This window comes from Cygnus olor, chromosome 6 (assembly GCF_009769625.2).
Source record: "Cygnus olor isolate bCygOlo1 chromosome 6, bCygOlo1.pri.v2, whole genome shotgun sequence".
Classification (NCBI taxonomy): Eukaryota; Metazoa; Chordata; class Aves; order Anseriformes; family Anatidae; genus Cygnus; species Cygnus olor.
Window position 1 is genome coordinate 5,341,716 of NC_049174.1, and position 144,179 is coordinate 5,485,894.

The following is a 144,179-nucleotide window of genomic DNA, read 5'->3' on the forward strand; positions in this document are numbered from 1 at the left end:
TCTCAAAAAGGTTGGGGGGGTTTGTAGGGAAATTATGGGACATCAGTGGTACCAGAACAAATCATTTCAATGACCTACACAATACCCTGAAATTATTTTCGCCACCGAACAAAGAGAAAGAAGTACTTGAATAAGACTGTAACCTCTTCTATTTGTAATTACTCCACATACAGATGCAGGTATTTTCTCCTGACAATCTGAGAGTCACTTCTCAGTGTACTCCTGTCCCTGCCCTCAGTCCCTTCAGGATTATGTTTCTTTTTCAATTTATTTTTATTTCTCTCAGGCGAGTGCAAAGAAAAGGCCAATATTCTTGTCTCACTATAGCAAATCATCTACTTGCTTTCAGTCCTTATTAATGTCTTGGTGAAAATCAAAGTGACATCCCTATACGATAATGAGAACATACATACAATATTCTCACAGAAACTAATGTTCTGGATACATGCAAAGAAGGGAGTACAGAGAAAAGATTGATAAGAGCCCCATTCTGAAGCAGTCAGCCATTCAAGACCAAATTCTTGGAACTACAAAACATAGTACGTACCCAGACTGGGCTACCATGGGAATTTGAAGATTCAAGCACTTCACAGTGGCACTCACAGTGTGCAGAACTGTGCCCTAAATGGACTAGCTCTTTCTGAATTCCCAGTAAAACTGAATGTGGAAAATACCTTTATCACACTTCTAACTTATTGCAAATTGCATTTTACTGAACAACAGTTCCAAAATACAGAGGGTCAACCATACCATTTCAATCTCCTCTTTAGAAAATAAATGTATCTCAGTGAAACGGAATCCAAAGGTAAGCATGATGATCCATAACAATGATTTCAATGCATGTTATTGCGCATTTGATACAAATATTGTAAGGTTGCTTAATCAATGCAGGCCAAAGCCACTACAAAGATTTCCTGTATTAACATTAGACACAATCTCTTAACTTCAACATTTAAGATTTTGGGTGTGTTTTTTTCCTGTTTGTTTGTTTTTAAAAGATCCAGATGTGCATATGTCTGCAGGGACGAAAAGAGGGGAAAATGCAATCTATGACCTTTTCTGATCCTAGGAAATCACAATAAAAAAGAACATTAAGAAAACTGTGCATGTGTCTGGATTATTTCAAAATGTAATTAAGCAAGCTTGAATCTCATGGGATGTCTTTTCAAATCCCTGTAAAAATTTAATTAAAGACTTTAGCAGATACAGTTAAAAACAACCAACAGCTAAAGAAAACAGCATTTTGACTCTGTTCATAAAGCACATCAATCTCATAAATTAGAATAGAGAAATAATTTATTCCTTATTAGCTTAGGGAAACTGTAAGTTTTACATAAGGATTCATTTAACATGTTGTTCTTAGCTTCCTGAAATTGCCACTAAGTTTTTTTTTTTCTCTAGCTTAAGAGAAGATCGTAAAGTGGCAGAACTGAAAATAGGTACAATATTAAATTCATTAACTGTTACAGATATACTCTCCTTTCTGGTATTTCAGAAATGTATTTTATGGGGCACATTAAATGGGGAATTGAAGGGATATTTTAGGGTACTTACTGATATTAACATAAACTTCATATTGGTAGAGAAAAAAAATAAAAATAAATTAGCTAGTACAGTTATATAGTTATTACTCATAGTTGATAGAATTATTTATAGACATGGTCCATTAATCAAACAACTTGAAATATTTTGTCAAGAAGAAAAACAATGCACCAGAAGCAATGTCATATGAATAGCTCACACTGAGCTACAGTCGCCAAATTTTCATTCCAATGAATCACAAGTATATGATTCAGAGGCAGAATGTGTCCACTGGTGCTGATAAATACAAATTAGAAACACAGGACAGACACTTTCTGTACCAGCAAACTAATTATTTTCATAAGACAGCACTTTTTCAGACTATTACTGGTTCCTGGCACATTTAACTGCAGTTAGAAGGAAGAAGGGAGTGCTTTGGAGCATTTATGCTCCAAAGGGCTCCCGGAGTCCCAGACTAGGCATGACTAATCTGCTCAAGACTCAGGATAGCCTTCAAGATAAGCCCGGTTTAGTGCTGGGCCAGCAAGAGCAACCAGGTTCAGAGCAGCAGGGTCAAGGCTTAATTTAGCACATGTATAGATGACAATACAAGCCCTTGTGTAATAAGCACCTTTTACCCCAAAATTCATGATGAACTCAACACAAGCCGGTCTGCTGATGCTGATGTTTCCTCTGCCTTACATGCTGTTTTCATACAAAAGCATGTGGCATCTGTCCAAATGCTGCTTATGTCCAAAAAGGTGTTAATAACTTGTGTCTTTTTTCTAATAATTTTGAATCACCAACCAAGATAAATCACTCATCATTTTCAAAGACAAGATGTTGGAGATGGTGCAGGATGCTAAGGATTGAAAACCTTATATTACTTATTCAGCCGTCTTGAAAATTTCTACTTCAATATTCTGAGGATCAGTAGAGAAAAAGGCACTAGTGTCTAGGGAGAACACAAAAGTAGGCAAATGTGGTATTAACTTCTCTGTTCTGCCTGGACAGATGTGCTGATGGGCATGAGTGACTTTCTAGTAGTAGAGATGGTGCATTTGCTTATATCTGTTGGGGATATGTGGCTACAAAATCTAATTCCATGTGAAACCTAATGGCCATTACATACAACAGTCCTAATTTGTGAAACTATATTATTTACCCCATTAAAAAATTTGAAATCATTTGCTTGCCTTGTAGAGTTCAACCAGCTTTGAGGAAAATGCATAGAAGCTAGTGGAAAAAAAATCCATCATACATATTGCAAATCAACTAGTTGGGGTGGCTTTTGAACAAGAATAACAACTGGACAGTTGCATTTTCCTTTATTATGAGATAATGGTGTATTCTTCTGAAACTTGCATTCTCTTTCTGTTAGAACTCTGATGAAAAAAAGCATTAGAATAAAGAGCTGCTGGTAATCAGCTTATTACAGATTTTTGCATCTTGTATTACAATTCAAATGGGATATTGTATAGAAAAAACTAATGAAAAAAATGTTTAGAACTTAATCTTTGTAGTTGCTTAAAAAGTAATTTGAAGAGAAAAAAAAAAGATGCACATGTACAAGTAAGAAAAAGTGGCAGCTTAGAAATTACTTTAAGTTCATGCGTTGACAATCAACAGCCTGTTCTTAAAAATTGCTTAAACCTCTTAGAAAGTATAATGCAATAACTGTATGTGAGGCACCCAAATTCATGTGGTTCTGCTGGCTCCCATCCATGTTTCTGACTTTACCCCAGTGAATATAAGGAGCAGCTGCTTGAGGAATGAAAGCTCCTCCGACAGACAAAAGCCCCCACCAGTCAGAAGCCTCCTCATCCCTGCTGGATCCTGATACAAACAGTTGCTGCCAGCTGTAGTTGGTGGTGGGAGAAGACTGTCACAGAAAGACACAGGTGCTGGTGTGACTCCTATTCAGAAGAATGTGTAGAAGAAAGGAGAACGTGTCCCTGTCCCAGGGAGACAGAAGCAAAATCTAGATTTGGTTTTCACTGTGTGAGATTCAATCACCGTCATCTACATGGTTAAATATGAAAGTTTATTTTGAAAAGAACTTTGGAAGTGTCTCTCACGGCTATAATTCAGATTCCAGTATTGTGCCAGGCATCTTGCAGAAAAATGATGAACTCTATTGAGGACACCAACCTTACAAAACTATTCTGTACCATTCTTTATTCCATATTTCCAGGAGTGAGACTAAAGTGAATTTAATAATAATTTATTCACATGGCTCTCATCTGTTAGAAAATTTTATTAAAAATTTGCCATATGTTTTCTTTCTTAAGAGAAACTGTTATTGATCTTTGCTTCAGTTTGCACTGCAGGCAAAAGGGAGGCCTTTAACACCCATAAACTATAACTGTAGTAATTACAATATAATTAATTGCCTTGCACCCAAATATCAGTATACTAAAATGGTGTAACAGTATGTAAGTATTTTCCAGTACTGTGATGGCATAACTGTACATAACATATAAACACTTGGTATAAATACATGAGCACTGTGACCACCAAACAGGCAAAGACAGGTGAATGTGGATACATGCAAGAGTCAGTCGAATAACTAAAGCTGTCATACAAGATAAGCACAAGGGACTGTAAATAGCCAGGACAACCTCCTTACTACATAAGCAGGATGACCAGCAAAGCCAAAAACAAGATAACAAGCATTGAGATACCCATCTGGGGAGGGAGGGAGCAATAGCATAAAAATACCATACATAGTTACAGAAAATCAAAGAAGAAAGAAGTCAAGCACACCTTGGTTCTGATTTCTGTCAAAGAGCTCTCAAGAGTGATCACACCTTGATCTCAGAGACTGAGAACCACCAAGGATTTTACCATCAGTCCTAACTGTATGGCATCAGCTCTGTAGTATTGTATTCTTAAGGCTAATAGGTGTTATAAATCAACAATTATGTTTGACTAAGAAGATGAATTTATCAAGTGTGTTGTTAATGATTGAATTTACTAAGGACAATCTTCCAAACACTCACCAATCTGTAATTCCCTATACACAAACACTCACCTGCAACAGCATTATAATAGAGGTGCATTAAGTGAGATAACAGAAGACACTGGCTAGCCTTCAGTAAACCACTTAAGTGCATATCAAGCTGTAAATAGCATGACTAGTCCCACTAAATGCTTGTATTTCTTTCTCATTTGTAAGCCCTCTGTTCTATAGAGAAGTTGGACATCGGCACTCAATAAAAAAAGAGTTGGGGGATGGGTAGGCAAAGATCCAGTCCCTAACTATGGCCCGAAATATTTCTCAGTCTACAGTAGCTGCAAAATACCAAAATGACAATTGTGTGATTTTGCGAGAAAGCTGAAAGCATAGCTGTGTCCTAAGAACTTAGGGCAGAGAAAATAAAAGATGTTATTTTGATTTCTATTTTTTGCTTCTTTGCTTTTTTTGGAAATTCTCCCAGGACATTTCGGGTTGGTCTCTTTAAACTTCCTCAGCTGGTCTGTGGGGATTTCTAAAATCCAAGCTACAAATGAAGATGTGTATTTTATGATCACATCTAACGCTGGGAAGTGCAAATAAAGGAAAATTTGATGTGCTTATATTAGTCAGAATCACATAATTTACAGAGGCAGGCATGACAATTCTGGTGGGCTGAAAAACAATATATTCTCTGTAGAAAGTACATAGATTAAAACACTGAACACTTCTCACAACTTTTCATATCACTAGGCAGAGGTCTGACTGTGATTTGAGGACTAAGCAGCAAACCCCCAAACTCTGTTCATTCCTACTTATTTCCCAACACTGCATTTAAACAGAGTACACTACACTGGTAAGAAATCACACAAAATCATTTAGTTTATTGTTGGCTGGCCATGAGAAACTGTGTAAGTGACTGGATTTTAAAAGTAGTCATTAGTTTCACCAAAATGCTGCAGCTTAACATTCTGTTCCTGGGAAAATGGGAAAACAGGCACTCTAGGAATGAAAAAAAAAATGTTGCTTTCTATGTACTTCTAATGCATTCTTTCAACTGTCATCTTGGCCATTTAATTCTTTCCTCATCTGTTTGTGTGTCCACTGTCTTTTCTTACTTGTAGATTACAAACTTTGTAACACAGGGCTAGTCATTCTGTGGCATGTGCTCCCTGTGGCACAATGGATGCGGGGCCTGAGAACAGAGTTCCTAAACACCACAGTGCCATGAAATCCCACTGACAGTAAGTAGCTAAGCTGTGTCTCACTGATGAACACCCTATAGCAAATGGGCTTTTAGTGAGCAACAGAACAGAGTTAAACTGAAGACTACAGTTCATCTTCAGTGTATTGCTTTGGGCTTTGATTTAGATGTTGTGTTGGGTTCCAGTGTTTTAATGAAGCAGAGCAACTGCATACAAGTTCTAGCAGCTTTGCTTTTACTGAAAATACAGACAGAGTAGCCATGTTGTATTGTGCGGTTCCCCATGAAAAAAGCACATATTTCAGCTGCTTCCTGAGACAGATTTACAGACTAGCATCAAGTATCCTACAATTGGAGCATTAGGCAGGAAGGAAAAAGCTCTTTCCGTTCTGCATGGTAATTAAAACTTAAGGTCTTCAGAGCCAGCCCAGCCTTTTCTGTGTGTTTTCTACAATGCCAAGCACAATGAGCCCCACAGTCTTCAGTTAAAGTGCCTATGCTCCATCACAACAGGAATGAATATATATTGAATATATTCAATAGACATTCAATTATCAAATAGCTTAGGGTAATGTTTCTGTTCCCTAAAGAAGGAGGCAGATTGAAAGGAAGTCACTCAGCCTGTAAACAGGAGTTTATCATATCCCACTTCCTTCGGAATTGTGTAATGATTTTTCTTTTTATGGCTACCTGATTTATGGTGCCATACAAAGCTCAGCTATGAACTAAAACTGAATCTCAGGAGCAGCAGAGGCTCCTCTCCTAGATTTTATCTCCATTTTCATTAATGGCCCCGAGCATCCATATAGAAAACATTTGAAAAAGCAAAACAAAATGAAACAAGAACAAAATAACAAACAAAAAACTGTTCTATAGATGAAATAAAGATAATAACAGCACTCAAGTATGCTTTCAGGAGAAAGACATTGACTTCCCACATTCTGAGGGTGTGCCTTCGCAATGAAACAGGAACACACCACAGAAGGAGCACCTCTAATCCTTTTCTCACTCAAATTCTATGGTAGGAAGGAAGATATGGCTTATGTCAGTGTATCTAACATCTGAACTTTAAACTCACACCGACGTTAAGGCACCTCTAGCCTGATCATCTGTATTTCTGTCAGATAATAAGAACAGATGGTGATATTTGATACAAAATATTCAGCTAACTTAGCAAAGAGTTGGGTATACATTTTCATAACAAGGCATCTGATGAGTCTGATAAATAAAATTTCCCATGGGAACAGAAGACTAGAACTAACGCCATCATAACAGAAAAATTATATCCAATCCAAAAAGAGCAAGTGAAGATATGTTTAATGATTGAATCTAGAGAGCCTACATCCTTCATGCTACTATATTTGCACAATATAATTGTAAAATGATGACTTTCTCACAGCTAGTATATCCCAGCAGACAAACTGCTCTTGACTGTCCTGTTCTTTACCCAAAGCATCATTTTGCAGTAATATAAGTATTATCAAATAGTTGGACCTAAATCTTAATTTATTAAAAGTCATCTTCTTCAGAAAATATTAATTTGTATTGGCATTAATACTGAATTTTTGGCAAAAAAACACTTGATTTCCTGGAGTGCACAAATTCTAATACATTTTTCACCAAGAATATTAACCCTTTTATCACTAATTTTAAATCTAAGGAAAATTATAATATAGAAAGTTTTGTGCTAACAGTAGTGAGTTTTGCTTGTTGATTTTTTTTTAAACATAAAGAATTATTTCTCCTAAACTTATTTTTTTAAAATCATATTATTACCATTACACTGGCATATTAACTGTGCTGAAAACTAGGAATTAATTTTATATAACAGAACAGGATATAATAAAACTTCTTTTGTTTTGTCTGATACGGAGTTCAGCTATACATCAAGTTAGCTGTTAGCTCTGTACATCTCAGGAAAATAAGCTTTTCTCCATAGTCTTCAAATGGACTTTCTCAAATACTCTGTTCAGTTTTCTGGACATGTTTTTTGTTTGATTTTTGTTTTAACTTTAAGTTAAATTATTTGCAATGAAACTTATGATTTAGAATAACTATCAGCAGTGGTTATTTTTTCTAACACTGGTTTTCTTGCAAACGTCCTTTTGGAAAGGGATATCCTGTATGCACAGCTGTCTATTTTTGTAAAATATTTCAGTACATAACAAAATACTATCTTAATACTTGAAGAAGGTTCAAACCAGTAGAACTTCAACTCAGACCAGCCTTCAGTATGTGTTGTGAATGTGACCTGAATAAGTTCTGAATCCACCTTATTCATCTACATACAAGCTACTTATTAATGCTCACTACAAAAGAGTTTAAAGCACTGTGCATTCACTAACATGGTAAACTGTACTTCACTAGATGTTATCACTTCAAAAACCTGTACAGCACACTGGATTTGGTTAATAACACAAAATCTTTATGAAATAATTCACATTAGTGTGTATCTCTGTCTCTAGGTACCTGTCATCATTCAGCAAAGTAAAGCAGGCAGAATCTTTAAATCTTTATGACATTTTTTATAATACATTTCTAAGATATTTTGGAACTAAATGTTTGCTTGAGCTGAGGGAAAATGCACAAGACAAGAATAGATGTGAAGAAATACAGAATAATTATTAGCAAGGCCAAGTTATCAAAGGATTTATGAAGGCCTAACTGGAAGAAGATTAATGGAGAGACAAGAAAGCTTTTAGAGGAAAAACAAATGAGCAGGTTTTAGTAGCAAGGAGTACTTAATCAAGAGATATTACATATAGTGCAAACCATAATTGGGAAAGACAAGCTAGCTTGAACAGATATGACAGTAAAGCAATTTATGTCCTTTAGCCCAAGGAATGCACTAATGTTTTGATGCAGCTGAAGAATGGTTCTGAAATGTATAACCTTAAGAGGCTAAGAGCAAAGTGAGCCTTAAGTATTATTGGGCTGAGTCCAGGAAAGGGAATGTTGAAGGTGTAGTACAAATCTGACCAGCTATTATTTGATGACAGTGACAGGCCTTCAGGATCTACCTCTTACGAGGATCTTCTTAAAAGTGTGATGGAGAGTTGGATCTAAATTCAGAAAAGGTAACCAAAAGTGGAACTGTTTGAGCTAAGAAAGTGAGATGAAACTCTCCTAAACTGTAGAAGGAAAAGCGTAACTTTAACACTGAGAACATTGTTTTTTTTTCTTTTTACTGTTATGTATTTTTTTTTCATTAAAGCAATGGCAGTAGAAGCATCCTGTTTTACTTTTATGCCTTACATCTGTGTTATTCATATTACATTCTAAACCAGCATCTTTCCACACAATAACACTGCTTTGGTGTCAGTGCAAATTCCTTGGGTATTGGTATTCCAAACCTACAATTTCATTGTGCCACTTTGAATCTATTTGGTTCATTGCTCAGAGTATAATGCAAACAAATTTCACCTGAGAATAACAAGACTCCATGATGCAAGAGGTGCTCAGTTTGTACAGAAACCACCAAATGGCAACCTGAAAACAATAACTATATAAGAGCAACAGTTGATGCCCCCTTCTAGTCTCTAGGATAAATGGACAACTCATATCATAAAATAACTGCCTCCAACATAGAACAATCAAGTCACTCAGGCTGCAAGGGACTTGCAGATGTCATGTGGACCAACCATAATCAACCAACTCAAAGCAGGGTCATCAGAGAAATGATTATATAGGTCAAACATACATTTGCCTTAAAAGATACACTTAGTTCCCTGTTAACTTGCGCATTTGTTAGCATTTTAAAAATTGATATCCTGAAAGACAATAAGTAAAACTAACTGCTACAGTAGAAAGGTTTTCCAAACAAAAGTCTATTCTGCTCAGGCTTGGTAGTGTAGTATGACACCTGTTTCTTTAGGCTTATGATCTAATTTCTCAGCAAGAAGACAAGAAGCAGAGATATGTTATTTGAACAGCTGAAGAACAGTGCAAAGAGTTTACGATGGGAAGACCATGACCTACAAGAACTTTCTGTATTACCAGCTGTTTTTGAGACCTGTGTAACTCTGAACAGCAACTTCAAACTCTCCCACACATATAACAAAGAACTAGGGATTTCCTATATAGTAAAGCAAAAGATACAAAATCTCTACCTGATGTTCCAAAGTGAAGTTTAAAATCAGAGTTATATCTTTTTGTCTCTCCGTGTCCTGTTCGTTGAGATAGTAACCCCTGTTGAAATAACAGGGTTCTGTTTTTGTTCTTCACATCTTTTGGACTGGGACCAAAATCAGAGAAAATAAGTAAGCTAAGAGGCAGTAAATGGGATTGCAGCATACAGTTCTTGGGGAAACGGCTCTGTGAGTACCCTCACATTTCGAACTGCTAGTCACAAAAAAAAGTAGCGTTGAAGAAAATGTGCATGTTCAGGCTGCATTCCTAAGCAAAACTACTGTTGAGAAAAAAAAAAAAAAGTGGGTAAATTAAATGTAAAGAAAAATTGTAAATAAATGTATTTCTGACTTGAACAAGAGGAGGAAAGAGAATTTCCTCAGTTTACTGACAAACAGAATTAATGACTATCTTATACAACGCCAGTTACAAGTCTGCATCATATTCAAGTTCAAAAATACATGCCATTTTAAATATGAAACACCATGATGGTCATAAGCAACTACTATATTGATTCATTCAAGTGTAGGAAAAAGAAAAGTGTGGGAAAATGCAAATGGGAAGTGTAATGCAACTTGTGTTGACCTTTGTTCAAAGTTCCCAAGAGTAAATACAAAGTGAATTGTAGCTCACACTGTGACAAGTTTTTATGATGCTCTACATTTGATTTGTGTACTCTGCTATACTCAATAACAACAGTAGAAAAGAGTGAGGATACAATCTCTCTTTAATTCTTCAGTAATTATAAGACAAAATCCACTTATGTGTAAGCTATTTTTTCAGCAGTGCAAAGCCCATGAGATTTTTTTCTTTTATTGATTTGTTTGTTTTTCTTGTCTTTTTTTTTTTCCTTTTTTGGTTGGGATTTTCAACAGAATATTGAAGTAAACTAAAGAAAGCTAAGAAGAAAAAGCTGTGTTCCTTTCCAGGGAAAGGGAAAAACTGGGCCTCCATAATGCTATTCTTCACAAAGAACGTATATAGTCTTCTGGTGTTTTTATACATGTTAGCAACGTCTTAAAATTATTTTTTCACTGAGTTTACATTCATTAAAGTAGTATTCCTGAAAGCATATGTGCTGTTGCCTTGAAAACCACTTTTTCCTAAAAATATAGCATTTTTATGTATTCTATTATTTTAATTCTAAGAAAAATCATGTAATCAGTTTTCTTAGGGACTGAAAACACCGAAGGCATGAAATGAAAAAGCCATTGCCACCGCTCTGCAAAGCCATCAGTTGTGTGCTGAAGTTTTAAAAATCTTCAATTGCTGCCAGACTTACAAGACTTGGAATCAGTTTATTGCTGCAAGGTGAGATTTTCTAGGGAAAGGTCCAACCCTCACGGATGCCTACAGATAGATAATATAGACTATACAACACAATAGAAACACAAAATGTGGTTAATGTACAAATGAGTGAAAGAGTGTTTCTAAGAATTACGGGTTTACAAACAATATTTCAAAGAGAAATGACTAAGTTCTTCCCAGAATATGAAAGAACGAGGAGGTTTAGAGTTCCCCACAAGACAGAAAGAGGATTTCTCTATTATTTCTTGCACAATAACAATTCACCAGTAATTGAAACAAAGTCTTTGCAGTCATTTAACATTTGAAAAATCTCTTTTCTTCTCCAAACCTAAAGAAGCTTTTCCAAACCTTTTCTTCACCAGACATGAAAGACATCATCTGCCCAGTTACATCACCCTATTCCAATATGAAAAGTGGAGGCTTAGCCATTTCAAGGCGTGTTAACCTCCTATGCTTTTTCTCAAGCCTTTCCAAGAATGAACAACTCATCTTGGATCTTCATGCTCAGAAGTTAATAAATGAGACAGGGATGTACAGAATCCCTTAACCTGTCACGTTCTTTAAAGATAATATAGAAAAATGAAATGGACAAACAATGGAGTTGTTTGATCACTTTTTCCAAAACTTGTTTCCAGGGAGGATTCTGAAACAGGGTAATGATATTTGTCACTCTTTCACAAAATAAGAGAACAGCATGTACAGAGCATGCTGACATCCTACAAATACCAGCATAAATAGGGATAACGTCTCAGCTGTACAAAGCATCATTTCATTCTCTTTAACCTAGTTAGCTGATGACTTAGATTCACCTTGTGATGATGGTTCTCTAAAGGTATGAAATTTCTCATAGAGATTTCCACCTGACTCACATTCTACAAATTTCACTGCTTAACAGCATGACCGTGCTCAAAAACCAATCTACCAATAAACATTTTACATCATGAGTTTTCCAATTACATATTTGCCGTCAAAGTACAAAATAAAAAAACACTATGAAAATTGTTTTCATACTCACTGTTTTGACCTAAGCATTTCAACAATTTTACAAACTATTAATTAAAAACAGTAGAATAAGCCTATAACGAGAAAGACTTCTTTTACCCTCACACACACACACGATCCCTTTCCTTCTTAAAGTGGAACATCAGCTTTTAAGAATTGCAAAGAACTGCAGCCCCCTCTTGTGACAAATGGTCAGAAACACACACAGTTTCACAATGGAAGCTGCTTCCAACCGTGCAGTATCACATTCAAATAAAATTCCTTTAGAAAGATGGGTTTGGAATGAAATAACTTCGATTGAATTATTTATTGCTGATTTCTCCCCAACGTTACAGTACGTGCCACATAACGAGAAGCCTCATAGTACGGTGACACATTCTGTTCCTCCTTGCTCTCTGGGTAATAGTTACTCAGATTCCCTTAGTCATGATTCTCTGACTTACACAAGAAAGTAGCCAACAGATAAAAGTGCACAAGATAACAAGTCTCAATTCATCCCACCTCTGTCACTGAAGGTGACAGGTGATTAGCAGGCATACAAACACAAGGAGAGGATGGCTTTATGCCATCTAGGAATTTTTCCATGCCATGGAAATCCTCAAACATAATGCTAATGACTTGTGACAAATTTATGATGTTCAACACTATCATTTTTTGACCAAAATATGAAATATTCATTTACTTTTATGGGAGTACTTGATGGCATACTACACTAAACATGTTGATAAATTTAAAATGAAAATAGATAAATTTAATATTCAGTTCTGTAGAAGATTAAAAGGCATCTGATGGGAATTTTTTATTATTTTTGATCTTTTAAATAGGATTCAATGTTTTTTTTGCATTGGGTATTATCATCCAGAAAATCTAATCCTGCATTTTTCTGGAAAATGCTCTGATAAATACATAGCCTGTCACACAATATAAGCAGTCAATCCACCTGAAAAAAATCATCTCAGAGATCAGAGGTCCTCATCCCTGCCACAATATCCTTCGATATGTGCTGGAGGTGACAACATCTGACCAGAGAAGTAACTTCATAGGATTTCTGATATTAAAAGTCCTACGTTATCCCTGTATCAATATTATTTACATCAAGACAAGGTGGACTTACTGGCACTGTGGCCTCACAGTGTAGGCTTTAGCAAAGGAATCATATTTGATGAAAGACTATGTGTGTTTTTTTTTAAAATATGCTAGTACCAGTAATGCAAAAAGGGGCACAGCACCCTGTGATGAGTATGCTCTTAGCGTATAATAAATACATATACAATTATGAGTCAGGGAAGAATCTCTTCAAATCACTGTCTCCTTGTGAAATATACCATCTTCTGAAACAGAATAGAACATCCTGTTTCTGTAATTATCAATAAAGTATATTTAACCACCTGAATTTCCAGACATGTTACCAACATGCTGGTAGTCCCAGAACTGACAGAAGATAGTCCTACCCCAGATGTGTGAATTACTGCACTGGTTCTTCTCAACACCCACCTGCCTGTATAATACGAAGAATTAATTTAATCATGGTAACAAATGCATAGAGAGTAAACAGAACAAAAATAAAAGATGTGCTATTTCGTGGCTTTGGCATAGTTATCAAAGGAACAAAATGAGACTTTTGGGAACTGTTGGTAAGTAGACTGTGATAATCCTTACACTGACTATCAGGATGAAATGTGCCCTTTGGAACTAATCTACCTTGAAGCTTACTGAAACACCTGCTGTATAATACCAAAGAAACCTAGCATAAGTAAATGGTTTTCATTAAATGTTACTTCAATATAAAGATTTCAATCACTTCGCTCTAATCATAATTTCGACTTTGATTCCCTTCAAGACATATTAAAAAATGCTTACATACAAGCACAACAGATCGTCAAGCTATTTCTAATTAAAGTCATAAATAATCAAAAAGATGCAATCTAAGGATGCCAACAGTGTGTTCAAGAGAAAAAAAACTCCACCGCTAGAAGAAAAATAATGATCTCAGATTTGAAAACATTACAGTTCACATTGTAATACTGTCCTTAAATTAAACAACGGAAAAATAATAGTAAAATACAAGACTGGAAAGAAATATCCTAAATACCACACAGCATTTATCAAACTCCTATTGAAAATCCCAAGGACTGACACAGGGGCCAAGACTGATTAAGGTCATCAGTGATTACCCAAAGGGCAGGACAAAGCATATCCTCAGTTAAGATTAAGGGATTAAAGCACCTGTCATATGAATAGAGGCTGAGAAAGCTGGGACTGTTTAGCTTCAAATCCATTTGTACAAATACCTGAGTGGGGACGGGAGGGAGACCTTGTCAGACTTTCCTTGGTGGTGCACACAAAAGGCAATAAGCACAGACTGAAATACAGGAAATCCCATTTAACCATAAGATTATCTTTTTCTTTGAGAGTAGTTGAAAAGGTTTCCCAGAGAGATTGTGGACACTCCATCCTGAAAGATACTCAAAACCCAACTGGACAACCTCCTGGAGTCCACACTGCCTTGAGCAAGGGAGTTGCCATAGATGATCTTCAACGTTCCTTCCAACCTCAACCACTCTCTGGTTCTGTGACTCACAAATACTCCGCCTTATGCACTGTATACTTACCAAATATTTTGATGATATTTATGCCATAGTGGTTGAGTATACCTATTTTAATGACAGCTTTATCACTTTCACACTATTAAGAGAAAACAAACAAACAAACAAACAAACAAAAAACACTTGAAATCCTTAAAGCTCTACTGGAAATTGGCAGCCAGCAACATTTATATTGCTCTCTTTTGCCCTTCCCAAAATGGATAGTTAGGAAAATTCAGAGACATCAGATGTGTTTGGAAATCTTTTTTCTTCAGAGCATCTCCAGTGCCTCCAATTTGCAGGTATATATAGTTAGGAGCTTCACTGTAGGTTACAGAGATATGCATTAAGCAATTCAAACTTTTGAGGAGTACTGTATGACTGAAGTCTGCAGTAATGTTACAGACCATTATATCAATTCATGTGAAATTGTTCAAGCACTGTCACTCATTTCTGGAGTAAAACAGTAGAGACTGACATGATCTTAGCAGGATGGTGAGTAGAGGCTGACTATATAGATATGTACGGAAGTGACTCTGAAGTGGAACAGCAATAGTTACTTGCCACTATGGACCATTTCTCATAGATGATGAATGCAAAATCAAGCAACTACTGCTTATTACCCTTATTCTCCAGCTAAGGGCAGTGACCTAAGGGAATGTTTAAACCCAATAGGCTTTAGGGACAGCCCCTGACCCCAACTGGTGCTTTCCCTCGGGTTAAATGAAAAGTTTTACCATGGCCTCTAAGCTTCAGTTGCTGCAAAACTAGTTTCCTGTTCTTGGTATCCTCTGCTTGACAGATTGGCAGACTAGGAATTCAGAAGTTTAGTTTTGAAGTCGTGACATAGTCTTATCTACTAATCCATCATGTGTTCACTAGACTTTGATATCTGCTTACTTTGCAGATAGGATTCCAAAGTGCCAGCACACAGGCACTGGGTGCTGGATCTGTACTTCTGGATGGCTAGAGCTGAGGTGCTGGTTTCACATTTAAATTAATCTAGAGATCTCAGTAGATAATGTGGCCCTTTTAAGGCCCTTCTGAAAGTACAGTAAGCTCTAAGCGTCACTACTAAAAGTGTGAAAACAAAGATATAACAAGTAGAGAGAGTGATGGGACATATTGCAGTAGGACAGTTCACTGAGGAAGTACTGCACTCACTTTATTCCCCATTCCTCACTTTTTTCATGAAGGTGTGAGCAGTAGGCCTAGCTCTACTTCTGTAGCCCTCTCTTCCCAGATATCCTTTGTAGTGTGTTATTTGTGGTGCGGCCTACAACTTCCAGGTAGCAGCTCTCCTTTGCAGCAGAGCCTCAGCTAACTGGTCCTTAGAGATGGGAGTTGGAACTCAGTGTGCCTGCCCTGATTTGTTCTGTGCTGAGCAAAGGCCAGGGGATGGGAACTCACATAATGTGTTGGGAAGACTTTCCTGAAGCAGTAAACAATGTACCGGAAGCAGAAGACAAGCTGCGAATGGATCCAAATTTAGCACTAACAAACAGTTCCAAAATACTCCTTATCAGTGATAAAAATATAAAGCTCCTATTAAACTGATTTCATATTCCAAAGTTACAGAGGAATGGAAAACTCACTTTTACAAATTCTAAGATGATACCACCACTGACAGCATTTCATGATATGAGCTTGTTGACATATTGTGTACCATTTTCATCCGGATATGCAGCACACTGTATGTTAAAATAAGAGAAATCTAGAACAATTTTTCAGGTAAATAGCATCCTCTTTGTTAAGTGGCAACATCAAATTTTACCTATTAAAATGAATTTTGTATTCAATTCATTATCAATTAATCCCATTGCAGCTTTGCTCTTTACTGAATAACTAATTATTCCTTTAACATTATGCCCCAACTCAGGATATGCCTCTTGTAAAAGGGTATAGATGGATACCTACACTTTGGCAATAGTATTATTAAACTAATCAACAATAAGTAACCACCTTACCCTGATACCGAACCATACAGTATTGTTGGATTATAATATTATTAGCCAGATTCTACCTTAGCAGAGCTCCATCAGCTTTTAACTAACCTTATGTTCTTCCTGTATTTGTACTTTGTTGAACACAAGCAGCCTCACAGTTCCCTGTGTGATGGTGATAACATATGTCTGACTTTGTTGTTGGCAGCTGGACTGAAGAGGAAGACAATGCCCTTTGACCTGTGAAAAGTGGTATAAAGCTTATCAGATCCTCTCCAGATATCACTGAAGGAAATGGGCTGGAAGAGCTGTCCCCACATAGGAAATATATATAAAAACCTGTCAGTGTTAATCTTTTTGTAATGCCATTAAAAATGTACTTTTGCAAAAAAAGCTGCTGGACAATGTCATTTGTTCAAACTGATCTGAAGTAAAAGTGGAGAGGAAGCATTATATCCCACACATTAAAATTAGGTTCACATCACTTGAAATGACTCAGTAGTTAGCAGTATCAAGACTACTTCACTTTACAGTGCCAAAATAAATTTTTCATAGTCATTATTTCTCTGCTCCAATTCTGAAATAGACCTTTAAAGGTCACATATTGTATCAAACATTATACACAACTTTTCCCACTAACCATTTCATTTAGGGGTTTTGTTTATCTTCAAGGCCTTCTAAATGAACTGTAGTAAAGTAAAATTATAACCAAATTCTTCTTTCTGAGGTACTCAGTCTACAGATCTGACAGCACCAGTTAAACAGTCATTTTTCAATATTTCCACTGACATAGCAAGGAACATTTCTAGTCATTTCAACAGAAGTTGGATGCAAGAAGAAAATAAATAAATTAATAGATCTCATCCTTCATCCTCACGTTAGGTAACCACAAGAAAAACAGAACAAAACAAAAATAAAACAAACAAACCAAAAACCAACTCTGCAGTTGTCAGATGAGGTCTCAGCAACTTTAGCACAAAATCTTTCATGGATAAAATTTCTATTTGTATTGGCTTTGTTACATTTACACCACCATTAATACCCAGCAGTATATAATAAAGTTTTGTGTTCCACGCTCAACACCCTAATCCTATTATTTTATATATTTATATATTTATATTTTATATATTATATATTATATACATTATATATATTATATAATATATATTATTTATATATTTTATATATTAATGTACAATGGTACATTAAGAATGGTTAAATCATTTAGTAGTCAGGAAATCACACTGGGTATCATACCAATGGTGTCAATATTTAAGAATGTAAACAAGAGTAAATATTATTCCCATATTGTTTAAAAATAAATTTAAAAAAAAAAAAAAGAGATTGTTGGCAAGCTGAAAAAAAAAAAAAAGAGATTGTTGGCAAGCTGAACATGCAATGTTCCACTGCTGATCTGTCTCAGTTTATCAAGGCTATGCTCCATTCCAGTATCTGTCAGAAACAAGCTTCATATTTCTGGTGGACAGGAAGAGGGGAAGTAGGTTTTTCTGATTTGTGTCCTCCTCCCCTTCCCCTTATATTCATAGTTTCTGATATTTCTACTATTACGTGGAAAGAATGCAGCTAGCTGATCTGCCAGAGATTGTTGCCTATGTGGCTTTACTCAGAATCTACTCTTCGGTGCCAGGAGATCACAGAAATCAGTGTTCTATTGAAAAAATTTAATCCCCAAACCCACAATCATTGCCTATGGTAATGAATAAAGTAGAAACTAGCTGATCAGTACTCCACCGTGTCATTACCAGTATATACTGAGCGAACTGAATAAACTCATCACTGTCAATATTTAGTGAGATAACTTAATATAGCATGAGGTAACTGAACTCCCCCTCCCTATGAGGGAGAGTCATTCTAAATAGACGAGGGAGGGAAGAGAAGAAAGGAAATGTTAATGGAAAACTGGGGCACAAAGAGATTTTGCTCAATGTCACTCAGGAAATCTTCAAAAGAGCCAGGATGGTTAGATTCTCTTCAGTTGTGGTCTACCATTAAGCCACAAGGTCACCCTACTTTTTAAGTCTTAAAATAGTTAGTTGTTGTTTTTTTTTCCCCACTAATTTAATATCTCTGTCAGGAAACATCTTCTGGTTTCAGGATTTGCAGGACAGTTCACAGATCTAATAACTCTCTTTGATTCTTTGATTCCCAGAATCTTTGATCCCTTTTTTCCATCAAGTTGTCTTTTTTTTTTCTGTTGTTGTTTTGTTTTGTTTTTGGTGTTGTTGTTTTTAAGCAAAGAGCTTTTTTTGAATAAAATTTCTTTCTGTCTTGCTTCACCATATTTAGAGGTTCCTGGGATAAAGCGATTGTAAAACATGCTTTGGAAATAGATACGATTCATTCTTAGCCAAGGCAGGGAGTGGGATCATCTGTCACGCAGGAAAAGAAATATCTATCTTGTGAATTTTATGGGCCTAAGCACAATGTAGGCATGTATTTATTGAACAGAACCAAGGCATATAAAAGTGAATACCTAACCTCAAGGCAGGCACAAAAAAATTGTTCTCTTCAGAAATTAGGTCAGTACTTCACAGGGTGTTTCAGTGGAAAGGAAGGGGAGTGGTGGAGGCATTCTCCATTCTTTGTGTCCAAGTGCTGCAAGTACACAGAAAAGATGACAAAAATCTCCTTGGAGAAGAAAAAGAATAAACCATTTAATTTGCAGTTAGGTTGCTTACCTTAAATAAGAAATGTGTAAGATCACATATCTGTCTTCCACTTATTTGTTGTTTGGTTAATGAGTATTTAATAAAAAGATTATCTAAAACATCATGAACTGTAAGTTGCATGGATCAGTATGCCAACAAGCAAGACAAAAAGATACCCTCTTGCTCTCTGGCCCACTAAAATCTTGACTTAAAACATCACAATTTCAACAAGAGAGAGCATAGTACACTTTCCTTTTTGATTTCACGTAGCTTCAATTCTGGATATCAGACACTTGCTATGTGTGTAGGAAAACACAGATTTGACCTTCTAAAGAGGTGAGAATTGAAATTGCCTTTAACTTTTCCTCAACTTGGAGTTCAATTCAGAACTGGCCTCTAGCAGTATTCAAAACTGCATCACATTAAGGGGGAAATAATTCTCTATTGTCTGGACATACCTTAGTAACAGTTCAGAGAGATGAAGATGGATGATGCCATGCATCTGTACCTCTTATAAAGTCAACAAAACTCTCAAGAAACTTTTATGTAATGATGTGAGAGATGAAGCTCTCGTTGCCTTAAAATACAATAAAACAAAATAAGAGGCACCCACTGTCTCAAAGAACATTAGAAAAAAATCCCTATTACACAACAGTTATTTCTAAAGACTATTCATACAGTTGGATCCTGCCACATAGCGTGAAGACTGTCACACTATGAATATGCTATTCAAGATGCTAGGCATGCTGGCCAAGATCTGTACAAGCTGATCTGCTTTGAAGATGAAGAAAATGGTGTCATTTTGCCTTTTGTAACACTTCAAGAGGAGAAGGATTGAGAACACTTGCACAGAACAAAAGGTGAATCAGTATCAGATGGGCTCTAGAACAGGAATAGTTCCGAAGACAATCACACCTGTGTCCTGGTTTCAGTTAGGACAGAGTTAATTTTCCTCCTAGTAGCTGGCAGGGTGCTATGTTTTGGATTAGGATGAGAAGAGCGCTGATAACATGCTGATGTTTTAATTGTTGTAGAGCAGTGCTTACACCAAGCCAAGGACTTTCCAGCTTCTCGCTCTGTCCTGCTAGCGAGCAGGCTAGGGATGCAGCAGGAGCTGGGAGGGGACAGACCCAGGACAGCTGACCCAAACTGGCCAAAGGGGTATTCCATACCATCTGACGTCATGCTGAACAATATATAGGGGTGGCTAGCCGGGGTGGAAGGGGGGCCGGCTGCTCGGGGATAGGCTGGGCATCGGTCAACGGGTGGTGAGCAATTGCAGTGTGCATCACTTATTTCGTACACATTATTATTATTAATACTATTATTATTATTGTTATTATTTTCCTGTCTTAATAAACTATCTTTATCTCAACTCACAGGCTTCACTTTCCCGTTTCTCTCCCCCATCCCAGAGAGGGAGGGGGGAGGGTGAGCGAACGGCTGTGTGGTGTTTAGCTGCCAGCCGGGCTAAACCACAACAACCTGGTAAAATCAGAATGTCACAAGTGGTGTGGTGACATGGGTTAGTTTGTATCTGCAGATAGAAAGGGTCTGTCACATTGTATACATAATAACCAATTATAACAATATTGCTCATGTGCTAGAACTCCCTATACCATGACTTGTGAAACCTGCATCCGAAATATGTATATTGTGTCTACTGATCTGCAATATTTACTATAACAGTTTCTTTTCTAAAGTTTGCTGTTTAAACAAGTTCAACCCCCACCCCCAAAATAATTAGTCACATTTAGTCACACAAAATATTTAGTCACACGTATTTATATATGTATATATATATATATATATAAAATATTTAGTCACATATTTAGTCACAAAAAAATATGTGCGTACATTATCATGTGAGTTAGTTACAGGGGTAAAGTAACTGAGAACACCAGTAGATCACTTACAGGCAAAGGGCGTAGCAGGATCTTTAACTGCAACAAGAATTTAAAATTGTATAAACCACAAGACAATGCACTGGGTTTCGCCATTCTTAAACTTCCTCTTTCCACAGGTAAGGTATTAAAGATTTCTGTATAGCTGTTAATGGTATGACATCTTAAGTTTACTGAAAAGAAAAAAAAAGTTTGGTTGGTTGGTTGGTTGTTAATCTCCTACAATGTCATTCAGGAGAGATGATGCAGTGGTAATGATAAAGAAAAGATGTGAACAAGCTGATCCAGAAAATTTCACAAAAAGTCTGTGACATCTGACCAAAAACTGTACTCAGGATTTACTAAGAAACACTACATCATCTTTGTCACTTGATCTTCTTCCAGCTCCCTACCCTTGAACCTTGACATGCTGGCATAGGGGCTTATGAATTGGTTAAAAGAATAAGGTCTGATGATTATTTTACACGTCACTTAGTTCAATTGTGTGGTTTTGTGTTTGTGTTTGTTGTTGTTGTTTATTTTTTAAAAGCAAGGCCTCAACCTTTGATTCTGAGTTCTGACCACATGCACTTCCAGACCCCATTTCCTACTTACCCCTTCAGCCCTTCTGGTTGACTTGTCCACCTGAGCTCACTCATCACTCTTTTGACCAAGCCACCTGAGTGGCTGCATCATGTCAGTACTCCAAGTCACCCTGTAGTCTTCCCTGTACCCTTTACACCACTCACCACAGTTCTTTCTGTACCAGGTTCCCTAGATGTTTCCTTCTCCAAGCTAGCATTCAAGAAAAAAAAAAAAAAAAAATCCTAAGCTTCTCACCTCTGCACTGATCTGGATCAGGGTCCTGCAGCTAGATGAGCTTTTCTTCATAGACACTTTCCTCCACCGCCTGGCGTGAGGGCAGGCTCCATTCTGAGGTGGCGCAGCCTTCCCCTAACATCATATTGCCTCCATGGCCCCCCGCTGCCTCTGCCTGCCCTCCTGGGATCTCTGCAGGCCCTGCTGCTTCCCAGCGGGGCTTAGTCACTTCTGTAATAAAAAGGCACTTCAGCAAAGCCTCCCACATGATAAAAGGACCCTCTGATGCCTTTAACAAACATCAAGAGGGAATTTCACCCTTATTACTCTGTGTGTTTTACTTTCTGGGGAAAACTATGCAATCTACTTCATTATCAAAAGAATTGTAACTATCAGCTGTTTGAAGAATTGATACAAATATTTAAAGCAAAGTGAAAAAACAGAAGAGTGAAAAAAAATTTTTTTTGGAAAGCCTATAGGGACAGTGACATCTCTTGCTAGTGACCGTGACACAACCCAAAAACCCACCCCTTTCAGTGGTAAATGTTTTCAGAGCCGTTCTCCTCACAGAAAGCACGGGATAAACCAGGTGGATTTCAAGCGCATCAAAAAAGAATCAGTGAGTACCAAGGACGAGGCGGCAACCCCCCTTTTTCTGAGAGGATGCTACTACCATTGACGAAAAGCACAAATAGCAGCCGATACTACAAGAAAGGCTGCCGGTTTACAGCTCCAGCCCCGCGACACCTGCGGGCAGAAGGCGGCAGCCACCGCTCCGCCCGCCGGCTCCGGGGTCGCCTCACGAAATGGCGACTGAGCCGCCGCCTGAGGGCCGTTGGGGGCGGTTGCAGCCGTTGGCGAGGCGCGCGCCGGCCGCGCGGCCATGGCGGGGCGGCGGCAAGAGGCGGGCGCTGCGCGGCACCATGCGCATCGTGCGGGAGCTGGGGCCCGCCGCCTTCCTGCTGCAGGAGGACGGCCGCCGCGGGCCGCCGCTGAGGGTGGGTGTGTGGGGGGGACACACAGCGTGGTCCGGCTGTGGGATGAGGCTGCCATGGTGGCTGCTCGGTGATGTCCTTGCAGGTGCTGCTCGGAGCGCCGCACTCGTGCACCTGCGGCACCGCCCGAGCGGGAGCGGGGCTCTGCGAGCACTTCTGCTGGTGAGGGGGCGCGGCATGAGGGAACTCAAAACGCGGCTGGAGGGGACGGGGGGGACGGGAGGACAAAGATAAAGCTGGTAGCTGAAGTAGTCGAATGACAGCCACGGTCACATCTGATAGATACCAGGCTGGATGACAGATATCAGGAAAGGAGAGATGGGTCCCAAGCAACTTACAGACCCCAGAAAGGAATTGCAAAGCAGTGCTCAGTCCCATCACTGCAGCAAGTCAGGAAAGGGATAGGAATATATACTCAGAATGGGACTAACCCTTGTATTTTAAATATGAATTTACACCAATTGATATGTATTTAGCTGAGTTTACCACAGCAAGATGACTCAGCGTCTCACATCACACACACTACTTGCTCCGTGAAGCTCTGAGGTTCTTACAAGGCTGCTCCAATTATATTCTAAAGTTGAACTAACAACTAACTTGATATTAATGTTCTCACGTACCAGATACTTTGGTTATAAATTGTAGGATTCTGCTGAAAAAATACTGATTACCAAGAGATCATGTATGTAAGTATTTGCATCACTTTTATGGCTTGCAGGTAGAGTTTACTAATTTTAAATGGATGAAGCATTGTCCTCAAGAGTTTCAGTCTTGTTCTTCCTCCTCTCCCACCTCCACTTAAAAAAGAAAAAAAAAATTAGTCCTCTTGGACATTTTCCCATTAGTTTCCATTTTCCCCTGATACAGAAAACTTTGCATTACTTCATTGATTACAGCTGCGATCTTGGGAAAAATGAAAACGCAGAATAGCTAATCGGTTGCAACAACTTCAGAGACAGGAAAGAAGGAATTAATTTAGAAAAACACCTTGTACCGAAGTTAATCGGAGTTAAACCGAGTGTTCTCAAGACACTCTTAGAGAGCAGCCACTGACATACTTGGTGCTTTCCCTAGTCAGAAATTAGCTACAGAAGTACAGTTCATCTTTTATACCAAAATTGCTGTAATAACTTCTCTAGGTTACAACACCATTTCTACTTTTGCAGCATCTAAACTGTAGTATTTGCTGCATGCGTGCTGTAACTGTCAAAAAGATTTTGTAATCCTTTACTCGTTTTGATATTTATCACTTTCTGTCACCCAAACCACAAAGCTTTCCAATACAGACAGTATAAACTGTATGTTAAGAAGCAGATTCTCAAGTACTTTCTTAGACTTCCTTTTCTAGGACTTGAGAAACTCCAGTAACTTCAATATCCCACAAGATAATTGGTGGAAAGATCTTTTCTCAAGTAGTAACCGTAACAAAGCAGCTAAATACAAACCAACCTTAAAAAATGGCCACTATTCCAAAAGATACTTTAAAAAAAAAAAGGAAGAGAAATATACATATGAAATCAACCATTTCATACATAGTCAGAAACTGGCTTGTATGTTTCTATCTGAACTACATTTTTAAGATTTACTCTGAGGCTTTGTATAGGCAACATAATTTCAGTAGACAGTTGGATTTCATCTTAACTCACAGAAAACTTCATACCTAGTTTCTGGCTGTGGAATTATAGTGGCATGTGGTATCAGAACTATGTCCAGACTGTGTTTCAGAGAACAGAGTAATTTGCCAAAACTGTCTGTTTGCAGAGGAATGCCTTACCTTGTATCACTTCCCCCTCACAAAAATAAGGAAACTTCAAGGAGAGAGCCCTTCAGTGTTTTACTGAAATGTCAGCATTTTGTTGAGATAAGCCTCTTGAATAAAATTGCATAGACAATATTGTAAACATTTTCTGTACAAACTGTAAAAAAAAAATTTAGATCATTTTGTAATATATACAATATGTTTCAGCCCCCACAGAGAAGGTCCTCGCTGCATTTTATAAATGGAAAACTATTAAAAGTGAGCTAAGTAGAGAGTTCTGTCAGAAAAGCTAAAACTGTGTTTACTTTTGCTAGATGCTTCTAAGTTGGGTCTTAAGAAAAAGAAAAGAAAAAGAAAGCGAAATTGAGGAGATACTTGAGCGATTGCATCAGAAACCAACACAAAATGCAAAACAAACTCTCTTCTCACAAACACCACATGAATAGAATGACAGATGCATTCATCAGAAAGAAATTGACGAACAGGATGTTTGTCCCATTTGTCAGGAGGAGTTACTAAAGAAAATGCTTCCCATCACTTATTGCAGGTTAAGTACACAATTTGTTCTTTGTCTTGCTATGTATATCTAATTACAGAATAGGTGTTACAAGATCTGCTAATACTGCTGCCATCAATACACAAGTAAGAATACCTGACTGTTATTGTAGCCCTTTTCCAATCTTAAAAATTTAGCAATCATAGGAGTTGAACTGTGGCTAAAGAATGTGGTAGAGAATGAGGAAGAGAAAAGGAAGACTGCTTAGTATTGCTATGTGATTTTTCTTATATGTTTATAAAAGATTACAGAAATAGCTATTTGTTTTCTGTAGATACAGCTGTGGTAACAATGTACACATAAAATGCATGAAAATTTGGGCTGACCACCAAGATGAAACTGAGAAAGATTCTGTAGCGAAGTGCCCACTCTGCAGGGAAAAATTTGCACCTCTAGAGCTCATTCTAGAAGAATTTAGAAACTCTAATCAGCTTGTGACTGCAACAGAGAAAGCAAGACTGGATAGGCACCTCGGAATCCCTTGCAATAACTGCAGAGTATTTCCAATTGTGGGCAAGTGCTACAAGTATGTATTTTTAAATCCAGATTTTGACAGTGTTGTGTCTTTGAGTATCTCTCTTAGCTCACTGCTTATTCCTCTGTCTTTATTATAAAGAAGTGACTTCATCTACAGTGTAGAGAGCCCATCTCCAAACAGTGCTGTATGTATTTGGGACTGTCCTTTTCCGAATCATAAATTTACCTACTACTTTATCAATGCATTGACTGTTTGCTATTCTAACTCCTTGTTCTGTTGACGTGGTTTTGTTTTTTTTTCCTTTTAGGTGCACTGAGTGTGCTCTCACCTATGCCATGAATGTTTCACTGATTTCTGCCATTCTCCACATTTTTCTTTTTAGACAGGTATCAAACAGGTTTTCTTTGTTGTATCCTATGCTGACCTTTATAATATTAATTGATTTCATTTCCTCTTATGCAAATCATGCAGACACTGCATTAAATTAAACTTACTTTGCTACAAGCTAAGTGGCTACAGAAAGATACTGAACTAAGAAAAAAAACAAAACACCACCTTAAGCTATGAGCTTAGTTGCCCTCTGCCTGTATATGTTGCATAATGGCACCCTCATATAGGCAGCTGCAAATGCATCCTAGCTCACTCAACCACCTTTCTAGTTCCTCTAGTTAAATAACCCCTTCCAGCTGGCAAAGTAATGCAAAAAAAAGAGCCAAAGGAACCAACGTTAAATTAGAAGATTTTGGAGGGGCTTTGAGCTCTGCTTGTCCAGGGCTGAAGCACAATGAATCATCACTAGAGTTCTCCCTAATTAAATTTAACTATACCTTATTAAATCCTCAGTTTTATTACCCAGAACACCAGTTACCTTCCGTAAGAGGCATACCTGAGACAATTACAGGCTGGTGGCAGTTTGTAGCACTTATTTGGAGAAAACATGCTGACAAGATAGCTGCTCAGAGTCCAGGAATAGAACAAGAGTACAAAGCCCTCAAAAATAACTATTAGTGAAAACGTATATATGTAGTTATACAGATAGTGAATTTGGGGTATAGAAGAAGCAGCTATGTAGCATCAGAACAGTGAAAAATTAGTAATCACATTACCAGAACAACCATAATTGGATATACTCATGCCTTAAAAGTTAATTTTGCTGACACTTTGTCTTAGGATTTCCAGAAAAATCAGCTCTTCAGGTTTGCCATTCACAAAAGACAAACATTGAGAATGTCTCCAAGTTCTAGCTGAAATAAATCTTTTCTGTTCCAGCCTTTGGCAAAGGTCTGAGTAAGAGGTTTCACTTAAGACAGCTAATTTTATTTGCCACACCAAAAATAGTTAGGGAACATATTTGTTATACAACTTGTTCTCTGCCGTTCTTTGCATTGCTTATAAGTGTTTATATCTTGAGTTCAATTTATCTCAATCCTTTTGCATGTTACAGAAGAGAAATAAGAAATGGAGAGCTCTTGAACAGCTTTCAGAATTATAAGCCCAAGGAGCAATATCTAAAAGCTTTAACCCAGCAAATAATTCTAAAGAAAAGCTATTTTATCTTTAGAAGTATGAACTTGTCCTTTTCTCTAGTATCTAGTACGACAACCATGAAACATTCAATAACATTTTCTTTAACAGTATCTGAAGCAACTGTAAATACTATACAATAAAATATACAATATAATATACAATTATATACAATATACAATAAAATATATAATTTTAGCAATAAATATATTTTAGTGAGAACATATTCTTCTAATACTTCTAATGAAGCAACAAGTTGCCTTAGCATAGTTAAAATTATATATATCTGGCAAATGAAGTGATTCTCCTCATGTAACTTAGAAAAATCACAGCACAATACTAAAAAAAATTACATTTTCAAAGTGAAAATATCCCTTGCTTAATAGTATTTTTAAAAGTGCCATCAATTTTTCACTCAACAAATTGGGATAACAAATACAATGAACAAACTTCAACTGACAGCTTTATCATACAGAAACAAAACAGATGATACAGAGAAAGAAAAGCTTTTGATCATCTGTTACCTCGACGTACAAGGATTCTTATCAGAAAAACAGCAGAAACTGATGTAGGTAATGCATGCATAGAAGATTAACATTTTAAAAATTTGATAATTCTAGGATCATCTCAGAAATGAACCAGTACTACCCAAATAAATCATTTCTGATATTCTGATATTTCTGTACCCCTGTATTATAAACAACTGTTCCAGGTAGTAGTAGTTCTATACCATATAACAAGTGTCACATCTTATAAGATGATCATGTTCTTATCCTTATCTTATGCTTTTATCAAAAATATAAAAGTAAAAGCTACTTAAAAGGATTACCTATTGAGATACTTATTCAGACATTATTTACTTCTAATTCAAAACTAGAACCACCAATTACTACTAAAGCAGACTACAGGATTAAGTTTAGAGTCTGATACCACAATTTCAAGCCAAAGGTAGTTTTGCATGAGAATATTTGGGTTATGAATTCTGAGCTTGGATTTCAAAAGCTCATAACTCATAGCTTTTGTTTGGGAAAATTGATGTAGAAATTATTGCATGAAATCCAATGGCTTACATTATGCAACTGCTCAGGCTAAGTGAACATACTAGTTGGTGTCCTGAGAGATCCAAGTGTCTGTTCATGACTGTCATACTGAGATCAACATCACTGGAATGATTTGCACAGCAGCTCTGGTTTAGCAGACTGGTTAGACTATCTAATTATTAGAGGTATTATTACAGAGAAGCCTTTGTCAAAGCCAATTTATCGTTCCGAAGTATTCATCTTTAGTTACTATTTTTCTTAATTCACTGTGTTGTTTTTTTGTTTGTTTGTTTGTTTTGTTTTAGGACTACTTGTACCCCAAAGAACATTGTGAAGTCTTTACCTTTTATTTTAGTTAGCAAACATAGTAATTTACTTGCCCCAGGTATTCAATGTAGACTCTGTTTGAACAGCTTTAATCTTGGTCAGTATGTAAGACTCCTACCATGTAATCACAAGGTAAGAGGTTAAAACAAGTGCCTTAAATATTAAAGACCAAAATCTTCACATAACCGTTAACTTGTAGCACATCAGACTGTGCAGTTGACACTGATGTCATCCATAGCTACGTAATTTGGAAGTATATAGGATACAGCCAGCCTTTTAATTTCACCTTTGTTAGTTTGTACCAGCAGCCTTAAGCAAGCCCACAGAAGATAGCCCTTTTCAGATTTACCTCATTCTAGTTTACCTGATCAGAAGTATTTTCTTTCATTGATAACCTGACAGGAGTAATATAAATCCAAACTTGCAGTCCCAGTAATTACTACTGCCCTTTAGCCCAGACTTGACATGGAACACAGTCAAAAGGGGAATTAAGCTCAAAGAGAAAGCTACTAAGGGTCAGTGCTGATTCCCCATTTTAATGAGCATGTGTAATCTTATTCTCTGACAGTAACTTCATTGTTGGAGCACCTTAGGAAGTGTGATCTAAATACCCACTTTATAGTAGCCTGTAATTTTTAATTGGCTTCCTTTAGCCTGATAGCACCCCAAACTTAGAATGCATTCATTCTATACATCAGCAGCATAGCACTCAGTGAAGTTCCTCTTGGTTTGCATTCAGAACACTTGAAGAAGAGTCTTCTTAGAATCACTGCTACATTGATTAGCCCATATTTAGTTAAGAAATATTATGCAAGAGGTGACCTTTGTCTTTTAAGTTTCACAGGGAATGTATTGACAGTTGGCTACTATACCGAAAAAACAAGTCCTATTGATGAATATGTTGTATACAATCCTCTGACTTGGAAGGATACACCAGCCAAACAGGAAAACTTCCCAACAGGTTCTCATACAAGTGTTAGAGAACTTGTAAAACAAAGGAAACCGGAAATGTGTCTCTCTGGAAGTCAATTTTATCTCAAGCAAGTATCATCTGAATATACGTCAGCAAGTTCTCAAAGTAGCTTCAAAAAACTTCCTAATAACAGCGTGCCAGAGATTCAAAAGGATTTAAGAAGTTTTAGCGACCTCCATCTAGGTGATTCTGATCATAACAGCAGCAGAACTCTATGCAATTTTTCTAGGCACGGTAAGGATATTTCTCTAAGCTCTTGTGAGGCAGCATTTTCTGCAAAGTCCAGCACCATTAGGAAGGCTGACATTCATAATGCTTTCATAATCCCACATCGGTTTGAGTGCAGCAAAACAAGCAAAGCATTTCCTATTAGAAAAGATGACTGTGATAATTCCACAAATGAAAGATACCCCAGGGAGCTGAATTTGGAAATCAATTTGTGTGCAACAAGCCATTCTTCAGAAAAAGGCAGTAAAGATATGGGAAACACCAGCCACCAACAGAGGCTCCTAACAAGGCGACTGCCTAAAGATAATCATCTTAACTTTAAACAAACAAAAACAGATTTATTATTGGAAGGAATTCCACTGCATGCCAGCTCACGATTTTCTTGTTTTAAATAACACAGCTATATTTTTACTTCTATAATCCATACACAGGATTTGTTAGAGACCAAGATACGAGTTAATAAGTGAATAATCCCATGGCATGAACTGTAGATACTACAAAAACTAACTCACTGCTGTTCAGTACTGCAAGAAACTCACCTCAAACACAGGAACTCATCTGGCTGGTGTAGACATGTTTCAGAAAATAGCTACATACTTGTACAATTGTCACCGTTTCTTATTGGCAAGTTTTTAAACTTCAATAAGTAAATTACTCAAAAGAAATGTAAAATGCAGAGAGCTTTTATATTCTTAAAGACCAATTAGATCAAACTTCTTATTTAGAGGTGTAATAAATGAAGCCAGACTGATTTTAACATTATTGCTGAAAGAGTCATATCAAATCTGCTGTTTTCAGTGTGCAATAATAAAAGCACGATAGACAAGAACCTATTTATAGTGTCAGGTACATTCTGTAAGATCTGCTATCGCTTACTGGTAATTAATTCCTCAAAAGAGGAGCTAAGCCTTGAAATAGCATACATGAACCACAGCTATTTTCAACTGTGTATAGATGGCCAAGCCAAAGAACTACCAAGTGTAACAATTATTTCCCAAATGGCAAAATAATAAATTTTAATTTTAGTAATTTCAGTTTTCTTTAAGGTCTAGGTTCCCAATAAGCATAATGAAAATTTACATATATTGCAGGTATTCAGGTTTAAATATAAACGCGTATGGAATAAGAAATACTAAGTTTAAGTTAATTACAGCTAACTTTTTTTTGGAAGCTTGTCCAGATTTGAGATTTGACTTTTTCTAATTATATTTCCTTGTTCTTAATAGAAATCAAAACCAATAGCAACTTATTTAGAACAAACTTCAGTATCATCTACTCACACAGACTTTAATTGATATTTAAATGAGTAGTCTGTACAGTTTGAGTTCTGTGTGTTTTTGGCTTTTTTTTAATGATGATACAGAACAAGTTGAACCTCCTGTCCATTTTTTATATAATTTGCACTTACAGATTATCTGATGACCCGGATATTTCGTTTACACACTGAAATGAAATATGTCAGAAAATACAGTGTTCTTTTATTGAATTGAAAATAAAATTCATGAGATTTCTTTAGTTTCCTGTAAAGAGAAAGCAAACTCCACCCATTTTGAAATACCTAGCGAATTTTCCATGAATTTAAAGAAAGCAAAAGAACTTTTCAGGAAGGTTCAAACTAAATTATTCTGTGAGAATAAGAATGCCAGGAGTTTCCTAGAAGACTGTGGCTTCTCAGAGCATTAGAGAAATGATCACAGAACACATGTAAGTGTCCCTTGTGGCAGGAAAACCTTTGCAAAGTGCTTGCCTGCAGTCTTGTAGGGTTTCTGAACAATGATGAAACTATTGAAATATGGCTTTCGTGAAGTTTAGAAAAGAGAAAGGCTTGAGAAATACTAGCATTAGATAAAATTAAAAACAGGACATTATACCCTGGAGTTCCATTTAAGCTCTTCTATATCACGGAATCGTACTGTTCTTCTACCTGGATTCTACTCAGATAATCTACTTTGAGATTATTTGTAGTTGGAATTGATGTCTGTCTTCTGCATTGTGCAGACATGCAGAAATCTTTTATTTTTTCCTCAGAGCCACAGAAAATGTCTAAATGGAAGAGTGGAGAAGAAAGATTTTGAGCAAGAGCAAAACCTGAAATAATATTCTTGTTCTCTGGGTACCCCTTTCCAATTAAGCAAAATCAATTTACACTGTAATCTTACTTGCACTAACCAAGGAACAGTAATCAGATTTAACATGGATATAGAAGCCTTTCTTAACTAGAAATGGGACAGAGAATATGACTGAATTAGAATTGGTAAATTTTTAAGGACAATAACAGTCTTTTATCATTAGAATTATGGCGATAAGAAATGCAGTCTTTTAGTGTTATTTAGAAAAGAAGTGTTACACGAGACAAATACATTCCTAGACAATGTATTATTTCAAAGACATTCAAATAAAAGTTAAGGGACTGATGACTTTTTAAAACTATTTTATTATATTGCATAAACTATGACATTTTACAAATCTTAGTTACGTTTTTAGCAACAGACAGACTGATACTGTAAGAGATGAAAATACACCTCTGACAAAATATAAAAATGTAGAAATACTTAAAACCTGGATGCTGAATATCAATAATGTTTTAAATGAACTGTACCTGCTATCGAGTGTTTCTGAAAAAGACTGCCACAGTAATGAAGTGTCTGATGATTGTAAGGCTCCAACATGCAAGGCGGTGACCACAGCCAGTGTCATCAGCTCACCTACGTTTCAGCACCTCAGTAATGGTCTATGATCTCCATGCTCTGGTGTGCACGAAAAAGTGTCTTTTTACACAGTAGCAAGATGATGTAAAAACAGTACTGTTCTAACATGGACTGAAGTGCAATGAGTGCCTCAAAGGAACTGAATCAGTTAAATTGAAGAAAAAAGTACCACTGCACTTTTGGGGAGGTGCAAATATAGAAATGTTTGATAATCTTAAACTGACTGAAAAAAAAAGTTACATTTGGTAAAATCATTTTTAAGCTGAGTGCTAATGCTAAAAATTATAAATACAGCTTTCACCCACCAGTCTTAAAATAATGTGAAGACATTTTTTTTTCTTTTAAATAAATATAACACACAAAGACTGCTTTTAAATGAAAACAAAGCTCAAATTAAAAATCTCTTAACCCACCTTTCATATGAATTCTTTATCAGAAATGTACCTGCCCACAATTAGAAGTGTGGCACAATTTAGTAAGAATTCTATAAAAGAAGGCTCATTTTTAACTCTGTATGCCTACCGTTGTGTTTTGCATATGTATAATTCCACCAAATTTTAAACAAAGAGAAGCTTGGGTTATGTACACAATGCAAGTTACGCCCCAAAATGAGATACAAATTGGTTCTAGAAAACAAAAATTAAATACATAAGTCGGTATAGTTTCTGCTTCTACTGGCAACAATGGTTAGCAGCTGAAAAAGGATTTTTATTATAATAATAATTTGTACATATAAACATATATTAATTTCATTTTTCGAGTTAAAATTCCAGTCTCATACCTGTAAATCCAGTAACTTCAAGACGCTTACTCTTAACTTACGAAGTTGAATTGGATCCCATATGTGGATTTTTAAAAGATACTACTATTCAGATTGCTAAAGATATACTTTAATTTCTTTTCAAACATAAAATACAAAAGAGACAAGGTGTACAATCATCATCATCATGCAGGAGTCAGTATTCCAACATAAAAACACTATATCTGCCTTTGAAAATACTATAAAAGCTACAGAATTGCAAGTATGAATTAGTTGGTTTTCATGGTTGTTTTTTTTTTGGCTAACAGAAAAAAAATTACCTGTGCTTTTCCGATAGTCAGGTGTTCCACTGATAAAATAAGTCTGATGAAAGACAAAGGCACTTCAGCAGCCTAACTTCCTTTCAGATTTTCCTAATATGCAATGTTTCATATGCAGTAATAGGCAACGGATGTAGTTTACTGCATTTTAATTTGTACACTGTTATGAGTAATACTGTTAATCTGTTTTGCATTTTAACTAATGACAAGAGTTTCAAATGCTGTCCAATCATTTCATCCTCTTTGGTACAAATTACTGCTCAAAAACAAAGCATACCACTAAACATTTTCATTCCTGCATACTAGATTATCTTTTGTGCATCATCTCTAGCTCCGTATTGGTAAATAATGTCCCTAATCATCAAATCAGTTGTGCTTTCAGGTTTTTAAGGTATCAAACTTACAATTTTCTGACAGTACTATGAAGATTTTTCCTGTTAAACTAATGGAATTTTTAAGCTCCCCTCCCCCCATTTTTTTTAATACCTGACATTTGATAACAATATGAAAATTACTATCAATTAGCTTATTCTAGGGAACATATCCAGTCTAACGCACATATACATTATTTCATCTGATCACTTCCATTATTATACATCAAAGTACTGATCTGTGCCACATGAATTAATCTGCAGAAGCAGGCCTTCGCTAACTCCATTAACCACCTCACTGAAAACAGGTGACACCTGGAACTGGTACACCCATCTGCAAGAAGAATCTCAACATCATGATAATGTTTTGTCTTTTCCACCTATGTGTGTATCATGTACAGTATCCGGAATTAAAATTTTTAGAACACAGTGTAGTCAAACTTTTTTTTTTTTTTTTTAAGAAAAAAGGATGAGAAAAAAAGAATTCCAGTCACTAAGAGGTAATACAGGTTTCTAGTGCATAAATTCCAACATACAACTGGAACATGAAGACACAGACAATATATTCTGTAAATACTGAATATAAATATGAAGAATTCTAAGTATTTTAGAGTATACAGCTTTTAAAATCCAAGATTTAATGCTCATGATAGGGCCAAGGAAGAACTCCCTGTCATTGTGTGCTTAGGGGCATTAGCAATTTTCACACATTTACCTTCCCATGTACAGCTATGGGAATAATATCTCTCTACAGACTAGCTTCCCATATTCTGACACAGAAAACAAGTTATATATTTATTTTGCATATAAAACTAGACTTTGGAAAAGTCTTCTAAAGTGTCACCAGCAGCATAAAACATTATGTGATAAATGCTAGCAAGTTACACACATAAAAGTCGGTACATGGGATCTACAAAGCAAGGGAAGATAGCTGGTCCTTGCCTGGCATGGATAGAAGCAACAGCTAAAAACAGCCTTGGAAATGGTATTATCAGAACTGCAACGTGCACTCCCGAGAAAAATTTGAATACTCTACTAAAATAAATGCTCATTCTCTCGTTAGCAAGAGAAGGGCAACAGTCTAGTAGAGATGGCAATCCACAATGAAGATGTTAATAGAAGGTGTCCTACATGGGGGTGCTATGGCTACTCTACAGCCTCTAAGGACATGTATTTACATACAGCTAAATCATCTCTATTGAAGATGAGAATATATAGATTGTTATTTCAGAAAGAAATTTGTCTTGCTTCCTGCTACCAAAAAGTCTAGCAGCAAGAAACTCTTTCAAGAACATGTTCACCTCTGACTTGCTTTGCTGCCTACAAGCTGAAGTGCATCGCTTACGTATGGTCTCTGAAGAGGCCATTCTGTATGTCCATTACCTGTATGTCCAAGGTAAAATTGTGAATAGATCTAGACAACCAAAAAGCTCATTTAGACTTGATGGTTTAAAAACAAACTCCACTTTTCGCTCATGACCCACTGGCATAGCAGACAAGAACCTGCACCAAATCAGTACAACTTTTGGTACCATTCTTTTAAAATCTCGTACTCATACATACTCGTGTTGATCTTTTCAACATTTCTAATCCTTTTTCTTTGGTGCCCAGATACCTACTCTGATGCAGAACAGGAACGCTGGAGTGCAAAATTTAATTCCTCTGAACTCACATGAATAAAGCCATGTACTGTAGTCTTTATCTTTTGATGTTTTAAGTAAGTTTAAGGGATTAGGCGGTCTTGACATCTTACAATGAAAAAATGCATTAAAAACAACAAAAAATCTGCTATATATTTAATTTACTGGATCTGAACAAAATTAACAGACATCTCACTTGAATTTCAATAACTTGAAATCATCGTCAGGGACCTTCTGTTAATTTCAACAGAATATACGATGCTATCTCTTTGAAAAGGAACTCATCAGCACTGATGCAGCTCTAAGGAAGGTATTACTAAACCTCGAAAGCCAAAGCTTTCAAATCAAGTGTGCATCTATATGAAAATATAGATCTGAAGATATATAATGGATAACTAAAAGTATGTAAACAAAGGAAAGGATGAGAATATCACCACTTTGGGCTAGGAAGTTAGGCATACACCAAATCCAGTGAAACTGAATACAGGAAAATGTGTATTGTAAAAAATCATTTGGTACAGGAAAGGTGAATTACAGTTACCTAGTGAAAGTACCAAAGGCATGCTAATATGGCAAGCAATCTTAACATCTAAAGTAGATGAATGGCATAATTAAACCTAAGTCTTCTGGCCAAACAAAATCACAGACACCAGAAAAAGTTGGACTAATGTACTGCTATTAACATTCTAGTTACCCTATGTATTCTTCTACAAACAACACCATACAACCAACAATCCCAAAAGAACAGACATAGCTCACAACACAGTTTCCTGAGTCAATGCTCCCAGAAGCCCAGCCACACAGGACAGTTCCTGACTCTGAGCATCATGCTGCCACATCCTGACTGCAAGGTTGGGATGGATCTTCATATGCACCACCACCTTTCACTCCCTATTTTTCCTGTAGAAAGAAATCCTGAAGCACAGGCACAGAAAAAAATCGGGTTGTACTTCAAGAACAGTAGATAACTGGCAGGGGAATCAGTACTACAAGACAGACAACTCAGTGCACCTTACCTCACAATTTACATACAGGCATAGTATGCTTGGGTCTCAGTATTGAACCTAAATGACTACAAACTAAGGGAAATATTGTTATAAAGCTTTTTTAGGATGATTTGTTATCAAACTGCCAAAGCCAAAATGCTGAAACTTATTTCATCAGGGAAGCATTTTGAAAGCCATGGAAAGACATCCTATACACCATACAAAGCACATTGAGGTGTTGTGTATGCTTTTCTGTTAGCCAAAGCTGAAACTATCACTTTGACAAAGATGAACATAAAAATAAAGAATATTCCAATGGCCTTTTCCTTCCTCTATACATATCATAGTTACATTTCATGCATTCATGACTTTTGGTACGTTTAACTCTAAGATGAGTCATAAGTAGTATTTATACTGCATTACAGACCAAATTTTAAAGTCTGCTTCTCATGCTCATAAAAACCCCAACTTTTGAAAGCCTGCTTAGCCCCTCTACGATGCACAACCTGGGACAAAAGTAGCTCAGACTAGCAGAATGTAGGCACATAAGCCTACAATTATCATCATCTTTCTTTCTTTTTTAATCATAAAATAAAAAGCAACAGCTTTCCCATTAAAAGGAACTATTACAAAGGCATAACTTGTCTAAACTTACTTCCTTTTTCATTATGGGCCAAACTCTTAACATACATCTGCAGGAATTCAAGACAGTTCTGGAGCAAAACTGGTTCAACAGTAGGAAAGAAGAGATTTTAACTGATAAATGAAGCCAAAACAAGCCACTAGGATCAGCAGCTTCAAATGCTAACAGAACCAGTCCTTTTCTGCTGAGGTGGACGCTTCCTAGCAGATGCCAATCTTCAACATCCACAGCTTGTATCAAGAAGGACTAAAACAGATGGGCAACATCTTAAGACAGCAGAGACCATGAACTGAAGTGGCCACACAGTTTGTACATGTCCCCCTGCTGGCACTGCTGTTTGGAATGGTAACCTTTTGCACATGGATGGACACAGAGAAAGGGCAGCGATGCTATAGAGCTCTGGTGATAAATCCAACAGAGCTCTTGTGCTGGTGTCACGGGACTACATGATGAAGCGTTGTACATCATACAAAGTAGCAACAGATACCTAGAAAAGTTCACATATAAAATACTGTACAGATGGTCGCATTTATTAGGAACAAGGCTGAGGAATGGCTTTAACCACTCTGCCAATGCATTAGCAACAAGTAAAAAACAAAAGATGTGCCTACATTTCTCGCTGTGCATTCTGAGAGGTGCGTCCAAGAATGACAGGCTAATTAAAATGTGGGCCTTCCCTATACTGCCATCAAAATTAGGAACTGGAGAGTTTTAATTTGTCTTTTCCTGTAATCAATTCATATTGAATATCAATTGCCCAGTTGAAGTAACTCAAACTGTACATTAAAAAAAAAAAAAACTTTTCTTGATACTAGAAAACAACATTTCCCTTGTAAACCCAACACTGCAGAATTACGCAAGCAGCCAGGAGGTCAACAACCAGCAGGGAGAGCAACAGCACAAAGCACATTGTGTTCTAATTTATAGGAATAAGTGGCCTCTCTTCTCTTTTCTTCCAAATATTTGTTTTGCTATCTCTTTTGGTGATAGGTGGTCTATCCCTTTTTTTAGGTGAAGGGATACTGGATTCCTGACTTCCTGACACAGTTTTTCTTCTTAGACCTTCTTCATCGTGCTGTTCCATGACTGGCCCATTCCCACCATCCAAAATGTGCCTCACAGCCTGGTCCTCTGGAGTGCACACAGTGGTCCCACTTTCACTGCTACTCAGATCCAGATCTTCCAAGTAAAGGATCTTTGAGTGTGGCATATTTTTTATGAAAGTTTTTTCTCTCTCCAGTTTCCTACTAGGATGATGCTCGTTCATGTCCACACCAGAGTCCAGACTGGTATCATTACTCTCTGTTTTTCTGCCCTTTTTCAGATCTATAAAGGAATGCCTCACTTGAGCTATTGGCTTTCCATCCAGGGACACAAACCACGCTCGAGGGTGCGGAGATGGCTTTCCTTTAGAGAGCTCCAGTAATGTTTGTTCTGAGATGCCTTGAAGTTCAGATGAAAACGGAGTCATTACAACTGCTTCATTCAACGTCCCAGGAACAGAGACGGATTCCAGTAAACTATTAGTGTACCGGCCCCAGCTTGACGTTTGAGAAGGTAAGCCCTGTTCACCATCTAATGTGCTTTTTTCATCTCTGCAGACAGAAGGTTGTGGATGAGAGTGCACCGGCATTTTCGGTAATGTTTGCATGTAACCGTCTCGATTCATGGGTTCCATCATGGGGTTATATACTAACTGCCCTTTCCTTGGCAAAGTTGCTGATTTAGCAGCATGCAATTGTTCTGGGGAATGGAAGAGGTCAGCAGTTTGAAGAATAGCAATAGGTTGATTGTAAATATGCATTAGATGTTCTGGGATATGGGAAAGCCCATATATCTCCTCTTGAAGCGTAAGATACCTGTTTTGGTCTTGAATGTCCCTAGGAGCCTGGGAAATAGCACTGTTGCTATGCTTTGGCTGCTGTAAGTGTCTGATTCCAGCATTAGGCTCCAATGAATGTTCTGAATTTATTGACTGACCAGTTTGACAGGCTGACTGATAAGAAGCATCCTCGTTGTAGATTTTAAAGTTGTCTCTTGATTTTCCATCTTCTGTGTCTATGGATATCCTTCTTTGAGGACTGTATGAAGAGATCTTCGGTGGATATAACTGAGACTTATCCTCTAACTTTAAAGATCCCTTGGCTGTATTGATGTGATTTATGTGAGTTGTTGACGTTGTCTGGTCTTTTTTCACAACATCCAGCTTCGTATTTTTTTCCTTCTTTTGTGTCCGACCACATTTGTCCCTAAGCAAAAGAAACGCAAAGTGACTGCAGAGCATGCTAGGAAATACTAACTGTTCACTACCATAGTTGAACATTAGATGTTGGTTAAGAAGTTACTAGTCACAAACTTAAAATGAAGTTCTGTAATCACCAAAAAAAAAAAAAGGCTATATATGTTGGACCTTAGTGTATAGAGCAAACAAATTGAAAAAACATTCATAACTTCTTTTAAATTATGTTAAAAAAACCAGTCGCAATATCAAGAAACTGTTTATCATCCTTAAATTACACTCATGCTGAACTTATTAAAGCCTCTCTTTTTGCTTACCTGCAGTAACAAAGAAGAACAGCAAAAAATCCAATGATAATGATAACAGTACCTCCCAATATGGCCGTAAGGAACACAGTGTGATAAGCTGTTATGTCCTTGGAAACTGCACTAATTATGGATTCTAGATTTTCAGATAGAAAACCAGACAAGAATTAGTCGTCAAAACCAGGTAATTCTGCTTGATATGCAGAGCTGAAACTAACAGGTCACGTTCTACTTCTCCAGTCATTTTGTGTTCCTATAGCACTACGTTCATCTCTCCTCTTCACCTTGCTATTCCAGCAGACTAGAAAATACACAAACAGTAGTTACAATATAATGGATCTTCTAAGATTCGTTTCAAATACTATAGACTTACCATGACATGTACTCAATGCCAGCCAAATGACATTTGTATCCACACTGACTTAGAAACATCATCTACATTTTCCATTTAGTACTTTTGTTAGAAAGTGTTTTTTAGTGTTTTTTAATCTTGACATCACATTTCTCCTGTAAGAAGCTCTTAGTATGAATATGCAAGATCTAAATGTGCAACAAGCTCACATAAAACAGGTTCCACTGGGACTTTTTACCTATGCCCAACTTTCTTGCATTTCTTTGTCATATATGATCCTCAACAGTAAGGGACATAAGCCCACTGATTTTTAAGTTGCCATAGTCACAGTTCCCTTGAAGGGTTCTTCCAAGAGACAGCAATACTATAAACACCTACCCCCTAATGCTGCTGTGGGAAAGTCCAGGCTGCATTGAAAGTTCTAAGAAACACTTACATGCATGAAGGCACGCTATCAGAATTCAAACAAGCAAAAGTTATCCAACTGTTGAAATGTTATGTAATTTTCCCTTGCTACTGTTATACAAAACAATCTGACATCCTGATGATACGTTGGTACTTGGGTTATTCAGTACTTTCTTTTACAGTTGTTGCAATACCTCTTGTTCCAGGCAGTGGAGCTGCTATCCAGTACCCTAATTGTTGAGCAGTGTATGTCCATACTAATTGTCCATTTGCTTCCTTTACCATTCCTAGACCACGGCTTACCCAAGCACCTGAAAAAGACAAAATATTGCACATGCCATGCAGCATTCCTCTGTATCTAAAATCATCAGCAATCTAACTATGATCAAAAATAGAAGTTTACAGGAAAAATTAAACTTCTGTCCTATGTACCATGTGTTTGACAGCTTTAGCTAAACATGCAAACTTTCTCTTGATATTTTCAATGAAAATATCCCTGTGTGAACACTGAGTTTGAAACAACGTAGCAAAATCAATTACTTCAATTAATTTAATAACACATTTTTTAAATTAATAGATGCCTTGCATAGATATGCCTGTAAACAATTTTGGAAAAAAAATAAAATCCTATTATATGAGCTTAAGCATGTATTAAGGCCAAGGCCCCAAATGAACAGGCAGGTAATTTAAACATATGAATAGAAGTTTAACATTAGCTCATACCACTTAGTGGGAAAGCAACATAATCTAATAAGCTACAATGGGATAAACAATGCTTGTCATGAATGTTCCCTTTCCTCCTTCCTCCCACAAGACAAGAACAGTTCAATTAGACCAAGGAAGGTCTATTGTTAGGCCATAGATTCCACACCATCTGGGAGGCAATGCAAAACACAGGTCTTATGGTATGCCAGCTTCTATAGTTAATAAAGCATGCAGTAGAAGAGACAGAATTAAACCGTGTATTATTTGAATACATTAATTATGCACCACCTGACATGGAAGCACTGATTCTTTATGACAAATTACCCAAGGACTTCAGAGTTCAAAAGTACATCTCAACATTTGCTGAGGACATCTTGCATGCAAGATGTTCCATGCCAGAGCCTATTATTCAGTGTGGTGGTACCTCTCCATGCAGCTCAGACGGGGCCCTACTGCTACTCATGGGTGCTCTCCAATGTGTGCTGGAGAGCAGAGGTATTCAGCTCCCTCAGTTACCAGAACTCTGATTAAGAAATACCTTGCTAGTACTCAGTTACCTGAGAAACAAGTCATATTTTGTGCATGTCAGACCAAAGGTAAAATAAAGGTATTTAAAAACAAACATGCAGAACAACGAATGCAGTTGCAAAACCCCACTGTAGAGGAGACGTGAGGAAGCAGAATAAAGTGGTAGCTGAAGTTTTGCCTGAAAGATCTCTCTCCTTGCTCCCAGCCCTTCCTGTTCTTTCCTCACCAAGCAGCAGCGAGGGCTCCAGGTTCCATAAGAACATGACACTTTAGTCAGTGCCAATCACAAACAATTCACCTTTACAGAACCTCTACCAGAGAACAACCCCAAAGGTGAAAAGACAACTATTATTATTTTTTCTTGGTTTTGGGTTAGTGCATCACACTCTTGCTCTACCCTCAAGGACAACATGCCCAAGCAGGCACATCAAGTAGGCTCCTCAACACCCACATACGCAACTTACACGAGTTTATTTCTCATCTGCCCTGGTGCTGAAATGCAATACTTCCATCAGCTTTTTGTTTTAATAGCACTATTGACCTAGTTTTATTAGTTTTGTGAGTTAAAACAGCTCAGCATAGGTACAGATGACCACAGGAGCTGAAAAAGGTAGTTGCAGCAACAAGAAATTAAATCCCTTAATGCTATTTTACCATCACAGATTATGACTCTTACTTTGATAAAGAATGCTGTCTTTAATCACAACTTCCCTTTCTGAAGTCTTCTAGGTGTCTAGACAGATTTCATCTTTATGCCAAAACTTACTCTATATGCCATTTTTAATTAGCATGTTCTCATTTCAAATCAGTATTCTTTGGTTGTTCCTAATTAATATAATCATTTTATTTCTCAAATGTGTAAACAAAAATTCTTTAGAGTTGGTATCCCTTTCTCTACTTCCAATTATTAACAGCTTTTTACGTCGGTAAGGAGTAAGACTCTCTTACTTCTTCACTCACATATTTCAAGATGAAAGTGTGATGGAAAACGTAAGGTGCAAGGTACATGAGTACACTAACACACACGCACCTAACACAGGACATCGAAGTGGAGTAAGTGTATGCAGCTCATTACTCTTGACTAAAATTAGACATGAAGGGATGACAAAAGAGGTTTACAATATCTAATCCCCAGCCTCCCACGCATACTTAAAGAACTTTTTGATAACCCTCTGGTAACTCTTACCTCCCCCCTTCATTTCACTTTGTGAATTGTTTTTGTTGACTAAATGAACATTTTTTCCAGTTTTTATGTCAAAGGATTTTGAGAACTATACCCTAGAAAACAAAGCATTCATGTTTTCAGTTCTGTTTTGCTGTCCTTTAAAAAGGCACAGAAATTCCACACTTTAAGTTTGACACCTTACAAAATATATGTGCCTTGAATACGTAGTCTGCATGAAATCAAACATCAGTTACATTATGGATGTGTTCAACAGGAATGCTAATAAATTTTACCAAGGCTTTTGGAACTAATTAAAGGGGGCATGTCCCATTGAACAATTCAAGCTGGCCAATCAAACAAGCAACACAGACCCCCTAACAGAATTCACGACAGCTTACCACCACCACCCATACATTAGTGCAGCCAATGCTTCACAACAAAATACCATGCACCCAGAACTATAAAAAAAATTTGGCCTACTTACCACTTTTCATATCAAATGTCCATGCAGGTACAGCATCTCCTGATTTTACAGTATTTGTAGGCAGAGGAAGTGTAATCTGAATAGGACCATTTACTTTCAGCTCTTTCCCAGCCAAAAGAACATTTACACATATTGCAGCAAGAGGAGTCAATTCAATGCTTTTGAAACCTGAATTTGAGAAATATCTTGTCTGTAATTCTCTATTCACAGTGTACTTTTTAAAAAAATATTTACAATTAAGAAACTATCCTCATAGTGAGAGGCAAGCACTCATCTGCACCGAGCTACACATTTCTATGTCACTAACTTGGTCAAACAAAATGAATATTTCTAGCATTTTAGATCTTGTACTTCAAGTGAAACACACTCATTTCTCTACCAAATCTGATAGAAAGGAACATACTTCTGACACAGAGATTCAGCACTGACTGCAGAACCAATGATTAGGCAAAACTTGGCTTGGGGTTGAAGAAAGAAAGGTTTATCATGTACTTTGATTTCAAAGTAGCTAGTCAATATGAAAATATATGATGAAAGACTATTTTTTTCATCATTGCAATATATGCAACATTGAATCCAACTGAAGATATATTGCAAACATATAATTGCTACATTTCTCCTCTTAATCAAACAGTCCTCTTAATAAACTTTCCTGTAAGGATTAATTTTAACTGCCAAATTAGAAAGTTAACTGAATAGTTAATCTTGAAGCTTGTCAAAGCACTCAAAGCCAACTGCATATACAAAGCTTACAGTGCAGCTTTTAAGTTTTTCCTTTGTTTTCCTTGCATTTGCAATTATTTCAGAGTCCACAATATGACAAGATATTGAAAAAAAAAAAAAGAAACTGAATCAGTAAGTACTAGAATACCATTAAATTTGTGCAAGCTGTTAGAAGCTGCTTGTGAGAAAACTCCTGGCACATCAGATATCAATTAGCTTCCACCTGCCCTAAAAGGAAGCCTATTCCTTTAGGAGCATATGAATAATTTAAAACACATGCTAGACAGACTGAAAGAAAAACCAATGAGGAGAAACACTGCTTATTCTCTTACGCTTTAAATTTAAAGAGGTGAAATATAGATGAGAACGGTTTTAAAATAGTCAAGTTGATATTGAGTATATGTGATGATTGTAATTCAATGAAAATTGAAGAAGAGTTGGTTGAAATAAACCCACTAGTAGCTTCCTCATGCAGTGCAATTAAATTAAGAGCCTCATGGCTTCAGGCCCACTGGGAATAGAAAGAAAAGAACAAAAGAGACATGGAATTGTATACCATACAATCTGCCAGAGATTACTGTATTTATGTAAATAAGAAATAGCTGCTAATAGAATGACGAATGCTGAAAGATCCAACTGCATCTCAGAGGAGTTACAACAACTAATGAAATCACTTACTGCTTCTCCTGTGAAACAGAATCACAGAAAGCATTACAACAACTGTGCTCTATATACATACAGACTATTTGGTCTCAAACAGGTTTACACAGATTAACTGTCTATGAGCCAAAATATAGCTTCCATGCCATCTATATGCTAGGAGTAAAGCTCCAACAGCAAAGCAACAGAATTCTAGTCAAAATGCAGAAAAGCATTGCTCAAGTCAGCTGCTGCAGTTCGACTGACTTCTTTAGGTTCCCTGAATTCACACACTGGCCATAACCGTATTTTAATGTGTTTATTAGACTAGTGATACAGTCTCATGAAATCCTAAACTTCTTGAAATGAAAGTAATACAGAAGCCTAATTATTGTGCATTAGAACTCCACAGCTGTACTTCAGCACTACATAGAACTACGGATACGTAAATATATATATAAAGCAGAATGAAGGAGTATTTCTGTGTTGTCACATATTATACTCTCATACTACATGGAACAAGTTAAAGGGTGACAAGACTTCTCAGATGCATTATATTTAAAAAAATGTATTTAAGAATTTAAATAACATATTTACTATACCTGATCTATTTAGAAGTATTCCTGTTGTATAGAGAAAACTGTCCACTTTCAAAAACTGCTCTGGCACTGTCAGATAAGCTGTAACATTTGTAACATGGTGATTTGTTGGAAGCCTTATTAAAGATTTTTGAAACTGAACACTTGGTTGAGATTTGGCATCTGCAAAAGAGTAATATTTTGTCTTAACAATGGTAAAAAACACAACCACTGTTTTTATTACTGCCTAGAAATCCAATCAGCACAGCAATCTGTTTTCACTCACTTTCTCCAAGGTCATGTATTTCTAGTCCAGCATCTGTCACAAACATACAGTTAAACAAGTGACTGAAATTTTGACCCTGAGTAGATAAGCAATATCTATCTCTTCTTGTGGAAAATAGTGCTCAAGTAGCCACTGCCTAATGGACTTCTATTTCCATAGAAGATCAACAAATGTTGACAAATAACCCTTTACAGAGAACATGAAGATGCTAATTTTGTTTTGTATGTGTACAGATTGTTATCACACAAGGTAGACATTTTTTTGGTCCATACACAATTAACTTACCAGACAATTTTCCAGTAATTAGAACAGTATCTTCAAACAGCCATATATTTGCTTGACTTTGTGGGAATAATGAAAGTGTCACAGACGAGTATACTGTGGAAAGTGATAATATCTGTTACACTGTGCAACTGAAAAAAAAGATCCCATAAGCTCTCTGATTCTGAAAGAATAGGGAATAGAGCAGTTAAAAAAAAAGAGTACATGAAGACTGGATAAATGAATGAGTTCTGTTGTCCAGAGCAGAAATTTTGTTGGTTAGACCAGATGGCATATGCTGTATGTTTGCTAGTGTTGTGCATTTTCTATGGTATATGAGTGGCTAGAGTTATTAAGAGTCCACCTCTTTTTTTGTTGTTGTTATTTTCTTAACCTTTTTTAAGAGACTTAAAAAAAGGAAAACTTGTGAGGAAATGCTGCTGAAAAGAAGCTCTAAGGACTCAAAGCACTGACACTCCAGGAATCACTGGAGAAAAGTGATTTTTGTCAGAAACAAAATAAACTCAGCAAAGGGCTGATGATATAAGTAAACAATTGCTCAGAACATGCCTGCAAAGTTGCAATATAACCTACTTAGTTAACAAGGGCTACTTTCAGTTTTACAACAGTATGAATTATTGACAAATCTATCAGGTCATTCACCCTTACATCTGTATTGACAGGCATCACCTCCCTTGACCGGCTTCAGTCATTTTCAGTTGACACTAAGTACACAGACTGCTAAGAGAAAGAAATTTAATTACCAATAGACACAGTTTAATAATAGGACTATAAGAGGCTTACATACTTGGCATTCTCCCAGTCTTCCAAGGCAAAGGTGTTAACATGTAGCCATCCTTGTATGATACGATAGTTAAACTTAATCCTAATTTGTAGGGAACTTTTATTAATACTGCTCCATTGTTTCCAGTAAGAGTAGAATTCGTCTTCGTGTAGTTAACAAACACTTCCACAACTGCTTGTCCCAGGTACTGGTGACTGATGATGTCATTTACTTGAACCTTTAGCATAAACACAGATCCTATTAAAAAAAAGGAAAAAAGGAGGTCATGATATATCGTAACTAAGTTCTCATTTCATTACTTATTGCAGATCACCGAAATTACTGGTTTTCAAACTTTGTCACGATCTGGTAATAAAACTTAATAAAACCGGGAAGCACAAAACACCTAGCTAATGCATTCTAATGCTGCAAATGTTAGACTGTTGGTTACTTTACCCTTGATTGATTAAGTTAAGCTTTTCTTTGCAGAAGTGTGGTGAAAACGTACTTCATCTGGCCTCTTAGTAGCTCTTGTATTATGTGTGCAGATCTCTGTCAAAAAAAGGACTACCTTTGTTAAATTATTTTCTTTGATGGATATGCCGTAACCCCCCATATAACTAAACTAGAAATGAAAGTCTTTTCCTTTGTCCAACAGCTGTTTAGCCCTTAGCCTGAGACAGAGTACTAAGGAAGTCCAGTTACGGTAGCTGTTGCTATTAGAGAAATTGTTCCTTAACTCATGATAATTACCCAGCAGCTGCCTAGTTCTGGCCCAGGAGTGGTTATGTTAGGTGCTAGCGAACCGCTGCTCTTGCCATTTCCGCAGCCGGCTGGCGGATGCAGTGCCAGGCCCTGGATTATGGTGCAGCTTGGGAAAACACCACGCGCAGAGATGTCAAAGTGATGTGCGAGCATAGCACAGCAGATCCCATTTAGAAGGAAGAGTGAGGAACTGACAGAGCAGAATTGGTGAGCCTGTGGTTGTTGTGTAGAAAATGAAGAAAGAGGCAGATGCCCAGCCTATCTCCGAGCAGCCGGTACCCCTCCCGTCCCCCAGCCAGCCACCCCACATTAATTGTCCAGCACGGTACGGAATACCCCTTTGGCCAGTTGGGGTTAGCTGTCTTGCTTCTGTCCCCTCCCAGCTCCTGATGCGCCCCCAGCCTCCTCGCTGGCAGGGCAGTGTGAGAAGCTGAAAAGCCCTTGACTCAGTGTAAGCACTGCTCTGCAACAATCAAAACAAGTAGGAGACATTTCTTCTCAGAAAGAGCAGTCAGGCATTGGAATGGGTTGCCCAGGGAAGTGGTGGCGTCACTGTCCCTGGGGGTGTTCAAGGGAAGGTTGGACCTGGTGCGTGGGGACATGGTTTTGAGGGTGACATTGGTAGCAGGGTGATGGTTGGACCAGACGATCTTGAAGGTCTTTTCTGACCTTAATGATTGTGTTACACTGATGAGAGGCTAGAGCCTGAGCTGGAAAACGTCATGTGGAACATGTGGAACAAGGTAGATAGCTGTGCCAGGGGGAACAATGGCAAGGCCAGGGGAGAAGGCAATGGCCCGACTGAAGTGCATCTACACTAATGCACGCAGCATGGGTAACAAACAAGAGGAACTGGAAGCCATCGTGCAGCAGGCAGGCTATGATTTGGTTGCCATCACGGAAACGTGGTGGGACCACTCTCATGACTGGAGTGCTGCTATGTCTGGCTATAGGCTCTTCAGAAGGGACAGGCAGCACAGAAGGGGTGGTGGTGTGGCTCTCTATATTAGAGAGTGTTTTGATGTTGTGGAACTCCAGGCTGGGACTGATAAGGTCGAGTCTCCGTGGGTTAGGATCAGCGGGAAGGCCAACAAGGCAAGCATCCTGGTGGGGGTCTGTTATAGACTGCCGAACCAGGATGAGGAGACGGATGAGGAGTTCTACAGGCAGCTGGCAGAAGTTGCGAAATCGTCAGCGCTTGTTCTCGTGGGGGACTTCAACTTCCCAGACATACCCTGGAAACACAACACAGCCCAAAGAAAGCAGTCTAGGAGGTTTCTGGAGAGTGTGGAAGATAGCTTCCTGACGCAGCTGGTTAGAGAGCCTACCAGGGGAGGTGCCCCGCTAGACCTTCTGTTCACAAACAGTGACGGACTGGTGGGAGATGTGGTGGTCGGGAGCTGTCTTGGGCACAGTGACCACGAAATGGTAGAGTTCTCTATTCTTGGCGAAGCCAGGAAGGGGACCAGTAAAACCACTGTCTTGGACTTCCGGAAGACTGACTTTGAGCTGTTCAGGACACTGGTTGGCAGAGTCCCTTGGGAGGTGGTTCTGAAGGGCAGAGGAGTCCAGGAAGGCTGGGCACTCTTCAAGAAGGAAATGTTAATGGCTCAGGAGCTGTCTGTTCCCACGTGCCCAAAGACGAGCCGGCGCGAAAGAAGACCGGCCTGGCTGAACAGAGAGTTGTGGTTCGAGCTTAGGAGAAAAAAGAGGGTTTATAATCTTTGGAAAAGAGGGCGGGCCACTCACGAGGACTATAAGGCGTTGCAAGGCTGTGCAGGGACAAAATTAGAAGGGCCAAAGCTCATCTGGAGATCAATCTGGCTACTGCTGTTAAAGATAACAAAAAGTGTTTTTACAAATACATCAACACAAAAAGGAGGACTAAGGAGAATCTCCATCCTTTACTGGATGCAGGGGGAAACTTAAGTTACAAGGGATGAGGAAAAAGCTGAGGTGCTTAATGCCTTCTTTGCCTCAGTCTTTAGCGGCAAAACCAGTTGTTCTCTGGATACCCGGTACCCTGAGCTGGTGGAAGGGGATGGGGAGCAGGATGTGGCCCTCACTATCCATGAGGAAATGGTTGGCGACCTGCTACAGCACTTGGATGTACGCAAGTCGATGGGGCCGGATGGGATCCACCCAAGGGTACTGAGAGAACTGGTGGAGGAGCTGGCCAAGCCGCTCTTTATCATTTATCGGCAGTCCTGGCTATCAGGGGAGGTCCCAGTTGACTGGCGGCTAGCAAATGTGATGCTCTCTGACCCAAGAAGGGCCGGAGGGTAGACCCGGGAAACTATAGGCCTGTTAGTTTGATGTCAGTGCCAGGGAAGCTCATGGAGCAGATTATATTGAGTGTCATCACGCGGCACTTGCAGGGCAACCAGGCGATCAGGCCCAGTCAGCATGGGTTTATGAAGGGCAGGTCCTGCTTGACTAACCTGATCTCCTTCTATGACAAAGTAACACGCTTAGTGGATGAGGGGAAGGCTGTGGATGTGGTCTACCTTTACTTCAGTAAGACTTTTGACACCGTTTCCCACAACATTTTCCTCAAAAAACTGGCTGCTCGTGGCTTGGACTGGCGTACACTTCGTTGGGTTAAAAACTGGCTGGATGGCCGGGCCCAAAGAGTTGTCGTGAATGGAGTCAAATCCACTTGGAGGCCGGTCACTAGTGGAGTCCCCCAGGGCTCAGTGCTGGGGCCGGTCCTCTTTAATATCTTTATCGATGACCTGGATGAGGGGATCGAGTGCACCCTCAGTAAGTTTGCAGACGACACCAAGTTAGGTGCGTGTGTCGATCTGCTCGAGGGAAGGAAGGCTCTGCAGGAAGATCTGGATAGGCTGGACCGATGGGCTGAGGTCAACTGTATGAAGTTCAACAAGGCCAAGTGCCGGGTCCTGCACCTGGGGAGTAACAACCCCAAGCAGCGCTACAGGCTGGGAGATGAGTGGTTGGAAAGCTGCCTGGCAGAGAAGGACCTGGGAGTACTGGTTGATAGTCAACTGAATATGAGCCAGCAGTGTGCTCAGGTGGCCAAGAAGGCCAACAGCATCCTGGCTTGTATAAGAAGCAGCGTGGCCAGCAGGTCTTGGGAAGTGATTGTCCCCCTGTACTCGGCTCTGGTGAGGCCGCACCTCGAGTACTGTGTTCAGTTTTGGGACCCTCGCTACAAGAAGGACGTCGAGGTGCTCGAGAGGGTCCAGAGAAGGGCAACGAGGCTGGTGAGGGGTCTGGAGAACAAGTCTTATGAGGAGCGGCTGAGGGAGCTGGGATTGTTCAGCCTGGAGAAGAGGAGGCTCAGGGGCGACCTTATCGCTCTCTACAGGTACCTTAAAGGAGGCTGTAGCGAGATGGGGTTTGGTCTATTCTCCCACGTGCCTGGTGACAGAAGAAGGGGGAATGGGTTAAAGTTGTGCCAGGGGAGGTTTAGGTTGGATATTAGGAAGAACTTCTTTACTGAAAGGGTTGTTAGGCATTGGAATGGGCTGCCCAGGGAAGTGGTTGAGTCACCATCCCTGGAGGTCTTTAAAAGATGTTTAGATGTAGCACTTAGTGATATGGTTTAGTGGAGGACTTGCTAGTGTTAGGTCAGAGGTTGGACTAGATGATCTTGGAGGTCTCTTCCAACCTAGGTGATTCTGTGATAATTTTTTAAACAAATCCTTGAGTTCATGCCTTAGCTGTTCATGCAATGAATGGTCAATCTGTCTCACTGTAGGGTAAATTCTGGCCAAAGGGAGTTGTACTGATATGACCTTACCACAGAGAAGGAAGCAAAAAACCTCGAGATAGGGCATAAAGATGCCAGAGTATACTCAAGTTAACAAATACATTACCTGACCATTTAATAACAATAAAATAAGTAAAACCTCCCTAAATTAAGAAGTAATTCTTCCCATTCTGATTTAAATTTTAAAAAATGTAGATGTGACAATATGAGATTCAACATGCCTTCAACATGCCCTGTGATATCACTCTGACACTGCAGCTGGGCTTGTTATCCAAGTGTAAACCTCAGGTCGGGTCTCACCTTTAGGGATGTACCCCTGATTTTTTTTTAGAAAACACAGAACCGAAAATTTACAGACTGTGGAATAACATATTTCTTTCTACACGTGTAAAATGATCATAAATAACCAAATGCATTCATACACTACAACCGTGTTTTAATCCATCTCCCACTAGATTTACCCTTCTGGTCTTGTTTTTGCCTTTCTGTACTGCAGCTTCTAGATAGCACTTGTCTCTTGCTAATTAGTCGGTCTGACATTCCTTCAGGATACCTAGTGTCTTGCAGAGATGATAATTACAGCAACAGAGCAGTATGCTGAAAATATTAAGTCCACTTGGATGATGTTCTTTAGATATACTGAATTACAGTCAATTTCTCTCCCACCTAGATAGCAACTAAACTATTAGGGAAGCTTTTTCACAAACAGCAGGTGCATTAAAGCAAACCAAACAAAGAAACAATTCTACCTTACTTCCAGAGTGAAATAAAGTTCTCAGCATAAATCAAAATATTTACAGACCCCTATTAAAATAGGTTATGCCACAAAATATCATCGATTTCCCAACATTTTGATTACAGGCTTACTGCTATTCAGTACCGCTGTGCTGCTACTACACAAATATTTTCATGAGCATTAATTACGAATATGCATTTCTATTTAGGTCAAATGCCAAGCTATGTTTGCTTGAAATCTCTGTCTAAAAACACAGTTCAGTTTCACTATGCTGCCTCCCTAATCATCAGGATTGACACCACATCAAAAATTACTACCACTGACTTTGATTTACATCAGAAGACCTTGAAAAGCTGGCTGTACTCTTATCAAAATAGTATGCATGTACAGAACACATCCAAGTGAGGCCTCTTTGAAATGAGTACTTGCTTGTATCTATTGTATGCATGGAGCATGCCATATATTCAAACAAAGATGACCTGCACACAGAAGCTACCTTAGCCTCAGTTCATTACTATTTATAACATGTAGCAACACTGGGAACAGCTCTGGCAGCCTGATCCTCTGCAACATTATAAACTACATCTTCCAGTGCAAATTAGTATCTGCTTGCAAAGAAAGAAAACAAATGTACTCAAGCATATTTGACAGAATTAAACAAAAATTAGAATTTTTCTAAATCTTTTTTTAGTCTTTTTTTTTCTTATTCAGTGTTTCAGAAAGAAAATTGTTCTTAATCTGTTGTTGATAAGGGATTTTTAAATCATCTAATGATTAGAAACATCATCATGTAAGCAAATTATGATTACTCAACAGATTTTTCAAGCAGTAGTCTATTTACAGAGGTACTAGCAAGATTTCAGGGGTCTCCGAGACTTGGAAGACAGTTCATTTGCCCTTGTTAATGACTGTTGAAAAGGCCACTAAGTAGGGAAAACAGGCTGTGTACAATGTCCTCATCTTGTTGCCAGGGGCCTTTTGTTAAATGGTATTTTAAAAGAAAAATCAGTAGCATATAATTCAACCTCATACCAGTAGGAATGAATTTTGTTTGCCTGGAATAAACTGGTATTTTTAACAGCTTGATTCAAGTCAGGAAAGAAAGATCCTAGAATTAACAGCTGAACTAAGCCACAAAAAAGAAAGCCTAGAACACACTCAAAATTCTGACACTGTCTTTTAATCATTTCACTCAATGCTTATTTTTCCATTTCCTGCTAATAACATAAAAAAATAATAAATGAAAACAGGGGTGTGGGGGAGTCATTACATTCCTTCTGCAGCCGTTAGCACGTGCAAAAATGGTTTAATGCAAGAACATTTCTTTTTCCTCATCTCTTCTGGTGCACCCAAAATAAAAATCCATTTTTCTAGAAGCTTGTGGTTGAAAATAATGGAATGCAGAATTCTTTGGTACCAACAACAGTTTTCCTCCTCCCTCAGCCACCTTTCCCTGTTGTTCTGATGGAGCTGGTTGCACCAGAGCATCCTCCAGCAGGCCAGCTCTAACAGCCTAGCACAAAACAAGCAATCCTATGGTGCTGAGAGCTCAGACTGCGTGCACTGGTGGTGTGACATCCCCAACTGAGGTCCACCGTTCCCAACCTGACATCCCTTGACCAACTCCCTTCTCCAGTCAGCTCCCTCAAATGCCTTGCACGCATTTAGTGTGCAAATTTATCAGACGCATTTAATGCCACTGAGTTACTAATGATGCTATTTTAACACTGATGATCTCAGTTCCAAAGAAAATTCTGGTTTTGCATTGGTTCCTCCCCTCTGTAAAAGATGTTCATGTACACAGCCTTGAGGGTACTTTTGAGTCTCAAATAAATCCTACCACAGTCCCCATTATATATATTTTTAATCTGATAGAACATACTGAACCAAGTATTACAGACAAAAAAAGGAACTGCTGCTTAACTGTTTCACAAAACCAAAGTTCATAAATTAAATGATTTCCAAAACTCCTGCTGTTTTCTGGTCACTACCACTTGCCACACAAAAGTGGGTCAGCTATATCTCTGTATTAAACAGATTTGACAGAACCCCTACAGTTAGAAAAAAGAGCTTAGTCTGAGCTAATTTGGTTTGTGCTGCCTCCAAGGAATAGAGATTTGTCTCTTGGCAAGAGCACTGGAAGTGCCAGCTTACAAGACGTTTAAATGTTTGCTAAGTGTTCACACAAACGTAGCTGTTACTTATATAAAAGGAAACAATGCCTTCTACCACATCGAGCGTGTTTCTGAAATGCCCCAGCCAATAAAATAACATCTCACTTCCAGCAACATCATCCAGTGCCTGGAATTTGGCTTCCCATCTCTGTCCTAATTCCGAAATTGTATCACAGCACTGAGCCAAGGAGCTGCTTGGAAATGAAAGCTGGGTAGAAAATAAAACAGTGCAAAAAAAATCTGTCTTAATAATATTCCTGATGTACCATGTTGTTAACTCCTTACCTGCAGATGTTATCTGGTCACTGGATTTATCCGTGGGGCTCTGCCATCCCAGTGCAGCCCCAGCCCTGCCGCCTTGGGCACAGAGTTAGTGGTGACCACAGTCAGAGACGTGACACAGCTGCTCCTCCACCCCTATATATTTTGAGACCCAGACAAATTCCCTCTTCCTATTTACCACCAATTTCCTATAGGGAGAGAGCTTCCTAACCTCATGGGAGGCCATTGCCCTTCTTGTGCAACTACCCTCCAATTAAGCTATTATCTTACGGGTTGTAAGAAACAGGAATGGCAGGTAAATTATTCATTAGGTCCTTTCTTAGGAGGAGACTTTTCTTTGCCTAGAGAATGTTTGAACTAATGCCAACAAGTCCCCCAAAGGAATACACTTGAATGTGTGTTATGGAAACTACCTACAGTCTCATGCTCTCAGCTAACCAGAGACGTAAAGTGTGTGACGTGCAATTTGCTTGGCCTTAACTTCCTCAATAGTCTTTTTTTACCTCTTATATTTGCATCCCCCCATACTTTTTGGCTTAAGATAATTAGGGATATGAAAGGTGCACTGATCTGTAAAGATGCTATCACATGTCCTAAGAACATCAGCCTTCGCTATCTATTGTAACACTTGATGTGCAGCACCACTGAAAAGACTCAATGAAATAATGTACACAGTCAACACTCATCTCTGGCTTTAGTGAAAAGGCTATATAAAAACATCCTTTCTGCCCCAAAGACAACTGACACTACTTAAAGTTTCCTTAAAAACACAATAACAACAGTGGCAATCTACAAAGGCACAGCTATAGACAGTAGAGGCCTGTTATACCCTTCAAGCTCATTACAAACCCACGTAGATGAAGGTGAGCTGTGGCAGCAGGTACCTGACCAACATGGTGCTGGAGCGAGCCCTCCCCACGGCAGCATGCCATCAGGCTGGGGGGAGCTTCTGTTCTTCAGTGCAGCACAACATGCCAACGGAGCACGGGTTTCACTGCCCCGTGTAGGGCGTTACGACGCCCTAACGGGTGAGCCCTAAACTATAGCCATAAAATAGCTGGCAGGTTCTGACCGCTACTGCCAGATAGTAGGATAAGCTCTCTGGCCAGTCTTCAGTTATGCTTCATAGCTATCAAGTAACCTACAAGGGTGATAAATAGCCTCTACATCCTAAATAGTCTTGGTTTGCTGTCAGCATACTTTTGCGCTTCCTTACTCCTAAGCCATCATCTATAGACCCTATACACAGATGGGCATGTATGTGTATAAGTCATTGTTAACTCTATGCAAGTAATTTTACACATCCCCAGTTGGTAACATAATATTTAACTAAGTAACTAATTCTGTGATTCTTTACAAAATATGTTTACGTGCTATTTATGTGCTGCTCCTCTAATTTAAAATATTAGCATAAAACAGAAGAGAAATGGGGAGTTGCGGTTGTTCAGCCTGGAGAAGAGAAGGCTCCAGGGAGACACCACAGCAACCTTCCAGTACCTAGAGGGAGCCTACAGGAAAACTGGGAAGGGACTCTGTCAGGGAGTATAGTGATAGGACAAGGGGCGATAATGGTTTCACTTCCCCAGATTTAGATGCTAACAACATACACACATAGGACGGCAAATATAATCTTCCTACCTGGCTTGACAACCAGCTGACCCCGTGGGGTTCGGGCACTCGGTACCAGACCAGAGGCTGTACCTGATCCCTGTTGGATTGCTCGCAAATGGCCACGGAGCAGCCAGGCAAGGAAGCTGCATGTGTAAGGCCAGAGCTGGCTTATCACAGCATCAAGTCACCCGTGTTTCATGTGATCCTTAAGCAAAACAGCAGCACAATTACTCGAATTGTAAAGCAAGTGCCGGCCGCTTCTTGAGATAGGCTTTGGAAAAAGCAGCTATTGGCGTTTCACTGCCATGCACCCATGCTGCTTAACAGCGTTCCACTGCAGAGACATACAGACAACTGCTCCCAGGTGATGCAGAGACATCATTAAAAATAAATAAAGTAAATTGGTGCCCTGAACTAATCAACATCTGCTCCATTTGAACATGAGCAGGCAATTCCATGCAGGTAGCACCACATAACGTACACTGTACAGTTCCATAGCTTAGCACTCCCTTAAGAAAATATTTTAATACAAAACTGAACAGGAAGATTTATATTGAAAAGAGCATCTTTGGCAAAAAAAAAAAAACGTATGCAGCGGTGCAGAAAACATGACTGATTTCCAAGGACAAAGCAGCAAAACAGGGGCTGGGAAAGTAGGACACCACAGTATTCACATTGCCCTATTTCTGGTCAACCAATTTCCACAGAAGCCATCAACAAAATCCCAATTATGAAGGAGCCAGGCCAGATCCTGAGGGGAACAGCAGTGCCTTTTACACAAAGAAAGGCATTTACATTCATTTTTACAGCAGATGGTTTAACCCATTCTAGTCAAACCTAGATGTTTTCAGCAAACATTAAATATTTAAGAGAGACTTCGAGAGAGAAACTAGAAAATATTAAATAGACTATTACTTAAGTGGGGATTTGAAACCCTTAGACTACTTGGGTGAGCTTTTGCTAGTTAAGAAGTAAAACATTCTGACTAAGGGTTTTTTCAAACATTCTCGTACATTTCCTTCAAATAATGCTTTTATTTCAGGTACAGAGAAATCCCCTGACTTCTACAAGACATGCTGTTATAGGCACATGCAGACCCCTGTGCCTGAGCCCTTAAACATCTGCAAACCAGTAAGAAAAAAATGGAAGTTATTTACTGCAAGTTCATTCATGTCCACACACGCATTATCTCAGTGTATACTACAGCATTTACAATGCACTTCTTTCCACCTTACTAGAACAAACCAAAAATACTTCAGAAAACATTTGACTCGCTATCCTGACTAGTCAATTCCACATGAAGCCCAGGTTGCACCTCCTAAAACTACTAGATAGGTTTGCTTTTAAGAGCTGTACAAACTGGCAGTGTAGGAGAGCTATAAATTCAACTGTAATCGCAAACAAATCATCTAATCCTTGTCAACCATTCACTATTCCTATTTCTCCCTGCCTTCCATACCACCCTTTTCTCTGAGAACCTTGGCTCAGCCTCCTTCATCCCATCTTGGGATAATCTCTGGGATGACTCCCCATAATATTTTAGTCTGTGAGAACAATGACTATAAAAAAAAAGATCATTACTTTTCTTAACGTGAGTTTTTGCCTGTTTCATCAGCTTAAAAAAAAAAAGTGACAAACATATTGCATAAAATCAGACGCACTGAATCAGGACTGCCAGGATGCATACTTCAAATGGAGACTACAAATCTCGCAGACTGAAAAATATCGCATCACCCAGGGCAAATTAGCCCATGATCCACAGCAAGCTTCAAGGCACAAATAAATTAGTAGGTCAAGGAATAATTAGTCATCTAGTTCAAAACTGACCATCTATTGAAATAGTGAAAAAACTGTTATATACCTTACAGGTAAGAATAAGGCCTACTGCCCTTCTAAAGGGCATTTTACTAACAAAGAATAAAAAGAAACAATCACACCGCTTAAGGAACAGGCTGTTTTCCTCAGCCGTTCCTTCTTTTTTTCCAGCAGATACATTTATAGACTTAGCACCATATCTTCACAGAAGAATTAGCATTGAATTTCGTCAATGCTTTTACAAAAAAGTTACTCAAAGAATTCACACCAACAACAATTTTGTTTCACTTAGAAACTGGATAATTATCTTCCTTTCAAACCAACACATTCCTGTTTTATATTTAGGACGTGCATGTGCATACATAAACACCAGTCCTGGGCAAACAAGATGAAAGGAGGCTTAGCTGCTGTTTGGGGGTAGGGGTGTACTTTGTGTGTGTTTGTTTTCTTAAAGCAGGAGGGCAAGAAAATTACATAGCTTTCCAAATGAAAATTTTGTCCTCAAATACCAGTTCAAATTCATGCCTCAGTAGTACTTTGCCACTCATTTCCTAAGTGCCTAACAGTCATTAGGTCAGCACAAATCAATGCTGATTTCCCTACAGCTTTTGGAACCGGTTCCTCCAAATTCAGAAGTAACTTAAAATAAAACGTAAATTTAATCAGGACTAAATAGGACCAGCATTCAAAGCTGGCAAACTTGAGTTATCACATTCTGATAGAGAATATACTTGCCTAGTGTGAGCTAATTCCTCAAAGAACTCGAAGAGTTTAGAACTTCCTAGTGATTTATCAAAACAGACATTACCTGACATTCCAGATGTCACTTGTGTGATGAACATGTACAGGTACAGATAGCAGCACGACTGTGAGCTCATATTTAAAAAAAAAAAAAAAAAAAAAAACTTACTTCTAACATGCAAGCTTTCAGCGCTTGTAGTAATTTTATTGGGGTTTTATATGTAGTGCAATGGTTTATATAATAGTCGATGACACATGTAATGTTTCTTACTTGATGCAATCCAGTATTTTATTGATTTGAGCATCCAAGAGGAGACACTGCAAAGAACCTGTTGGTAACTTGTAAACAAAAAAGTAGGGCGTAATAGTAAAATCTTAGAAATAATACCAAAATAAATCTTACCATAATACTTCGCAGCTGTGTTTCAAAAGGTTAACTATTTCAAAATCATGATCTGGACAGGCTTAGTGTTAGAAATCTGTTCTATTGCATACGTAAATTAGTAAAGTCACAGAATCAGTTTCAAGATCAGTTTAATATATGGACTTTTTTAATCATTAGAAAAAGAAAAACCTCACAGCAGCTGAGTAATACTACTCTAAGTAGCTACAATTCCAACCAACCTCTCAGACCAAATGCATAACAAAACTGCGTAAGCATGATATTCATTCCACTGTTGTTGACAAGAACCAAATATCGATGAAACCAAGGCCCTGGAAAAACTAGAAAATAAAACAGATCATTACAGGCTGCATCTTTTTTGATTACTACTGCATAATCAATAAACACCTTCCCAGAATGATCATGCTTGTGAAAACTAGGCAAGAATGTCATCAGGCTAATCCATAAAGCTGCTAAAAACTCACTCATTTATCCAGTGGGAATATATCCCCAAACACTTTCAAGTACACCCATTAAGATATACATAAAATGGAAGAAAAACGAGCATTTTGCTTGAAATATTTTTATGGGCTACATGAGCAAGAGCTTGGAAATTCAGACATAAAAGCAGCCACAAAATTTAAATGTGATTTTTTTCCTGTATTCATTAAACACTGTGCTGTACACAGAAGTCAATAAAAAAGCAGTTGTTTTACATGCGTATCATGCACTGCTGTAAGTTACTCATTTGGTAAGTAGCTGAATTTTATTTCCCCCTCCCCCAGTAGATGCCTTCTTCATTCAACTTCCACATAAGAATCCGAATGTTTCACCAGCCAAGACAACACATTTAAACTCACAGAATATAAGAAGCCAGAAATTTCATATGGAATTTGTTTCATACATTTTGCCATATCAGCATATTACCATAAAGAACAATAATTTCAATAAAACTCCAAATTGACACGTGCTAATGATGCTATGACAATTACAGTTACCATAGCAGCTTTGCACTTTGATGTGCTGCAGTTCTGTTGCATCAGCCAGCCACCCAGCCCTGTTCTCACAGCTGGGGGCTCACCTTCCTGGAGCAATGGAGATGGGCAACACAAGAAAATGCTGGGGTTTGCAGGGCTCCACTTAGGATTCCTTTCTTTATTATAAACAACTTATTCTGTAATCTTAAATAACTGAAGTAAGTGATTAATGTTACAATATCAAAATTAAATAAAACATACTTTAAATAAAGACAAATTTGCGAGTGGAAGAGATTTAAATGAACAAGCAAATGCTACTAGTAACTCCCCAAACGTTCAGATCAGAACACCTTTGCACATGTACTTCAGAAACTGGTCTAAGATTTTTCATTTCAGTTTACGTGGTTGCTAATAGTGAACCTGTAATGCTGTTCTTTCATTTTTAAAGGCTGCCCATGCCATTCTGCCTTGCATCAGAGTTGAGGGAACGAAAAAAAATGAGTATTGAAAATGTACACTTCATTACACAATATTGGGAAGAAGATACAGAAGGGAAACATCAAAATCTACATAATAACCTACTTTAAATACGCTAACTTGAATACCCACCGTACATTATACACAGTAAAAATAAAAATCTGCAAGTGCCTACTATGCAATATGAGAACGCTATGCATTTCCCACTCACAAAATTCAAAATCAGACCTCTGTTATATAAGCATAGAAAAATTATTCAGCATCATCTCCTTGATGAAATGACACCATGCCTCATGAAGAACATCTAAGGATTTGTCAATCCTACCTCTTCCTGATCTATGTACTTGGACAGAGGAAGAATATTCCAGTAATCCTGGCATGAATCATCTGATTTTAACCTGATGGGTCTGGGACCGGATTTGACTGGTGCAATTCTCAGTGGCAGTTAGTGAGAATTAGCTAGTAAAAAATCTCTCCAAGTTCAAGCATACCATTCATTTGGCAGAAAATGGAAAAAAATCACAGAAAAACAAAGCAGTGTCCTCTTCAGATATGTCATTTAATGCCCTAAAGGTTTTAACCTTAAGAGATATGCCTATACCCATAATGCAATGACATAACCTACAAGCTAATAATTCAAACATGAAGGCATTTTAGTCACCAGTTACCAAGGAAAACTGCTGATGCATTCAATTATGTTATTCAATAACATACTAGTTGCTATTTGTTGCTGAAAAGACTTTTCTTCCCCAATAGCTGCAAAATCTCATACCACTGCTTGAGGAAAAGATATTTTCTGTTACAAAAGATATTTAAGCTCTGTGTATCTTTTTCTTACAGGAAAACATCCCATAGCCCCTTGGTAGGAGCCCAGTGTGTAAAGACATATATGAAGAAAATGTAGAGTTGGCAGATGAACATTTCCTAATTGGCTGTAGTCCTGTACATGTGGGAGAGGAATTCATTAAGGCACTGGTTAGGAGCTCTGTACTGCAGCAACCAAACAAGAGCACCCAACAAGCCACTCTTTCATATACAAGTTTATAATAAAGCTGAGTTTCATACAGTGAATTATAAAAAATAAATATGATACTAACTTTTAGAAAAATGACTGCAGACCACAGTAAGTCAACTTGAAGATTCCTGATTATCAATTTCATAAAGTGAAATTACACAGATGTCATAAAAAAGATCTCAAAACAGAAACAGCTCCCATGTCAAATCATAAAGCAAAACAATTGAATCCAGTTCAGTTTAGCAGGATCCAGTTTAGCAACAGTTGTTAGAGATGCACATGCAGTTATCTGCCCAAAGCTGTGCCTGCAACACAAACACCAAGAGACAAACAAGTTCTCCCATCACAGCAAGTGGACAAATTCCAGTAGGGAGTAATCAGAAAACAACTTGGCACCATGGAAACCTTCCCAAGGTGACAGAAAGATTTTTATTGACACAGAGACTAAAAATGGGGCATTAAACACTGTTTTCTCCCCAAAAATACTCAGAGTGATCTAGCACCTGTGATATCGTGCCGGCTTTTGAAAGCTTGACAAATCTCCAACTGGACCAGGGAAATAAGAATCCACTTAGGTCTTTCTGCTACATGAAATATTGGGGAGGGGGGAAATAGAGACAGAATTGTACAGGGGTAGCTTTCCCACACTGTGCTTATAAAAAGGAGCTGGACAAGTGATTAACAGGCAAACAGACACGACAATCTTCTGCCCAATACTGCACAAAACCTGTGTGGCACTTCACAAGTATTTTGCTGGGTCTCTGATTCAGTCCACCTAATTACACAATTTTCTGCATGCCAGTGATCCGTAATCCAAAGAAATTCTCTCCTTCAGCCTGGTGAGAATATAAATTTTCTCCCCTGCTCTCACAAACAAGGGAATAAGCTCCGGTGATATTTATCACAGGGTATTATTTGTGTTATTAGCAGCTTCCATTGTTCCCTGCACATGCTTTACTGCTGTTCGGTATTTACCCAGCATAAAACTACTGATTTACCCTGTTCAGTCACTTAACGAAAAGCTTCAGAAAGATAAAAATATTTTCCAGAACAACATTAAAAAGCTTTTTGTAATTCCATTAATGTCCATAACAGTATGAGGGGGCAAGCATCTCCTTACTCATGTCAGCAAAGTGACTTATACTTTCAAATACCTTGGCAACATTGACTTTTTTTCCTAGTTTAGCTCACATTAGTGCAAGCAAATCATCACAGGCAAATTATCAACCAGCTTTGCTACCTCAGAAAAATAACTTAGATGGGAATGTTCTAATTATCTTCATTTGGGAACCTTGCCCATATCAGTCAATAATAACTAATAATTTATAAGTTTGGTGTCTTGCCAGATTTTATAACCAAAGAAATATTCATCAAGAGGCAGTAAGTCCATATTGCATGCTAGTAGTCATTTCAACAGCAAAAAAAACCAAGCCCCCAGTCTGAATCAAGCCTGCTTTAAGCAGGAGGTCAGACCACAGAGCTCCCGATAGCCCTGCCTGAACACTTCATGATTTCACATCCTCACGGTTACTTCTAAGGCACAGAAAACACTGAAAGGAAAAAACAAAACAAAACAACAACAAAAAAAAGTGGGCGGCCCACATTTCAGCTCCTACCCTAACACACTCTGTACGTCTGCCTGAGTGCCTCAGGAGTACAGCATCACCTGACAGTTCAGGGCTCAAAGCTTAACACAAATTCTACACTTAAGGAAATGGGATGAAAACAAAGTATACATTGTGTGAGCTTACTGTAACTTGCCATCAGTGAACACTGAAGGCTTTTCCTTTCAGAATCACCAGTGCCTCTGTTTGACTAATGACAAGGTTGATTGAACCTGCAAATAAAATATACTACAACACAAAACCCAAAAGCTACATGCACACTCCAGGGGGAAAACTCAATAGCTGCATGCAGGTTAAAAAACAAACAAACAAACAAAAACAGATGACAGAGAAGCAAAGGATTTGTTGACCACATGAAAATATTTAAGAGGAGGCAGATGAACTATTAATGACCATCTAGAAACTTAAAAAGCTAAATCCCATTCTTTCCTCCAAACTAGGCTGGGTGATAACGGGTCAGTGCTCCAGTTCATCTGGCTGTGACTCCGCTGTTTTCAGTCAGAGCACTCAGGCGAACACAGACCCATGGCTGCAGCACACGCTGATCCAACCATGCTCCACAGACCTTACAGCTCTTTTGGGGTGCAGTGGTCACATCAATAGTGCATTTCATCGAGAGCACGCTGGGGATGTGTTGAAGCATTTCTATGATTCCTCATCCTAATGCACACAGCCCAATATCTGCCCCACACTCGTACCCTATAACCACTGCACCAGATTCGATATAGAATAATCACCCCCCACCACAGCTACTAAGCCACTACTTGCGCATTAACCTGCTACAGCTGCCAGGAGCTCAGGTAAAGCCCACATCAAAACCATCCAAATCTATCAAAACAGGACAAGAAAAAAATCAGATGGCAGAGGGCCAATATTTCTTTTTTCCTTCTCCCACGCAGAGCCACAATTTATTTCCACGTAATCTGAATGAGAGGCCACTGCTTGCCTCTTCCATTGGCAGGATCACACCACCTTGGGTACTCGGCACTATCAAGGGTAGGTGCAGAATGCTGAAATGAGGAGGGTCACAGGGAAAAGCCCAGCAGCAAGATCTGACCCTGTAACCTGTCACCTTCTAATGTCTCATTTTCACACTGAAAAGGGTAAAAAATGTGCCCTGAAGTCTGACCATTTCTATCTTTTAGTCAGTAGAGGCTCTTCTCAAGCCCACCTGGTAAAGCTTAATCACAGCCTAGAGGGAAGAGAAAGGAGGACACAAAAGCGAGGGGGAAGGAATACGGATAACAAGGGAACCTGACAGGCTCAGTGTCTGCACTTGGCGTGCCTCAGGGGCTCGAGCAGCACAGACAGTAAGGAGCCGCGCTCCTGGCCCCGTCAGTCCTAGCAGTCAGCAGGATGGCTCCCAGGAGCCACGTCAGGCAAGAACACACCTGCATCACCATGGTCATGCCACCTGCATGTACAATAAATGGCAGAGCAGCCAGCATTTTGTTTACAAGAATGCCTCGTGCTTACACTCAAAGGACAGCAGAATCGTTTGGAAATCACCAGGTAAAGCAGCTGGCCCAACTGAGATGGGACGAGGAGGGTTTGTTGGTATCATCTGCAGATACAACTGCTGGCACAGTTCATGGCATATGGCAGTTTGTTGCTTTCAGACCTCATGTTTCCTCTAAAGCAATTACTGCTTGAAAAGCAAAGCACAAAGTGCAGTAACTCCTTCACAGCCTGCTAGATACAGCTTCTTGTAGACGTGTGGAAGGCGCTGTTTAGGAACAGCCATTAGGTGTTCTGAAATACAGCGGGCAAACTAGGGTGCGGTAGGAAGAGCTAGATTGGGTGATTTCATCCTAATGAACACAGAGGCATAATTCAGGAGTACACTAACCTCTGCAGGACAATGGAAACTGCTGATCAAGGCAGCTGGGTGCTCTTATGGTACAGGAGATTGCTAGGCCTCTGAATTAGGAATTAAACACAAAGTCAAGACTAACACAGAAGACTCATCTGTCCTCTCGCAGCATGCCTCGAATCCCCATTCATTACAGCAAGGTACAGTGAAAATAAAATTATGCAGCTTTCAGGATGACAAAGTAACCCACTTTTTTTTTTCCCTTTTTTTTTTTTTTTTTTTTAATATGCCAAACATTAGGTTTATTCTGAATAAGCTTTCCTCTCAGATCTTTGCCTCAGTCTTCAAACACTTCATCCACTCAGCTAGTTCACAGATAAATCATACTACGGGTCCCCAGTGACACAGATCGCAGTTGTATTCCAGATCCGTAAACAGCTTTTTTTCAGCATAACAGCAACTCCGTGAATGGTTTTTACACATCAACTGGTCTTTGACGTGTTGTGTGCCAACAGACTATGAGAAGTAATGAAGAACTTGAGCAAAACAAAGAAGTGCAATAACTACTACTGTGCAGTACGTAGCTTCCCACCATCACTGGTTGCTCTCGCTTCCTGCCGCTTCTGCCAGGTGTAACTGTGGGCCCCGTTTCTGTGAAATATAAATCACATTCCTGCCCTTGTTTCTCTTGACTCTCTATAACAAAAGCAACAATCAATCCAAGTTCCTTGAAATTGGGTTTTCTGAGCTACAGAACACAATGCTGTATAATACATTGCACGTTTCATTACCAGCTTGCAACAGAGGAGAGCTGCCTACCTGTTCAGAGCCCCTCAGTACCTTTCTGCTTACATCTCCTCACTTCCTGAAAGTTACAAAACTACTTATTTTTTCATTTGTGCTTGACCATGGAAAACCCCAACTCCTCTTTTTCTTATATTAGTAACTGAGTGAACTAAGCCATGGAATACATGGACAGAGAAGTGAAATTATCTTTTTTCATGACTCCTTTCTGTCTCAAATGGCAGATGCTTTATCACCTCCCAGTGTCCTAATGCCCTTCCTTGCATTTTGTTGCACTACTAAGCTTTAGAGCAGCACAGAAAGCTAAGTCAATTAAGACCATCAGCTCTAATAAATCAGGACAAGTCTTAGATTCTTTCTCTGCTTTCTCACCTAGCTGAGAAACCGTTATTACAGAGCTCCGAAGGTGAGGAAGCTGAGCAAACTGAACAGCAAATAAAAAGGCGCTTTCCAAGCTTACTTCAAGGAGGTGTAGTTAGTTGTTGACATTTTACGTGTTGCTTACACAAAACTTTTTTGCTGGGGTGCATATGTAATACTTCTGTAGTTCTATTTGATGGTGAATTAGTCTCCACCAGACCAAAACTTGGCTCAAGTTTCATGAAGGTTCTTTATATAAGCAACACTCATTGATTCCCCGCAAAAGTTTAATTTGATATACTAGAACTATTAACAAAACTTACATTTTAAGGATCATAAACCATCTCCTCCAAGTCCAAATAGAAAACAATTACTGTAAGTTAACCCATATGCTTTGACAAGTTAAAAATAGATCTCACTGACACCAATTACATTCAAATTACCTATTGGATAAGAAAACCACATTGCTGGTTGTATAAAACAACTAAACCCAGTGCTGATCAGAACTGTCTATTTCAACAGCCCTGATTTTTTGAACAGAAACAGCATCTTATGCGATTAGTCGTTAAAGCTGCCCAATTTCCTTCTGTCTAAGAAGGCTACACAAACTCCTATACAACTTTTATCGCCTCACGTATTTTCTTCGGGTCTCCTTTAGACTGCAGCATAAGTTCTAAAACAGAACTGGGGTTATTCCTGCCTTACGAGTGACTTCAGTGGCAGGACACCCTAGCGTTGTTCCACCAAGCAACAAACCCTTCACACAGCACTACATCATTTAAAGACAACAAACAAACAAACAAACCACTTTATTGTCACTAATTCAAACCCAGCCTGACAGAACAAGCTATCAAACCCAAATGCTGCTCTGAATACCTAAATACTACTTACACATCAACATTTGTCATCAGGAAGAATATTTTGCAGCTAGAAACACTGAAAACAAAAGATTACAAAAGCACTAAGACACACAAGGCTGTGCCAGAAATATTTCTGCTTCCGTATCTCAAATAAAAGGAGGCACAAGAAAGATCTGTCCTCTTTGAATGACCAGAAAGAATAAGACGACATTCAAAAGAGCTCAGAAAAACCTGGACTAGAATTCTCTTGTCTAGAACACAGCCTCAAATTCGATAGCAACTCATTATCAGATGCAGATAATATAGAGAAATGGGCACAGAATCAAGTTGCACAGGCAGCATCTAGACATGGTATTCATCTTCAACAGGCATAACAGTAGTCTTCAGGTATCAAAGTAGAGTGGCAAAGATCTGTAACAAATACGATGGCAAATCTTTTCCTATTTATGCTGGCATCTCAAAAGGTATGGCAAGTACCCACAGTGCAGATCGTGCAGTTGACATATCATTAAGTTTCTGTCATATTATGAAACTTAATTCCAACCTAATTTCAGGTCTCAACATGGGAACAAATGTCCGTCATTAAGACGACGGATGGCATCCTAAGTGCTGTCTGTGCACAGTGCGATAGCATCTACTCACAGAACAGCTGCTTTCCCAGAGCATTGTTCATTCAGCACACATCAGACCTGCTATGGAAGGGACGCGGTTAGCTATCACTCATGCAATTAATGGTCTCTCCTCTGTTTATTGTACAGCATCTGCATTATAAAGAGAAGAACAATGCACCACATCCACAATATCCTGTGCATCCCAAACTTTAACAAATACAACTCCACACTCCTGCAAAGGATGCATGTTGATAAGCATAAGCAAAAAGGAAAAAGGAAAAAAATAAACAAAAGGATCTGCCTGGATGAAAGCCAGCACTATAATTTAGTGGCTCCTGGATTCTGCGCTCAAGCCTGCAGACCTCAAAGCTGAGTATTTGAAGCTCCCGCTGACTTTGCTTTGATCACTTCTGCACACCAGAATCCAGATTTCTAGACTGCCACACAGAAAACAGAAAAATTCAGAATGAATAATGAGGAACTAAGACAGGTTCTCCACTTAAGCAATCAGCACCTTATCCACAGAGGCCTGGCTTTCTCTTTCAGAGTATTTTTTCTGAAATTTGTAAAAATAGCTACATTCATAAAATAACATGGGTCAACTCTTTGAACTGAGTCCCTCTAGGGCATGTTTTTGCTGACTCATCTTTATTATTTTCTTATTTCTTCTGGCAGTGGTAGGCTTGTTGTTGCTTTTAAGAGCGAAGAAGGACAAGATAAACAAAAAAAAGCTATTAAATGATGTGCAACTACCTTTTTCCTGCTATATTTCCATGTTAGCAGTACAGTCTGCACCCCAAAACCTTTGTACACAGCTGCACAGACTCAAGCATCTCTTCTTAAATGTTACAGTCATTACACTGGCAGAAGCCTGTTAAGCCAGAAGGGAATTGATCTGTAAAACTGCATAATTAGCTTTGACAGAACATGGACATCGATACATGAATGTCAAATGAGAAAAGGTTGCGAACTCCCATCTCAGCTGTGCACCTTCCCTCTATTAGGAGGTTGAGGTTCCTTCCCTCTTCTACGCTGGGTCACAAACAGCATAAATCCAAAATCAGTCAGCTTCCTCCTCCTTTCCAGGAGCTGCTGCCTGCCTGGAAATTCCCAGCACAGGGCCTGCAGCTGCTGCAGGAGCGGCCTCTTCAGAGCATTCCCCTTAGGGACTGCTCTGCTGCCAGTCTTCTGCTGGAAATGCAACAGCCATTTATCCTGCCTGCCCCTCGGCTGTAAGCCATCAAAAGATCGTTTCATGAAAAAAAACAGCATAAATATCTGACAAATACATACCTGGAGTCAGGTCCTTACTTTTTAAGATTTCAGAAGCACCAAGACAACAAAAATTACCAATGGCACTTTACTGAAAAGAAATACCACATGAAATACAGTAGTGTTTAGCAGTTTCTCCGGAACAATAAGTTTCATGATGGTGATTATTTGGTCTTTTTTGAAGATTAATCAATGTAGGCTTCTTTCAATTTCATACTGAAATTACCAAGATCATTCAGAAAGCCAGCCCACAACTGAAATACAGCTCAAACCATGTTTAAACCCAACAAACAAATGCTGAGGATCAGCACGAATGACCGTTTTTAATATCCGTAAACTAGAATTGATCACAAAAGCTGCATACTACACAGCAGCTTCAGGACTTGCATACAACAAAATCCACGAAGCATGACAGACAAATAAAGCAAAGCAACAGCAACTGGGCACATGGATCTGCAACAGCACCAATCGTGCACCAGTGGTGTCTGTGTCGCGTTTGGTACCAACAAAGATTTTGGCAACACTGAACGTAATAAGGTAGCAGAGCTCCTTGAAGCAAAATCAATACCAAGAAAGACTAAAGAGGATCAATGAATTATAAAAACTGTCAATTTTTTTTTGCTTTTTTTTTTTTATTTATGACCAAACGTTTTGTTCACTGCACAAGTTAGAAATGCTGACAATGCCCTTTAACAGGGGGTTGCTGGTGATTAATGGTATATTCCTCTGAAAACAGGGCAAGAACCAAAATAATGAAAAAATCATCAGTTCAAAAGGGAAAACTAGAACCAAGCTGTCCACCAAATAGCCTTCTTTCAAGTCCTACGGTTAAGACTTTTTGAAAAAACACAAGAAACCAAAAATCAATTCAAGGCATTTTAAGAGAGTATTGGGAAAATTTAAATGTGTTTATATTCAACCAGATCTAGCTTCTTGTTTTACATGTTTAAGAATGTTTAAGTAAAGATGATAATTTACATCTTTAAAAATTGATTCCTAATTAACACACATGCTCCGGTGGCTCTGTGTATTGGATGCGATTCAGCAGAAATATTAACCATATGTCTAAACCTAAGAATATTTTCTACCTTCTTGAAGTCAGCTAGAAATAGAAATGCACATACATGCCAAAATCGAAACATACGCTTCAGTGATATGCCCAAATGGCGCTAAAAGGTCTTCAATAACTCACGTTTGAAACCGTTTTGAGATTCTTTGCTGAAAAGCAATATGTCAGGATCAATATTAGTTTCCTACTTACTTGAGCCATTAAGACCTCAGGCTACGCACATAGATCTTAAGCGAAATGAGGGAACTGACACTTTACTGCTTGCCCCAGCTGTGCAAGGGGATAATGCACACCTTTGTGGGCAGCCCTAGGGCCTGATGCGGATGCAGGCAGGCGATTCACCCCTCCACATCTGCCGGATGAACGCCACATCTCTCCCTCACGCCGCGGTGCAAACAACGGGCGGTGTGCCCGCCACCAGGCAGAGGCGGGGCGGGCGGCTGCCCTCACCCCTCACGCCACCAGAGCTCCCCCCAAGATGGAGCCCGCTCCCCGCCGCAGGTAAGGCCCCAGGCTCCCCCCGGCACCCCATTTACCGCCCCCGGGGGAACGGACCCCCGCCCCAAGGCCACCTCGGAGCCGCCTCCTCAGGCGAGGCTGCCACGATTTCAGGGGGATCGTTACCTGAGGCCGCCGCGGCGGGGGCGCTCCCCGGCAGCGCCGCCCGTTGCTGCAGCTGAGGGCGGGTGGCGGCGGCCAGCAGCAGCAGCAGGAGCAGAGAGGAGATGTGCCCGCGGGTCCGCGGCATGGCGGGCGGCCCGGGGGCAGCGGAGGCACATCGCGGGAGGAGGCCGAGCCGGCAGCGGAGGCTCCGGCGGCTAAGGCGCCCGCCCCCGCCTCTGCGTGCCGGGGTGGGGCCGGGCTGGGCCCCGGGGAGGGGCGTCCGCGGCAGGCTGGGCTGGGGGGCGGCCCTCACAGGGAACCGGCGGGCTTTGAGGGGCCTTTAAACCCACACCGTCTGTGACTCCCAGTCAGGCTCAGTAGGCAGTCATCTGCTACGGAGCTGGTGAGGGGACTGGAAGTGCTGTGAGGAGCGGCTGAGGGAACTGGGGATGTTTGGTCTGGAGAAGAGGAGGCTCAGGGGAGACCTTATTGCTCTCTACAGCTACCTGAAAGGAAGCTGTGGGGAGCTGGGAGTCGGCCTCTTCTCACAGGTAACTAGTGAGAGGACTAGAGGGAATGGCCTCAAGTTGCACCAGGGGAGGTTTAGGCTGGAATTTTGGAGACATTTCTTCTCAGAAAGAGCAGTCGGGCATTGGGATGGATTGCCCAGAGGTGGTGGCATCACCGTCCCTGGGGGTTTTCAAAGAAAGGTTGGATGTGGTGCTTGGGGACATGGTTTAGTGGGTGACAGTGGTAGCATGGTGATGGTTGGACCAGATGATCTTGGAGGGCTTTTCTGACCTTAATGATTCTATGAAATATGACTGGACCACCTGTCAGTGAATTTCATGCGCCTAAGGTGATGTGAGCACCCATACCGTGATGTTGAACCCACCGTTTCCTTCAGCGTAAGGGCTTTTAAAACTAGATGATGTTTTCAATGCGCTGCTTCAACAGTAAAGTTCTTTGAAAAGTATAAAACTGTTTTGAATTTAACTTCCCTTTTAACAAAATAAAAATTAGCCAAATAAAATCTTAATTTTACATAACAACCTGTTAGGCCAAACTTTAGTTTTCAGATCTCAGAAGATTTTTATGCAATGGAAAAAGGAGTGGAACACACAAACTGTTAAAGAGCAAAACTCTTCCCATAGTCAAAGGAGTAGCTGTCAAATTACAGTGCATAATTAATATGGATTTCATACCAAAACTAAAGAAAATTAATGTATTTTCCTTATCATTTAATGCCATTCTGTACAGTACAAGTAGTTAATTCATTAGTGATAACAATGACGTCACATAAATTTGAGATTGTCACTGAAAATACGATTTTGTCGCTGTTGCTGACAGTTTGTTGGAACCTTTTGGGACCACTGAAAAATGACTAACTTCACCCACTCATGTTAGGGACAACAGCTGCCGTGGGAATTGTGCTGCACTGGGAGACGTACACCTGCCTCAACTTCAGGTAGGTACTCTTTGCTACTTTTCTTTAGAATAGTTGAATAAGTTGGTCTCCCTTTTCTTCATCAACACCAAAAAACGCATCCCACAGAAACTTGAATTCTTTTGAACAGATCTTGATTTCAAGTAAGCAAAAGGGCACAGAAAGCAGACAAATAAAGCCATCATTTGTCTGATTTGTAACTTTCCTCTAACAGCTCACAAGGAGAGATTCTCTCTTTCATTTAGAAAACATTTTTTCAGTGCCTGTTTGCCTAGGCAACATCCTTTCAAACAGCTTCCCATTTCAATCTTTTATCAGGGCTCTGCAAAGAAAAAGGGACTGCTGCTGCACAGCTTCTGTTACAGTTGAGGTCAGTTTGGAATCCCCATTATCTTGGGTGTTCAGAAGGAGAAAAGGGATGCAGAGAAAACTATCAAAATACTTGAAGCAATTTACTTCCCTGGTTAATGAATCTCTCTGATGAATGGGTATGTGGTATTGGGCAGGCATGGATCACATACACATTCATTTCTAAATGTTTGTTGATTTGGGCTCTTAGAAAAAATATTAGTCAAGTTTACTTGGGGAGGAATGGTTTAGTGCATTTGCAGCTACAACATTGTAAATGAACGATGATGTGAATATGCACAATTACTCATTTTTAAAGTTCTTAACTAAATCTGTTAAATGTGTTAAAAGATGTTATTGAAAATGGTTCGCAAAAGTAAGTAAAGTATGGAAATTAGGTGTTTGCCCTGAATTTAGGTAAATTACTGAGAAGGGACTGCATATCTTAAAGAGTACAAACAATTAACACCCACTTCAGGAAAAAAATGAGAAATTGTAATCAGGGTTATATTTTCTTAACCAAATTTTTCTTTGAAAAGAGATAAAAGCTGATGATGAATAATTTACTTCACCTACCTGAGTATTGATTTGAGGTATACGTCCAGCAGTAACTCCTTCAATCTTTCAAGGTAGCTTTCAAGGTAGCTCAAACACTTTTCAAAGTTTGAACAGATTATAAAATATATGCACGTAATTAACCACTGAAGCAATGTAATACGGCATCTGATAAAATTTCCTCAGGGAATGGAAAGCCTGTACACAAATGAAATCAAAATGGCAATGTAGATATGCAGTTAATACATAAGCATGGTCTGCATGTGACATTGTAAAGACTAGTAACATCTTTTTTGCTTCTCACATTGGGAAGGTCTATGTTACTAATGCATTTGGGTACTGCAAGCTTAGTCTTGGTGTGCTGTATGTGTCTGTGAAGGGGAACTAATGGTTCAGCACCAAAGTAGTAGCTTTGTCAGAAAAATACAAGAAAACATGGCTTCTGAAATACCTGGTGTGACTATGAGCTTCTGACAGCACTAAACAGAACTCTTTATCTGTTTGAGACAATATTTGAGAAGAGGTTCATATAATTTCTTTTTAAAGAAGTCTCGGTTTTCACCATGTTCTTAAATTACTTAAACTGGTAATTTAAAAATACAGTAATGTACTAATATTTATTAATGTATTAGTCAGTTAGAAACCCAGACAACAAAGAAAGCATAACTCAAATGGTGGTAATGAAGTTCCATTGATGTAAATAACCTCAAGACGTGGACCATCCTCTTCTTTAAGGTGGTTATGGCAGTGGGACTTGGAAAAAACTGTTCCCTTGTTGCTGTAATGATACAGCTGTTGTCACTGATTTCTCAATAGTGCATTAGTTTGGAACTTCTGAACATATTTAGCAATCACTGTGTTGATCGCTAACTGAAGCTATCCAAAACTAGACCAGGGTTGGCTGCATTGCATATTGAACAAACACTTGAGAATTGTCCTTTGACTACTGCTGTGATGTTTTGTACACACATTAGGTGTAGCTACTGTAAAGTCACTGGAAGCAGTTAAATAAAATCTGGAATTTCTTTTCATGTTTTCAGTGTCCCTTTTTTTGTCGCTTCCATTAAGTCAGCAAATCCTCTACTAGCAATCCAGGAAACTCAGTAGTTGGGAGTTTTTCCTCAAGGTTTCACAAACGCAAACATTTTTATTTAAACAAATCCATGTGCAACCAATGGAAAATGAGTGTATGCCTTTATTGCGATGCAAAGTATATACTGTCACCTCACTCACAAAGATGGGTATGATTGTAAAGTGGACTAATTCTAAGATAAAATCAGTTTAATAACACAAGAAAATAAACACCACTTCTGAGAATTTTCCTAACCAAAAGGTAAGTATTGGCCATTTTCTACAGTGATGCGACAGCTATAAAATCTGAACTAATTACTTGTGGTACACAGAAATTTCTGTAGGAAAGCCATTTTCTTGTGACAAGAGAGAATTTGTGACCAGATCCTCTTTTTTTGTTTGTGATTGCGAATTCTTTTGACTTGAGGTTAATACATACTGTTTTAGCTGAGTAAAGCTGTATAGATATGACTTGGTTAGTAGATAACCATGGCTGCCAATATATATTATGAAACACTTATAGGCAAGTTGAATATATTTTAAAAAAATCTAGAGGGGGGGGGGGGAGTAGGAAGTCATGTTAGTGAAGAGCTGTTTTATTCCACAATCTAAACATCAAAATCAACTTAATACTTAAAATACATTTTTCAGACAGTTTATCCAATCATAGTATTTTGAAATTGAATACATATATAGAAAAATACAACCTAAAAAAAGTCAAATTTGAACTAGGATGAAAAGAATGCATTGAAAAGTAAACCATAGCTTAACAGCTATTTTTTATATCAGTACAAAATTACTGTGCTATAATACCCACATTTTTTGCAAGACTTATAATTTAATAAAAATAAGGTGACTTCAAATGTATATTGCTCTCTTTAAATGTACCTAGGACCTTGGAAATAAGTTCATAGTTACTGAAAATATTCCCATTTGTTACAAATAGTTACTACATAACTAAGAAACCCAAAATGCAGCAATCTTGTTAGTACGTTAATTTTCTGCTTGTGCAAACAATGTTATACTGATTTAATGCACGAGCAAAAAATCAATGCAAAAAACTCTAATAGGATGAAATAAAACTTTACATTTTGAACTTATGTGCATCATAGCAAACACCAGTTGCCTGAAAAGATTTTAAGACTTAAATGCTACATTAAATCTTCATTTACTTTGCAAAAGCCAAAGATCAAGTTATTCAATCTTAATGCAGCATATTTGCAGAAAGTCATTGCATGTAATGCTAGATTTCCTGGGCTATTATTTAAAAAAATTACAGACTGGTAAAAATAGACCAAAATTCTAAATACTATAATCACATGAAACAGTAGTAGCACTACAGACTCAAACCCATTATTGTATAGTCTCTAGTCATGTTTTCCACAGAGGACTTAATATTGTACCAATTCTCAATAATTCAAGAGTTAGCAATGGATACACTTTAGAATATACATTATGTTTCACCCAATGTGGGTGATCAAAAACTTTCTACGCCATTCATTTACCGTGTCATTTTAACACATTGGTTTTGTTAATGTCCTTAAAAATATTGACCACTGCAAGTCAACAAATGCTACATCCCTTCCTAGACAAACAAAAACCGATGACTTGGCAGTGAACCAGTTCTGATCATGTTTTATTGCACTTGGGAACTAGGAGCTAGAGATTCAGTACCAAAGAGTTCAGAGCCCACTCACATCAGTGAGTCAGCAGAGCTCAGCATGTAATCACACTCCAATGTGTGGAACTTATTTGTGATAGAAGGCCATTGCCAACACTTACGGGTTCTTCCCATCACAGAATTAGGCAAACAAAAACAAACAAACCTCTTTGCTGCAATGCTCAACTGTTATGCCAACTACTTCTTAGTATGCATTTCTATTTTCCTTTTATAAAATCTTTCTTTTTTTCTTCCTCATAAACAGTTAGCTGCATTGAACACAAAGGGTGCAATTCAAAGCCAGTTGCAGTGAATGTCAGGTTTGCTGTGATTTCATTAGACTGTGGAGTAGGTCTTACCCTAGACCAAAGAGAAAAACAGACTCTCAGCATGGTAGTGCTGCTCCATTACTTTTTGGGAGGGTGTAGGAAAAGTACTGCAGAGCCTATGGATAACCATCAGCAGATCTTAATGTTGCAAAAATTTAAGTGCAATACGAATCCTTCAAAGCACCAAGAACATGCTGATTATAGCTAAAATATTTTTAAAACAGCTGTGAGAGTTTAGCTCAGTTACTAATTAACCATGGACACAAATTTAGAAACATCTAAAAGTCTTTGCCTGGAACACTGCATAAAGGACGGACATTGTAATAAACTTTCTTAAAGTTTCAAAAGCATTATGTGAATCAAAGATCCACATATGAATCAGAATTTAAATCAGAAAAATGGGACCAGTAAAATGATAAGCTTGATACTAACATTTGACTTTGCACTAATGTTTAAACCAAAGCCATCTCCACAATTTGGTAGTGTTTCACAAAAGAAATGTAAACCTATAAATTACGATTCTCTCTTTACATTTTCTAAATATTGTCAAATATAGAACTAGATAATATGCATTTTATAATATAAATCACCTTTTAATATGCAACATGAGATGCTGCAATAATTGCAAAATGGAAAAGTTATAGAATTTCATATTTCATTATAAAAGATATAGCACTTATAAAATGTTTTCATTGGCTAAACAATTACATGCTGATTTTATACATATAAAAACTATGCTTTTGAAACAACTCTCAAGAAGACTAAGTCAATTATCTATTACTGTATTTGTTTTCTGTTTTTTAACACTTGCGGTGTGTATCATATGCTCATCAGTTGACTCAAGGACATTAGTTTCATTCCAAAAATACATTTTAAAAGTTTCTTTAAAAGTGTTATCATCCCTCTAAAATATTTGCTGTAAGAATACATCAACGCTTGTAAACCACTATGAAACTTACAGTGATGCAAGCGTGTATGTATGTTTTCTGTATTCTTCCAGCCAAATCTAGAATGCAAAAGTGAAAGGTTTCTTGTACCCTCCTTCAGGAAAGCATTCTGTTCAATCTCCCTGAAACACAAGTGTTGCTCTAAACTGAATTTGGGGTGTTTTCTATTTATATTCATTACAGTAACCTGTATACTCCATTTACATATGCTACTGCTCTTTTTTAATCGAACTGGAAACTAGTGGACATGAGACAAGCAACTATTTGCTTTTATTCTCTAGTAGAATGTAAGAAAATAAAAATCACTTAAATAAGTATTTTGTGACTTCAATAAATGGAAGAGACTTTCCATAGCTACAGTAGATGTACCAATAAAATGTACCTCTTTATCCTGAAAAACAGCAAAATGAGTTTCCAGTTGCCATAGAAAATCAAGATGTAGTTAGCACTGACATTAAGAGGGCTACACTATCCCTTCCATGTCAGCTGAAGAAATCTTGATCATGATTTTTTTAAACTCATCTCCTTATAATGCCTAGACATGCAAGTAGTCTAATAAATTTCAAGTAAACATGGTGTGTACATGTAAGGAAGACACACACACAAGAATTAGAGCTACTGACCTGTCTGGCAGTTCCTTAAACCTCTTAACCTACTATGATTAAGACTGGGTAAAAGCAATCTTCTTGCACATAGACAATAAATTGACAAGGTGTGAGAACTAGAAGCCTGTGTAAGTGACAAAGTGTGTTTTATACAGTCACATTTTGGGGCCAGGATAAAAAGCATCTCCTGATTCCTTACGATGTTACTAGTAATAATACTAGAAGTAAAGGCAAAAGTGGGCCTCACCAAAGACCTTGAAGACTCAGTGAAACCAGAATTTTGCCCTACACTTTCTCAAATAAACTAACTATATCTAAACAACTTGTCTAAAATAAAAACATGTAAATGGATAAATATGCAAGCCTAGATCTGATATACAAACTGGCCCCCACAGCCTTTCTGCTGTCTCCCTTGACGACTCAAATACCATCACGGTTCAGTAAGTAAAAATGGACTTAACAGTGAAAGCTATTTGTGAGATTTACATCTCAGAAAGGATGCAAAAATGAGAGTTGAATCAGACCATTCATTTCAGATAATTCTGGGTTTACTAGGCATTGCAGTATCTATGGGTGAGACCATGTCAAATAAAAACCACAACGCAGGAAACAAAACAAAACCAAAAGTTTTCATCCTTCTAAGAGCTTGTTTACATAGAAAACACATTGGAAAAGTTACAGTAGGAACCCTTCTTTCTGTATCTGGCTGCATACAGGGAGTCTAATCTTTTTTGGAAAAGAGGGTAAACAAATCCGATATAAGGCCTCTCTATACTAGTTTAAGAAAGTCCACTCTAAGATGTGTGCAACAAAGCTACACATGGTTGCAAGCCAAATAACCACCTAATTTACAGTTACATGGCTACTGAAATGCATACAGACAATGTTCTTGTGTGCTCTCCTAAGTATATGTGGCTTCATTTTACCCAACCAATACTGAGGGAAGTAAGCTAACCATAATGTAAACCCATGGCTTGAACCCACTCAAGTTTGGTATGTTTATAAACAAGCAATGAAATTAAATACTTAGTGTCTCTACCAGTAATGAAATGTATTGAGCATAATGAATTGTCTTTTGTGCTATGAAATGAAAATTGAAAAAATGAAATGAACAAGCCAACTCAACCTTCTCTTGTCAAGCCCTTTCACATTGCCAGCTATACTCTGCTTCATTAGACAAGCTCACTGTTCTCTCATGGCACGCAAGAGTGGGGCTAAAGTACTGATCAATCTAGATTGCATCTACATACATTTGGCTGGCAGATAGCATAATTTAAACAGTCCGTTTTACTCTATCCTGCAATTGGAGTTGGTCAACCATGGAATGCGAGAATTATTAACAGTTTCTCCAGGATGTATCAGGTAACTTGTCACGCAGTATTACCTCCATTGTTTTGCCAAAAAATGGAAATTCAGCCCAGATAATACACAGACTCAACTTCAAACCCTGTGGAGGTTTGACATGCATACACAAACTATGCTTACTTTTTGTGCAACTAGCTTTCCAGAGCAAGGAAATGAAGTGTAGTGTACTAAAACTCAAATCAACTGAAGCGAAATATGCTATCTTGCAACTATTTAGGGAAGCTGTTGGCTTCAACAAATGGAGTCTGTGTAGCAGTTCACGTAAAGTTGGTCTGTGAAACAACCTACTATCCCAATAAGAAAAATCATAGCACTACGTTAAGGTTTTTCACACAAAAATCAGTGCAGACATGTTAGATTAATACAAAAAGGAGGATTTAAGTATATTGCTCTTCTTTTGTACGTGCTGATATCTTGAGACCAGCAGCTTTGCAGTCATGAGTGTTTCTTCCTTAAGGGGGAAACCAGTATTCATAACTAAGATGTAGGCATTTTAAAGTTTCAGAATGTCTCACAGATAAAACTCTGCTTATGCTTCTGATGTTCCTTCCCCATTCTCATGTGGTTGCAGTTGTTCTCTTTCTTGTTCTTCTTGAGGTGGTCTCACACGTTTGAAAAAGCCCATCTATAATTCAGAGAACAAAGAATAAATTGCAGCGTGATGGTCAAAATATACACACATCCTTTCTCTCTCTCTCTGCTTCTTGATCAGATTCTAACAACCCATTACTTTTTTCTCCTCCCACTTGCTTTTTCCTTATTTTTGACCTCCATAATCAACAAGCACTAGTTGAAAAAATTAAGCCAAGTATTTCAGAACAATTGCAGACATCCTCTTTTATTAAACTTCTTCCTGACAAAGCTGAAATGTTTTTACAGCTATTTAAAAGGTTAACAGATTCAGGTCATTAAGGAAACGATGTATTTCTGCAAGCTGCTGGTACTGTTTGAAGTAATACAGCACTAGGAGCGAAACCAACACAGGAACGAACAATGCAGTACTTACCCTGTACATAACAAGCACTAGGACAGCCAAGAGCAATAATCCTGCTAGGACAGCCAAAATTATAACCCACACTGGTACAGGCATAGGCTGCGGTTGAATGCCCCATGTAATATTTGTAGTAACCTAATAGGGAAAAAAACAAAAACAAATTTTGCACAGCAGCAGGATGTTAAGTTCATTCATGCATTTTAAGTAGTGCTTATCTTGATTCTATAATATGTAAAATCTGTGATTTAAAAAATTTAGAAAATTTAAATAGTTACATAAAGACTTCACTGGCCTTAATTTATTAGGATTTTCAGGAGTTTTTTTTTAATTCAGTCAGTGATACCATAGCAACATGTATTCTATAACGCTTGGTGATTTTCAGTACAACAGTAGGATTTCTGGAATGTTTGAGAATTAGAGAAAAATAATAAGTGCTTTTGCTTTTCCTTTCTCTTCACCCTAAATTGGGGAGAGGGAGATTTTTTTTGACCTTCCTCGGAGAGGAAGGATTCAACTCCACAAGGTTTACGAGATAAAAAGCAGTTACTAACAGGCACTGGAAACCACATTCAAAAATAAATAATCACAATCCTTTTTCAGCATGTTCCCCCCACCCTTTTTCTTTTTTAACGATCTGTTATGCTACACTACCTACCAAAAACTTAATCTGGCAGCCAAACGGAACGACCCACATGTTCCCTTCTGTTTCTACCCTGTCTCCTTTCTCTTCAAACCTCTCTAGAGCACAGATGGTCTTTTACTTCCACACACATCGTATTTGATATAATATAATCAAGGTCCATTATTCAGACTAATGCAGTAGAGTGCAATTTTCAAGTCATATTTCTCTAGCAACACTGACATTACCAAGAACACTAGGCCTGTTCACCATCACTTCCTTTTTTCATTTTTCAGTTAAATCTTTAAAGCTACAAATATTGTGAACTCTAGTTTTAGCACAAAATATTTTTTATGCCTGATTGTGTGCATAACAGTAATTAATATATGAATAAAATATCAGATGAAATTGGATCTAAATCAAGCCACAAACAGCTATTGAGCAATCTTTCTTTTTTCATTAATTTTGAAATAATTATTTATGTTAACTCACAATGGATGTACATGACTTACCACTGTAGAATTGTGGATATCTTCAAAGGAAAGATTCTTATAAGGGAACTCTATAACATTGAATGAAGCAGACGATTTGAGAGAATAAGAGTGATTCTGATTTTCTTTCTGGGTAACAAAAACAAAATTAGTGTTGTATATGGATATAAAATGTTTCAGAGACAGGGACATACTATACACATTCACTCACATTCATGAAAGTTTGGGTCCAAAGGCGTGACTTCAAATACAATATTGCACTCTTTCCCCTCTCCAGGTGGCCAACTTGGCAGACTATCTTTAAACAATCAGCATTCCCACAGCCCTGCGTGTAAAAATAAGGAAGGATATTGGAAAATATTTGAAAAGTTAATGGCCTTACTTGATTCATACATGCACTCTATTATTCTATTTACTAGGCAAAGCAACATAAGCTATTTAAGTATGTTAAAAAAATCCAATATTAAATAACTACTTGAAATATTCCGTTAAGTTTTCATTCAGAGAAATGCTATGTAAGCCATTTCTAGGTTTTTGGAGCCCAAAGATGAAACAACTGGCAGTAGTTTTAGCTTTATCTATGTATATATGAAAAAAATATCTACAGTGCGGGGAACAGTTTCTAATCAATTCACGTTATCATCCTCCACATGTTTTGATGGGAAAACTCATGGGAATTAATGCATCTAACAAAATACACTTTGTTGCATTCAACAGGAAGACTTCAAACGTGACTGACTGACCTAACCTATAAGCTTATAATACTGAGAATGTCAGAAGTTTAGGTGGCGTTTCTCAACCACATTTCCATTAAAATCCGTAAGATAACACTGATGCAACCCCATCAGTATTTCAAGAAAGCAGAGCAAAATAAGGCTCCATTTCATAGCTGTGATTTTAGCTATGCTACAGATTAAATCACCGCATAGTTTAAGTACATCTGCCAGTCTAAGTACAACTCTCAGCAGCGAAGATGATGCAGCAGTCACCTGCATCTGTTTTATCTATTGTACCAGTCTTTCTCCTAGGAACCATTGATTTTCAAATTGAGGAAACAGTGCTATATAGAAGACTAACACTGAATGAAGTGCTCAACTTGACCTTGGTTTTTAAGGACATAAAACTTAGCAGCACAAAACTGCAGACATGCCTCATCGGATGACTACCCTGAGGAAAACATACACATTGGGGGGGGGTGGGGGGGACAAAACACGCAAACCACACTCAACACATAACTCCAGGCCATGACTTTTTGTCTGTTACCCTTTACAGAACAAGCTCTAACACATTTTCTGAAATGATTCTGTGTCTCATGCATCTATACCTCTCCTTTAAAAACCCAGCATCCTGTGGACATATTAATGTTGGAAGCTTACCAAAGTGTGCACATCCCCTTCGATGGCAGTTATATCCCTTCGACTTATGCGATGATCACGATTATCTTCCCTGCTAAGCGTTTCATTCTTGTCATCATCCTTAGAAGCAGAAATCTAGGATACCCCAAGGAAACCCAAATAAGTAATTTTTAACTTTGAAGTTTACAGGTATCTCTATGTAAGTTAAGAGGTCAAGGAAACATAGAACTTAAGAGGTTTCCCTCTTTCCATCCCAGTTAGGATTTGCAGATCTTCAGACTCTGGTTTCACCCACAGCTGTAATTAAAACATTACTCCTGCCTTTTCTAGAGCACTGGTGTAAATTTCTATTAAGATCTATCATAGAACCTCAAGTATCTTAATTTCTCTTCAACTCAAAACTTTTTCTTGTGTAGACAGAACATAAAAAATGCTTAGATTGCAGTAAAAAATCTGATATTGCACTATTTTAAGTATTTTACCTCAACATTTCTAATTTTTAACTCTGAAAAGAAATACGAGCATGGTACCTATATATCATATACCACTGTGCATGTGTACAGACACCTACAAAGAATCTTTTAGGAGGGTCTTGAGAAAGTGTACAGTATGTTGAAGAAATTATTTCAGCATTTCCTTAAAAATTACCAATGTAAAATTGAAATTTGCACGTGGAACTAGGCATAGCCATGCTAATTGTCTCCTAAATACATAATGTGTATGAGAAAACTTTCAAGAGATTCAAGTTTTTACATTTTTACAAATGGCATTGCAAAAGCACAGGAAAATTGTATTTATATATACTCAAAAGTTGGTTTCTGATCAAAGATACACAAGTATTCTTTATTGTTCTGTACACTGAATATCTTCCCTAAGTCGTCTTATACATATATTTGCTTAAGTTCTTCTAAAACTAATTTTTGCTACTCACTCCAAGTTGTCTTAATATTCAGCTTTGTACTCTTGATAAAAATTTGCTTGTTTTTACCGAGGGTTTCTTTGCTTGCTCCAACCTGAGAAAAATGAGTTTCTTCTGTTCTAGTTTAGCCAAATTACTTGGTTTGTTGGTGACAATAGGATATTCTCAAGTCCCATCAAGACACCCCTATGGACCTAGGTGGGACTTTTGGCCTAGGATAAATAAGTTTGTAACAGAAAAAAATAAAGCAATGTTCTTGCAGGAAATAAAACCTAGGAAATTTCCATCAGCAGCCCTGAAGCATTTAGAATGTTTTTAAAACCATGTTCAACATAATTCCATTACTTTGGACTTCAAACTCATAGTTTTCAAGAATAAACAGAAAAAAGTATATCTTTGCGTTAACAATCCGTCTACCTTTTATTTCACTTCTATACATTGACAAGTACCATCAAACAGTGGAGTCTTGCTCCTCAGCAACAGATGAAAACCTAACTCAACTTGTAACATGCTCTCAGGGATTTGATATTTTTTGAGTCTTTCCAAATAAACAAACATACTTCATTCCACTCAAGCAAAAAGAAAAGTCCCACTTACCTTAATTTTCAGTGGATTGATCTCCATATCAGAAGTGCAGTTCATGGGACCATCAATTTCATACTGAACAATATACAACAGTGTGTAGTTTTTATATTTGTAAGGCCACTGCAGAGTCATCATCACCTTGCTGAAAGCACTTGGGCCATTATTTCTCAGCTGATTATGAAAATAAAACAAACATATGTAAGAAACCTTCTTGGTTAATGCACACACAGCAGTTAGTTTATATCTGAGCCATAAATACTGACATGACCCTTACCCTCAACAACTTACAGCAAGAGCATCAACAACTTGACGTAAAAATGTTAACTAAACTTCAGTCCCCCAGCAGGCAAAACTTAAAATTATTTTTTTAATTTGATAAAGAAATTCTTCCAAGAAAAGCTCTATGGCATGATTTTTTTTGCCCTGATGAAATGTAGTTTTTGTTGCATGTTATATGAATCGCAGCCACCGTGCACGTTTCAGCACAGACACTGAGCACAGATACACGTGCCCATCAGTTTCTTTAGATAAACAGTCTCTTATAAGTTATAGAACAACTTCAAATAGTTATTCACACAGCTCTCTCAGTTTTGTTTAATTAAACAATCTAGATTAAAGCTGTGATCATTATTTAAGGAAGTTTTAAATACTTAAAATTTTTCACGGCAGAAGACTCACTACAATGATTCAGAACAACTGGAATACTAATAAGGATACTGAATAATTTACAACCATGAGTCTTTTTCTGAGTTCAAGGTACTTCACAAATTTTAGCTAGATTTCAAAGGGCTCGAAAATCTTATAGACAGTAAAATGTGTAATGATGTAAAAAAAGTCTTGTACTTGTCCACTGCTGTTAAACTAATTGCAGGCATTCTGACCCTTCTTGCACATATCAATTATTGACCCATCAGAATAAGGTCTTTGTTTCTATGCAAGAACAAAATAAAGATAATTTACTCTAGCAAAGAGACACCAAAGAGTTCTCTCTCTTTATCACAGAACTGCATCCTTGAAATCAGTAGTAATGGCATACCTCATAGATATGCTGAACTAGAGGCCCTATATCATCTTCTGTTTCTGGATTCTCCTTGGGCTGCCAATTTGCAATAGGAAGGAATATGTGATCAGGAGACGACACACTAAACAGTGGAGCAAACAAGTAGTTACAATCAAGTGTGAAACATTAAATGAATTTCTCTATAACATCTCAAAAAATTCAAGGTGCCTAAAACCTGCGATTTTTTATTCTCTGTATTTAAAATAAACAGAAAAAGCAGAGGATGAGTGGCTTGCATATTAAATGTTTGATTTTCTTCTCTATGTGAAAAGATGGAACATGTAGTTAGTGACATTTTTTCCTATCCTAAACTTTGGATTCACCCTACAACATTTAGTAAAGCATTAGAAGAATTAAGATCTATACATGTCACCAAGAAAACAGTGTGAAATGTTCAACTAATGAGTAATACTGATGATGTATAGACTTATCAGTAGTCACAAGAATAATTCAACATGCACTGAAAAGAGTGAAGCTAGCAATAATGCTTTTCAGTGATTCTCCACCCCTGCTCCCCCAAATACTAATAAAATTAGACCACAATAATGAATATAATGAAAATTTAATAACATGATGATTCAGAAAGCTGAGTTAACTGGCTAAGCAAGAGGACTGTATAGCTTTTAGTTATGAAGTATGTATTTCTAATAAGTAGGCAATGGAGGTAATGAAGTCATTACAATATTAATATTATGCTTAAGACTGAAGAAGGTGAAGCAAGCTTATCTTTATAGAAAGCGTCTGAACCTTGGTTTTAGAAAAGGTTTGTGGAGGAAGAAACTGATCTAGAGAAACGTCCAACTGTAAAAATGAGGTGTGATCCCCCCCCAAAAAAAATAACTAACAAAAGGAGCAAAATACCCATTTTTTAGAATTCATTTTGTAATTATTTAAGGTTTCAAAGTCCAAAGAGCAGCTAGAAAACCATACTTCTTTATGCTAAAAAATTCTGTATGGCTTCCTGAAAACTAACATAGGCAGACCTGAAAGTTTATTAAAATATAAAGAAACAAACATACAAAGCTTGAGAAAAAAAAAAAGATGTATTAAAATAGTATCAGTGCATACCCTCTAATTTCAACAGCTGCTGAAATGGCAAGATCAGCTTGGTAGAATGCTACTGGACTTAGGTTGTCATACAGATTGGAACTGAAAAAAAAAAGTTAATTTCTTAAATGAAATGAATCAAGTATTCACAATTTTTCAAACAATTGCATGCAACATCAGAACACGACTCGCAAGTCACTGTAGAAAAGCAAACTATACCAAAAACTAAAAAGCACATTCCAGCGAGGTCTTTTTTTCACACACGCCAGTCCCACCCTCAGTGCAGAAGAAGTTAATAAAGGAAACAAAGCTTGTGCTGACTCTGCTCCTTAGCTGCCACGCCTAAGAAAATGCTGAGTAACATCAACTATATAGCCAGCAAAGCCTAAAGCTCCTCTTCAGGACACCCGTTTTGCCTAGAGACTTGGCCTTGACCTAGTCCCAAGGCAGAAAAGTGTGCCAGAGCTACTTTTGCCTACCCCTCTGTGCCACCAGCACAGCTTACTAGCTGATGGAGAAGAGGGAGAAAATTGAACAGACAGCTGTGTGAAATCAAAGAGATTTAATGCTGCCATGGTCTTTGATCAGTATGGCAAACCACTGTATCATTAAAATAGAATGCCAGGCTTAAAGTTATTCATTTCTTGTAGATGAAAAATGCATGTGCTTGAGAATAATTTATTTGCAGCATAGGAAAAATGAAACCCTTAAATGGTGGAGGAAAAAAAAGCTTCCAATCACATCTCCAAATCTTAAGTATTTCCAGTAAACATACATTCATATTTATATATCACATTTATATGAAAGTACTTCTAATTAGAAGGACATTGCTATTCTGTTCAATTTTTTAGACTCTTCTTATGCTGGCTACAGTACAGCACATAAAATGGTCCACTGCATATTGCATCTGCTAAAGCCATGATATGAGTTGCCTCTTCTAGAAGCCTTAGACCTCTCATTCTCAACATACATAAAATTTGAAATTCTCTTTTTACATCAGAAGGAATTTAGTGTCCAAACATTAGTTTTATAACAGGGCTAGAATCCCAAAACAAAAATTATTCTGTGGCACCACACAACTACTAGGAGACCACAACAGCATGCAGGTACAAAAATACAAGGTCTGTCTTGAAACACTTTAAATGTTTTTGTTCTTCATTATTAAAACAGCAATATTTCACTTGTGCCATTACCTGTGTAAAAAGTTGTAGCAAAAGAAACTGCATTCAAATAGGAAACAGTTTTCCTACCTTGTCCCTAGATTTTAAAAACATAAATCATAGAAGGTCTGTTTTTTTTTTTTTTTTTTTTAAATATTACCAAGCAAAAACCATAGATTTAATTCAGAGTGAACCTACAACTGCTCAGTTCACAGTCTATATACCTCACACATGATCTACCGGGTGACATGCATATTCACAGATTACCATACCTTCGTATTTGCAAGTCAAACTTCACGGAGGTATCCATTTCAGACTGCTGGTGCACACTGAAGCGCAGGCCAGCTAATAGCTTCAGAAAAAAAATTACCATGGTTCAGTGGAAGCACAATAAAATACAAGATAAAAGCTTCTTAATACTTTTATACTACAATGACATTGCTTGAGGCATGTGGTCATCTAGAGAACACATACAGAATTGCCAAATAAAATTGTGCAGTTCATCACAGCAGTAAACATACCCTTCTCTACAGATTACAGCTGATGCATCACTGCCATAAACCAGAACTATATAGCGTACATCATGCTCGCCCCCTTGCTTCAGCCATTTTTAGGTAAAACTGAGCCTCCACGTGTGTTGCAAAAACTACTGTAGTCTAAACAACAGGGCACAGTTTAACAGTTCAAAATTCGCAAGTTCACAACATTTGTTTTAAGTCAGTGCATGACAGTTGCTTCAATGCTTTAGAAATAGCATTTATTATTCATCTGTGCGAAGACGTCTCTTAGAATAAAACACTGTCAAAGTGTTTCTAGCTGTGACTGATTTTTACTCTATTTCCTCAGAAAACTAGACCTATTATGTGATAACTTAATATCTGCTAGGTCCCACTAACAGCTTTTGAACTCTTCTAGTTTCAGCTACTTTTGATATAAGTGCAGGGGTCGCAGATAGACAAAACCCTCAAACTTCACGAAGTTAGACAGAAGCACTACTACTCTTCCATTAAGAGAAAGGTGTATTATGAACTAGCTCTTTATTATATACTAAAAAAAGTCAGTATTAGATAAATCTGAAGACAAACCCATGAGAGACTGAAACACCTGTTGGACCAAACCTTACCTTAGTTCCTGCTTTCATGGGATTTCCCAGGTCACAAACCACCATGCGAGTTTGATTCTCAGTTTTAAATGCACATGACAGTCTTGCTAAAGCCTGCAAAAAAATAGGAAGAAATATTACCAAATGTCTTTCTTTACCTCTTGACATCGGTATGAAATTCTGGAGAAGAGCACTAGGTATGCCACATTAATTTTAATGCAACTTCTCAGTCCTAACAATCACTAAACCAACTTAATAAAATCTGAATATTGAAATCTGCATGGAGACATATTTCTGATATGAGACAGATGTTCTTTCAAGGTTATCAAAGAAAAAATTCATCACTCTTATGTTGGGTAGCACTGATGATTTCTGTGACATAAAGCACTTGATTCTTTAAAACATACACTGACAATCAGGCAAGGGTTAAAACTCCCTACAGGAAATATGGATTGCAAGGCCAAATAACATGAAGATTGACTAGCTTAGCTCCTCCGAGACCTCTTGTTGAGTATCAAATTTTGTGTACGTCCACAAAGCAAGAGGCGTTTCGTGACTGATAAGCCTCATCAGAAAGGTCTCAAGTGGCAGAGGCAAAAAGAGGCAATTTTACCTCATTGTTACGAACAACACCAATGAAATCTGCTTGGGGAGGAACAATGACAAAGAGTTCTGCTTCATAGGCTCCTTCCCCTTGATTCTGAGCATTGACGATTAGTGTCAAGGGATTGTCATCACCAATATAGATCTTCTTCTGATCACTGAAAAAAATGTGTAAAAATGAGTTCTGCATTCAGGTTTCTACGTATATTGCATTTAACTAACTCAAAGAAACAAGGCATTCAGAAATTGCGTAAAGACATTAGAGAAATCCACAGGCAGTACGTATGCTTCAAAAATATCAAGAGAGCACTGCACTATATTTAAAAGAAAAACATGACTATAAATCACCAACAAAAAATGGAGCAAATACTACATATATGCTGTTTTATGAGATTATTTTTTAAATAAAATCTGCAATAAACTACAAAACCCAACACTTTTTTTTTTGGACAGAGAGCAAACAATTATAAAGAACTATTATTTTATTTTTTTATTAATTTAACAAAAGCATTGCAAGCTCTCAAATTTCATAAATCAAGTGGGGATGTTAGCTTTTCCTACACCACTTTTCTCATATAATTAGTTACCTTTCTACTGAAACCTCCAGCTTCGGTTTGCAGATATTATCATCACCACAATCCAGCAGAATATGTGCCTATGCAAAAATCAAAAGCATATTGATTTAATAATTCCTGCATCTCTTCTAACACACATTTCCAATAATGTTGTTTCAACACTGAATCAAAAAGCCTGCCACAATCCTGCATGTTCCTGGCAGTTCCAGGACTAATGCCTAAGTGTCTTCATCCTCTTCCCTTACTTTGAATAATCTGTTTGTCTTGAGCTGTATTTCCATTATCCTCTTTCCAAAGTGTAAAAACTTTATACAAAAGGGCAGAAACAGAAAAACTATCACCTTATGGGAGCTATAAACAGATAAAATACATAGAGCAGCACAGTATGTGGAATGGATGAAATACTCCAACACTTCAAGGATAACATCTCCAGTACTGCTATTAACTTCTGTTCTTCAGAAAACTGTTACACTGTCTGGGTGAAAAAAAGTCCAGTGCTAAAGAATAACACTGTCTGGGTTAAAAAAAAGTTCAATGCTAAGGCATAATGTGTCAAAATTTGCCACAGAGAGAAGGAAAAAAAAGAGAAGAGAAACAGAAGTCCAATCAGAAGTTCCACAACCCAGAGACTAAAGCCTAAATGCATATTTTTGTATCCTCATTTTTCAGAAGTGCTAGGATAAATGTAGTAAGTGTTGAAAGCTGAAAATACATTCTGTGTTCTCACATCACAGATCATGTCAGAAATATACCTGTCTGCTCATGTTAGCAGGAGTGAATTGGTTGAGGATAGGATGCAATCCTGTTGCATCTGCAGCCGTTCTGTAATCCAGACGATATTCCATAAAAATAGTAATGGGAGTTAGTTTGTCTCTAAATTCAGATTCATCCTGAGGAAACCAAAGATTTGAATTACAATTAAAGCATGTAAAGAAAACAAATACAAAGTATCCCTAGTTAACAAACAGTCATCCCAACAACAATATTGACCAGTATTTTTGTTTATTGCTCTTACTTCCTTGTGGTAGGAAGGAAAAAGCCAAAACATTCAAATATCTGAGCTCTGTTCAGACTAGAGAATCTCAGAGAACCTGCAATGTTAACTCGTTATATGGGCAATTTTGGTATTAACATGCCTGTTTTACAAATGTAAAACTAGAGCATACAGAAGGATTAAGTCAAAACTCAGTAGCAAGGGGCTTAGAGCCTGTACAATACCACTCTTTTCTATCAGACAAAAAATCTGTATGCTGCTAAACATCCCTCAAAGATATTCATCTTCGGGCTTTATAAAAATGTTCTTTCGCATGTTCTTTTTGGATTCATTGATTTTCATACTTTTCAAATCACTCCATTTATTAAGTTTTGATCTTGTCTTTCAGAGTATTTACAAACTCTTTGTTTTACATTAGCCACCTATTTTATCAGTGTAAACTCTGCTTCATTATTCTTGTTTCCAAAAATACTGAAAATTACTGAACCTAGAAAAGTTCATTACAGGAGCTTACTTCAGAAGCTATCTTCTTTGGACAGAAGCCTAGTGATAACTCTTCCTGATGTTTTCCAACTACTTTTACATCCAATTGAAGGTCATCTTGTATCATCACGTTTTGTTACTTTCCATATGAGAATGTCAGGTAGAAAAGTAATAAAGTTTGCCAATACTAAGACCTGGGACTTCTATTTCCATCCATTTACCTGTCCTCAATGAATTCTTGATGATTACCACTATTTTTATATTTATTTTTTGTTTTATTTGACAGACAGAGAGGGTTAAGTATTGTTTATGCTTGATTTATAAGGACTCGGTGGTAAATCTGGGCTGCATCTAATTTACAAAGCTACACTTTGAGCTTTCTTTCCTTACTTTTTTTCAGACTGTGTTTCTTCTACTGGGTCACTCGTTTTATTGATTTAGCACCCATTCAAATTTGTAGGGACTGAAGCAAAGACTGACAAGGAGCCAAGAGTATATCAGCCTTCTCTGGTGCCTCTGCTATTTGCTGATCTTTGCTTTTTAGTTGCAGATCCATATTTTTCTTAATTTCTTTTACCTCCAAGATAGAAGCACAAACTCCGCTTATTGACTTCCATGTTTCTTGCAAATCATAAATAATTTTTTGCCTAGACGACTTCTTCAAGAAGTCGATAAAGTTCAAAATTCAATTTCCAGTCCCCTTAAGTGACCAGGACCTTAATCACAACACTATCCATCGTTCATCCTCTGACAGCAGCTATAACCCAGGAGAGACAAATGGATTTAATAATTCTAGGTTTATCCATCAGGCATAAAATTTCTCTAGCGTTTTTTTAAACACATTTAACACAAGGAATTTTAACAGACAGTGCACCAGAAATGATTTCACTAAAGCATAAATGGATACTTACCCTCAGAAAAGCCTCAAGTTCTTCACAATTCATTTTGCCCCCCTTTGTAATAGTCATATTCTTAGAGTGGCTCGGCTGTTTGCTGTGGAGGAAGAGAGCTCTCCTTATGGCTCCTTTCTGTTTAAGTTTATCCAACAGCAGCTCCACCTGGAAATCTGTCCAATCCAAAGCATTCAGATTAGGGATATTTTGTCCAATTAAACACAGAGCACATTCACATCAGAAGTGGGCTTAAAAGCTCATTTCTGGCAGAATAAAACCTTAACACTTGGAGCTTATAAAACCTCCAAGTGTTTGGATCTAAAATTTGTTACTGCATTCTCAATACAGTAGCTAAGAAGCACTATTATGGTTCTAACCTGGACTCTGCTCATTCTTTCAAAACTGAAAATAAATTACTGTTTGAGCACTGATACATTTATAATTGCTTTGGAGCTGCAAGAAAAAAGCTTATCCATCCCCAGTAAACATTAAAACAATCTTGCACATAACATTTATATAAATGAACTGTATTGCTAATCTAAAATTAGCAAATATTTTAAATATTTAACAGCTATTTACATGAATTTTCACAAATCATACCTCCTTTATGGACATCGTACAGAAAATAAGGAAAAGCATTTATAATCATAAGGCAAAATGTGATTATAGCAGGCTATGTGCCACACTACAAAAAATCTCGGAGACACTTAAAAACCTGTTTGAAACAATCTTTCTGATTCTGATCCAGAAAATTTGATCCCTAAATCAGTTATATCAATTAGAGGCTCACAATTTCAACAGAAATATGAAAAGTTTTGTGGCTTGTCTATATTTTTAAGGCCTAACAATGCATGTACTTAAACACTGTTATTTAAAACTCCTCTCTAAATAAGACTTCATCTCATTTTTGTAAAATACAAAGAACTTCAAGACTATTTCCACAAAATGTTTAAGCATATGCTTGAAGTCTTAAGTATGCTAAAAATTACACTGATATCAACCAACACAACCTCAGAAGAAAAAAACCTACTGAAGAAAATCTTGTAGATCTATACGGTTACTGAACTGTCAGGATTGTACTGTAAAAGAACGGTAACCAGTAATCATGTCTGCAAAGAGTATAAAAAGTCTGAATTTTTTAACTAACAGAACTTACTGAGCGAATTAGGGAGCTTTCCTTTGCCATCCGCTTTTAGGCAGAATTTGACTTTGAAGCTGTTTTGGAGGAAAAAAACAGTTCATTTCAGTTTATTTCACACACTTGTGTCCCCTCATTTTCTTCTGAAACTCTTCACTTTTTCTCAGTTCAAAGGTCTTCTGTTTTGAGACTCTAGGTCACTCCCAAGTCCTATTTTCTATTAGTAAAAGAGAAACTATAACTTATTAATATTACTAGACAGCAATGAAATCAATGCAAAGCTTTGGATTCATGATTCATGTAGGAATAGTAACCCATGTAGCAGGGTGTTTATTCCTGCAATCAGAGGTGAGTCATAAACTTGTAAAGCTAGAAGGAACTGGCATACTGCGTTTAAAAGGAAGTTAGCACTAGAAAGGATAAGCGGGTTTGGATAATAGTACAGGAAAAAGATAAACCACTGAACCAAAACCAGTCCACGCCGCAGACCATTTCCCATGTGTCTTCCATAAGCCCACTCTATTTTTCAACTAAAAAGTCTCCAGATGAAAACATTGCAAGAGCCATGTAGTCCATTTCTATCTTGGGAAGATCTTACTCAACACAGACAAGTGGCAATCTCTGCAGGGAGGATGCAACTTCAGAGTCAGTCTAGTGTCTACTGAAGACAATATTGGTCCTCCCACTGTAGTTGAAGAGTTCTTATTTAGTATTGCCTGTTCTTTCAGAAAAATAAATGTTGGATTGCCCCCTACCTTTCCTTCTTTTTTTTTTTTTTTTTAACTGGCTCATTAGACTTCACGAGTCCTTTCAAAATTGGAAGATTATGAAAATAAAAGTTGAGAAGTTCCCTCCCCTCAAAGGAAAACAGAGAAACGTTGCTTACCAAGAAACTTTTACATCTGACAGTAAACAGGCTTTGTTTTCTGGGTTTAGAATGGTTGGATTAACTTCCAGGGCAGCATTCACTCTAATAACTGGTCTGGCCCTACAAAAAAAATACCCTTTTCAACAGCATTCAGCACCACAGTAGACAATACCCTTCCATCAAACTATGAAGTACACACATACACACTTTTAAATATTTACTGGAACTTCAAGAAAAACAAATTATCTTGGAATTGATAAGGAAAAGCAAGAACCTTTGCTGTGCTCTTTTACTACCATTACAGTTTTAATATGAACAGCTAAGACTAAGTGTTAATGCAAAGCCCTTCCTGTTTTCAGCACAGACAAATAAGGTGTTTTCCCCAAATGAGCAAGCCTTGATGAAGATATTGAGACTACACAATGTAATAGTTAGCAACAATCTACATGTCAGAATCTAGAAAACTGTCAGTCAGAAAGCCTTAAACACAGCTTATTTAGATTTTCTCTTAACAGATATATTGAGGGATAAATAATTAATTGCAGACTGCAGATTTACACAGTGAAAACAGCAGTGCAGCCTTTTTCCTCTGTTATTTCCAGTAGTCTGAAAGGTGGAACAGCAGAATTTCAGACTTCCCTCTTATCTAGCTTGGTTTTGTAACTAACGGATGCCACTGAGGTTTCCTTCTGCATGCACTTATGTAAATACCATACAGCAATGCTCACCTGTACAAAACAGCTGTGTCAACACCAAAGGCTCCAACAATCAAGTCTGGGAAGAAATGACAAAAACTTCACGTTATAATTTATTTTTAAATATATACTGTTAGTCAGAGGTACTATTAAGTTAATCTAAAGTGATATTCAGAGCCAAGGACCTGGATATCCATTTTTGTCCACATCTGTGGCTCCTTTCAGCGAGTACCCAAAGCTGGGTGGCATAGTGCGAGCAGCCCACTGCCCTTCAAGAATTTGAGACGGGACTGCATTCAAACCAGTTGCTCTTCCATTGTAGATATAGACAAGTCCTCTCTTGTCCTCTCCACCATACGGTGCAGCAACTGCAATATCTGCAAACCAAAAGAACAACCTTCAACATCTCCAGACACAGACATAGGAACGTATTTGTGCAACATTTATCTATAATTTCTAATATTATAGTTTCAATGTGTGTCAGTAAGGACAAAGTATGACCAGACTTTAAAACGTTCAAACTACTTATTTAAAATTGAATGCTAATATTCCCTAAAAACTATGAATGTTTAGCAAGAACATATCATAAATTTCTATGGAAAAGGAACAGTTCCACAAACACTTCTGCACTTCTGATTTACAAACCATATGGATTTGGGATGCTTTTGAATTTATGAAATGCCCAGAATTAGTCAGTGCTGGAGACAAATCACAGAAGAAAGCGGGACTGTCTGCCCATTTCATTAACACACTCATGCTCCTCAAAAGGGTGTGACATTTTAACACATGCAAAAGATTCTGTAATCAGCCTAAAGCAATGTTAAATATTGAATTCCAGTCTACCACAATCATGGCTTGGCAATACATTTTATGGAGAAGCTTCAGTTACTGCAATTATGCTATCTCTTCAGTTTAATAAATTAAAGAGCACTTATCAATGAACAATAAACAGTAATAAGAAAAATGCTAATTGGACTCTGTACAGGAAACACTATCTCTAAAGACAGCTTTAAATGTGTACAGGTTATCTAAATTTAAGATTTCCCCAGCAGGTTTAAAGACTTCCTTAACAAGAAAGTGTTTAAATATTAAACAAGATACAGAAAGGTAATTAAATTATTCCCTCTTCTCTTAAGTTTGAAAAAGGTGCATGAAAAAAACACTCAAAAAATTACCATTTTGTGTTTTGGCTCATCTTTACCAACTTTATGAAAACAGTAGAAATTTCAATCCTGCATCTTACTGAGACAAAAAAAGTATTTTAATTAACACTACCAAAATGAAACAGTCCAGGAAATAAAAAAAGACTTACTGACAAAATAATTAATCTTACAAGGAAGATTTAGCTACAATTTTCTCACCTACATTCTATTTCAGATTGAAATATGATGGAATGAAAACATCGTTTGGATAATCTAATCAAGTGACCAGAATTCTTGGCTACTCCTGTAACCTTTCCAATGTCTTCCATGAATAGGTGCCATGATATCGCATGTTCACACTAATTCTATATACCATTAGTAACTAAAAAAAAAATCTAAATATTAACCTCATCAGAACCAATGGCATAAAGCATTTACAACTACAACATATACATCATATTCAAGCCAGCACTTTACGAAAATAGGGTCTAGAAAAAGAGACTCTTAATTTAAGATATTCACAGATTGCCTAAAATCAAATTTTACCCGTTAATGAGTAAGCCACTTATCCACTTAATACTGTTTAATGGATAAGTCACTGGAACAAATTATATTGCTTTATAGATCTCTTACAGGGTTTTAAAGCATCTCATTCTATCTGTAAAATAGTCATATCTCCAAGACAACAAAAGACAAGTGAAAATTAAGATAAAATGCATGTGATTTCATTAAAAAATCAATTAGAGCTACCAGGGAATTTAAAATATTAACCTACTATAATTTTTGATCATTCAGCAGATGCTTAACTTACAATCAAAATGGAGAAAATGAACCGTAAGGATTTTTTTGTGAAACTCAAATTCCCACCACTCTTTGAGAAACACGGGATTATGACTTGCAAAGCATGTTCTCCCTAGGATTCCTGGAAGTCTCTGACCCAAAATTATACAATTCTTGGCTGTTACGCTGCTGTCCATTCCTAAGTGAAAGGAACAAGAAGCACTGGCCAAGGGCTTGGGAGTCCACAACTTCAGTTGCATCAGACTCAGACTTCTCATCCAAAGACGTACTCCAGAATTTGTTGTAGTTCACTATAGTTGTTACAAAATATTTTCAACAGACTTTTCTTTTTTCAAAAAAGTAGTAATAAAAAAGAAATAACTACTCTTTTCTCTGGAAAATCTCTTCTACCAGACTATTTTAACCAACTCCCAAAGGAAACAAATCCTTTTTTAATCCTGGTCATCTTTGTGTTTCTGAAGAAGATTGTCTTTAAACAATATAAACAGGAAAATTATATCGAGGATGTCAATCCTCGCAAGTCACAACGGAGAGTCAGATATTTAATCAAGATGTCTACTGTACTTATCACATAGGAAGTAAAACACTGATTAATGTAACAGCTAAAATAATCCATGCTGTAGTTTAAATGGTATAGTCTCTGCTCGATGCATACATGTAACTCCTGTTAGCATTCTTGGGAGTAGCATACAAGCATCGAAAGGAGTCTAGACCTTCATGTCCAACATTCCCTCACGGTTAGAATACTTAATGTTTGTTTGCAGAATCCACACTCCATGTGCTGTCTATATTTAGTCTATAAACTGAAAACATTGATCAATAATTGATATCCTACCATTGAAGCCATCCTGATCTAGATCACCCAGTGGGGCAATTGCACTGCTGAATCTTGCAAATATCTCAAACCCATTCAGCTTTGTGATCTGAAACCCTCCAGAGGCTCGCTGAAGACAAATGGAAACTTGGCCGACCTCCTGAAGTTTCCCATCAGAACCTCGATCCATAAAAAGAGGGGCTCCGATAAACAAATCTGTATAACTGGACCAAAGAAGGATAAGGTTCTTCAATAACAGCATGAAAGTCTGGTTTCATTCTCTCAAGTATCCATTAGCAGGATTAACTCAGCACTCAAGTCAATACTAAGGTAAACGTTTCTTATCTTTAAATTGCAATAGAAGCTAAATATTTATGACAAAGAAAGCACAAATATAGCAGAACTTAATGCTTTTAAATGATGATTTTTTTTTTACATGAATATACACATATAGCAAATATCAGAAACCATCTACACTTGTTAAAATGCTCAAGACTAGCAAAAAAGTTGATTATACAGATACACGTTTAACTAGTTAAACAAAACAGAAATGTATATTAGAGGTAAGGCTTTTTTAAAATTGTTTTTTAATAAAATAGCAGGGGTGAGAAAAGGGAGCCCACTTACTTGTCCCCATTGATATCTGTGGCAGCCACCGAATACCCGAAGTAGGCAGCCATCTGAAAAACAAAATTCAAAACAAATTTATGAGTTGTATTGGTATAAACACTTAAGTAAGTTTACACAACACTGTACAGAGAAGATGTTAGGGAGAGAATGACGTATACTGCAAAAATGGTTTTTCTTTTATTTTCATTTCTTTTCCTTACCCTATGAGAAGGTAAAAGGCTCAGATACCTTCCCCATTCTCCCTCCTCCTTCCTAGTTATCCAAGTGGGCAGCATTTACTCCATTCAAATAAAGTTGCTTTTCTAAGTAATACCATCAAACAAGAACTCACAGAACATACATTCTTAGGATTCCTACAAACTTGATTAACTTTTCCCATGTACTTAAGCTAATATGATACAGAACTTGACGCGGTCTAGTACCCCAAGTACTGTCCCAACATGTCATCTTTCTATAGGAGTAACCTTCCTGCCACTTACTGCACCACGTAAAGGTACATACCTGCTCTCCAGTAAAGTTGTACATGGAAGACATGTTTTTCCCATTGTAGATAGACACCTGCATGTGAGAAAATACTCATTATAGCATACCAACAACATTAATCTTTTCATTTATTACAAAGTTAAATGTTTCAAATTTCCTACCATGCCCAGTGTCCTTGCTGCTCTTGGGACTCCTGACACAAAGTCTGAAATAAAAAGCAATACATGCAGGTAACATCCAGGTTCCAGAGCAGAAGGCCTTTGCTTGAACAGGGTAGCTCAGTCCTAGTGCTTTATACATTTTCCTATGCACTTGATCATTTGTTCTGTACCATTTATTTGAAAGACCTGCCCAACGTATTACCATGATTTTTTTTTTTTTTAACTGAAACAAGGATCTTACCTTCTATTCCATCACCGCTAAAGTCTCCAACAGCCACCGAATAACCTGATCAACAGACAAAATTAGTAAATCACTTCAAGAACCTTTTTAAGCCTTTTATCTGTCTAAACTCTTCATAGGTCTCAGTGCACTGCCCTCTCATTTCACCTTAAAATATAATGAATGTTTTGCATTTATCTAGCTTAAGCAATCAACAGTTACATGAGCAGACTGTAATTCATCAACATCCGTGTAACTGCAGTGAAACCTGACGAGTTCACTGAGTGGATTTAGCAGACTTGGTACCCTAGTTTCTTTCAGGACCAGAGGCGTGTTTCAGACAGCCTCAGAGATTGATCAGTAGTGCTTCAGTTCGAATTTTTCCTAACAAAAACACAAACAAAAGTAGATTCCATCTTTATTAATGCCTTCTTCAAAATGAATCCCTGAACAATTTATAACAAGGCTACTGAATATCAGTGAAGCCCAGCAACTATTTGCTAATAATCTTGCCAAAGGTTCATTTGTAAAATACTATCCATTTTGGACTCTGCAAATGAAATTTTTCTGTAGGTAGAAAAGAATAAAACCTGACAACAGTTTAGAACAGGACCAATATAAAGGACAGAACTGCTGATTTACCAATGCTTAACCAAAATAAATAACTCTGATAATATTTCAAGTGAGACAGTGACTGACAGCTGACTATTTTGCACACAGTTATAAGGTAATATTAAAATAATCTGACAGGTTCTGCTAACAGAAGAATCCAGGAGAGCAGGTCAAATATTCCTGGCTCATTAGTACCTCTTCTGTTCAGAAGACATCTAATGAATATGAACAATAGTGGTTTTTTTTGGCTATAGCACTTCCTTTTTAATGCAAAGAACATTAGGAGGCTTTAATTATCACTTTAATTATCACAAAGCTTCTGTTTGAATTTCATGTTCCTTATTCTCCAGCTACCACAGTAGTGAGTTGCTAGTTCACTTGAGATTCAGAGAAAATCTACGACTGATGTTACTCACTGAAAAATAGTGTATTTCAACATAAAGAGCACCTCTGCTTCCGAGAGATTCAGCTTTTAGGAACAGGTTGTCTAGGGATTACACAAACAGCTTCCCAGCTGTGGTTAGCAATTGTGGGATGACAAACCAATTTGCATACAGCCATGCAAGTTTTAATTAGAAACACAATTAGGTTTTCTGTGTTTGGATACTCTTTCTACTTTCCGTCTGCAATGTAGAAGTGCAGTGACTTCTACATGCAGCAACAAAAGCATACATTTTACTTACTTTCTCTCTGCTAAATTTATTAACATACATATCTAAATAGATTTTTTTTTTTTTAGAAAGAATCAGAAAAAGAGGAGCTTGTTCATCACTAAACCCTGCAGTCAGAAACAATGCTTAGTTTAAAGCTAAAACAAGCTTAAAGTTTGGTGAGCAAAAAGCCACATTAATCCTAGATTCCATGCTTTTCCATATGGTTAGTCCTGTTCTTGAAAAATCTTAATCTACATACCTAACCATTGGTATCAAGAGAAATAATATTCACAGAAAATGAACTCTTTAATATTATCTTAGGATTTTAGAGTAGGTCCCTGGAAAATGTCCTGGTCCACCCTTGCTTTTTTCTGAATCCACTGAGACATATATAAGGCTAAATGGCAATTTCCTAACCGTCTAAGAAAGTCTTTTCATTAGTTTTCTTCCCAATCATGATTATTTCCCATTTTTGTTTTGGTAAATGATTTAGAAACAGCTATTAATTTTAGAAAAGCAGCTATGTGAGTGACTTATGTAAAAATCATACCTGATGATTTATACTAAGCCTGAATTACAGAGCAAATTTTTTTGAAATATTCCCATTTCTTCTGTCATCATCTGGTTTTTGAATCAGGCTTACGGCAAGATAACTAAGCATTGGTCACACACAAATTACTGTGTTTTCAGGTACATAGCTCTTTAGTTATCTGCCAAATGTTAAGAATGGCAGAAGAGGGTTTTTCAAGTACAGACAGGTTTTCTTCCTTTTCAAGTTACGCACCCAAGTAGCTGTCATCAAAAGCAGCACTAGCAGGTCTGGTTGCTAACTGGTCATCATATTTTGTACTGTAGACTTTGGAGTCATATTTAGCCACAATTTCTGTCACTCGATCAGAAATAAGTTGGCCTAAAGATAAAGAAAACAGCTTAAAACAACAGGAAATTGCACGTGCACTCATTCAATAAAAAAGACATTTACAGAATGTTTGCCTCTAAAGCAACTCTTCCATAAGAGTTACCAGAAAAGAACCAAAAGCAGCAGTACTAGAAAGGATAAAAGTGGAAATCGGGATCCTGCTTCAGCAAAGATTTATGCACATATTTAATCACAAGCACATGAACAGTTCTCACTGAAAATAGACACTGCTCCTACATGTAAGCTGAGACTTGAATGGGACTGCTCAGTTAGGTAACAGTAAGCATAAGCTCATGCTGAGTCATCAATCCTTGTCTAAATATAATAACTTGAAAGCATAATAAAGCAGACAAGCTAATAAGCAGAGCATATTATATTCCTGCCTCCTCCCTGTTTTCATTTCAGTAGCCACTAGATGGTGACTTCATGACATTCTTTTCTTTGAGTTTAAACCACAAAACGTGTTTTTTCAGAAGAGCACTGAGTTCACATGCATATTCCCCAGACGTTTACGAAGCATAGGGAGAACTAGTCTAGCATACCACAATGCAGAATAAAACTTGGGGTGAAAAATTAGTTTTTACAAGTATGCTGTTACCATCTTCTATTCAGAGCTGAGATTTTTTTTGTGTGCGTGTAGTAACAGAAGAGAATAAATTTGTTTTAGCAGATGTGCTAGCACTTTTGCCCAGAAGTAGTAAAATGAATCTAAAACCAATCTATATTATCCTTTATTTGCAGGTGATTTTCAATCATTCCATTTTGTTCAGAGTTTGAAACAGAAAATCTTTCATAAAGCATTGGTATTTACATAAAAAAACAAGCCAGGTAACAGAGCTTGGCAGCTGTCCTGGTTGTAGCAGCACCATCTCAACTGACAGCTATAGGTAAACATTGAATGATCCTGCAAACACGCAGTGAAGACCATGTTACCAAAATATATAGGAAATGTTCTGTGGAAACAGAGCAGTGCAGTAAAAGGTAAGATATGCACCATAGCACAAACAGATCAGTCAAACAAATGCAATACATCTTGGCCTCCAAATAAAAATAATTGTTTTCTTTGCAGGGTATGTTTCTCATTGAAAATACATACTTGATACGTGTGTAAGAAAATAAAAAAATGGTAGATTTTGAAAAAAGCAGCAAAGCATCCTAAAATAAATTTATCCAGCTAGTGCAAACACAAATTCCACATTCTCAGGAAAATGCCTTTAAAATTATCATGGAGCTATTTAAAAGGCAAAAGACATCTATACAGTTACTACTTCAGCTTTAATCTGTGGTTCCCACGATTCAGGAAATACTTTGACGGATGAATAAAATTATTTTTGTTAGTTTTCTTACTGACAAAGTTGACAGTGTTTGGAGGAATACGGATACAAAGGAATAAAAAGATGAAGAGAAAATTAATGAGGTCAGCCTCTTCTGTGACATCAATAATATATCTTACCTTGCCAGTAAAAACTTCCAGGTCCTCCAAGTAGCACTCTGTCTCCCTTGGGAAAAACAAAAAAGAAAAAGGGGAATCTTCACATCAAGCATATTTAAAGAACAAGAGAATATGTCCTTTGTTTGTGGCAATCAAGTAATCCCACACAAGTAAATTGCTGTAGCATCACTTACTCCAAGACATCATGTTTTTGAAGGAATGACTGAACCTAATTAGAAATGTATCTTGTAAGATGCTAAGATAAGAAAAAATACCTCTTCTGTGACTTGCTTCTCTATGCCACCCATCTAAAATTATCAGCAGAATTTTGCTTTTATTTGGGTAGACCCTTCTACCAACATTATCTAAGACAACAGAAATAGGAGATAACGTTAAGAATGCTACAAAACACTAACATGTTTTATGGTCAACACACAAAACTAGTTTCATCTTTTGCCTTGCCTGTTTCTACAACTTATCATTAGAAAGGTTTAATTCAGAAAAGCTGTAATGTAATTCCCCCAACTCCACATTCCTTGGTACAACTGCAACCCACAAACAATTTTATGAAACTTGAACCACATTAGCTACCCCAGTGCTAGGAACTGGCTCCATAAGGACTTAATCAGGCAGCTGAAATCATAGGGTTTGCTGCATAATTAAGTCACTTACCCTGGTTTAATCTAAAAGCTCCCATATTCGTCACTCAGAACAATTTAGGTCACAGATTTGGAGATACCAGGCTTGCCCATTCAGCTAGGGGCTTGGATTAGAGCCCAGCATTTGTTTTAACATGGACTAGAGTCTGCACTGTAATCCTGAAGGGTTTTCAGGGGTTCAGGAGAAATAACTGAAACACTTGCAGTCCTGTACTGCCCTTTCTACAGTTCTCCCGAGGAAAAACAGGGGTGTCCTCAGGCACAGAGTGGAGGGATATGACCCAATTATAAGGTGTGAAGAACCCAAAAGATTGCCACATCACAAATAGGTCTTAACATGCCCAGAAGACACTAAACAAGTTAATTGTACAGTGTAAAAAACTATAGTTAGTTCTCAGAGTTACGCACTGTTTTATTGTGACTGAATTTAAAAAGTAATTGTGATTTTAAAAAAACTATAAAAGGAAGAACATACACTAGAACAAACATAAAAGAAAAACAACAAAGAAGAAAGTTAAATTGTTGTATCCGATGAGAAAAACAAAGCCTCATTCACAAGAACATTGTTTCCCAATTCACTTTAGCAGTAAGTTATTTTTCCTGAGCAACTAAAATTAGCCACGCACCAATCCTTTCAAAATAAGCATCTCTAAAAACCTGAACACTACAGATTATTTCACTTGAGGACTAGCTGCAGCAGAGGCTTATGGCATGAGGCTGGAAAAGTAGTTTGTTTACTTATGGCATGATTCCTACAACACGTAGAAGCATGCTGTTGTGAAGATGTAAAGAGAAACAGTTATACTACCAGCCTGTTTGTTTTGCTTTTTGTTTTTAAATTTACAAGGAATTTGTTCTTTATCCCCCAGGAATGGTGCTTTACATTTAGTTTCATAGCATCTGTGCTTGTAAGCGTTCTGTATCAGGGTGATTGGTAACCCGGAACTGTTTGCTGACTCATGGGAATTAAGTAACAATCACATACCTTTGTAAAGTCAATACTAAATCCACCTTGACAAAATCCCTGTCCATCTGCATCAATAGTGGCTACAAAAGGAAATAAAAGGAAGAAAGAAGAACAAATAAGATAAATATTACCAGTAGTATATCAGATGGTTCTGGGGATTCTTTCCAATATATCTTCCTACTGTAACTTTGCACTCCTGAACTTGAAATGTGTAGTTTGCTTTCTCCTAAATCAGTATTTTCTCTATATCAACAACTCACGAGCAAATACTTGAAGAACTTCAGGGTTGGCCTAACATATATTCTAACCTTAATATAAGTTCCAGCCTATTACAGTCAAAGTAATCTTCAACTCTGTATTCCTTTGGTATCTAATCGTAAAATATCAGGGAAAAAGTATTTGAAATTTTTATTCAGGAAATAAAAGTATCCGTGAAATACGGAATGTTTGCTCCTCCTATGGAATAAAATTAAAAAGATACATAACCGTAAGTTATTTGAAGTACTACCTTAAAAAAAGAAAAATGCATACCTGGACAAAAAATAAAAACACATCCATACATACTGAGACTTATCCCAGCAAGAATTTCCTAGGCTGAGTTAATCTCATGATTATACAGCTCCAGAACAGCAATGTTGAGACATCCTGATCTAGACACGTGACTAATTCACGTTCATACATTCTTATTAACCTCTTTTTATGTTGGACCACGCTGGATTTCAGTCCTGCTGTTTGCCAATGATTTGGGGCAAAATAAGGAAAAAAAAAGATCTTAGTGCAAACGTTCAACCTTAAAACTTGCACATTTAATAATAGAAGAAAAGGTTATACGCCTACAAACAGTCTAAGTCAATTACATGGTACGGATGCAAAGTGTTTGGAAAATAAGACTCAAAGTTCAAAACCGAATATAATTAGGACTGTGTCACCATGTACATATGTATACATGGAAATCAGAACCTGCCTGTGCAATATCTTATGTACTTGGGCTTTATCTCTGAGCTACTTGAATAACTGAGAATCTGAAGATTCTAGAGTTGGTCTTCAAAAACTTGACTTTCCATATAGTTTTTCTCTTCCAAGTGTCAGATATTTTGTGCTAACGTTACACTATTCCGACAGCTCTGAAGAGCATCAACTAAAATATAGTAACAATTCCTGTTTACTGCACTTATTGCAGAGAAACACAGACATCTCGGCATGTCCAAAAGAAAAAAAAAAAGGCTCAGTTTGGATGCTAGTGGCATTGCTACTGAAGCAGTCAATATAAAGGTTTGGGTCTCCAAGTTCCAGTGATACTGGGGTCAAAGATTACCCTCTAGCCTACAGTAGAGAAAACAAGGTCTGGACCCTGAACATCAACTGGAGGAGAACCAAGATGTCTCCATCTAGCCTAGTTTATCTGGAATGGCTATGAAGTTATACATGAAAGGGGGAAATACTTGTAAAACATCTCACTTGAAATGTACACAAAATATAACATGAGAGAAATTCCAAGCAGAAGCACAAGGAAGTACCCTTCACACTTACTTGACCTGCAGGGTGCATATTCCACAGATTTAGATCCATCAAGCAAGTAACAAGTCCCTACAGGCTCTCGCTCTTGTTTTGTTTCAGTTCTCCAGTGATACAATGGGGCGCAGGCCTACGGAAGATGATGTGACAGTGAGAAAAACTCCTCTTCCAAATGCTGGGGGGTATGGACTAATACAATGGAGTTGCAGTTTTTCTACAGAGTAGTAACCAAAAAAGTTTTGACAGATGTACCACATGTTATCAGAGATTTATACCATCACCACCCGGGCAGAAGTGTTTGTATTTTTAGAAACAGCTGACCTAAGGCAAAAATCTTAGAAATAATATTTTCTTAAAGCAGCATTTGTGAAGAATTCATTAAGAATTTAAAACACACTTTAACTTCAAAGTAATTCTACTTTCCTCAAAAAAAAACAATAAAAATACTACAACATTTGTTTATGAACAGTTTAGGAGAAGGCTGGCCAATAAATTCTGAAAAAGACAGATCAAGCTGATTTGTGAAGGATTGTTTAAATTCTGAGTTACCCAGATCTTTCCACTATTTGTCGACTACAATATACCAGTCCTAAGGCATCTGAAAGGCATCAAAAACTTACCAGAATTTTATCGTTTTTGGATCTCACAGAGGCTCCAAACCACTGATGAGACTTAAATTCCAGCGGATCATCAGGAGCAAAATCTCTGTTGCCTAAAAATAAAATAAGAAAGCAGCGTAATTTCATGGGAAACCGTACAGTAAGAATAAAAAAGCTAAGTCATGGCTTTTGACGCACACAGAAAAGCAGAAAACAGTAACATTGAGGGACATCAGCCTTTTACAGAAATGGGCTTTAAAAGTGATTTATTGTTATTTATTTTTACATCTAGGGCCAAAGGCAGCTATTTTTATACATGAAGTATTTTTACAATAGTGATTTGTTGCAAGAGCACAACATTTACAGCATCTTTGACAGGAACACAGTGAGTATCTCATACTTGAAATATTTGATTTTCAAGTCAGATTACAGCACAGCTCAAGAACCAGTGCCAAAACCAAGTGACACTAATGCTTCTAGAGGAAATATTGCCCTGATGAAGTTATGTGAATTTCACCATTGGCTGGAGTCAGGACAGAAATTCATCTACGACTCTATCAAGTGTCAGCATTTCTATTCTGAATGTTTCTGCAGCACACAAAGCATGACAACTGGCATACTTACAAGTTATGAGTAAAATTAAAGGTTCTTCAGCAACAAAAAAGGGTCAAGATTTGAAAGAGTTGGTCTGTATGTTAACTGCTCCTTGATGACACTTGGTAGAAGCAACTCAGTGAGTGGTACTTCATGCAGTTGTCAACGTTACAAGTCCCTAAATCATTTCATAATTCCTATGTGCTTTCATTGGAACAACAGAAACTTGGCCATCCTCATGAGAAAATGAATATAACACTTGGGAAATTTGTTTAAATGTTGCCTAAATTGCTGGTTTGCAGTGCCTAAAGCCAAAGGAGTTAATGAGGTCACCAACCACACATCACTTCCGCAGGCTATGGGGGAATCCCAAAGCCCAACCTTGTTATCAATCAGCACTTCTGCTGTTCGAGACCTGCAAACACTTGAACCAACATTTCCTTGTTTGTCATACACCTCAAAGAACATGTCCCATCTCAAGAGACGGTGGTACTTCCATTAGGAAAATCCCACAAAAAAGGACACAAAAAAGTGATTCTAACCTTCAGTCAGCCTAAACAAGCGAGGATCTGGACTAATTCCATTTTGCTCTAACAGCAGAACTGTGTAGAAATCAAGGCCAAGTGAATAGCATCACAGAGAACTATTGTGCTTTTTCTGATTTCAATGGCAATAATGATTTATTTTTAAAATATTAAAAACCTTCCTCCTGTCACCCCCTCTGTCACTCTCTTACTGAATAGGTGCTCAGGACATGGAGGGCTGGATGACTGAGTACATCTCCACAAATTTATGTATATTGCATACTGTCACCCTTGGCACAGCCAGAAATAGAGTTCGGAGGTCTGCATGCCACCTTCTTACAGAACAGAAAACCAAAGACAGAGTGAGATATTTTCAGATAGGGAGTGTCTCAAGCACATTTTTGAAGTCGCTGTTTTGTCATCATCTTTCCCCTTTAGCCTAGCCATAGAAAAACACAGGCAGTTTTGCTCAGAGGATGCAGTTGCATGACTGTGACACGTTCAGCTGCAGCTGCCCCCAGAAGGGGTGCCAGGTCCCCTTTGTTCCTATCCATATGTTCCTGCTGCCAGCCTTTGCTGTGGCACTACCACCTTCAGGTCACATAGCCAGAACATGAACCCTCCAAAAAAAAATAGGCAGCTCGATCAGGTACCAAGCCAGCTGACTGCACAGGGAGGGGAGTGGTGCTGACCTGCTGGGGAGAAGGCAGGGACACATGGCCAGGGCTGGGAACTAAATCCTTTCTGGCAGCACTGTGGACTTAAATTGGCTTTTTTTCTGATTATAACACCACACCCAAGGTTACACAGCCTAGAAAGACAGATTTGGCTTCTACCCTCTGTTTGTCCAGCTACTCTCGAATACAGTTTTACTCGCCAAACAAAGCTGTAACACTTTAAACAATATAAATCTTACCAGGAATAGTCATGGCGTGGCATTTTACATCCTTTTCTGCCATTGGATATTTATGCAACGCTATATATCTATGATTAAAATGGAAGGTGGCATAGCAGTTTTATAGGGTAAAGCAGAATCCTATCCTAAATCCCATAGAAGTGTATGGTATATAGAGACTTGCAATTTATGTTTAAAACAGCAGCCAGCACGTAGAAGTAATGGTCTTGCTGGAATAACAGATAAGCAACCATACAGCACTGCCAGCAATCTGACTTCATCATAGACATTAAGGAAATTATCTCCTTCAAGTTTCAGCCGAATGCATCAGCTGAGACAATATAAGGTGATAAAAAAGCCAGACTAACGCATAATGGTGCCATCCATCCCTAGTCTATGCTGACTACACCGCAGAAGGGGGGAAGCAGTTGTTCAGCCAGCACACACTGCCAAAACAACCACTCCGCCTCTTCCACCACACTCCTGAGCTGCAGAAGCTCCAGGTGCTGCCCACACACAAGAAAGCAGCAATGTCCAGGATGGCAGCTACAAAGACATCTTCCTCTTCAGGCTTTCAGGGACAAAATTATCTTTTCTACAGCTTTGGAGAAGTCCCAGTTCAGCTCTAAATTAAGACCAAAATTAGAAATCTGTCTAAAATTTTAATATGCAAGCATCTAGGCTTCAAGATCTAGTCAGAAGCTGCCATATATCGAACTAAAAGCCTCCAAACCAGAAAACAAATAAACATGACTCCAAGTTAATTAAGTTCCAAGTGTCATGACTTCAGAAACTGGCATCATGGTTTCTCAAAGCCTAAATAACAAACCAGAAATTTGCATGCTTAAAAACCAACAACAAATGTAGTAAAACCTGCTCCATCACACAACTTCACTAATGTCAGTGCAGGTGCAGATAACAAAGCAACATCTGCTTCAAGGATAAAATGCCTTACATTGAATTTATCCTGTATTCCAAGCTTCATCAGGTTCTCTAAAGCTGAGGGGGTTCTTGTGAAAGGGGGTTGCTGTCCAGCTCAAGACTCGTGGTAACATAGGGAAGTGTTAGAACACAAAAAAATGGACCAGACACTTATTTTGGAGACAGAGACTTTTCATAAAAACTGTAAATGTTAAAATGCAGGCCAAATCTAATAGTAACTCTCCATTAAAGAAGTCACCTTCATTTACCCACCCACCTCCCTTCGAAATTCCCCACAGGAAAAAAATGGGGAAATAGATTGTAAGCCTTTTCCTCAGCTTCCAAAGAGAAACCAATTTTACGAGGAAATCTGGAAACCACCCTGTCATCAAAAATCCCCTTCCTTTAAATGAGAAACCATTTGGGTTTCTGTTCCTCACGAGGGAAAACAGAGATCAGTTATATGTGAGCCCTCTATGGAGCAAATCAGAGTTAAATAAGGTGTTGTAGCTTTACTGTTATTTAAAGTGACATTGGGAAGTTATGGGACTGACTTCAGCATTTGCGTTTTAGTAGGAATAAAAAGCCTGGTTTCACTATTATTTTATCATGGTATAACTTCTCAGTGACGGTCATAAAAGAGAAAACCCTCCCCCTATATCTTTTAAAAACAGTACCTGCATTAAATGAAGCAAACAAATACAGGAAGGATTTAAACATACAGGAATTTATAAATCCAAGCCAACGTTGTGACATGTAGTACAGTCACAGCCTTACTGCTATGACAGTTCCTACAGCCACTGCTGCTTTTCCTGTATTTCTCAATTGCTCTGGGGTATCTCAGGAATACCCTATAAATGCCTTTACACCAGTGCGATACACTTTAGACAGACATTCAAATGAATATATGCAGGTGATACAAATTAGGTTCTGACTACATTTACTCAAGAAACAACTTTTAAAGCTCTACAATGCTATTTGTCAGATTAAAACGCAGCCACTATGGGGCTACTACTTGCTGGGTCATGGATTCCAGGAGCATGTCACTTGACCATAGTATATTAGCTGGCATCTGTGAAGACAGCTTATGTTATGGTTTTTCCTTTACTCCTTCTCACTAAAGTAGACCTCACATGATGATTTCACATAACTTTGTCATTAGGGAAAAAGGGCTGACATGCCAAGGCAACAGTGCTTTGTCTCACAAAGTACTTTCCAGGTGGGGTGATGGGGTTATAAACATCAGGAACAGAATTGCTTTAAAAATCCTTTACACAGGTGCATTGGCGGACCAGTGGAACATTGTCACTTGACCGTACTATATGGGGTTAAAAATTATATATGGAAACTAATGCAGAGGGATGCTAACTGGCAATAAAGGGGAAAGAAAGTCTAAATCACCTTCCAAATAAAACTAAAAAGATCAAAAGCTTTTTTAATGTGGATTTTCTTTTGGCTATCAGCTTTATGTAGTTGGTGCCTTCTATTTTTAACGTGTTATCAGCTATAGAAACAATGGTATTGCTATAAAATGACTGGCATTGTGACTAACCTGTAGCCTGCCTGTTTGTGCAGTTACGAGAAAACTGGACTCATTTACCCCTGCTCAAGTGCCAGACTGAATTGAGACAATCATGAGCCAAAAGGAAGGGAACTGATGAAGCCTGGTTTGGTGTCATCATGCTATGAATACTTAAGTTGTAAAATTTAAGTAGACACCTAATTCACATAATTTCTTTTAAAATAAACCTCTTCACAATACCAAAGTAAATGATATTGCCAGTGCTAGGTAAAGGGAAACATAATGCAGCTAGCCAAAAGAAAGACAACCTCATCAAACATACAAAAGCACTGTTTTCATAAACAAGAATTTGACCTAGTATAAAGCTAGTCCTTCTACCTAAAATCTCAGATCTCAACCTTAGTTAGAGGCAAGAACAAGCAAGCACAAGGTTACCTTCACTTGAAAATCCCCATGCTGTGAGGTAGCCGATGACTCACCTTGGTTTAGCAATCCTGTTTTGCTAGTGACTCAGGGATCAGGGGAATAAAGAGCTTCCCACTACTCCCCTTCCTCCTCCTGACCTACAAATCCTGTTTCTCTCTTTGGGTGGAGCTGGAACAACTGGACCTTTTCCCTTTGCCTAATATAACTAAGGGCTTTTTTTTTTTTTCCAGCTAGTCATACAGTTGAGATCCAACTACCCCCACACAGAGCCAACAGACTTCATGCTGGAGTCTACCTAATCACAAAAGCATGAGCATTTTTCCACTGTCAGCTATAACAACAAGAGGAGGAGGTTTTGTATGTTTTACCTCCCTCTTTTGTATTCAGAGCAGTACCCAAAGCCCAAGGCAGACTTCAGTTATCCCAGCACATGATAAGAAGAACAACCAAACTTCAATGGGACTGAGGTAATGATAGCTTCAGCGAGATAAAAATCAATCCATTCTACTACAGATGAATGAATAGTCTTCATAAGATTTATTGGTTTGTTGTTGACTAAATCAGAACTGAAATCCCCATACCTATTGCACCCAAATACTGATAAACCAATCAGCTACAAATAAAAGAGTACTTTGTTAAAGCATGCTGCTTGAACAAAATGCTGACCTATCCTCCAATTCTTTATTCTTTTCCACTCACTCCACAGGTGGAAAAGATGGGACTTTTAAACAGCTGACATGTTTACACAGATGATCGATCAAATCTCCAAATGCAAGCTCACGACACCCACACGAGTCACAACTTCCCAATATCAGCAGATCTTACACTGTGCAATGCCACAGAATAAAGCTGCACGATGCAGTTAAAATATCCACTTCAAACTAAATAGGTCACAGATAGACAGAGCCATGCCAAACTGGTGGTTTAGGCTTCCAGACAAAGACTGCTATTGTCTGCAATCACCCACTCGGGGATGGAAGGAAAAAAAACAAAACCCTTAGAAACATAAGGAGGAATCAAGGGAGTTTTTATTAGTATTTTCCTTTTCAAAAGCTCCTTTACTGTCTTTTAGCACAGATCGAAATAACCAGTCTTAAAGGAATTTCATCCAAAAATAATTAAGAACAAGTCATTCAGTTAAAATGACTCTGGTGTGTCAAAACAAGGGAAGGTAGGCTGGGGACGAACACTGCAACTGTCAAAGTCACAAAACTGTACACAGCCAGAGGCTACATCGAATTATTTTTCCAAAGCTATAAAAATATCACACAGAGCCGAACAGGACTTGAACGCTGGAGATGCTCTTAGCTTTTAGTATTCAGCCATTTCAGTAAGCTTCCCCAGTCCTGAATTTTGCGCTCTAACACAGCAGCAGGGAAAGCTTCTCACTAAAAGGACTGAAAATTTCACAGTGCATCGATCTATTACACTAGGCACATCCAAAGAGCAAAGTGATACATTAGCTGAGCAACCAGATCTTCCTGTGCAAAAAACCAAAATCTGTTCAAGAAATCTGCAACTCATTAGCATAGAAGTTCAAAGTTGTTTTATGAGCATATTTTCCTTTGTAACAGTTAGTCGAACTGTCTGCGTTTCATCAGATTACTCTACATGCAGAAGCTCTTGAAACGGTCTGAACACTGTACTTCTTGATGCTGCCATAACGAGCTGCACTTTCAAGCATCCCATACCAGAGCTCATACATATCCCACTGAAAGTTTTGATTAAAAACCAGCAACATCACAAAGCTGTGCTGTTAGTATTTGATCACAAGTCACGGGGAGCACGAAGAGACGCTGTTTCTACCAAGCCACTCCCCAGTATTCCTGACTGATGGAGAGCTAGGGCCCAAAGATGGAAAGTAAAATAATGTTATAAAGAAGACTGTTTCCTTTTGGAAAACAAGCACATAGGGAACTCATTTGGTTTACATTAATTTGCTCCATATTTCTCACACGTGTACAGTCTGATTAACTCCGACTGCTTACATAAGCCTCTGAAGAATTTCTTATGTCAGAATGAAAAAGCAGCGTGAGCCCACTCTCTAAAATCCTACAGCAAAAGAATCAGAGCGGTTTAGGTTGGAGGGGACCTTAAAGCCCACCCAGTACTAACCCCCTGCCATGGGCCTGGACAACTCCCACCAGCTCAGGCTGCCCAAAGCCCCATGAAGCCTGGCCTTGGGCACTGCCAGGAATGGGGCAGCCACAGCTTTTCCAGGCAGCCTGTGCCAGTGCCTCACTACCCTCATAGTAAAGAATTTCTTCCTGATGTCTAACCTAAACCTACCCTCTTTGTACTTATCTGGATGTCAGACATCAGCTAGGTTTATGCACCCCACTATACTATGTATGCCAAACTGTAAAATATATAAATAAAAAGAAAGAAAAGACGATGACCTGCTGATATTCCTAAAAACCACAGTTGACCGGGTGATCTCCCTGGTTCTGCTGTCTGGCTCAGTAAGCTTTTGATCCACCTCTTGAAAAAAAAAAATTGTTTTATATAATGAAATGGAAAACTGTAGAAAATAAATATAACATAGAAAAACCTTTAACTTTTCAAGAATCTATTCCCTGAGGAAGCTTTTGGAAATACTTTGAGTAACGTGGCAGTATCCGTGCAAACTTTGCTATGCTCGTCACTGAAGACTGTGCAAGGAGAGAAGGGAGGGTGAAGAGGTGTGTCTTTAAAACAAGCCTTTTGGGACCTCGTCTCGAAACTGATCAGAAACAGAAAATGGACTGCTATATTAAGTGCATTCCTTTTACAGCATACCCACAAGGAGTATGTTTTTCCTGGAAAAAAAACACTAAGTAAAAAGGCAAACGAAGCCAACCACTCAGTTAAGACACTGCTAAGGTTTCTAAGAGAGGAACCACCTCTCCAGTCAGTTCTGTACAGACAATAGTACCTACAGAACAAACAGGTTTACAGATCCTGAAAAATAATTCAATCACATCTTTTAGCATCTCAGCTAAAGAATAATAGAAGAAAAAAAAAAGTGCTTGTAAAGGCAAGATGTAAGAGCAATTTTCCCACTTGCAGACCAAGATTCTTTCTTCTTTATAAGCTTGATACATTTCCCTATTGCTATGGATTTAAAAAAAAAGAAAAATAAATTTTAAGTCACCAAATTAACTCACATGAAGGGTGTATACAAATCAAGACAAAGATTTATCTACCTTGACCTGTCAGTTTGGGGTTTTTTTTGAGTAATTTGAATGTGAAATGTAAGGCGTCTTGGAAAGGAAAGGATTTAATAATGCTGTTTGGCAGACAACATGTCACACCATCTCCAACTTAAGTTTCCCCTGGCTGCTTTTCCTGAAGCAATAGACCCTCCTACACATTCTGAAACTCTGAAAGTTGACTGAGACAGAGGGAAAAAATCCCAACTATTTTACATAACAATTCAGTTGAAATTGTGGTAAAGCTGTGGCAAATGTAATAAGAAGTCAGGATATACAAGAACACAAGCACAAGAACCTTCAGTTTTATGTCAGCAGCATGTTTAGCTACTGAATTAACAAGACAAACAGGAACAAGGCAAGAAAGTTCAGTGCTTATGTAACACTATTTAGCAAGAGCTCCTTCTATCAATAGTTTGGAAAGAGAACCTGTCAGAGTACCAGACACAAGCACTGCTTCTTATTTCAGTTCTGCAGGAGATCAACAAAATCGTCCATGTGAGGAAGCTTGCTTGGGTGGCTGGATTCATTTTAACATTACCCTTTATGTGCTTCTAAGAGGAAAAACCTGCCTGAAACATTTGTCAAATGATATGCGAAAGCCTTTCCAAAAAAAAAAAAGTACTCGTGTTCTGACCATGTACACACAAGCACATGCAGCACAGCTATAGGCACCCCCGAATATGAGGGCATTTTCTACCACATATGTTTGTTATGCAATTTTCACATAGTCATAACTATGTTAAATCAAAGCCAACTGATGTCAGTACTAAAACTCTGAGAAGCCCCACAGTGAAGCATCTTTACATTTGGGAAGTGTTAATGTGTGATATAAACATTTTGCCTTCCAAAGCCACCATGTATACCAGAATGTCAAAAGCAATTAGTATAATATGCACGCAGAAACATGCACGCAGGCACACATGGAGAATATTCTCCAGTGTATTTTCGACACAAGTGTAACCAGCATGCAGGGAGACCTAGGACACCTAGGAGAAGGTGAGATCACCCCTTCCCCTTGCAAACATGTTGCTGCTTTAAATGAGAAAACCTCCTGTGTAGGCAGGGTGAAAGAATTTATTTCTGGGTAGCAATTTAAAAATTGTAACATGCTTCAGTAAGATTTGTGTTATATTCTAGGGGGAAAAATCCATGTATGTACATAAACACTGTACACACACGTACATGCGCACAGTTTCAATACGAGAGAGATGCGAGTTCAATGGACAGACTCCTATCGGGAGGCACCCAGATATCCCTCCCAGAAGAGCCCAGCTGTCATGCACAGGAAGGAAGGAAGCAGGCAGCAAATTCAGTAGGAGCAGGGCCTCCCAGCCCAATGACGTTTCGCTCTCCTCCAGAGGAGCTGGGTGAGAGAGCAAGTGCAAGTCACCAGCAAAGCCAGCAAGAGGTAAGTGCTCCAAGAACCCCTCCTCGAGGTGAGCATAAAGCAGCAAGCACCTTCTCTCTTTGGCTACAATAACACAATACACACCAACAGCTGTAAGCAACCAAGTGGCTACACATAACAATATTTAAGCCAAAAGCAAGTGTTAGAAAATAAACCCATTTTGATGCAGTCACCGCTGCACAGCTGAGCTCAGCGTGGCCTGTATATGGATGGAGAAGAAAAAAGGCCTCATGGCTGGAGGAAAACCTAGCTGAAAATAAGGAATATGTCTAAGAAAAGCAAATAATAAAGGGAAGAAAAAACACCCTGCTTTGACTGACCTCTGTAATACCCTACTCTTGTACTTATTTGTGGCACAACCGCCAGGCAAAGGGGCACAGAAGACCTCGGGCAGCCAGAGCAGGACTTGCCCTTTCCTCCATTCCCTGGCCACATTTAGGGCACAGAGACACAGCCCCTTCCTCGCCCGCAGGCTGTGTACGAGGCAGTAGCTTGGACTGGCATGGGATGTTGGGGGGCAAGAGCAGGACCATGTCTTCTAGGGGGCAGCTCGCAGTTTGCAGCTCCATGTACAGCTGGGCAGCTGTAGGCAGGTCACAGATCCAGAGGAAGCCACAAATACAAGCAGTCTCATTTTCAGAGGTCAGATTTCCCACTAGCTGTGAACAATTGGAAAAGAACTCCAAAGAAACCCTGTAAAGAAGGTGTGTTACTTCTTCCATTAACAAAACAACTAAATAAGCTTGAAAATACATCTGCTTTGTATTGCCAGGGCTAAGCAGTACGCCTGCAGTTACAAACCCAAGCGCACAAATGTTGACATAGTGGATGGACAAGCCTGAATTCTTGCAGAAATTGCATTTAGCCATCTAAAAAAACCCTTCCTGTTAGCAGCACAGATCAGCAGTCAAATCATCTGCTCCCCATTTCCTGTGAAGGCCATCACAAGCCTTCCCTAATTCCCATCGCTGCCCTGCATAGCAGCAGGCAGGAACTGGGGACTGCACCGTGCTGGCAGTAAGATGCAGTCCCCCTAACGCAGGGAATCAGCCATTGTATTATACACAAAGAAAAAGACATTTTATTTTGTTTCAGCATGTTGATTATTTTATTATGCTGAAATACAATGCCCCCTTTCACCCAGAGAATAATTGACAAATACATTATTTCCCACTCCACTACCACAAAGCTGGAACGTGTTAAAATGTGCCTGACAGAAATCCTCTTTAGCCTCTATAGCGTGCTAGCTTTACTGTTGAATTTCAAGTGATCTACATGCCCAATTACTTTAAGGGCAAATGGTAAGCAAAATGCTGTTTGTTTGCCCAGTAGCATATACCTTAAACACAGACACGAAGCAAAGCAATGTTGCCTTTTTGTCTATTTACTGAGCCTAGCATATTGAGAAGTGCATTGCAAATGTTCACAGCACAGATGCATGCTCTGTGATTCTCATTTGAAGATGTATCTAACCAAGAGGTTCATCATTCCCCACAAGAGGTTTTTTAGCTATTAGTAGTGAATATTACAGATATCAAGGTTATTGTTAGAAAAAAAGTGTATTGGTGAAAAGATTAAGCCCAAACCTCCAAAGTGAAACCAAAAAAAATTAAAAGCAATTTTTTGCTGCCTTACACTGATGCAGACAAAATGGCATACGTCTGCAGCTTACTAGAGATCTCCACTAATCTGGCAGAAAGGTTTCAGTAGTAGGATGATGTAGAGGCTGACAGTGACTTGAGTTTTACACGCATCCTTATGTACTTTTTTTTTGTGCAAGAGAACCAGTAAGAGTTGTCAGAGCCCTGAAGCCTGAATGTATTTTTCTGAACACCAACAGCATTTTGTGGTATACCTCAATGATGGGACTGGAATGAGACTCTCCACTGTGTCATACCTAATTTACAAAGGCTAAATAAACATAGCCTTCAGACTACCGAGTCAAAATACCAGCAGAGGCAGAAATGAATTATAACCAACCAGACCTTAATGCACAGGTGTTTCCTCTGCCATACCATGCGGGTCTTGCTAATCCACTACCAGGACACGCAGTTTTTTTCCACTAGCCTGAATCAGGCTGTGGAGAAGAGGATTCAGCCCTGAGTGGCACGAGCAGAAAAGCACATGCAGTGCGCTCCCACATGACCTGCTGCAGCTTGTGGAAATCATTGTATGTACCGGAGCATGAAGATGGAGTGAAATGTTTCCTGTCAGCATCGCTGCTGCTCAGCTTTAACACACCTAAGAAATGGACAGCAATGCCTGACCAGAGGCATCAGCAACATCACAAACGTTATCAAGCTACATTCAAGAGAAAAAATTAAAAAAACGGTATTTGCTCTGCGGTTTTAAGCTGATACTCCCAGTTTCAGTTGAAAGTTCTGAATATTTCTGCATCCACCACCTCTGCTGATATTAGAGAGCACACTTACTCGTATGCTGTGTTGTTATAAGCATGTCATTTCCCTCAAGGTTTTATTGGCAAGTAGGTTGCTAAATGCTTTAAGACTGCTGGCAAGTACAGAGAAGAAATGGAAATAACTCATCAGGTTGAAACAGAAGACGTATGTATGTTTGCTCAGGCTTTCAGCACCTACCACATACAACAGTTCTCATAGACAGAGAAGAGCAACAAAACGAAGCCTTGACCTGTTGCCAGTCCCAATACCACTGCATTCAAACTGACCATCAGAAAACGCCGCGTCCACCTGAATCCCTGCTGTTATGCCACAGGACTAGAGCAGAGAAACCTCCCTTTCCCCTGCAGTGAACAGCTTCTTACCTGTGGAGTCAAATATTATGGGCTGGCAATTCCTGTTTGAGTTCCAGTTGCATCTGAGCACCTGGCCTCCTTCTACAACATTGTGCTGGGTGGTGTTCGCCTTCGGAGCTCCCACCAGAAGAAATATCCTGCAGTAAAAAGAGGAAATAAAAGTTCCAAAACTTAAGGCAGGACATTGCTACTTTATAACACTTAAAGAGTTAATGAAGCAAAGGTCTTATCCATTCAAATCTAAGCCTGCCTAAAACTATTTTGAGTTTCACAGCAATTCTTACTGAGTTTCAAGTCCTGCCTGGCTCCCTCTTTTCTGCAAACAAAAGAAGGCAAAAAAACTGACTAAAGAGGCAAAAAGATGATAATGAGTGAATTAAAATATTCTGACCTGCTTAGAATGAAGTTTAAAATGAGATAAATGCCTTTTATTTTCTTCTTATTCCCTTTCAAAAATGCGCACTTATGCTTCAGAATAGGAAGTCGTGTATTGCTGTAATTTACAGAAGTCATTGTCTGACATCATTTCTGGTTCAGTTTGTATGTAAGAGTAATTCATGGAAGTCAGACAAAAATATTCAGTGATATATACACAAAACAGCAGTGCTTCTGAGCTCAGGAAGTATTAAGTGGTGAGTCAGCCTCCCATTAACAAACACTCCTCTAAAAGCAATCACCAAGCACCCAAGTTACTGCCAAACACAGGTTTGCGCATTAATGAATCTTTACTGAAATTCCTTACACACTCATTGTTTTTTTATATGGCTGTGTCATTTTATAAATCTCTGCTCAAATAAATAACTTAAGTGCATTCTGAGCAGGAACTGCTAAGAGATTAGGCTTTTGCAGGTGGTAAAATTCGGAAGTTGCCAAATTCAGAAACAGACCAACTACAAAGCCAGACCAAAGAGGGCTGTTAACATCTTCCAGGAACTCCGACAGCTGAGACACGCTTGACTGATCAGCACTTTCCTTAGGAAGTCAATTTGAGATATAGGCAAAGAAGAAGTAAAGATGTAAAACTAAAATACTTCCTCTTAGCAAAATCTGCTCCGCTGTTTCCATTTAGACTGTTTAACACAGAACACAGCTTGTGGTGAAAGCAAGTCTTATCAGCCCATTTCAGATAGCACAGTTAGTTGGTTTTGAAGTTGGCTTAGCTGAACAAGCTGGTTGGAGACAACATCTACATGTAGACTGATCCAGGCTTAGCCAACTTGTTCTGGTTGTGATGGGCATCCTCCAGACTTCAGCACAGAGCTGTTTTTTCTTCTTAGCATGTAAATACCACATATAAACACGCAGTGCCTTTCCAAAGCTCAACTCCTAAGAACGCCAATACACAAGATGAGTTTTCAACTGCGTTTAATTTCTAGAACCTTAAAAATTTCCTGGTATGGACCCTGGTAGAAAAGCTAGTCTTTGGGGCAATCCATTTGTTTCCCCTAGCTGTCATTCACAGACTCTCTCAATTCCAAGAACACGAATTTGAAATGCTTTTAATGAACGTAAAACCTTCTCTCTGGGCATAACAGAAATGCTTAAAAATAAACACCATAGTGCCAAGTAAAGAAACACATCAATTATTATAATTACTATCTATTAAACGGGTACTAGCTTGCCTCCCACTTCACCCGTAGTGCACTAGCTTTGACAAGACCACAGATGAAATATTTGCTTTTTAAAAGAAGTTATCGCTATTTTAACCTTTCTTTCTTAAGATAATCTTTGCACTGAGGACTACCAATGGAGGAATCATTATGGGACCTGAGAAAGGTTTAGTCACCTCTTTTCCCATGACAAAACAAAATAATGCATTTTTATCATCACAGATAAACTGGGCAAACTTGATTGTTGGTTTTATAAATTGCCAGTGATATTACAAATTCCCTATCTAAATACAAAGAAGTCTCTAACCTGCATACTTTGGGAAAGATGGCAACAGAGGGAAGTTTGTTACATCCATGGGACCACATCAGCTGCGCTCTGACGCTGCTCATCCCCTACCCGACACAACACGGCACCCCAGCCTGAGCGCTGTGGACAGAAGCACGATGCGCTCCCGTGCCTGGCAGGTGAAGGTGCAGAGCTGTGCTTGTAGGAATGGGCTGGCAGCTGACGTGTGCCAACAGTCACGCATGGCCATGCGCTGACTAGAGACTGTCATGTGCAACTCTTCTGTGCATGAAAGGCCTTTTCAGCGTGTTTCTGAAGTCCCCTTCAGCCAACGTGTGCTGCGGCTGTGTCCTCCATCAGGGACCCTTGATGCGAGGGCTCCTGGCGCAGGCTTTCTTTCACACAGGACTCCCGAATGTTGTGTCCCACAGCTAGAAGTGTGCCGTGCCACTGCAGCCTGAGCCTTCCTGAGCCACTGCCTCGGCTACGAGGCCAGGCATCCACGGGTGTTATGTGGACAGAGGGTGCTTTTTCTCTACTTTTTACCAATGTCAAGTAAAGACAAGGTGATAAGTAAACTGTCACTGGAGCAACATATGAAGTTATTTCTTCTCTCTTACTGCCTAAAACCCTTTGGGCTCTAAAACCACAAAACCAACCAAACGAGAACCCCAAAGCTGCTCCCTGTCGCTGCGGGCTCGCAGCCACCCCGACAGCTACACGGGGAGCCCGGGCTGCGATTCCCAAGAGCCGGGTCCCGCAGCCCCGCGGCGCAGAGCGGGGAGCGCAGCCTGCCCCGGCAGGAGGGAAGCCTGCCCCGGGAGGACGGCCGCCGGGGAGGCCGGGCAGAGGCCGGCCCGGAGCGAGGCCGACCCGGAGGTCCTGGCTGGGTCGCTGCGGGACCCGGCGGGGCGGAGGAGCCGCGCACTTACGAGGAGGGGTCGGGGGCGAAGAAATCCACGGCGAAGCCGAAGTAGCTGCCCTGCGCGCCCGAGTAGACGGCCGGCCGCTCCGCGTCCAGGTTGAAGGCGGCGCTGCCGGCGGCCAGCGCGCAGCCCAGCAGCAGCAGTCGCGGCCCGGACCCGGACCCGGCCATGGCCCCGGGGCGCTCTCACGGCACGGCTCGGCTCGGCTCGGCTCGGCTCAGCCCGGCCCAGCTCGGCTCGGCCCGGCCCGGCCCCACGGCGGCGGCGGGAGAGGGGCGGGGCCGGGCGCCCAGTTCCCCTTCCTCCTGGCGGCGGGGAGGGGCCCACATGAGGGGCGGGGCCACGAATAGCCCCGCCCCGTCAACGCCCGGCCCCTCGGGGTATGGGGGCACGGGGGGTCCATAGGGGAGTATGGGGGGTTATAGGGGGGCTATGAGGGGGCTATAGGGGGCTTATGGGGGGGGCTACGGGGGGTTATGGGGGTTCAGCCCTGCTGGCCCCAACGGGGCTGGGTACTGCTGCTCGGCACGCAGGGTGGGTAATAAGGTCAAAGCCACCAGGAAATGGGATAAACTGAGAGAAAAAGGGTGTGTAACAGAAAAGTTACCGATTTTATGGGAAGGAGAGGGAGCAGCAGGGGGGGATGGTTTTCACCGAAGGGGGGCTGTGATTTCTGCTTGATTCAGGTGTTTCTGTGTTACAAACATTATGTGACTTAACGCCTTCTCCCCACCAGGCTTAGTCATGCTGAAGCCCCAGCACACGGCTACCTCACTGTAACACAGCAAACAATACACGCTGCTCCCAAAACCTGGCCTTTTTTTCTTTACCTTTGTTTTTCAGCAATCTTATGGACTACAAAGAAGAAAAAGGAACATTTCCATGTGCTCGTTCTCACAACATCCCTGCCTGCAGTAGCATCCAGCAGCTAGACAGATGCAGCATGAACACATCTCAGGGTTTGCCCAGTGAGTGCTTGGCGCAGCCAGGAGGAGCCCCAGGTAACCCCGCATTCCAGCCCTGGGCTCTCACCACCAAGCCAGACTGGAGAGTTCCTAAACCCAGACTTGATACTCGTGGCTAATTTTACTGACTTTGTTGGCTCTTCATAGGTAAAAATCATTGCCAACATAAGTTGCGTGCTTGTTGGCGAGCCTCTCACAGCCGTTACACCACAGACTCGATCACAGCTTCCCATGGGCTAAAGAGTTCCCAAATGCACATGGTAACAAACCAAAGAAGTGAAGAGTACTGTGTGTGTGTCAGTAGCTCAGGCAACAGGTGGGTTTGTTTCCTCTACTTGATCACATGCTTTGACATTACACAGGCAGTGAAGGATAGGCTACTGTTAGGGTATTAGAGCTGCTTGGTAAATTTCAGCCTCCTAAGGGCTGCTAAGTGAAGGGCCAGAGCCTGATTCCATGGTGCCATGCCAGCGGTGCTGACACATCCCCGGGGATATCGTCTTGGGACAGCTTCCTCTCAAGAGGACAGCTGCCTGCCAGCGGGGTCGGGAAGCACCAGCCACCCGCTATCAGCCTGGGAGCGGGGTTGGGGCCACATCCAGCCACCTCGTCCCCTGCCCTGCCCCTACACACCACACACACGGGCTGGGGACTGCACTTCCACTCCGAGCCTATCTCACCCTATGCTAAGGAAAGCATTTCCTGCTGCAGGCCAGATGGGGCGAGCGATGCTGTTGTGTGCACTGAGTTACGATGTCTGACAGAATCGCAGACAGCGGAATGACAGCCCCACGCGGACTTCGTTATTAATTTAGAGCAGGAACCACCCTTTCATTGAGGATGTGATTTTCCTTGATAGCTTGTCTCATTTTCAGTGTGAGTAACACGTAGATAAACAACAGCTACTGGGATCGTATCACACAATGCAAGCACATGAATTATATGCGTCTCTGTTTACTCTCCTGGTATCTCTAGTTTTTGATATGCAGTCTACTAAAGATATTCAGTGGTGAAAATTAACCACTAAGAAATGGGCAGAAGAACAGAGGCAGCAAGCTGCTGATCTTATTAGTTAGCTTTTACATATGCAACAGTCTGTTAGCACAGCTGAATAAATCTTTGCTGGATGCAAGACATTTTTGGAGGACAGGCACCTTTTTAAAAAATTATTCCTTAGTCTTTAGTCTGCAATATGGACAGAGTATACCAGAATTTTTTTCCTTTTCAATGCTATCTTTCCACCTCATGACATTACAGTCACCAGCAAGAAATGGAAAAAGTCTTATAATTCGGTAGAAATGATCAATGTGCAAGCCACAAAGGTGGCTTAAAAGCCACCTCAAAAGACTTGGCAAGATGTGACACCTCCCCTGGTCTACCCCGCAAAATAATTTTGTGGCCAAGAAGGCCAACGGCCCTCAGTACAAGAAGGATATCGAGGCCCTGGAGTGTGCCTAGAGAAGGGCTACGAAGCTGGTGAAGGCCTGGAACGCAAGTCCTGTGAGGAGTGGCTGAGGGCACTGGGGCTGTTTAGTCTGGAGAAGAGGAGGCTCAGGGGAGACCTTATTGCTCTCTACAACTACCTGAAAGGAAGCTCTGGGGAGCTGGGAGTCGGCCTCTTCTCACAGGTAACTAGTGAGAGGACTAGAGGGAATGGCCTCAAGTTGCACCAGGGGAGGTTTAGGTTGGAAATTAGGAGAAAATTCTCCTCAGAAAGAGCAGTCAGACCTTGGAATGGGTTGCTCAGAGAGGTGGTGGAGTCACCATTCCTGGGGGCGTTCAAGGAAAGGTTGGATGTGGTGCTTAGGGACAGGGTTTAGTGGGTGACACTGGTAGTATGGTGACAGTTGGACCAGATGATCTTGGAGGTCTTTTCCAACTGTAATGATTTTTTATTGATTTCATGTCCTGCACATAAGCGTTAAGCTTCAGCCTCTTAGTCAATCCACTGCTTTACAGTAGGAGTAGTATTAACGTCTGGAGCACAGAAAGGATTACCACCAATTTGTTCATATATACCTCTATAAGGCACCCAGAAAAACCTTCAACCAGGGGAGAGTTTCTGCACATGCTTTGCTCTTGTGCCATCCAGCCACTCCAACTCAGACTGGCTTAAATTTCCTGAAGAGAGCTTTAAGAAGTAACTCAGTTTCTAACCAAACAGCAGAAAGCAAGCCAAACTTGACAAAATGATGGACTGTCTTTGTTATTTCATTTTGGGCATTTGGTGCCTTGGATTTCTGTTTTTATCTAATATTCACATGAACATTGGTTTTCTCGAAATGCCATGAAACCTGCCAAGCACAAAAGCACTGCAGGGTGAGGAGCACAACAACACCACTTCAGGATGTTGCAATCTGGAGTTGCTTCAGTCCCACCAGCAATGCACCAGATCAGCAAAACCTCACTCAGTGAGGACGCAAAAGCTGTACTTAGCCAGAGGCTTTAAGGAAGATTTTTCTTTGGGCCAATGAGGGTATAACCATGTTTGTAAAAGCAGCATCTAGCTGGTGAATGACTCTCAACAGAGAAGTTGAAATCTTCCAGATAGAAAGGAAGTGAGTCGTACCAGTTTTTTTTTTCTTCTCGTGTTCAGCACTGATAACAATATTACCTCAGTGTTAGTCAATGGCTCCTCCAAGCCCCTGTTGTGTTTCACAGAATGCTGGTTACTCACCAGGACCTTTTATACGGTGGGATTTCATACCACCAAATTCAGAGAGAGCTCTACTTCATTTACAAAGGGATTAATATTTCTTCTGTCTGACAAAAATAAGCATTGTAAATAGCATTTCTTTTGCAGTTTTTGTTTTACAGAGCACTTCCGCAGATCCAGCAAACTCAACTTACCCTGATGTTGCTCTCTAACACCCCCAAAGATTTGAATATATTTTTAAACAGCATTTTTACTCTAGAGAAAAGGATCAACAGGAAGTAATGTAATAATGTACGAACTGGTAGGGAAAAATCCACCCTTCTGTACAATTTTCTTTATGCAAACTCAGTGAAAATGTCTTTATGATATCTGTGCATGTCTGAGATGTAGCAGGGACAAACCAAGTTAAATACAGCCCCCCAGCATTCAGGGATAGGAGCACAGGGAAAGCCAGGGACCTTCAGCATCAGTGCGGCACCTTCAGCTAAGCCACGTAGCAAAGATGAGGCTCTCTCACCTCTTCCACCGGGGTGGGTCCCAGCGATGCTTTCCAGAAGGGGACGAGGAGAATTTTCTTCTCTAGAGAGTTTAACAAAGTTGGCTTTCTACTTCTAGAGCAGAAAAAGAGAACAAAAAGAGAACAGACAAGCAGAAATATTGAAGTCGCAGGCTTTCTTTGCTCTATCATCCTGTGTGGAACATGCATATTACATATAGAGGATGTTTCTGTATTCCTGCTTCTCCTGCCCCTGTCAAAGGGCTGTAGTCACATTGCATTTATGTAGCTCGCTGCATGATGAAGCTTGGCCTCCGTGTACTAGGTGCTGCCACCGTGACAGCTCCTGTATGGGCCGATACCGTTATCAGATCACAACTGCACTTCTCCCACATCCCCCCTTCTGTTTTGATCCTGCGGAGCTGGTAAGTAAGCAGCAGGCACAAGAGTGCTAATATTACACTCATATAAATAAACAGTAATCTCTACCATCTTTTCATCACGCTCTCCTCCATTTTTTTTTGTAGCTGCTTTTTTCTTTCCAGAAAACGTAAATTGCACAGTATATCTCATTAATTTTACTGTACTTCTTTACATTTACAAAATACAACTATCAGCCAGAAAAAAACAAAACAAAACAAAACAAAGTATAGAACACATTACTAGAACCTACACTCAGTTTCTACTTAGAAAGTGACTATATCTGGCAGAAATACTTTTGAAACTGTCTTCTGCTAGGAGCACAGAGAAACAGAGCACTTCCCAGCAGCCCTGATCTGTAGGCGCAGAAGACAGGTCACTTTCTCTTAAATTTCCAATTATGGAGAATTTCCAGAAGACAAGGCATTTTCTAGTTTTCTGACATTCTTGCCTGCCTCTGGTTATACAGAAGTACCGGAGGTCACTGCTTCCTGTTATAGAGATATTGCCATTCCTGTCATTAGTGTACATAATCTTATATTTAGTAAAAGTGCGACAGTTTATGTACAACTTTTTCTTCCTATTTCCTAGTTCTAGAGAATTTTTCACACATTTCATTATTTTTTGTCATGCATTTTTGAAGTAATTTAATAAAGCTCTATCCCAAAGAGTGGCCATTTTTGCTTCTGCATTAACTCTTCCAGAAACATAATGCCACATCTTGTCTTGAACCATCGGTCCTCTAGTGCTTCTGTACTTCACGGGCACTTCCACATTCTTGCCAAAGGATTTGGAACAAAACCAACTTTAAAACCTCTGAAGAATTCCTTAGTTAGCAATGAGGGAAAAAAAATATCTTCAGACTTCTCAGTGCTTAGCAATGACTTCATGTTCTGCATGTGTTGAAGGAGTATATAGCAAAATATTAACATACAGAACAAATTGTTTGAAAGGCAGCAGAGAAATTAGTGCTGAGTTCCTTTCTAGCTGATACGGAAAGATGTATTATGACAGGGTAATACTTCAGAAATGCTCCAATTAAATTGTTTTTTTTTTTTCCTGAATATTCTTTTACACTCAAATACAAAAGCACTAAAAGATAGCACTAAGATAAACTGATCAAGAAAAAGATATTTCCCTCTCTCTCAAAAAGAGTGTTAAGTGTTTGAACCCAGGCATGATAATGCAGCTCAACCATCAGCTCTAGCCTCTAGACTTCAGAAAATATTTTATCATCTTACACAATGCCTCAGAGCTCAAACTTCCTCCTCTTTCCTATCCAAAGTGAACCCAAACAACAAAATCACCCTTCTCCCAAAGCAAACCAAGAACCCACACTCAGTCTCACTCCAAAAACCATTGTACTTTGATCATCTATACCCAAGAAATATTGTCCTGTCTGGAATTAATATTAAACCAAAGGATCTCATTGTTTACAAAACATACTGGTGACTGCATGCTGAGTTAGAGGGAAAAAAGCATATTTAAGTAAAAGAATAAAGCTAAAAATAACAGATAACAGAATCAAGTCTCTAGGGATTCTAGCATTTATTTTTATTTTCTTTTAAGTTGCTACTGTTTGCTTTGAATACATTAACCTGCAATAGCGAGGATTTTGTTCCAATAGGCTCCTAGCTGGGTACTGCTGATGAAAGAATTTCTGGAATGGAAATTTTCTTTCTGCTTCTATCACAAGAAGTCTGCCCGTTACGGCTGACAAGTTCTTAGTAATAGAATATGCAGACACTTCTATGCTGTAAAGAATAAAGAGCACATTTAAAAGATTTTTCCTTTTTTACCATGTATGGGTTCTTGTTTCACTTCTTCCTGCTTCCCATACGTGCAAAGAATGTGCATCCATCTATTTATAGCAAATATTCTGTCAAACTAACTTGATGTTTCCTGTGTGGAAGACACTGGGGAACATAAAACGTAAAATTGCTATTTATAGAATCCAGACTTTCTGTATTGACAGCAAGAAGATTGAAGAGACCACCGTAGGGGTGATACTACTGACTCAAAGCACAGTTTTCGACACCCACTAACTTCCTAGTCAAGAAAAAAGGTGACAAAAGTGAGGTAACCATGGCTAAATCAACTCCTTTCGATCCCTTATAGCTTATTCTCTCTCATCGCTTTGACTCATCTGACATGTTTACCAAGATCACATCTTTGCTGTGTCCCCTCTGACCCCTCTCTCCGCTTGTAAACCAAGCCCCGGAGCTGCCCCAGGAGAGAACACCGCTGGGCACTGCGGAGCCTCGGATGCCGCCTGCTCTAACACAGCCAGCTGGCTCGCACAGCAGTCCCACCAAGAGAGGTCAGTTAGCAAAGCCTCTGGTGGAAGGAAGAGAAGACGCAAAAGAAGGTGATGAATAGGGCAGATTAAAAGTTTCCTGTCTAGAAATGTCACTATTATCTCATTTGTGCCTGAGACTTTAAGGAAGCATTAAGTTGAAACCATGGAACTGTAAGTGGATATGAAATCACCATTTAAAAAAAATTATTTTAAGTCTACTGTTCCCTAACCATGACACCTAAAGTACTTGAAACATTAAACTTTTCCAGGATTAGTAGAAAACTGATAGAGAGTTTATGACAGACTTGTATTATCTTGTAGACACCCAAATACAGTAATGTCCTAGAGACATTCTTTAAATGCAGCATCCAGAGCACAACAGTGACAGCCCCAGGGTCAGGATGTAAACTAAGGAATTAAGCAGAAATGGAGATCAAACATGAACAGGACCAGAAGTCTCCTGGAACAGCAAACCTGTTACTTTTTATTAGGGGTCAGACTTTAGCTGGTTTTCAACTGGTTTTACAACTACAAAAAATGCTCTAAAAAGCTATCACACACAGACAATACAGTTTCATTCCAACACAGGTCCAGTGATGTAGCATTGGTAGAACAGATTTCCCTCATGGCTTACGGTACAAAGATTATGATTTTGCCTTGTCAACTTTGTACTAGAACAATTTGCTCATCTTTGCCCTTCAGGAATGTTTTGCATCTTCCCGTGTGTTTTTATAGCAATTTAACAGTTTCTAAAAGGCTAGTTGTAATACTTGGTTTTCCATTCTATCTTCCTCGAATTTAGGAGCTCATCTCATACTTTTAAGTCTGATTGAGTACACTTGCATGCCAACCTTTCTCAAGTGTATTACACTGCTGAAGAGTTTTCAATCACAAACGTAAAATAAAGATTACTGAAGTCCCTTTCACTAAACAAATGGAATGCTGGTACTTATAATCGAAAGGAGTGATTATTTTCACCATTCATTTTAATAGCGTGCTATGAAGGAACCCATTGTGTTCAAATATTAGGGCTATAACATCATAAATGAATAAAACATCTTGGCCTTACTGCTAACACCAGCAACACCCACTCTCTGTAAAAAGACAGAGCATCTATTGAAAGGCAAAAAAATAGAAGTGACAGAACTAAGCCAAGGTCACTTCTAAGTCTCTAATACCAGCATGCAGGAAAAGAGAAAGGTGATTTGCAGATATCACTACAAAAAGCACTTAATGGGATTATAGATACATAAAACACATCCGGTACATAACCAGGAGCAAAGACTATTTACTTCATTAAGGATTTTGCTGATTAAGGCCCATTCGTAGCAAAAACTTGAGCACCATAAAGAGGTAGAGTTTCTAATTCTGTTTAAAAAAAAAATGTTGCTAGCTTGGAAACTCAGTAGGAGTTTGTGTTCTTCAAAACTGAAATATACCAGAAACTACCTTTTTTTTTTTTTTTTTTAATTAAATATCCACTTACTCTGCTTGGCATCAAGTCAAAACAAAGCAAGACATAGGATATTGTTTCCGCCAAGCATTTTCCCCAAGAGAACTAACAACACAAGCTAATACGAGTCATGTTCCAAACAAGACGTAGAAGAGAGCTGTTGGCATTCTAAGAGATGCGAAATATGTATAGAGATTCAAGGGGGAGAAGAAGGCACATACTGTAAACAGAAAGCCACTGAGGGACACAAAGTACAACTGGGTTGAGGAAATGGTCTAGACAGAAAAAGGAGACTATGTATGACTGCTGAGAAGTGTATGGGCTCGCCCTGTTCTTGTCTCTTTCTAGTCCATGTGCCTGCTTTTTGGAGCGATAAGCAGTCTCCCTGTCTGATACAGTACCAATGCTGTTAAAAGTTTCTTGCTATTCCTTTGGCCTTCCCAGGTCTCAGTTTTCCAGTGATCTTACTCTTTTTGATGTTATTCAGGGGGTATTTCTCCTGAGATATTTAGGTGAATATATATATGAGATATATTTACATATGAGCAATTTCATTCTCTCAACTTAGGGCTGTAATAATTTCACTGTGAGGTAAACAAAGATCTAACCTTGTCAGATTTTTGCTTTAGTCAGTCACCCCTAGAGTTTCAGCAAGTTATTCCAAAGCAACACATGGAACAACAAATACTGCTCATGAAGCTTCCAAGTATGGTTTTTGCAAGAAAAACAAGTATAAAAATATTTCAGTTTGCGTAGCTTATTATAGTTGGGTGATTTTTTTTTCTCCTTAAGGCACAAACATTACGAAATAGCTTGAAATCAGCATTCAAGATGTCTGATTTATACTTCCACACTCATTCTACGCATCTGACTAAAGAATTGCAAAAGTATTCATAAAATACACTAATTTGTATGTGCAAGTTCTTTCTATATAATCTATTTGTGAAATGAAAATCTAATATTTACAGTACTGAATCACCACAAAAAGTACCACTACTTAATCCAAAGTTTATCAATATTAACACCTCCCCCCGCCCCTTCATAAAAAACAGTTGAGGAATGTCGTCCAGTAAGAAATATTAACATGAAATACCTCCTGCCCATGAAAGTAACTTTTTCTTCAACTCATGGATATTCAGCGTATTTAAATAGTATAGAAGGCCACTGTCCTAATGTTTAACACAGTTGTGAAGACCTAAGATTTTTAGATCAGTGAAACAGATCAGCATAACAGAAATCACTATTACACACAAAATACCAGCCTCCAAGACAAAAATCATTTTTGTCCTTAATAATGATTAAATTACTTTTATTCCCATTTAAAATATACAACTCTGAAAAATTATGCATCATACATTCAAATATGAATTGCATTCTAAGTGTCCTGATATCCAGGTATCCTGTCGCTGGCCAGTGTAATACAATAATCTCTCAACACTTTACTTATGGCCACAGGAGAAAATTCTCCAGAAATAAATGTTTATTATCTGATATTGCAGCTTCTCCTTAAACACTTACAGTTACAAATCAATTTCAGTAGGTCTCTGCTTCCTAAACACTGCTTCTTGTTCCTGTAAGAAAAAAAATCCACAAAGATCCCCAAAAGGGCAAAAAAAATCAGCTATTTTCGAAATAGCATTAATAAGAGTTGATTCAGCAGTGTCAAAAATAACCATTAAAGCTAGTATTACCACTCAAAAGCGGTTCAAGTAAGCTCACTAACAATGCCATGAACCTTAACAGTCTTTAGGAAGTAACTTGAAAACTTTAGAAAAACATTGCTATAAACAGTATCATTAGAACCGCAGTACTGTTATACACACTTAGTACCATGGCAATGAGGCATAACCTATGGCCCCCCTGAAAAAGCACTGCTACAGGAAAGTCCTTATGGTAAGGTTTTGATAAATTTTCAAAGGGCATATTGACTTATTTAAACCTGAATAACTGCCCCCTGCAGGGTACACAATGAAATCCACTGCTCCACTTTGAGGTGAGCGTTATTACTGCACAATTTGGTGTTATTTATAGAACACCAATGATCTGACAGGCATTTGTTAGACCATAACCTCCCTGCTGCTCTGCAGAGCTCCCAGTCTTAACTAACATACAAACACAGCGAGGAAAGCATGAGCCGGAAACTGCAGCAAGTGTCGTATGGTGTATTAAAACTGTTAATGGATAGGTAGGAGAGCAGAACAGGAGGAGGGAAAAAAAAGTCACTTTTTAAATCTGTAAGTTTGCTCAATTTTACAGGCTGCACAATGTGTAGAAAAAAATCTAATTGCAATTAGCACTGATTTAACTTAAGCCAACATCTGCATTACTGTATCAGGACTGGAGATAAAGTGTTTATCAGTGTATTAAAAAATGAAGTTAACAGTTTGCTGTCATACCCTCACTTAAGAGAGAAAAATCAACACGGGTCTTTTAAAGTTGATAATTTTTATTTACAGTTTTGTTGGCAAAAGGCGGTGGGAAAGTTTAAAACATTTTAAACGGAGGGCACCGTATCGCTGTACTGTATGATATATCAGTTCACAATCTGTATCCTCAGCATCCAGCTGATCAAGTAAAGCTAATCAGAACTTCAAGAAGCATAATCTGCATCAGCTCCATTAGTATACTGCCTAAAAATACTTCAGGCAGTTTCTAAATCAATACAATCGCTATTAAAAATGAAGTTCTGGTAAAGAACGTTCCCTTTGATTTCATACTGTACCTGGTATCAACATGCCCACTTACACTTGCACACTGGCAAAGCAGTTACACTTCCTACTTTCAGTTGAAATATACCATCTAATTTTCTGCAAATTCAGCTGTCAGGTAATTACGAATTACTCTGAATATTTTACTGTGATCATAGTCAAGATTGGAGTAGATGAGATTGAAAGAAAATACTCCTGGTATATCACGTGCCCATCAGAATCAGCTGGGTAACGATAAACATCCTGTTTAAGAATTCTATTCAAAAGGGAGAAAAAAATGTAGTCAGTTTTCACTTTGTCACATAGATTTTAATCTGCACCTGAGCTTTTTAATTCATTCTTCTAAATCAAGAGTGTTTAGTTCTTCTTCTAGTTCATCCAAGTCCTCGCCAGTAAAAAGATTTTCATCAACTGGAACTGCATCAATTACTCCATTTTCCAACTCCCCATCTCCATCATTATCTTCCTCTAAATTGTTTTGCTCACTGCTGTTTATCTCACCGCCAGAAGCTTCACTTAATTTATTATCTGAAAATAACAAAAATATTGATTTTACACATGTCAATGTCAAAAATTTCTTAATCACTCGTTCACAATCCTACTAAAGAGGCTCTGAAATTTTTGAAATCATCACTTCTTTATATGGTTTCAATTTACATATGTGAACTTCTATAAGGCTAAACTGCATGTATCCAATTAATACACAGGCTTGGATCATTAATTAGAACAGGTTGAAAAAAACAAACTCAAATACTAACTACTATTTCTGTAACTGGGTGAAACAATGAGTTACTCGCAATTCAACATCTGCACTTTGAAGACTCAGGTTAACCTTAAAAATTGGGGTATGCATTCCACAAGTGCAGACAGATAAAGTCTTTACTTGAAGAAATTACAAGTTAATCTAAGATAGATAGAAAAATATTAAGAGAAGCTTGGATTTTTTTGATATTATTCATTTGGTTGTTTACTAAATATGAAAAGAAGGGGGAATTGCCCAAATAAACAGGTGTTGCATGGATTTTCTTAAAGTGGCTAAACACACTACCTTTTATTTAAAGTTGAATTTCAGAAAAATGTGAAGTGTATAGCATTTGCTAGAAGCAGTACCTTTAGTAATGACAAACGCCATGATCATATTTTTTTAATTAAATAAAATAACAAATGATGCTTTTTGGAGAATCAAGAACTCATTTCTACCTGCTTTTTGGGAAGCATTTAACAACTCATTCCCTTAAAAGTGACGCCTAAATAATGAACTTACCATCTCTTTCTATTGAAGTGTATGTGCTGAATCGCTCAGGACTAGCCACAGTAATACCAGTCTCATCGACAGCCTTCGGGACATACAGGCTCAAATCTACATCATTTATGCACACGGGATCTTCCACCTGAAAAGTACACCAAGATGCTCTCTATAAATGACGCTTCCACAGAAATTCTAATTTCAGTGGTTTTTCTACATATTTTTTCATCTTCCTTTTGACACCAGAACTGAGAAAATATATTCTGTAGCAGTGTTCAATTATGAACACAGTGCAGTTAATATGCTGGAAGAGTTGCACTCTCAAATTAAGTTTTACTAAGCTCTCCAAAAAAACTTACAAAGCTTGCATGTAAATTGCAATATTGTAACTTGAAATATTATTTGAGTTACCAGTGTTCTTTACCTCATCATCTTCTCCTGTTCCTTGAGTATAGCGGGTATCATCTGCTTCTTCATCGTCTGCATCAACCAACTCCGGTCGGAACTCAAACACTTCGCGTCCACTAATCTATTAACAGAAAGAAATTTAATTTATCACTTCACAGAATTCTAACTGCCATTAAGGAAAATGAAAGAAAAAAACAAAACAATTCCAAGGCAGCTACCTTAATGCAAAACTCATTTACTCTTTCTTCTTATATTAAGAATTGAAGTGTAGAACGTACCACCAATGCTTTGCCAGCTTTAAAGTCTGCTTTCCTCCTTTCCATATCTTGCTCAGCCTTATCAATTTTTTCTTGTCTTTTTCTTCTCTTCCATGCAATGAAACACTCTAAAGTGATTTTGGTAACATTTGGTCCTAAGGCAGCACGCTGTCAAGTAAAAAGACTGATTAATGGTAGAAATTGTTTCCAAGGGCTATATATCAAATTAAAGATTTAATTACTCTTTTCCAGAATCTAATTAAAAACATTTCTTTCTAATTCCTTCTGCACTCTTACCACTGTTAAACATGCCCCATCAACATAAAGTTTGACTCCACGCACGATTTTCCAGTTAGTGAGATGAGTTGACATGAAAGTTAACACGAAAAGTGTAAGAGGAAAGAAACCAACGGCATTAGTTTAGGTTCTCCTCAAACTGACACTGACAGGCAACAGTGCCAGAAGCAGAGCTGAAACGTCTTTAGGAGGCACTGTTCTTAGTGTTGCTTCCGCATGACTGAGTTATGTGACAACCAAGAAAGCAGTGAACTGGGGATGAGGAAGGCCCATAGAAGCAGTTGTAACAGATAAAAAGAGAAATAGCAAGAAAGAGAAAGCCCCTAAAACAGAATTAGGGATATCCACCCTAACAGTAAATATTCAGACCTAATTTAGAAAATTACTTACTGAAATAAAAAACATGAGTTAATTGCTACGTGTCCCTCACCCTAGCCCACAGAGCCTATAAAACCATTTTATACTTTTCAATTATTCATTAGGAAGTTATTTAAATTTTATCTTCTTTTCAGTATAATGAAAACAAACACCACCAACAGGTACCTTGTTGACAACTTTACCTCTTTTTCTATTAGATCTTCTAAGGAAATTTCATCTTGCTTTTCCTCCTTCTTTTTGTCTTTTTTTAATACAAAACCTGGAGGGAGCGCATGGCGATACATACAATTGTCTCCGCCACCCGGACAGACCCAAAACCATCCATATTTGTTGTTTTCAATAGCATCAAGAAAATATTTGCAGACCTGCATAAAACAAAGGTCACTAGCACTGCATTCTCTTTTCATCCCCGTTTATACTAGTATAGCTACTACATAAGTACAGTAAATCAGCCATGTGTGCTCAAAACTGAAGATAAGAAACATGTGAAATGCACTGCTATTAAAAAGGGTAGACAAAGGAAGTGCAGGTAATTATCTAAAACTAATCAGGTATTCCAATGGCTTTTTTCCCTTGTTATCAATCAATCTCAGAAAGACAGGATGACTCAGAAGACTGGCAACTGGGTACTTTGTAAACCGAGCAGCACATGTAAAAGCATGCTAACAGTCTTTCTATTCCAGCCCACCAACACCAGTGTACTTTTAATCAAAATAAATGTAACCAGCCTCAGATGTTACATGTTCCAGCTCATGATCCTGAGGTAAAGATAGACCATTCTGGAACTTTTCACAAGCAATTCGTAACACAAACACCAAAGTTTAATTTTTGCAAATGTAGGAAGAATCAATAGAATATGTAATTATTTGGTATTGAAAATAAGGTGAAGTAGTTCCAAAGAACAACAGAAAGGTATCATACCATTTAGTGCACAAACTAAAGAATACTCTTCAAGTCAGAGATCAGGAACTACAAATGACTGAACTAGCTTTTCTCTGCTGCTAAATAACACATACTACAACTCAATGAAAAAAAAGGACAAAAAGACATACTATTTGAGTTTTGGGTTTTTTCTTTTCCGCCTCACCATGCTTCTTGTTCACCACCTCTTCTAGCTTCTTCTCATCCCAGTTATCCATTGTATCTAGAATAAGACAACAGGTCATTTCACAAATGTGACAAACACTAAGTAGCACTGTCCTGTTGCTTTTCTCCTGAATAACAGCTTTAATAAGTAATTCTTACATTTTAGTTAATCTACAGAATGGGAAATAAATTCAGACTTCTGTAGTGAACTTGTCAGACTTTCCTATGATGCTCACAAGACCTTTTCCTCAAAAACCTTAGAAGCTTGTCTTTTGACATGCATAAAGTGTGTTTCAGTTAAAGACTAAGAAACATGTCATTCCCTTTGTACATTACCTGGAATAGAAAAGGGGAGAGAAGAACAAGATGACGGAATAAAAGAGAAGGCTGGACGCTAATGTCCAGAAGAACAGACAACATAACTTAAGGATTTAAAGGGATCATACCAAATTTTCAGTGTTAAAAAAACGTGCCATCAAAAGAAGCAAGATTATTAATAGCAACAGTAGGACAGTAGCATCTACAGGATCCAATCACACTCATGTAGGAAGACAGAAGCTAGAATTTGCATAGGGTCAGAGACCTGATCTGTTGTGGAAAACCAGAATAATTTATTTTAATATAAGATCCCTAACCCTTGCTAAGGCAAAGTAAAAGCCAGAGTACTTTGCCAGCAAATGATTTGGGAAAAGGAAATGAAAACTCAGAAAAAAATCGCAAGCATCTTGAATTTAAAAACCGCATACAACTGGCAAACACTAGAAACAGTTCTGTCAGCTATGGTTGCTCATTACACTTGCTCCTTATGCACTCGCATTTTGGAGAACTTACACAAAATTAGCAACTACAATAAAGATCAAACACCATACAAACTGCTACTTGTATAACATAACACTTCACATAACAGAGTTTAAAATACACCATCCAAGACCGTTATGTAATACTTTTTCAAAATATCTTCTAAAAAAATACTTCCGAGACAGTTTTTAAAATCATGTTTCACTGTTCTTCCTTTCAAACAGCAGTACGGGTTGCCTTGGTCTTCAGCCAGGTTCTTCAGGATCATATAACACAACACAACTCGTTTAATCTTAAAAATCCAATGCAAAATCAGAATAGCCATCTTTTATCTATCATTTTATAGAAGCATTATATACCTTTTTCAAGGTCTTCATCTCTTGCATCAATGTAGACACTTCGTTTTTCACACTTCCTTTCCAAAGACAAATCATGAGAAAACTTGCACTTGTCTCCTTTAGTGCACTGCCCTTGCTTGAAGAAAGCACAAACTACAGATTTGGGATCAGCACCTGGGTGAAGAAAATTGTCATATTTTAATAATTTTTATAAGCAAAACACTAATCTGGAGCAAAAGCTACATCTTAAAAGTTCTGACACATAATGTCTAGGATTCCATCTTCAGGATCTGCATAGAATGAAAACACGTTGTTTAACATTAAAGTTATTTCATGTGGAGTTCATCACCTCTCCTTCCTTCCTTCAAGAAGATAAAAGTGTCATTATAGTTCATACAGCGGGATATTTGCACTGAATTTCAAAGCTGACATTTGACTATTTAAATAACTATGGTAGAAGCATGTGCCTGAACAAACTATTCGTATAGTAGATATCACTCCATGCAAATTCTTCCCTGTACAACAAACTGTTTTTGCCTCTAATACATGTCAAAGCATCTTTTCAATGTCAACGTTTCTGTAACATAATCAGTAACATGCTATAATAAATTATATTAACCAAATCCACACCCGTTCAGATCATTTATTTTCTTTTATAATTTATAAAGAAATCAGGTGGCTGGTCATGGCCTCCAAAATAAACATGTTGTTACAATATGAACTATTCAACCACTAACTACAGTTTTGAAGTAAATACCATCACACTGACATAATTATTTGACCACCAGGAAGTAAGAAATGAAAGGCAGTAGAAACATATCTACTGGACAAGTATTTACAGCTTTCCTGTCAATATCAATATAGCCTTCAGTATTCTAAAGATCCAGTAACCCCACAGGAGTTCCTAATAAAATGCCAAGCAGTTACAGACAAAATACTCCATACACTATATAAAGAAAGAAATGACCTATCTACTTGCCAGTGAGCTGGCATTTTTAGCAGGTTATTTTACCTGAAGTAAACATGTGAAAACAGAACATAAGGGAAGTTTCAGTTACTCATACCTTTGCTAATTTTCTGTGCAGCAACCACGGGCTTGAAGAGTTCATTTAATTCTTGTAATTCTTTTTTCTTATCTTCTTTCTTTAATTTCTTTTCACTTTCTGTTTGAGCAGCCTACAATGACCCCAATTTGAAATTATTAATAGAAAATTAGAATGCCATTACTCACTTTATATGAATGGTAAATTAAAATAGCACAGCAAATCATTCTCAATTAGCAAGGGAGGGGAGTGCAGACAGAGAGCCTGTTTCTTCATTTCTCAGAACTCCTGCCCTTTTATGAACTGGGAACGCCATCTAGTGGCAGTGACATTTCAAACACAAAACACTTCAAACAGAACCTGTCAAAGGTCTGAGATGCTGGTACTACTGGATGGCATGCTGCTACCTCTATTCCACCTTTACCAGCTAGTAAAATCAAGTGCAAGATGGACAATGAGGAAAGGAAAAGTTAGCTGCTCTTTTGTGATGCTTTAGCAGTGCAACTAATCTGTCCAGGTACTTCAAGATCCATGCAAAAAGCTTCTCTTCTCATTTGTATCCCATGTGCTATTTTATTCTTGTCACATATACCAGTAGCATATCCATGTATTTGTCTGTAGAAGTAGACAACTGCTTTTGGAACACTATTTGTTTAAACCTATATGAACTCAACAAATCAGTGTTTCAACAATACACAGTAATTTCTAAGCAAGAACATATTTTTATTAATTTAAGGTTTTAGAGGTACTCGGGGGGGTAGGACTAAAAACCAAGTTCATCTAGGAAAGGAAAGGTTTGTGTAAAACACAAAAAAGTTGTCTCTGCCCTACCCTTTTCTGGATAAGCCAGAAAAGGCTTGTATCTAGTACCAGACTGGTACAGAAGGATGAAGACAGATGAAAAAGGACACATCAGAAACACAGCACAATTAGCTGATTTGACTCATCCTTAAGAGAAGCTAGTGGGACTCCAACACAACTGAACAAATATTTGGGGTACGTTATTGGTAAAACACAGTGTAATATTAAAAAGCTTTGTTTTCAAGATCAATTTGGTAACAAAGTGCCAAACTGTTTATAGAATTGGTTTATTTAGTCCACTTACTGAATACTGTTCTACTGCAAATTCCCAAATCCTATTTTACATAGCATGAAGGCCCACACACAAGTACAAAACAAAAGATCTGATTAAAAAAAAAAAAGAACAGAGTTCAAGAAAGCTTTTGATTCACCCTAGGATTCCAGAAGCATAAAGATGAAGAGAGTTGATTTGGTTTTTAAATCTTGACAGATTTAAATACTGAAAAGTATTTTACAAGATGAGACAGGTATAAACTGTCCTGAAACTAGCTTCTAACATTAGAATTCACCAGTTAATAGCTAAGAGTATTTGAAAAACAAATTATTTTTGACTCATTAATAATATTAATTATTAATTAATAATAATTTTTGACTGATATAGTATTGTTGTAACTGCTACAGGATTCAGGGACTTGAGATAGAAATTTCAGAAGGACTGCTTGAGTAACATCCATGTTTTCAAAGTGACATCAAATAATCCTTACCACTTCAAGAAGTTTACGTCATGACATGAGCATCAAGTTTAAAGTTGTATTTGACATTTATTAGATTATCCTAATGTTATGTAAGGAATTTAGCACCATGACATCACGAGGTTAGCTGACGCAAAAGTCATTATTCTGTAGGCTTATTCATATAACAGGAAGCTGCATGAATACCTAGCAGCTAACTTCTCTAGCACTGTAGCAGCGAGACCTGGCTTGCATCCATTAGAATATTTCTGTGAAATCTGTGCTTTCTGACTAAGCAAAACATTATAACTCAGCCACATCACATTTTACTTCACGGTACAAAACAAGAGCAAAGCAGTAGTGGCAGTGGCTCCAAATTTCAGTTTCTCTGACCAGTTTATCAAGCAGACATGTAATTGTTAGACTGGTTTCCACTTGAAATTATAGTAAGTACTTCCACGGGTAGAACAACAAGCACACGAGAGTCTGTAACTGTTTCAAACTTTACCCCAATGCCCAATTTAATACGAATTATTTTTATTTTTCATGGTTTGCTATTTCTTAGATTAGGTGAGAATCAAAAAAAGAGAAAGAAAGAATACATAACTGCACTTTTGCTGATTGTCAGTTTGCTACAATTACTTTCAGGTATGCCTTAAACTCGAAAGTGCTAATATTGGAACACTACGTGTATAGATGCCCTCATCACTTCAGTGTGTTGTTTTTTTTCTTTCCATAAAGAAAAAAACACTCATAGCCTGTATTAGCTGAGCTGTGAGTACCTGCGTAAAGACAGACAAGCTTTGCAAAGAGACTAGTCAAAAGGTGGTGTTTTAAACATGACTAGTTACATCTGTGCTTGTCACAATACATTAGGTAACATTTAAACTTGTTTTCTACTCGAGTGTTCTGTGACAATCAATACGTACAGTAAAGATGATTTCACTACCCAGTAGGAAAAGCGTTACAGATGCAATGCTTACCTGGCGTGGATTTTGCTGACCAAATTTAACCTGGTGAGTCACAGCCTTGATAAATTTCTGTTGTTTTGCACCTTTTTTGTTCTTTAAGCCAAAGGTTTTGTCCTAAAAGTCAAAAGATGAGCACAAATTATTTAAGATTAACCAACTGTTAGAACAAATTTAAGTTGTTACCAAAAAAAACCCACCAACATAACAAAACCATTGCCAGTCCTCTCAGGTTGTCATTTAAACACAAATATTTCATCTAGCAACATGACCAGTCCAAGAAACAAGATGGACAGTATTCCCCATTCCTACAATTTTAAAATTTGCTTTTCCAAAGACAGTACTAAATGCTGCTACTTTGTGAGCTATTGTTTTTCTCCCCAGACCCACTCATGTCCAAATATTACTGCAAGTGTTTGCACGCAGTGTTTTAAGACTCCTCAAGACAAATAGGCAAGATCTTTTTGGTTACAACCCAAGCTACATCTGGAAAAAAAAAAAAGAAAACTGAATAGTCATAAACACTGTTTTTTCCTTCTATCTGCTTGAAACCACTTACTATTTCCCTCTTCAAGTATTCATACATAAATCTTCGATCTTCATGTCATGCAGGTCAACGCTACCGCATTAAACATTTTCCTCTTTTTTCCCCAGTATTTTGTAAGCATTTCATTTTCTAACAGTACTGATTTAGTTAAATGCTTCCCCCACATCAAGTCCAGACAGGTGTCTGTATATCCTAAACTCCGATGCAATAAGCTGCTGTTTACACTGCCTGAGCCAATTCTTCCTCCACATCTTCAGTTTTATTGCTAGAGACAAGTTTCTATACCAAACCTATTAAAGTTTTCATTAAAAGAAAAAGGATGGCTCCATTTCACATATGTATCTGAAACAGAAATTGTTCTCTGTAACTGAAATACCCACATTTAAAATCTATCTGTGCCTTTGATTTGATAGCTTCCCCCCCTCTGGAACAAATAACAGATGTTCATCCAGTGATACTAGCTTAGTTCAAACACACCTTTGGAAATCCTACCAATAAAGAAATGTATTGCAAAAAGAAAACCATAGAAGAAACAGTTCCCCAGTGACCCTGTTTTCATTTACATTGTATCACCTATTGACAGCAACTACAGCTAGGCCTCTGTTACTTTACACTAGTTTGAGTGCTCTGTAATGTGTCAAATTTATTTAGGAGAAACACCAAAATTCACACATTTGATTTCTGTGGCAAACGTCACATGCAGTATCTGTATTCTGTTCATCAGAATCAGGTAACGCAGTGATTATTAACAATGATATAAGTGTTTTGCCTTTCAGCCACAGGTTTTTTTTTTTTTTTTTTTTTTTTTTTTTTGTAGAAAGGAAAATTTTTCTACATAGCTGGACTCAGCAAGAACATCAGAAACACCAAAGCCCACAGTAACAGAGTCTAATCTTAAGTTTCCAAATGAAAAACACACAAACAATATTCTGCAACACTAGGTTTAAAGCACTTGTTTTACACACACCTCCTGCCTCACTAGCTGTCTTGCCAACAAATGCAGGCAAACATTTAGTTTTGCATAACCACTCTCCCCTTCTACTCTCAGCTTAATTTTTTGGATTGTATTTGCATGACTACACTAATAACACACACAAACAGCCCTATTGCTTTTTTAAAAGTCTGGTTTTACCTAGGAACCAAACAGCAGAAATTTAAACAGAATACGAGATACTACCGGTTAGTCCGCAGGTAATTTTGCATTTAGCCTCTATGAAAGATTTTGCGAACGATGCCTCCTTGGGCACACAGATCAAGCTGTACGCAGAAAACCAGAGCTGCCTTTCGGATGGGGTGGGGAACGCCAACCCACCCCCTGGAGGGCTGGGCTCGGGGAGCACGGAGACGGGGGGGATAGGGAGGCTTGAGTACAGCGCTCCTATCCGGGCCCCCTCGGTGCCAGAGCAGCTCCGGGCACAACGCGCCCGGCTGGGAACCGAAGGCGGTACCGGGGGGCGGCAGGCAGCAACATGACAGCCCCACAAACCTCCCCCAAACGCGGCGCTCTCGGGGCCCGGCGGCGGGCCTGAGCCGGCCTCACCTCGATAATCTTCTCCTTCTTCTTCTGGTCCGCTTTCTTGCTGCCCCCCGCCGGCTGCTGCTGCTTCTTGGGGGGCATGGCGGGCAGAGGGAGCGGCTCAGCTGCCGCTGCGGGCGGGCAGGGAAGGAGGCGGCAGGGAGCGGAAGGAGGCGGAGGCAGGGACGGGACGGGACGCGCGGCCCGCCTGGGACAGCGCCGCCGCCGCCGCCGCCGCCGCCGGGGAGGCCGCACCGGAAGGCGGCAGGGCCGCGGGGCAGCCTGGGAAGGCAGCGCCCGGTGCGTCCCGGCAGGCAGCGCACCGCCAGGCGGGGAGGTGCCAACTGCCCCGGCCCGCTGAGGGGTGGCCGCCATTTTGGGCAGTGGGGAGATCCCCTCAGGCAGCCTCCCGCAGCCTGTGTGAGGGCGAAGCGAGGCCGTGCTGCCAGAGAGGAGAGCTGGGGGAGCTTGCCCGCACTCTGACCGCAGCTGGATGTGATCCAGCTAGTGCTTGCTGTGCTGCTCGCCCTCACGGAGCACTCGAGTGCCGAACTGCTGTGTGCTCGTGGGGAAATACGTCTTGTGGAGATGAAACATGATAGTGTGTTGGTGCATGTTGATACCTTCTGCTGCTATCTGCCACATGAAAGAAAATAACTGCTCTGAGAGTGCTTTCCCACTTAGTAACAGCAGCAGTTTCCATACTATCAGTATGTTAGACAACCTACAAGCTAGGCAATCACAAATCAGAGAGAAAAACACTCTCCCAGCCTACTTCAACTTTCAAGTAGTACCTAAACCTCACGTCAGCCACTCCCCACAACTCCGTGTTTTTTTCTGAAGACTGCCCCAAAAACTGTGGTACTGAATTTTACGAATTTTCAGTGCATTGAAACCCAGTTGCTAGGGCTTAAAGGGAAAGAATGTGCTACTGCAAAGAGCTTAGTTTGAGCATTAGCTACTCAGGGGAACTCTACTAAATAAACTATCACTTGTAAATAAGGAGTCTTTGACTGCAGAAGGTAGGCTGTACCTCAGTGCAGTCGACCTGGGTCAGGTTTTAGCATGTAAAACAGTAGCAGCCTGCCCGGGAGAAGATAAACTTTTAGTTCATCTTCTTACCAAGTGCCAAGGCTGGATATGGGTTCCTCCAAGAATGACACATCTTTCTGTGGAAAGGGTGTAAGAAACCTGAATCAACTCCAGATGTGCATGTAGGTTTACCCTCCTGCACATACATCCTACGGATTTTCATAGCCTTGACACGATTTCTCTCTCAGGCTGTGGCTTGCACACATGTTCTGTGGTCTTGCCTCTAGCATTGTCTTTCATTTGGTTTCATGAGATGGACTTTCACAGCTCTTTCCTTCACACACATGGATGAGTTCTTGCATCAGCAAAAAGTGCAAAGTTTTTGCACTATGGTAGCTGTTTGCAAGTAACTTTTATCTAGAATGACTTAAGATGTTTTGAAAAAAGTGGAACATATAGGGGGCTTTTCAGAATTCATATGTATACTATCCTGAGTTACCAATTTTTGATTTCTGAAAAGCATTGTGATATCAAAATATTATTTGTCGATATCAGATTATAAGGTCCACATGTTTTAGCCACCGTAGCTCAAATTTCCTTTCTCATTTTGACCAAGATGCTTAAGTCTTACTTC

General features: G+C 38.6%; 4 protein-coding genes and 3 long non-coding RNA genes across 10 annotated transcripts; 2 read left to right on the forward strand and 5 right to left on the reverse strand.

Moving 5' to 3' along the window:
* Positions 1 to 10,653: 10,653 nt before the first annotated feature.
* LOC121072498 lies at positions 10,654 to 22,800 on the reverse strand. Of its 3 annotated transcripts, none has more exons than XR_005821268.1 (3): positions 22,040 to 22,800; positions 16,759 to 16,887; positions 10,654 to 11,159 (listed from the first exon to the last, which is right to left on the reverse strand). It is a non-coding gene; the product is annotated as an uncharacterized LOC121072498 (long non-coding RNA). The 3 variants fall into 3 exon arrangements; XR_005821266.1 differs by having other exon boundaries at positions 10,654 to 11,179; XR_005821267.1 differs by lacking the exon at positions 22,040 to 22,800 and adding an exon at positions 21,233 to 21,937 and having other exon boundaries at positions 10,654 to 11,179.
* Positions 22,801 to 23,678: 878 nt separating this feature from the next.
* On the forward strand, positions 23,679 to 31,239 carry ZSWIM2 (zinc finger SWIM-type containing 2). The gene is given in 5 exon segments (XM_040561784.1): positions 23,679 to 25,319; positions 25,603 to 25,854; positions 28,676 to 28,829; positions 29,534 to 29,580; positions 29,582 to 31,239. Coding segments are annotated over 5 exon segments (1,188 nt in total). The 5' UTR covers positions 23,679 to 25,296; the 3' UTR covers positions 30,294 to 31,239.
* Positions 31,240 to 32,315: 1,076 nt separating this feature from the next.
* On the reverse strand, positions 32,316 to 70,767 carry FAM171B (family with sequence similarity 171 member B). Its single transcript, XM_040561783.1, has 8 exons — positions 70,530 to 70,767; positions 46,805 to 47,038; positions 46,021 to 46,113; positions 45,474 to 45,632; positions 43,510 to 43,677; positions 40,822 to 40,938; positions 39,883 to 40,006; positions 32,316 to 39,575 (listed from the first exon to the last, which is right to left on the reverse strand). The coding sequence occupies exons 1-8, from the start codon at positions 70,651 to 70,653 to the stop codon at positions 38,243 to 38,245; spliced, it is 2,352 nt and encodes a 783-aa protein (XP_040417717.1). The 5' UTR covers positions 70,654 to 70,767; the 3' UTR covers positions 32,316 to 38,242.
* LOC121072297 lies at positions 67,682 to 70,519 on the reverse strand. The gene is made up of 2 exons (XR_005821108.1): positions 70,098 to 70,519; positions 67,682 to 68,001 (listed from the first exon to the last, which is right to left on the reverse strand). It is a non-coding gene; the product is annotated as an uncharacterized LOC121072297 (long non-coding RNA).
* Positions 70,768 to 71,530: 763 nt separating the features above from the next.
* LOC121072296 lies at positions 71,531 to 74,490 on the forward strand. Its single transcript, XR_005821107.1, has 2 exons — positions 71,531 to 71,976; positions 73,491 to 74,490. It is a non-coding gene; the product is annotated as an uncharacterized LOC121072296 (long non-coding RNA).
* A 19-nt stretch (positions 74,491 to 74,509) lies between these two features.
* Positions 74,510 to 121,374, reverse strand: ITGAV (integrin subunit alpha V). The gene is made up of 30 exons (XM_040561782.1): positions 121,109 to 121,374; positions 118,290 to 118,417; positions 106,045 to 106,136; positions 105,440 to 105,554; positions 103,928 to 103,989; positions 102,305 to 102,350; positions 100,717 to 100,842; positions 98,689 to 98,733; positions 98,448 to 98,491; positions 98,305 to 98,361; positions 97,801 to 97,853; positions 97,195 to 97,397; positions 94,602 to 94,793; positions 94,450 to 94,495; positions 93,740 to 93,841; positions 92,872 to 92,930; positions 91,734 to 91,888; positions 90,098 to 90,235; positions 89,358 to 89,425; positions 88,781 to 88,928; positions 88,189 to 88,281; positions 87,338 to 87,417; positions 85,927 to 86,007; positions 84,835 to 84,940; positions 83,811 to 83,969; positions 82,316 to 82,429; positions 81,151 to 81,264; positions 80,961 to 81,068; positions 79,842 to 79,964; positions 74,510 to 79,460 (listed from the first exon to the last, which is right to left on the reverse strand). The coding sequence occupies exons 1-30, from the start codon at positions 121,270 to 121,272 to the stop codon at positions 79,365 to 79,367; spliced, it is 3,117 nt and encodes a 1,038-aa protein (XP_040417716.1). The 5' UTR covers positions 121,273 to 121,374; the 3' UTR covers positions 74,510 to 79,364.
* A 9,312-nt stretch (positions 121,375 to 130,686) lies between these two features.
* Positions 130,687 to 142,789, reverse strand: ZC3H15 (zinc finger CCCH-type containing 15). 2 transcript variants are annotated; one of them, XM_040561598.1, is made up of 11 exons: positions 142,538 to 142,781; positions 140,466 to 140,567; positions 137,972 to 138,083; positions 136,929 to 137,081; positions 135,738 to 135,829; positions 134,868 to 135,050; positions 134,032 to 134,178; positions 133,770 to 133,874; positions 133,364 to 133,490; positions 132,420 to 132,627; positions 130,687 to 130,962 (listed from the first exon to the last, which is right to left on the reverse strand). In XM_040561598.1, the coding sequence occupies exons 1-10, from the start codon at positions 142,613 to 142,615 to the stop codon at positions 132,434 to 132,436; spliced, it is 1,293 nt and encodes a 430-aa protein (XP_040417532.1). In that variant the 5' UTR covers positions 142,616 to 142,781; the 3' UTR covers positions 130,687 to 130,962; positions 132,420 to 132,433. The 2 variants fall into 2 exon arrangements, with proteins under 2 accessions (XP_040417532.1, XP_040417530.1); XM_040561596.1 differs by lacking the exon at positions 130,687 to 130,962 and having other exon boundaries at positions 131,827 to 132,627; positions 142,538 to 142,789.
* Positions 142,790 to 144,179: the final 1,390 nt, after the last annotated feature.

Bases quoted from the DNA above. Each gene is read 5' to 3' on its own strand.
- FAM171B (XM_040561783.1), bottom strand. From the start codon at position 70,653: ATGCCGCGGACCCGCGGGCACATCTCCTCTCTGCTCCTGCTGCTGCTG. The intron at 47,039-70,529 runs GTAACGATCCCC...TTTTTTTAATAG, and splicing joins CCCCGCCGCGGCGGCCTCAG to GATCTGTGTTTATGCTAAAG. The intron at 46,114-46,804 runs GTATGTAAGCCT...CACTTTCCACAG, and splicing joins GAAGACTGGGAGAATGCCAA to TATACTCGTCTGTGACACTT.
- ITGAV (XM_040561782.1), bottom strand. From the start codon at position 121,272: ATGGCCGGGTCCGGGTCCGGGCCGCGACTGCTGCTGCTGGGCTGCGCG. The intron at 102,351-103,927 runs GTATGTGATTGT...GTTTTTCCCAAG, and splicing joins TTAGTATTGACTTTACAAAG to GGAGACAGAGTGCTACTTGG. The intron at 97,854-98,304 runs GTATGTACCTTT...TTTGTTTTTCAG, and splicing joins ACAACTTTACTGGAGAGCAG to ATGGCTGCCTACTTCGGGTA.
- ZC3H15 (XM_040561598.1), bottom strand. From the start codon at position 142,615: ATGCCCCCCAAGAAGCAGCAGCAGCCGGCGGGGGGCAGCAAGAAAGCG. The intron at 133,491-133,769 runs GTAAAGAACACT...TGTACTTTTCAG, and splicing joins GAACAGGAGAAGATGATGAG to GTGGAAGATCCCGTGTGCAT. The intron at 132,628-133,363 runs GTAAGTTCATTA...TGTTATTTTCAG, and splicing joins CACTTCAATAGAAAGAGATG to ATAATAAATTAAGTGAAGCT.